Source organism: Salmo salar, chromosome 14 (genome assembly GCF_965601325.2).
Source record: "Salmo salar chromosome 14, fSalSal1, whole genome shotgun sequence".
NCBI classification, from domain to species: Eukaryota; Metazoa; Chordata; class Actinopteri; order Salmoniformes; family Salmonidae; genus Salmo; species Salmo salar.
The window spans coordinates 65,191,482-65,335,660 of NC_138304.1; the positions used below are offsets into that span (position 1 = coordinate 65,191,482).

Below are 144,179 nucleotides of genomic sequence, written 5' to 3' on the forward strand. Positions count from 1 at the left end.
GCCTCGGTCTGACGCCATTAAAAGGTAATTTATCACCTTCACAAGTGCAGTCTCAGTGCTATGATGGGGTCTAAAACCAGACTGAAGCGTTTTGTATACATTGTTTGTCTTCAGGAAGGCAGTGAGTTGCTGCGCAACAGCTTTTTCAATTGTTTTTGAGAGGAATGGGAGATTCGATATAGGCCGATAGTTTTTATATTTTCGGGGTCAAGGTTTGGCTTTTTCAAGAGAGGCTTTATTATTGCCACTTTTAGTTAGTTTGGTACACATCTGGTGGATAGTGAGCCGTTTATTAAGTTCAACATAGGAGACTAAGCACAGGAAGCAGCTCTTTCAGTAGTTTAGTTGGAATTGGGTCCAGTATGCAGATTGAAGATTTAGAGGCAATGATTATTTTCATCAATGTGTCAAGTGATATAGTATTAAAAAACTTGAGTATATCTCACTTGATTCTAGGTCCTGGCAGTGTTGTGCAGACTCAGGACAACTGAGCTTTGGAGGAATACGCAGATTTAAAGAGGAGTCTGTAATTTGCTTTCTAATGATCATGATCTTTTTGTCAAAGAAGTTCATGAATTTATCACTGCTGAAGTGAAAATCATCCTCTCTTGGGGAATGCTGCTTTTTAGTTAGCTTTGCGACAGTATAAAAAATACATTTTGGATTGTTCTTATTTTCTTCAATTAAGTTGGGAAAATAGGATGATCGAGCAGCAGTGAGGGCTCTTCGATACTGCGCTGCACTGTCTTTCCAAGCTAGTCGGAAGACTTCCAGTTTCGTGTAGCGCCATTTCCATTACAATTTTCTGGAAGCTTGCTTCAGAGCTCGGGTATTTTCTGTATACCAGGGAGCTAGTTTCTTATGACAAATGGGGTGCGACTGCATCTCGGGTATTACTCAAGATTAATTTGAGTTCCTCAGTTAGGTGGTTAACAGATTTTTGTACTCTGACATCCTTGGGTAGGTGGAGGGAGTCTGGAAGGGCATCTAGGAATCTTTGGGTTGTCCGAGAATTTATAGCACAGCTTTTGATGATCCTTGGTTGGTGTCTGAGCAGATTATTTGTTGCGATTGAAAACATAATAAAATGGTGGTCCGATAGTCCAGGATTATCAGTAAAAACATTACGATCCACAACATTTATTCCACGGGTCAAAACTAGGTCCAGAGTATGACTGCGGCAGTGAGTAGGTCCGGAGACATGCTGGACAAAACCCACTGAGTTGATGATGGCTCCAAAAGACTTATGGAGTGGGTCTGTGGACTTTTCCATGTGAATATTAAAGACACCAAAAATGTGAATATTATCTCCCATGACCACAAGGTCTGATAGGAATTCAGGGAACTCGGTGAGGAACGCTGTATATGGCCCAAGAGGCCTGTTCATCAGGCTTAAGCCATGTTTCAGTCCGGCCAATCACATCAAGATTCTGATCAGTGATTAGTTCACTGACTATAACTGCCTTGGAAGTGAGGGATCTAACATTAAGTAGCCCTATTTTGAGATGTGAGATATCACAGTCTCTTTCAATAATGACAGGAATGGAGGAGGTCTTTATTCCAGGGAGATTGCTAAGGCGAACACCGCCATGTTTAGTTTTGCCCAACCTAGATTGAGGCACAGACACGGTCTCAATGGGGATAGCTGAGCTGACTACACTGACTGTGCTAGTGGCAGACTCCACTAAGCTGGCAGGCTGGCTAACAGCCATCTCATTGTGGAGCTAGGGGAGTTAGAGCCCGGTCTATGTTCGTAGATAAGATGAGAGCACCCCTTCATCGAGGATGGAGTCCGTCACTCCTCAGCAGGCCAGACTTGGTCCTGTTTGTGGGTGAGTCCCAGAAAGAGGGCCAATTATCTTTTGGGAGGGGCAGAAAACGTATTTCTACCAGCGATTGAGTTGTGAGACTGCTGTAGAGCTCATCACTCCCCCTAACTGGGAGGGGGCCAGAGACAATTACTCGATGCCGACACATCTTTCTAGCTGATTTACACGCTGAAGCTATGTTGCGCTTGGTGATCTCTGACTGTTTCATCCTAACATCATTGGTGGCGACGTGGATAACAATATCCCTATACTCTCTACACTCGCCAGTTTTAGCCTTAGCCAGCACCATCTTCAGATTAGCCTTAACGTTGGTAGCCCTGCCCCCTGGTAAACAGTGTATGATCGCTGGATGATTCGTTTTAAGTCTAATACTGCGGAGTCAGCAATGACTAGGGTTTTCAATTTGTCAGAGCTATTGGTGGGAGGCTTCGGCGTCTCAGACCCCGTAACGGGAGGAGGAGAGCCCAGAGAAGGCTCGGCCTCTGACTACGACCCTTTGCTTAATGGGGAGAACTGGTTGAAAGTTTCTGTCGGCTGAATGAGCAACACCAGTTGAGCATTCCTACAGCATTTCCTTCCAGAAGCTATGAGAAAATTGTCCGACTGCGGGGACTGTGCGAGGGGATTTATACTACTATCTGTACTTATTGGTGGCACAGACGCTGTTTCATCCTTTCCTACACTTAAATTACCCTTGCCTAACGATGCGTCTGAAGCTGGGCTTGCAGCAGGGCTATCCTCACCATAAGGCGATCGTTCTCCTGTATATTATGAGTACAGCGACTGCAATTAGAAGGCATAATGTTAATGTTACTACTTCGCTTCGGCTGGTGGAGTTCCTGACGAACCACGTCCAGATAAAGCGTCCGGGGTGAAAAAGTTAAATGAAAAAAGTTGAGCTAGGAAATTTCTTTAAATATAAAACATAATTAAAAAGTAAAAACCGCAAAGTTGGCAGGTAGCAAAGTAAGGTTAGCAACAAACCGCACAGCAGCACGTAAACCAGTCGACATTCTAATGGAGTTGGCCTAGTATTTCATATTAAACCTACCTTACGCATCCAATTGTTTCTCCATTTGTAACTTACCCACCAAAAAATATAAATATGCTGTTTAATATTTTGTTTTATTTGTGCTGTCTAATTCCTAAAATGGTGTAACTTGTACGCTGGGAGTCAGGAAGCAAGTTCAGGGAGTGTATTTAATAAATAAATGAACATAGTCAGAAACATAGTCAATAACACTGTTGTGTCTTTGGGGTACCATTAAACTGAAGACATGTTTATCAATTAACTCCCTGTAATTATTATCACGCGATCAAACTGATTAATCGTTTAATTGTAATTAACTAGGAGATCGGGGCACCAAGGAAAATATTCAGATTACAAAGTTATAATTTTCCTAATATAACTTTCCTATATTATAACACTATATATTATATTATAGTATAGGCCGATTATCTTCTGGTTTAAATGGTGTATTTTACCTCGCGTCCAGTCTCATTCCAAACGTCGTAAATTGTTGTATCTGCACGAACCCAGTCTTTACTAAGAGTCATCCATACATCAATTGTCTTAAAATCATTTATTTACTAAACTAAGTAATTCACAGAAAGTATACAAACAGTAATTATCATCACAAAGAATTGGTAGAGTAATGTGCCCTAGTGGCTAACAGGCATGGCTGGTGTCTTGTTCAACAATGGGTCATAAAAGTTCAGCTGAGGAGATCCACAGAGTTCATTAATATTAACAATTGACATGCTAATCCTTTGCACATGAACGCTCACTCATTTGGGAACAATTGCAATCAATATATATTTACGCTCAGTGTGTCGTCGGGATCCTTGTTGGAGCGTCGTTCTGTTGGAGAGTTTTGTCCGCGTTCTCTCTCTCTCTCTCTCTCTCTCTCTCGGTTAGAATGGATCTTTCAAAGCGACATTCATTAATGTCGTTATAGAATGGTTGTTTCGTCGGTCTTCGCGTTCAATGATATAATTTCTAGCAGCAGACTATTAATTAATATCAAAGACTTGTTCTTATTCTGTCGATATCAATAGTCTAAAAGTTAACCACGTGGTATGGTTCACTTTCAGTAGATGGATTGGATGGTCAAACCTATTGGCCAACTCGCAATGGAGTGGAGGCCTGGTCTGAAGAAAGTAGATCAGGGTATAGTTTTATAGTGAACATAGAACAGGCTTGTCACATGGCGCCTGGTCCTGTCTGTGTCCCTGGGGGCGTGCCGATGACTGAGTTAAGCTTGGTACAGAAATACAATTCTATCACATTAACATCAGTACATAGCATCTCAATGTATTACAAATAGCTTTATCCTTATTAATACATTTTATACAACCATGTGGATGCAAGTCTCATCGCTGAGGCTATTATATAAACAGTTTTATGGTAATATGGCTATATTGTCTCTTCTGAGTATCACAAAATTGTACCAAGCGGACCAGTTCGTAGCTGGATTCTTCACCAGTCTTCCATACCTTCTCCAGAACACAAATGTCGCTTGGCTCCCCAATTCTGTGAGTTGGAAGAATTTCCGGTGTCTCTCTATGGGCCATGTGGCAAGAGATTCTCCTCTTAGAGTTTTACAACCCTTTCACACAGGGCCTGGGTGGGGGGAGGTAGGTTGGGGGATGGTGCAAGGGGGGAGGGGGTCAACTGTCCTCCCTGTACTCAAAGAGGCCAACGTCATGACAACACCTAGGGAAAGAACCAAAGGGAGTGACAGATATAGGGAAGATAATCAGGAAGGTGATGGAGTCCAGGTGAGTCTGATGAGGTGCTGGTGCGCGTAATGATGGTGACAGGTGTGTGTAATAATAACTTCTTTGGGCTAGGGGGCAGTATTTTCACATTTTACATTTTACATTTTAGTCATTTAGCAGACGCTCTTATCCAGAGCGACTTACAAATTGGTGCATTCACCTATAATATCCAGTGGAACAACCACTTTACAATAGTACATCTATATCTTTTAAGGGGGGGGTTAGAAGGATTACTTTATCCTATCCCAGGTATTCCTTGAAGAGGTGGGGTTTCAGGTGTCTCCGGAAGGTGGTGATTGACTCCGCTGTCCTGGCGTCGTGAGGGAGCTTGTTCCACCATTGGGGTGCCAGAGCAGCGAACAGTTTTGACTGGGCTGAGCGGGAACTGTGCTTCCTCAGAGGTAGGGAGGCGAGCAGGCCAGAGGTGGATGAACGGAGTGCCCTTGTTTGGGTGTAGGGCCTGATCAGAGCCTGAAGGTACGGAGGTGCCGTTCCCCTCACAGCTCCGTAGGCAAGCACCATGGTCTTGTAGCGGATGCGAGCTTCGACTGGAAGCCAGTGGAGAGAGCGGAGGAGCGGGGTGACGTGAGAGAACTTGGGAAGGTTGAACACCAGACGGGCTGCGGCGTTCTGGATGAGTTGTAGGGGTTTAATGGCACAGGCAGGGAGCCCAGCCAACAGCGAGTTGCAGTAATCCAGACGGGAGATGACAAGTGCCTGGATTAGGACCTGCGCCGCTTCCTGTGTGAGGCAGGGTCGTACTCTGCGAATGTTGTAGAGCATGAACCTACAGGATCGGGTCACCGCCTTGATGTTGGTGGAGAACGACAGGGTGTTGTCCAGGGTCACGCCAAGGCTCTTAGCACTCTGGGAGGAGGACACAAGGGAGTTGTCAACCGTGATGGCGAGATCATGGAACGGGCAGTCCTTCCCCGGGAGGAAGAGCAGCTCCGTCTTGCCGAGGTTCAGCTTGAGGTGGTGATCCGTCATCCACACTGATATGTCTGCCAGACATGCAGAGATGCGATTCGCCACCTGGTTGTCAGAAGGGGGAAAGGAGAAGATTAATTGTGTGTCGTCTGCATAGCAATGATATGAGAGACCATGTGAGGATATGACAGAGCCAAGTGACTTGGTGTATAGCGAGAATAGGAGTGGGCCAAGAACAGAGCCCTGGGGGACACCAGTGGTGAGAGCACGTGGTGCGGAGACAGATTCTCGCCACGCCACCTGGTAGGAGCGACCTGTCAGGTAGGACGCAATCCAAGCGTGCGCGGTGCCGGAGATGCCCAGCTCGGAGAGGGTGGAGAGGAGGATCTGATGGTTCACGGTATCAAAGGCAGCAGATAGGTCTAGAAGGATGAGAGCAGAGGAGAGAGAGTTAGCTTTAGCAGTGCGGAGAGCCTCCGTGACACAGAGAAGAGCAGTCTCAGTTGAATGCCCAGTCTTGAAACCTGACTGATTAGGATCAAGAAGGTCATTCTGAGAGAGATAGCAAGAGAGCTGGCCAAGCACGGCGCGTTCAAGAGTTTTGGAGAGAAAGGAAAGAAGGGATACTGGCCTGTAGTTGTTGACATCGGAGGGATCGAGTGTAGGTTTTTTCAGAAGGGGTGCAACTCTCGCTCTCTTGAAGACGGAAGGGACGTAGCCAGCGGTCAAGGATGCGTTGATGAGCGAGGTGAGGTAGGGGAGAAGGTCTCCGGAAATGGTCTGGAGAAGAGAGGAGGGGATAGGGTCAAGTGGGCAGGTTGTTGGGCGGCCGGCCGTCACAAGACGCGAGAGTTCATCTGGAGAGAGAGGGGAGAAAGAGGTCAAAGCACAGGGTAGGGCAGTGTGAGCAGGACCAGCAGTGTCGTTTGACTTAGCAAACGAGGATCGGATGTCGTCAACCTTCTTTTCAAAATGGTTGACGAAGTCATCCGCAGAGAGGGAGGAGGGGGGGGGGGGAGGGGGAGGAGGATTAAGGAGGGAGGAGAAGGTAGCAAAGAGCTTCCTAGGGTTAGAGGCAGATGCTTGGAGTTTAGAGTGGTAGAAAGTGGCTTTAGCAGCAGAGACAGAAGAGGAAAATGTAGAGAGGAGGGAGTGAAAGGATGCCAGGTCCGCAGGGAGGCGAGTTTTCCTCCATTTCCGCTCGGCACATCCGGATAAAAAACGTACCCGATTTAATCTGGTTACGACTCCTGCCCAGTAACTAGAATATGCATATAATTATTGGCTTTGGATAGAAAACACCCTAAAGTTTCTAAAACTGTTTGAATGGTGTCTGTGAGTATAACAGAACTCCTATGGCAGGCAAAAACCTGAGAAGGTTTCATGCAGGAAGTGGCCTGTCTGACAAGGTGTTGTTGTTCTTGCTTCTCTGTATTGAAGAGTCAGGATCTTAGCTGTAACGTGACATTTCCTAGGGCTCCAATAGGCTCTCAGAGCCCGGGAAAAACCTGAACGATGACGAGGCAGCCTCAGGCTGAAACACATTATCGCCTTTTCCAAGTGGCCCATCAGAGGACAATGGAATTAGGCGCGTGCCCGATTCGACCCCGTGCAGTATTTTCCTTCGGCTGTTTAGCTAATTGCAGATTCCCGGTCGGAATATTATCGCTTTTCTACGAGAATAATGGCATAAAAATTGATTTTAAACAGCGGTTGACATGCTTCGAAGTACGGTAATGGAATATTTAGATTTTTTTTGTCACGAAATGCGCCATGCGCACGACCGTTATTTACCCTTTCGGATAGTGTCTGGGACGCACGAACAAAACGACGCTGTTTGGATATAACGATGGATTATTTGGGACCAAAGCAACATTTGTTATTGAAGTAGAAGTCCTGGGAGTGCATTCTGACGAAGAACAGGAAAGGTAAGACCATTTTTGTTATAGTAAATGGGATTTTGGTGAAGGCTAAACTTGCCGGGTGTCTAAATAGCTAGCCCTGTGATGCCGGGCTATCTACTCAGAATATTGCAAAATGTGCTTCATCCGAAAAGCTATTTTAAAATCGGACATATCGAGTGCATAGAGGAGTAATGTATCTATAATTCTTAAAATAATTGTTATGCTTTTTGTGAACGTTTATCGTGAGTAATTTAGTAAATTGTTAGTAAATTCACCGGAAGTTTGCGGGGGGTATGCTTTTTCTGAACGTCACATGCTAATGTAAAAAGCTGTTTTTTGATATAAATATGAACTTGATTGAACAAAAAATGCATGTTTTGTATAACATAATGTCCTAGGTGTGTCATCTGATGAAGATCATCAAAGGTTAGTGCTGCATTTAGCTGTCTTCTGGGTTTTTGTGACATTATATGCTAGCTTGAAAAATGGGTGTCTGATTATTTCTGGCTGTGTACTCTGCTGACATAATCTAATGTTTTGCTTTCGTTGTAAAGCCTTTTTGAAATCGGACAGTGTGGTTAGATTAACGAGAGTCTTGTCTTTAAATAGCTGTAAAATAGTCATATGTTTGAGAAATTGAAGTAATAGCATTTCAAAGGTTTTGAAAATCGCGCCACAGGATTCAACTGGCTTTTACGTAGGTGGGACGAATTCGTCCCGCCGGTCCCATAGAGGATAAGCAGACTGGCGACCTCGAGCGCCGGAAAGGGAGCATACGTGACAAATGGAAAAGAAGAAGAATCTGTGCGCTCTCGGATAGTAATAATAGTTCATATGGTGCTCTTCGATGTCCCAGGTTTGTGGCATTGATGAATAAATAATGTCATATTTACTTAACGAGTCCACTGTGTGGCTCTATAGATGGATTAGCTGACAACTTCTCGAAAACGATACACGTGCTTCAAAGGGGCAGAATCATTGGCTTAGATTGTTGATAACGTATATATAACTATAATTTTGTCTCCAATGTTTATTGAAAACATAAATAAAGTTGCACGATAAGCACTTGTTGTCTCAGATGCATTGCTACAGCTAGCTAGAATTTTGCCATATTAGCATAGATGTGACGTCAGTCAAAACACGTCAAAACAAGTCATGGGATCAAGAGCAAGATCAAACAATCTGAAACGAGCCACTTATGATGGCAGTTTCTGGTCATTGTTGCTAGCTATCTGGCCATCGTGACCACTGAGGTATAGCAAGAAGGTTTTGCCCTATTGTTGAGCCTCGTGGGTCAAGAATCAAAACGCAATTGGCTAACTTATTTCCCAACATGATTTTAATTAAAGCAAACTTTAACTCCCTAGAGTCGATTGACGCCCCAAAAAATCCCCATCAAAATCCGTCAATTTAAGATAGACATTGTGTCTCAATCCACCGCATCCGCCTATGTCGCACTTCTGCATTTGTGGTGAAAGTTGGAAGAGTAGTGTTTGTCTAACCATGAGACATCCCTCTCACGAAAACTTCTGTAGCGTCCGAACGGTTTGTCCTACAAAACTATTACAACCCCATGTGTCAGGGGACTCGTCTGAAGTCGGTACCATCCATTTTCCAACTTTTGTTTGTAGCGTCTGAACCGTTTGGGCTACATAAATAAGATGGTGTTCTACGTTTTGCTCTGTGACCCACACAAGTGTCACGGGACTCGTCTGAGGGTAACCGGTACTGGTTTACATTTTTTTATGGAAGTGTGAAGGTAGTTTTGTGCCTACCCCAAAAATTGGTTAAATATTTCTTATATCTCATAGATAAAGGACAAACGCTTCAAAACCTTGTTTCTTATGATACATTTTTTTACTGTCTTTTTTTTTAACCATTTCTAAATGTGTTATTCAATGCATTTCTCTGGACTATAGTAGTAAAGGCCAAATTCAATATTTTAACAAAATATTATTTATTTAATATTTTTTATACCGAAAAAGGCCCTAAATTATTTGAGCAAATAGCTAAATGATCCATAGTATGACCATCTTAAAACAATTCCATGTCAGAACCCCCCCCCCCCCCAACGGCTTAGAATGTTTATTAATGAGATAAAATATAGGAATGATAAGTTGTCTTGAAGTATTTTTAAACAAACTTAGATTACCTAAAATAAAATATGAACAGTGACGTCACGATAACAGAATGACGCAATAAACCCAAGTCAAATGAATGACTCAATGAGGCCCGAGTAAGAAACAGTAACAAAACCGTCCATTTGTTACTTGTGCATCGTGTCATTCATTTGACTTCGGCTTAGTGCTTCATTTTGTTATCGTGACTAATGGTTCATTTCTGATATATAGCTGGATGAACCACTGAACTAGGAGGTAACAGCCAAAATAAAGTTAGCATCAACATAAAGTGTTGGCATTGATTCTACAATTGTCTGGAACTCTATAAGACACCATTCTTCCAAGAGAAATTACATAATTTAGTGTTTTGTTGATGCTGGTGGAAAACGCTGTCTCAGGCGCAGCTCCACACACACTTTAAACCCCTTATGCTCCTCCTCTTTCAAAGTCAGTGAGATCTTTTTTTATTCTAGCCACGGTAGCCAAAATAATGGACAACTGGGCACTTTTATGCATGAGCTTTAAGCATGATGGGATGTTAATTGCTTAATTAACTTAGGAAGCACCTGCTTTCGATATACTTGGCATCCCTCGTTTACGCAAGTGCTTCTATTATTTTGGCAGTTACCTGTAGGTTTATCAAAAACTATACGAACTGTGGCCCAGAGAACATAAACAAGGACAAGGAGAGTTCCCAAAGCCCATCCATCCATCCATTGCAGGTAAATTCAAGTAAAATACGTTGTTTTTTATTTTTTAATTTTTTTAAGTAAAAATATGTCGTCCAAGTTTCCCTGGGGAAGGCGGGGCGGTTGGCATGGTGATAACGAGTAATGACGCCGGTCTAGCTCGCTCTGGCAGTTTCAAGCAAGTGACAACAAATGAAAGTCGCGTAAATTGGACTGAAAGAAAAGACATACAGCTTGCTAAAAGCATATGTCGCTAGATAGCAAGGGAAATATTATTCTGGTTCGTTTAGGAGGCTGTAAGGAAATGTTCATTTGACTAACGTTCGACTGTAACAACAGTAGCTATAGTATAGTTACAGTCAACGACTGTGAATTTTAGCTTGCTAACGTTACCTGCCTACTGTACTTACTTACTAGCTAGCTAAGTTACATCACCTTGAGGATGAAAAAGAGGGTTGAGAAAGTCGTGAAAGTCGTGAAAGAGAAGGCAGCTGGTAACGTTGAGGATGAGTTTTCGAAAATTGCTGGTAAGATGAAGGAAGCTGAAGGAATTCAGTCCCAGCCTTGCCTGACAAGTCCAGTATCTAATGACAAATGTTATTTACGTAGACCGTGGTGCAGATGCAGAAGTTTGGCTTATTTTGTCATATTTCGGTTGTTAAATAGCTGAGCACTTCGCTGTTCTTTGTCCTTTTCTCTGGCGTTTAGGACTAAATATACAGGAAAAGTGTCCAGTTCAGAGGATAGGTAAGATTTGAACCAGTAACATTATCTGGGCAGAGGAAGAGAAGATAAATATCACGAGTAGGCATATTCTTCCTCCTCTGCCCAGATATACCTCAGTTGCCCAGATACTGGTTCAGGTAAGATTTTACTATTTTGGCAAATATATAGTACTGTACCTAACATTTTGTTAGTTGCTGCAGATTGAACTTCCTGTTTTTAATAACCTCAGTACAGTGACATATTATTGCAAAACTTAATGGGTAGTCATAATGACAGATGGAATCACTGGATGTCATTCTGTGGTTTGATCCTCTCTCTAAAAGATGATTATCAGTGCTCTGGCAGTCTGGAGATGGACTTCCCTGAGCTGTGTTCTCTTCTGGGCATGAAGGAGATCCCTGCTGTAACCCCACGACCCCCAGCCTCTGTCACTCCTACCACAGAGAGAGGCAACATGGGTAAATGACAGTCCACTAGCCATTCACATCAACCACCAAACTGTGGTGCTAAGCCTCATGTCTTACTTGTTTCTCTATTGCTAGGCCCAGGGTTTTTTCTAGATCAAAAAGGGGCTTAGGTATTGGACGTGGCAGGGGGCGTGACAATGGGCGTGGTCGACCTGTTGCTTTTTTAAGCCAATTTCCTGCATTTCCAAAAAATTATCCATGAAGCTGAGAGAAATGTTTACAGTTTTAAAGCAAATTTACACACATTCTGCCATGGAGCTGAGATTATTTTTTTTGCAGTTTTAAAGCAAATTTCCAGTCAATTCTATGCATTTTGCCATGGCTAATGCTGTGTACTTTTGCTCAAACATAAGAACAAAATCAGTACTGCTAAATTAATTGGTTTTGGAATTTTTAATTATATCTGTCTAGCTTTTATTTTGGTGATTTTGTTCTCAAAGATTATGTAATAAAAATATATTGGCCCATTTATATTTTCTACATACTTTATATATTTTATTTACGGTATACATTTTGTGTGTGTCTCTGTGTGCACACATTTCACTACACATTATTCCCAAGCTCTCTCATCGTCACTCAGGCTGTGTCCCAAATAGCACCCTATTCCCTATAGTGTACTACTATTGATCTGTGCCAATAAGTGTACTATAAAGGGAATAGGGTGCCATTTGGGACTCAATCTCACTTTTTATTATTGCTGTTTATCATTTACATACTTGTGGCCTCAGAGGAGAGCCAATCCCAGATGGGTGCTGGTATAGCGACCACAACGTGGTGCCCTAAACCACGCCTCCAAGTGGAGCTGGAGAGTGAGGACCCTCACAGTATTAAGGAGGTCAGGGTGTGTGGTGAGAGCATAACTGAACTAAACATAATCCTTCACTGTCTGAACAACAGTAGAATACTCCTAAAGTAAAAAAATGTAGTGTAGTGATAGTAAACAACATGCAGACAAAATCATTTAAAGATGTTATGAGTTGTTTTAAAACAATACTGCTTTCTCTCAAGAGACACTGACATTGACATTTGAACAGTACCACTTCTCTTACATATGCACCTCTTACACAGTGGACAATATAAATAGTACCATGTAGTGCCATTCTATGAACATAATTTGTAGTGGCAAACAAGCGGTGTCAGAGCCATTGTTTCTGTCACTTCATAGGGTGGAAGGTGGATGAGCTGATGGCTCGAGTGCTTAACAAGACACTTCCAGCCCTAAGCAACCTACAGAATCTGCAGTGAGTACTGTATTTAGATTGAGATGTGTCTTCCTGTACTTCATGATATACAGTATTTGCCCAAGGCAAAGCTAAGCGCTATTGGGCATGTTTGGCATGTTTTTTTCCCCCCAGCTTATGTCCTTTTCCTAGGAGAAAATGAGAAAAATATCCCACATGTATTGTTACTTGGTTGTTAGTGTAATGTTTTGGGTATAGGCATTGCTCTTGCAATATTATCTTTTGTGTTGCAGTCTGTGGCGTGCTGGTCTGACGGGGCGAACTCTGACCTCCTTGAAGAATACAATATCTCTCTGCTCAAACCTAAGGTGATTGGATGATTCATCATATACAGTGCCTTCAGAAAGTATTCATCATACCCCTTGACTTATTCCACATTTTGTGTTACAGCCTGAATTCAAAATGTATTACATTTATTATGTTCTCACTTGTCTACATACAATACCCCATAATGACAAAGTGAAAACATGTTTTGAGAAATATTAGCAAATTTATTGAATATGAAATACAGAAATATCTCATTAACATAAGTATTCACACCCCTGAGCCAATACTTTATAGAAGCACCTTTGGCAGTGATTACAGCTGTGAGTCTTTCTGGGTAAGTCTCTAAGAGGTTTCCACACCTGGATTGCAACATTTGCCCATTTAGTCTTTTCAAAATTCTTCAAGCTCTGTCAAATTGGTTGTTGATCATTGCTAGACAACCATTTTCAGGCCTTGCCATAGATCTTCAAGTAGATTTAAGTCAAAATTTTAACTCAGCCACTCAGGAACATTCAATGTCATCTTGGTAAGCAACTCCAGTGTAGATTTGGTCTTGTGTTTTAGGCTATTGTCCTGCTGAAAGGTGAATTATTCTCCCAGTTCTGGTGGAAAGCAGACTGAACCAGGTTTTTCTCTAGGATTTGCCTAGTTTCTTTTTTTTATTCTGAAAAACTCCCCAGTCCTTACCGATTACAAGCGTAACCATAACATAATGCAGTCACCACTATGATTGAAAATATGGAGAGCGGTACTCAGTAATGTGTTGTATTAGATTTGCCCCAAACATAATCAGGACAAAAAGTGAATTGCTTTGCCACATTTTTTTGCAGTATTTTAGTGCCTTGTTGCAAACAGGATGCATGTTTTGGAATATTTTTACTCTGTGCAGGCTTCCTTCTTTTCCCTCTATCAATTAGGTTAGTATTGTGGAGTAACTACAATGTTGTTGACCCATCCTCAGTTTTCTCCTATCACAGCCATTAAACTTTGTAACTGATTTTTAAAGTCACCATTGGCCTCATGCTGAAATGCCTGAGCATTTTACTTCCTCTCTGAGTGAGGAAGGATGCTTGTATCTTTGTAGTGACTGGGTGTATTGATGTACCATCCAAAGTGTAAGTAATAACTTCACCATGCTGAAATGGATATTCAATGTCTACTTTTTTACATTTTTATCCATCTACCGAGGCATTGGAAAACCTCCCTGGTCTTTCTGGATGAATCGGTTAGAAATTCACTGCTCGACTGAAGGACCTTACACAAAATTGTATGTGTGGGATACAGAAATGAGGTAGTCATTAAAATACACTATTATTGCACAAAGTCCATGCAACTTATTGTGGGACTTTTTAAGCAATTTTTTTACTACTGAAATTATTTAGGCTTGCCATAACAAAGGGCTTGAATACTTATTGACTCAAGTCATTTCAGTTTTAAATGTTTAATTCATTTGTAAAAATTTCAATAAACATAATTCCACTTTGACATTATGGGGTATTGTGTGTAGGCCAGTGACAAAAAAATATATTTATTTAATCCATATTAAATTCAGGCTGTAAAGCGGAAAAATTCAAAGGGTGTGAATACTTTCTGAAGGCACCGTACCTATTCTCTTTGAATGTGCTTCACTAACTGTGTCATGGAGATATGCAGAGCATAATGAAAGAATATCTGGGCCCATATGAATCAAGCGTCTCAGAGTAGAACTCATTTAGGATCAGTTTTACCTTTTAGATTACAATGATAAGATTACATGGACAGTAGGGACCTGATCTTCAGGCAGCGCACCTACTCTGAGTCGCTTGATACAGTCGGCCCCTGAACTTCTCATGTTCTCTGTCTCTCGGTTAGGACTGTGGTTTTGGAGGGAAACCCACTACCAGAGCAGAGTTATCACCTCCTTATATCTGAAGACAGTATGTGAGTCCCTGTTATTTTTTTCTTTTTTTTCTTTACATTTTTTTCAATCATGCTTACAAACACATTTCAATAATGATGTATCACTGCAATACAGGCTTACTCACGTATCACTGCGTAATAACCGGATTGGCGAGGTGGGAGCTCGCCTGATTGGCTCAGCCCTCGCTACAGCCCAGGCTGCCAACAATAATCTTCTGTCACTCAATCTGGCCTTCAATTCCATTGGTGATGCGGGCGCTGCTCATTTAGCACAGGTACTCTGGATGAGAGCATCTGCTATATTAGTCAAATGTAAAAAAATGTACCCCACAATTGTAGAAATGTGTTTTCCACATTTACCAGCCTTGAAGAATGATACGTGGCAGATATTTGTTGTTGTATCAACTTCTTTCTCCCCTATTTTTGCTACCAGGGTTTGCGTCTGAATCGCTCTTTGCTGTGTCTCTCTCTGGCCAATAATCATATTGGAGACACAGGAGCCTCTCGTCTGGCAGAGGTGGGTACTTAACCTCTCTGGGCTAGGTGGCACCAAATCGTCCCACCTACGTAACAGCCAGTGTAAACCCGTGGTGCGTTATTCAAATTCCTCAAATGCTAAAACTTCAATTTTTCAAACATATGACTATTTTACACCATTTTAAAGACAAGACTCTCATTAATCTAACCACACTGTCCGATTTCAAAAAGGCTTTACAACGAAAGCAAAACATTAGATTATGTCAGCAGAGTACCCAGCCAGAAATAATCAGACACCCATTTTTCAAGCTAGCATATAATGTCACAAAAACCCAGAAAACAGCTAAATGCAGCACTAACCTTTGATGATCTTCATCAGATGACACACCTAGGACATTATGTTATACAATACATGCATGTTTTGTTCAATCAAGTTCATATTTATATCAAAAACCAGCTTTTTACATTAGCATGTGACGTTCAGAACTAGCATACCCCCCGCAAACCTCCGGTGAATTTACTAAATTACTCACGATAAACGTTCACAAAAAGCATAACAATTATTTTAAGAATTATAGATACAGACCTCCTCTATGCACTCGATATGTCCGATTTTAAAATAGCTTTTTGGTGAAAGCACATTTTGCAATATTCTAAGTACATAGCCCAGGCATCACGGCTAGCTATTTAGACACCCACCAAGTTTAGCCCTGACCAAACTCCGATTTACTATTACAAAAGTTTGATTACCTTTGATGTTCTTCGTCAGAATGCACTCCCAGGACTGCTACTTCAATAACAAATGTTGGTTTGGTCCAAAATAATCCATCGTTATATCCAAATAGCGGCGTTTTGTTCGTGCGTTCAAGACACTATCCGAAGTGTAAATAAGGGTCACGAGCATGGCGCAATTCGTGACAAAAAAATTCTAAATATCCCATTACCGTACTTCGAAGCATGTCAACCGCTGTTTAAAATCCATTTTTATGCCATTTTTCTCGTAAAAAAGCGATAATATTCCGACCGGGAATCTGCATTTAGGTAAACAGAGGAAAGAAAATAAAGCATTCGGTCGACTCGGGCACGCGCCTAAGCCCACAGTACTCTGACCAGCCACTATCCAAACGCGATAAAGTGTTTCAGCCAGAGCCTGCCTCGATATCCTTCAGCTTTTTCCCGGGCTCTGAGAGCCTATGGGAGCCGTAGGAAGTGTCACGTTATTGCAAAGATCCTCAGTCTTCAATAAAAAGAGCCAAGATAAAACACACCTTGTCAGACAGGCCACTTCCTGCATGGAATCTTCTCAGGTTTTGGCCTGCCATGAGTTCTGTTATACTCACAGACACCATTCAAACAGTTTTAGAAACTTTGGAGTGTTTTCTATCCAAAGCCAATAATTATATGCATATTCTAGTTACTGGGCAGGAGTAGTAACCAGAATAAATCGGGTACGTTTTTTATCCAGCCGTGTCAATACTGCCCCCTAGCCCTAACAGGTTAACCGCTTAAAAATAAACTAAGAGTTTTCAAAGGGTGTATAACAAATTGCACTCCATTCCTTAAATAGTGCATTCCCTATGGGCCTGGTTTGAAGTAGTGTTATACATGTGGAATAGGGTGCCATTTGGGATCTAAGTGATTCTCTCTCTCTTTCTGTGTTGGTTCCTTAGGTGCTGGGTCCCTTTTCTCTGACCCATGATGAGGTTGTTGAGAGGAGGAGGCTGCTGCTCAGAAGAGACCAGTCGGTGAGAGAGGACAGCACACCTACACACTACTTTTTTTAAATTAATTTTTTTAGGACTGGGGCAGTCCCACTCCTTTTTATACATTTTTGTTTTCATATTTTTTTAATTAGATAGAACAATAAAATACTGACAGGAAAGGTAGGAGGAGAGAGTGCTAGAAAAGCAGTGTGCCGGATTTAAACCCACGCTCTCACTGGGATATGTATTCTGGAGGCAGCGGCTTAGACCGCTAGACCATCCCATGCCACAAACACACCTACACACTTCTATAGAAGAATAACACACCAATAGCTACACACTAACTCAAACTAAACAAAAGCACACTAATCTGATCTCTCTGTCTTCCCAGCCCTCTCATGCTGACTCAAAGTGTGAACGACCTCTCTCCATCCCCAGCAGCTCCTCACTGGAGCGCAACGTCAGCAAAGGAGCCAAGGTTGCCTCCAAGAAAAAGGTACCTATCAGAACTCGTGGCTAGTTTCCCAGACACTGTCCTGGACGAAGGCATGGTCTAGGAAAGGGGTTCCCAAACCTTTTGTGCTCGTGACCCTATTACAAATCCGTCTGACAGTACTTCAATCTTAAACGATTATGGTTTGAAGTGACTGAATTGCATCAGAAAGGTATTGGGATGTTCAGATCATCAGGCAAAAATTGGATATGATCTTCTATGTAGAAAAGAACGCCATCATTGTTTTGAATTTGGTGCCTGGTCCTGTTCACTGTTCTAATGAGACCCTGTGTGGCTTGTGAGCATTGTAGAGGGAAACAGACGATACAAACGTGTTCCTGAGAGTCTTAGGTCGGTTTCCCCTGCGGAGACGATGAATGCATCAAGCAATGGTTGTGTGCCTAAGGCTGTTGCAATGACCGTATTACCACCACACCGGCAGTCATGAAGGCAGTCAAATTCCACATGACCGTTTAGTCACGGTAATTAGGCTTCTCCAGGCACTGATGCTGCTGCTGGTCATTAGTGACTTCCACAGCCCTATGCGTCCCACATCATCGACTGTGCCGTCGGGCACCAGATTGCTATAACATGACGTGGTCAACTGATACGTAAAATAGCTATCCGGGCGTTTTAAGATCTGGCATGCGTCAGCAACGTCAGAGCAGGGGCAGACGACCTTGGCTTTCGGGAATGGGGTCCTAATACAGGTAACTGCAAAAATAAAGGAAATGCTTTACTAAATGAGGGATACAAAGTACACTGCTCAAAAAAATAAAGGGAACACTTAAACAACACAATGTAACTCCAAGTCAATCACGCTTCTGTGAAATCAAACTGTCCACTTAGGAAGCAACACTGATTGACAATAAATGTCACATGCTGTTGTGCAAATGGAATAGACAACAGGTGGAAATTATAGGCAATTAGCAAGACACCCCCAATAAAGGAGTGGTTCTGCAGGTGGTGACCACAGACCACTTCTCAGTTCCTATGCTTCCTGGCTGATGTTTTGGTCACTTTTGAATGCTGGCGGTGCTTTCACTCTAGTGGTAGCATGAGACGGAGTCTACAACTCACAAGTGGCTCAGGTAGTGCAGCTCATCCAGGATGGCACATCAATGCGAGCTGTGGCAAGAAGATTTGCTGTGTCTGTCAGCGTAGTGTCCAGAGCATAGAGGCGCTACCAGGAGACAGGCCAGTACATCAGGAGACGTGGAGGAGGCCGTAGGAGGGCAACAACCCAGCAGCAGGACCGCTACCTCCGCCTTTGTGCAAGGAGGAGCAGGAGGAGCACTGCTAGAGCCCTGCAAAATGACCTCCAGCAGGCCACAAATGTGCATGTGTCTGCTCAAACGGTCAGAAACAGACTCCATGAGGGTGGTATGAGGGCCCGACGTCCACAGGTGGGGGTTGTGCTTACAGCCCAACACCGTGCAGGACGTTTGGCATTTGCCAGAGAACACCAAGATTGGCAAATTCGCCACTGGCGCCCTGTGCTCTTCACAGATGAAAGCAGGTTCACACTGAGCACATGTGACAGACGTGACAGAGTCTGGAGACGCCGTGGAGAACGTTCTGCTGCCTGCAACATCCTCCAGCATGACCGGTTTGGCGGTGGGTCAGTCATGGTGTGGGGTGGCATTTCTTTGGGGGGCCGCACAGCCCTCCATGTGCTCGCCAGAGGTAGCCTGACTGCCATTAGGTACCGAGATGAGATCCTCAGACCCCTTGTGAGACCATATGCTGGTGCGGTTGGCCCTGGGTTCCTCCTAATGCAAGACAATGCTAGACCTCATGTGGCTGGAGTGTGTCAGCAGTTCCTGCAAGAGAAAGGCATTGATGCTATGGACTGGCCCGCCCGTTCCCCAGACCTGAATCCAATTGAGCACATCTGGGACATCATGTCTCGCTCCATCCACCAACGCTACGTTGCACCACAGACTGTCCAGGAGTTGGCGGATGCTTTAGTCCAGGTCTTGGAGAAGATCCCTCAGGAGACCATCCGCCACCTCATCAGGAGCATGCCCAGGTGTTGTAGGGAGGTCACACAGGCACGTGGAGGCCACCACACTACTGAGCCTCATTTTGACTTGTTTTAAAGGACATTACATCAAAGGTTTTCCACTTTAATTTTGAGTGTGACTCCAAATCCAGACCTCCATGGGTTGATAAATTGGATTTCCATTGATTATTTGTGTGATTTTGTTGTCAGCACATTCAACTATGTGAAGGAAAAAGTATTTAATAAGATTATTTCATTCATTCAGATCTAGGATGTGTTATTTTAGTGTTCCCTTTCTTTTTTTGAGCAGTGTATATTGAAAGCAGGTGCTTCCACGTGTGGTTCCTGAGTTAATTAAGCAATTAACATCCCACCATGCTTAGGGCCATGTATGAAAATACCCAGTTGCCCATTATTTTGGCTACCATGACTAGAAGAAGAGATCTGTGACTTTTTAAAGAGGGGTCTCAATGGAGCATAGGGCGTAAAAGTGTGTCAGTCACTCGATCTCAACCCAATTGGGAGATTCTGGAGTGGCGCCTGAGACTGCGTTTTCCACCACATCAACAAAACACAAAATTATCGAATTCTTCGTGGAAGAATGGTGTCGCATCCCTCCATTAGAGTTCCAGACACTTGTAGAATCTATGCCAAGGCACATTGAAGCTGTTCTGGTTCATGTTGGCCCCACACATACTGAGACACTTTATGTTGGTGTTTAGTTTATTTCGGCAGTCATCTGCAGCATATAGCTTCAAAAGTTAGAGCCACATTGGAAGGAAGGAAGGAAGGAAGGAAGGAAGGAAGGAAGGAAGGAAGGAAGGAAGGAAGGAAGGAAGGAAGGAGAATTTAAGTGGTGTACAGTGTATTCAGACCCCTTCACTTTTTCCACATTTTGTTACGTTACAGCCTTATTCTAAAATTGATTACATTATTTATTTTCCTCAATCTACACACAATAACCCATAATGACAAAGCGAAGACAGGTTTTTAGAAATGTTTGCAAATGTATAAAAAAACAGATACCTTATTTACATAAGTATTCAGACCCTTTGCTATGAGACTTGAAATTGAGCTCAGGCACATCCTGTTTCCATTGATCATCCTTGAGCTGTTTCTATAACTTGATTGGAGTCCACCTGTGGTAAAGTCAATTGATTGGACATGTTTTGGAAAGGCACACGCCTGTCTGTCTATATAAGGTCCCACAGTTTGACAGTGCATGTCAGTGCAAAAACCAAGCCATGAGGTCGAATTGCCCGTAGAGCTCTGAGACAGGATTGTGTCGAGGCACAGATCTGGGGAAGGGTACCAAAAAATATCTGCAGCATTGAAGGTCCACAAGAACATCATTCTTAAATGGAAGAGTCTGGAACCACCAAGACTCTTCCTAGAGCTGGCCGCCCAGCCAAACTGAGCAATCGAGGGAGAAGGGCCTAGGTCAGGGAGATGACCAAGATCACAATGGTCACTCTGACAGAGCTCCAGAGGTCCTCTGTGGAGATGGGAGAACCTTCCAGAAGGACAACCATCTCTGCAGCACTCCACCAAATCAGGCCTTTATGGTAGAGTGGCCAGACTGAAGCCACTCCTCAGTAAAAGGCACATGACAGCCCGCATGGAGTTTGCCAAAAGGCACCTAAAGGACTCTGACCATGAGAAACAACATTCTTTGGTCTGATGAAACCAAGATTGACCTCTTTGGCCTGAATGCCAAGCGTTACGTCTGGAGGAAACCTGGCACCATCCCTACGGTGAAGAATGGTGGTGGCAGCATCAATGCTGTGGGGATGTTCTTGAGGGGCAGGGACTGGGAGACTAGTCAGGATCGAGGGAATGATGAACAGAGCATAGTGCAGAGAGCTCTTTGATGAAAACCTGCTTAGGACCTCAGACTGGGGCGAAAGTTCACCTTCCAACAGGACAACGACCCTAAGCACACAGCCAAGACAACGCAGGAGTGGCTTCGGGACAAGTCTCCAAATGTCCTTGAGTGGCCCAGCCAGAGCCCAGACTTGAACCCGATCGAACATCTCTGGAGAGACCTGAAAATAGCTGTGCAGTGTCGCTCCCCATTCAACCTGACAGAGCTTGAGAGGATCTGCAGAAAAGAATGGAGAAACTCCCCAAATACAGGTGTGCCAAGCTTGTGGTGTCATACCCAAGAAGACTCAAGGATGTAATCACTGCCAAAGGTGCTTCAACAAAGTACTGAGTAAAGGGTGCGAATACTTATGTAAATGTGTTATTTCAAGGTTTTTATACATTTGCAACCATTTCTAAAAACCTGTTTTTGCTTTGTCATTATGGGGTATTGTGTGTAGATTGAGGAGCAGAAAAAAAAAGATTTAATACATTTTAGAATAAGGCTGTAACGTAACAAAATGTGGAAAAATCCAGGGGTCTGAATACTTTCCGAATCCACAAGGCGCATTTGTAAATGAGACCTAGGTCTCAATATGTCTTCACTGTTAAAATAAAGGTAATTTTTTTTTATTTTTTTTTAAATCAGACGACCCCACCGTTGGTCCCGACCCCAAGTTTGGGAAATGCTGTTCGAGACTTTGGCTTAATCTGTGTCAGGGAAACCGCACATACAGTATGATCTATTTTATAAACACACAGAAAAAAAGGTTCCTTCATATTCAGATTAATCCCTTGATTATTTTAATTTTTTTAGGACACAGCCAAAAAGGATGAGAAGCCAGCAGCAAACCAGACTGGAGGGGTAGCAGGAAAGAAAGAGGAACCAAAGTTGGCCAGAAAAGGTAAAGCATTGTCATAAAGCCTTATGATAACCATAATATTTCTCTCTGTTCTATACCTTAGTTTTTCTTGTTTTCTTTTTCAGCCTCTGACACCAAGTTGCCCCGGGGTAAAGGGGGAAAGTCAGGGGTTAAAGAGAAGCGCCCATCTGTGTTGGATCAAGAGGTACCAACAGAGACTCAGGTTAAATGCATTGTATCCCTTTGGAAATATGTACATTGTGGACAGCTCATGTCCCTCTGTGTCTTTCTGCAGGAGAAGGCCAATGCTACACAGAATAAGGTGTGTTTGTTTGGGTGTGTGTGTGTGTGTGTGTGTGCATATTGCAGTTTGTCTCACAGATGACACCATATTAGTGTTTCTTTTCAAAGAGAAAAAGCTGACTGTGAAATGCACGATGTTTGGATTTGGTGGATATACAGTGCATTCGGAAAGTATTCAGACCCCTTGACTTTTTCCACATTTTGTTACGTTACAGCCTTATTCTAAAATGTATTAAATCGTTTTTTTTCTGCTCCTCAATCTACACACAATACCCGATAATGACAAAGCAAAAACAGGTTTTTAAAAAACTGAAATATCACAATTTACATATGTTTTCAGACCCTTTACTCAGTACTTTGTTGAAGCACCTTTTGCAGAGATTACAGCCTCGAGTCTTCTTGGGTATGACGCTACAAGCTTGGCACACCTGTATTTTGGGAGTTTCTCCCATTCTTCTCTGAAAATCCTCTCAAGCTCTGTCAGGTTGGATGGGGAGTGTCGCTGCATAGCTATTTTCAGGTCTCTCCAGAGATGTTCAAGTCCGGGCTCTGGCTGGGCCGCTCAAGGACAGAGTTGGGTTGTCTTGGCTGTTTGCTTAAGGTCGTTGTCCTGTTGGAATGTGAACCTTCGTCCAGGTCTGAATTCCTGAGCGCTCTGGAGCAGGTTTTCATCAAGGATCTCTGTACGTTGCTCCTTTCATCTTTCCCTCGATCCCGACTACTCTCCCAATCCCTGCTGCTGAAAAACATCCCCACAGCATGATGCTGCCACCACCATGCTTCGCCGTAGGGATGGTGCCAGGTTTCCTCCAGACGTGACGCTTGGCATTCAGGCCAAAGAGTTCAATCTTGGTTTCATCAGACCAGAGAATCTTGTTTCTTTACTGACTTTGTCCCCATGGGGAAATTTTGTTGCAGTGTCATGTACACAACAAAACAAATTGACAATACAACTTTCATAAGTTACATACCATTAAAAAGAGACTAGCCTGCTGGCCTTACTCTGTGGATAGGAACATTAGCCCAAGCTATTTAGGAGGGATATCACACCTGGCACAAATTATTGTCTAGTTCTGTTTTTCCTGCCGAGGGGTGCCCTATACCTGCACCCAAAGGGGAGTAGTTCAAAGTCCGGGTACAGGGGGTGGCTTGGGTCTAAAATTATTTTGTGAGCCTTGCGGAGGGCCCTGACCTTAAAGTTCTCATCCAGGCTTGTCTGTTGAACTCCAAGTACCTTGCTTGCTGTGGTGATAATCCTCTCAGCATATTTCTCTGGCTGACAGTAGAATTGCCAAACCAACAAACGATACAAAATGTGAAAACTCAATGAAAGATTTGTAAAACAGAGTCAGTATAGTACAATTAACATTAAGAGGCCAGCTTTTTGAGCAAGTACAGTCTCTGTTGACTCTTTTTGTAGATCAGTTTCTCATGGTCAGAGTCCTTTAGGATCCTTTTGGCAAACTCCAAGCGGGCTGTCATGTTCCTTTTACAGAGGAGTGGCTTCTGTCTGGCTCTCTACCCTAAAGGCCTGATTGGTGGATTGCTGCAGAGATGGTTGTCCTTCTGAAAGGTTCTCCCAGCTCTAGGAAGAGTTATTGAGGACCTACAATGCTGCAGAAATATATTGGTTCCCTTACCCAGATCTGTGCTTCGACTCAATCCTGTCTGAGCTCTACGGACAATTCATTTGACCTCATGGCTTGGTTTTTGCTCTGACATGCACTGTGAACTGTGGGACCTTTATATAGACAGGTGTGTGCCTTTCCAAATCATGTCCAATCAATTGAATTTACCACAGGTGGACTCCAATCAAGTTGTAGAAACATCTCAAGGATTATCAATGGAAACAGAATGCACCTGAGCTTAATTTTGAGTCTCATAGCAAAGGGTCTGAATACTTATGTAAATAAGGTATTTCTGTTTTTTAATTTCAATAAATTAGCTAAAATGTCTTAACCTGTTTTTGCTTTGTCATTATGGGGTACTGTGTATAGATTGAGGGCGGGAAATAATATTTAATAGATTTTAGAATAAGGCTGTAATGTAACGAAATGTGGAAAAAGTGAAGGGGTCTAAATACTTTCCAAATGCACTGTATGATGTACATAAAACTAACAACTGTTAAAGCATTGTTACCACTGTGTGTCCAATCAAACTCCATCAATATTTTGATACTGGGTTGCATCCCTTTTGCCCTGGTCAAAAGTAGCACACTATAAAAGGAATAGGGTGCAATATGGGACACAACTCAGATTTTTCATCCCGTTTCCCTCCACCAGTCAGCAGAGTTGGTTGAGACAGTGAGCCCCCTTCTGGAGCCGGGAGTGCAACACACTGGAGGCCGAGTAATTCTGCCTGGGAACACAGCCCTCACCTCCCTCAACCTAGCAGGTCAGACTCCGCACCAATTCCCAGAGACACATTACTTGGACTTGAGTTTGACTCGAGTCACAAATTTGATGACTTCAGACTCAACTTGATAGAAAATAAATAACTTGCGACTTGATTTGGACTTTGAGCCTCAAGACGCAGAACTTGACTTGAAATGATCTGGCCAGGTTTTTGTAATGTTTTGTCACTCTGTGGCACAAAGTCTCCGTGGATTACTCTCCACGCAGCCAGAGACAGTAGCCGCAGCATTGCCCTTGCAAAAAAAACGTGCAACAGATTGGCTAGAGAAACGCACACTTGTCACTGATTGGATCAGCAAATTATCAACACAGGTCGGGAGAGCTAGTGAACAGATTACTGATTTGATGTACAGCAATAGGATCGGGTGCAGCGCAAATGTCAAAATGTAAGGAGACAAGATTGCCATAATAAATAAATATTCAACTCTAAAAATTGTCTTTCCACTTGTTCTCTCCAAACTCCTGCCAGTGGAGTGTGCTTTGTTCTCTTGTTGAAATGTTTGCTGTTGCTTTCACACGTTTAAATGCATATGTGGTAAATCTATACTGAACAAAAATATAAATGCAACATGTAACAATTTCAAACATTTTAGAGTTACAGTTCATATAAGGAAATTAGTCAATTGAAATAAATTCATTAGGCCCTAATCTATGGATTTCGCATGACTGGGAATACAGATATGGATCTGTTGGTCACAGATACCTTAAAAAAAATGTAGGGCATGGATCAGAAAACCAGTCAGTATCTGGTGTGAGATGTCGCAGCACGAAACATCTCCTTCGCATAGAGTTGATTTTGGCCTGTGGAATGATGTCCCACTCTTCAATTGCTGTGAGAAGCATCCCAAACATGCTTAATTGGTGCCATGTCTGGTGAGTATGCAGGCCATGGAAGAACTGGGACCATTTCAGCTTCCAGGAATTGTGTACAGATCTTTGCGACATGGGGATGTGCATTATCATGCAGAAACATGAGGTGATGGCGGCAGATGGCACGACAATAGACTTTAAGATCTCGTCACAGTATCTTTATGCATTCAAATTATCATCGATAAAATACAATTGTGTTTGTTGTCTGTGGCTTATGCCTGCCCATACCATAACCCCACCATGGGGCACTCTGTTCACAACGTTGACATCAGCAAACCGCTCGTCCACACGACGCCGTACACGCTGTCTGCCATCTTCCCAGTACAGTTGAAACCGGGATTCATCCATGAAGAGTACACTTCTCCAGTGGCCATCGAAAGTGAGCATTTGCCCACTGAAGTCGGTTACGACGTCGAAATGCAGTCAAGTCAAGACCTTGGTGAGGATGACTAGCACGCAGATGAGCTTCCCTGAGATAATTTGACAGTTTGTGCAGAAATCCTTTGGTTGTGCAAACCCAGTTTCATCAGCTGGATGGGTGGCTGGTCTCAGAAGCCGGTTGTGGAGGTCCTGGGCTGGCGTGGTTAAACGTGGTCTGAGGTGTGAGGCCGGTTGGACATACTGCCAAATTCTCTAAAACGACAATTGAGGCGGCTTATGGTAGCGAAATTAACATTAATTTCTCTGACAACAGCTCTGTTGGACATGCCTGCAGTCAGCATGCCAATTGCACGCTCCCTCAAAACTGGACACATTGTGACATTGGGTTGTGTGACAACCTTCACATTTTAGGGTGGACTTTTATTGTCCCCAGCACAAGGTACACCTGTGTAATGTTCATGCTATTTAATCAGCATCAATCAATGTTCCAAGATGGCGTAGTAGTGCAGACGTGTTTTGTTCGTCCTCTCGTGTACTTTTGTATTTTGTCCTTTTTTGTATACATTTCAATTTTAAATCTCTTTTCCATTTTAAATCAATTATACCTTCCGGTAACCTGCATCACCCAATGGGATACGGAACCACTATAATTTTTAGACCTTATAGCCAGAACCACCTAGCCATCAGAAGCTAACCAGCTAATTAGCTACAAGCTATTTAGTCATTGTGTTACGCACGCCTCTAGAAAGAGGGAACGCAACACCCTGCTACAACTTAACTCTTCGTGTTGTGAAAAAGGTAGGGAAGTGTAGGTGTGAGCAAGGATGACAAATAGGCAGAGAATACCGTTAACAGGGAATTTATTCCTTCACGCGGTAAGGTTGGGGAAAAGGGGCTGGACGGAACCAAAGCAAAGAAACTAAATATCAAAGCCCCCTCTCCTACCTTACCTGCCTACCCACTACTTACCTAACTAGCACCACCTGGTGCACTAACCAAAATACAGGGGATGGTCCGCCCAGGTCTTTCCTAGTGTGTATAGACAAATTACTACGGGTATATGTATGCCCGCGGGCCTCTTGCCTAAGCACTCCCTAGGTGCCTTCCCCTTCCCCCCTGGGAACAAATGAAACAGAATTACACAAATGATTTCACAACAAACTGAGAAAACAACTAACTCAGGACATTAAAGAAGCTCTCTCTCTCTGAGCAACAAACTAACACAGAACATAATAAGGTTTCTCAGCAACAACTAAGTACATACCAAATGCTCTTTCTGAGAAACAACCAACACATATCCTTCTGCCATCAACCTCCTCTCTCAGCAAATATCTCCCTGCAATCATCTCTCCCTTTCTGAGCAACAGAACTGGGGCTTATATAGCTTCAGAAGAAGTTAGTAATTGGAGACAGCTGCGTCCTGACGAGGGGGCGGGGTAAGCTCTCCAATCATCAATGTTGATTGACCAATCAGCTGCTCGTAGAGAATTTCAGGAATCCATTTCCTGAAATACATACATGATAATACACAAACCACAACACAGAAACTGGGGAACGTAACACATTGTTAGCCACTGCTAGTGGCCTTTACCTTCTGCACAGATACCAGCCCTTTTTTTTTTGCCTGGATAATACTTGCCAGCCTACCAGTATCGGACTGTTTCTCCACTAGAACGCTGGATTCCTGCTGTAAACCCTGGACCATTACTCCTGATCTTCACAGCTAGCTAGCTGCCACTGAGTGACCCAGTACCGAAGCTAGGCCTGAGCCAGCCTACTCCCGGCCTATTCAGTTGTTCCCCCGGACTCCACCCAAACACAGCTAGAATCCACTACTCCACCGGATCCTTGCCGTAAGCTCTGGACCTTGGCACCGGATCACCGCTGCTACCGAGTGGCTATAGTGGCTAATGCCCCTTGCCCGAAGCTAGCACCAGTTAGCCGTGAGCCAGGCGCATCTCCCGGCTAGCAAACTATATTACTACAACTACAATGCCTCTTTCGCCATCTGGCTTGGATCCTTTGTCGACACGGTGCCCCGCCGCACCACCACGACTGGTCTGCCGACGAATACTCCATCCGCTGTGCCTTCAACCGACCTCCGTCGGACATCGGAGGACGCTTCTACTAGCCCCGGGCTGCTAACTTTAAACGCTGTGTTGCTAGCGTAGTAGCGACTACTCTGCGGCTTCCCTGTTCCATCTATTGCTGTCCCCTGGACCCTATGATCACTTGGCTACATAGCTGATGCCTGCTGGACTGTTCATTAATCACGGTACTCCATTCTGGTTATTTTTGTTTATCTGTCGGCCCCAGCCGCGAACTCAGGCTCTGTGTGTAGTTAACTGCCCATTCATTGCCATTTTACCTGTTGTTTCAGCTGATTAGCTGTTGTCTTACCCGTTGTTGTCTTAACTAGCTCTCCCAATCAACACCTGTGATTGCTTTATGCCTCGCTTTATGTCTCTCTCAAATGTCAATATTCCTTGTATACTGTTGTTTAGGTTAGTTATCATTGTTTTAGTTTACAATGGAGCCCCTAGTTCCACTCATCATACCTCTGATACCTCCTTTGTCCCACCTCCCACACATGTGGTGACCTCACCCATTATAACCAGCATGTCCAGAGACACAACCTCTCTTATCATCACTCAGTGCCTGGGCTTACCTCCGCTGTACCCGCACCCCACCATACTCCTGTCTGCATATTATGCCCTGAATCTATTCTACCACGCCCAGAAATCTGCTCCTTTTATTCTTTGTCCTCAACGCTCTAGACGACCAGTTTTGATAGCTTTTAGTCGTACCCTCATCCTATTCCTCCTCTGTTCCTCGGGTGATGTGGAGGTAAACCCAGGCCCTGCGTGTCCCCATACACCATCATTTGTTGACTTCTGTGATCGAAAAAGCCTTGGTTTCATGCATGTTAACATCAGAAGCCTCCCTAAGTTTGTTTTACTCACTGCTTTAGCACACTCCGCCAACCCTGATGTCCTTGCCGTGTCTGAATCCTGGCTTAGGAAGGCCACCAAAAATTCTGAGATTTCCATACCCAACTACAACATTTTCCGTCAAGATAGAACTGCCAAAGGGGGAGGAGTTGCAATCTACTGCAGAGATAACCTGCAGAGTTATGTCATACTTTCCAGGTCTATATCCAAACAATTCGAACTTCTAATTTTAAAAATGAATCACTCCAGAAATAAGTCTCTCACTGTTGCCGCCTGTTATCGACCCCCCCCCCCCCCCCCCCCCCCCCGCTCCCAGCTGTGCCCAGCACACCATATGTGAATTGATCGCCCCCGTCCATCTAGCTTCAGAGTTTGTTCTGTTAGGTGACCTAAACTGCTTAACACCCCGGCAGTCCTACAATCTAAGCTAGATGCCCTCAATCTGACACAAATCATCAAGGAACCCACCAAGTACAGCCCTAAATCAGTAAACATGGGCACCATCATAGACATTATCCTGACCAACTTGCCCTCCAAATACACCTCTGCTGTTTTCAATCAGGATCTCAGCGATCACTGCCTCATTGCCTGTATCCGCGGTCAAACGACCACCCCTCATGACTGTCAAACGCTCCCTAAAACACTTCTGCGAGCTGGCCTTTCTAATCGACCTGGCCCGGGTATCCTGGAAGGATATTGACCTCATCCCGTCAGTCGAGGATGCCTGGTCGTTCTTTAAAAGTAATTTCCTCACCATCTTAGATAAGCATGCCCCTTTCAAAAAATGCAGAACTTGGTTCACTCCAGACCTGACTGCCCTTGACCAGCACAAAAACATCCTGTGGCGGACTGCAATAGCATCGAATAGTCCCCGCGATATGCAACTATTCAGGGAAGTCAGGAACCAATACACGCAGTCAGTCAGGAAAGCAAAGGCTAGCTTTTTCAAGCAGAAATTTGCATCCTGTAGCTCTAACTCCAAAACGTTTTGAGACACTAAAGTCCATGGAGAACAAGAGCACCTCCTCCCAGCTGCCCACTGCACTGAGGCTAGGTAACACGGTCACCACCGATAAATCCATGATAATCTAAAATTTCAATAAGCATTTCTCTACGGCTGGCCATGCCTTCCTCCTGGCTACTCCAACCCCGGCCAACAGCTCCCCCCCCCCCCCCCCCCGCAGCTACTCGCCCGAGCCTCCCCAGCTTCTCCTTCACCCAAATCCAGATAGCAGATGTTCTGAAAGAGCTGCAAAACCTGGACCCGTACAAATCAGCTGGGCTAGACAATCTGGACCCTCTCTTTCTAAAACTATCCGCCGCCATTGTTGCAACTCCTATTACCAGCCTGTTCAACCTCTCTTTCGTATCATCCAAGATCCCTAAAGATTGGAAAGCTGCCGCGGTCATCCCCCTCTTCAAAGGGGGTGACACTCTAGACCCAAACTGCTATAGACATATCTATCCTGCCTCTCAAGTCTTCGAAAGCCAAGTTAATAAACAGATCACTGACCATTTCGAATCCCACCGTACCTTCTCCGCTGTGCAATCCGGTTTCCGAGCCGGTCACGGGTGCACCTCAGCCACGCTCAAGGTACTAAACGATATCATAACCGCCATCGATAAGACAGTACTATGCAGCCGTCTTCATCGACCTGGCCAAGGCTTTCGACTCTTGTCAATCACTGTATTCTTATCAGCAGACTCAAAAGCCTTGGTTTCTCTAATGAATGCCTCGCCTGGTTCACCAACTACTTTGCAGACAGAGTTCAGTGTGTCAAATCGGAGGGCCAGTTGTCCGGACCTCTGGCAGTCTCTATGGGGGTACCACTGGGTTAAATTCTCGGGCCGACTCTTTTCTCTGTATACATCAATGATGTCGCTCTTGCTGCGGGTGATTCCCTGATCCACCTCTACGCAGACGACACCATTCTGTATACTTCTGGCCCTTCCTTGGACACTGCTAACTAACCTCCAAACAAGCTTCAATGCCATTCAACACTCCTTCCGTGGCCTCCAACTGCTCTTAAACGCTAGTAAAACCAAATGCATGCTTTTCAACCGTTCGCTACCCGCCCGCCCGACTAGCATCACCACCCTGGACGGTTCTGACCTAGAATATGTGGACAACTATAAATACCTAGGTGTCTGGCTAGACTGTAAACTCTCCCTCCAATCCAAAATCAAATCTAGAATCAGCTTTCTATTTCGCAACAAAGCCTCCTTCACTCACACCGCCAAACTTACCCAAGTAAAACTGACTATCCTACCGATCCTGAACTTCGGCGATGTCATCTACAAAATAGATTCCAATACTCTACTCAGCAAACTGGATGCAGTCTATCACAGTACCATCCGTTTTGTTACCAAATCACCTTATACCACCCACCACTGCGACCTGTATGCTCTAGTCGCCAGACCCACTGGCTCCAGGTCATCTATAAGTCTATGCTAGGTAAAGCTCTGCCTTATCTCAGTTCACTGGTCACGATAACAACACCCACCCGTAGCACACGTTCCAGCAGGTATATCTCACTGATCATCCCCAAAGCCAACACCTCATTTGGCCGCCTTTCCTTCCAGTTCTCTGCTGCCAGTGACTGGAACGAATTGCAAAAATCGCTGAAGCTGGAGACTTATATTTCCCTCACCAACTTTAAACATCAGCTATCTGAGCAGCTAACCGATCGATGCAGCTGTACATAGTCCATCTGTAAATAGCCCACCCAATCTACCTACCTCCTCCCCATACTGTTTTTATTTACTTTTCTGCTCTTTTGTACACCAGTATCTCTACTTGCACATCATCTGCTCATTTATCACTCGTGTTAATCTGCTAAATTGTAATTCTTCGCAACTATGGCCTATTTATTACCTACCTCCTCATGCGTTTTGCACACATTGTATATAGACTTTCTTTTTTTCTACTGTGTCATTGGCTTGTTTATTCCATGTGTAACTCTGTGTTCTTGTCTGTGTCACACTGCTTTGCTTTATCTTGGCCAGGTCGCAGTTGTAAATGAGAACTTGTTCTCAACTAGCCTACCTGGTTAAATAAAGGTGAAATGAAATACATTTTTTTTTAAATCAGCTTGATACGTCACACCTGTCAGGTGGATGGATTATCTTGGCAAAGGAGGAATGCTTACTAACAGTGATGTAAACACATTTGAGCACCAAATTTGCGTATGGAACATTTCGGTATCTTTTATTTAATCTCATGAAACATGGAACCAACACTTAACATGTTGCGTTTTTATATTTTTGTTCAGTGTATATATTCCATCTAATCCTAAAATAATTGCTAGCGTTTCATCATTCCATCTCTGTACTGTTTATTGCAACACTTAGACATTTCTGTTTCATGTTTGATAGATACGTTTTCGTGTACAATTTCTTACCTTCTGAGTGGGCACGATGTTTATTGCGAACTTTCATGTGCACACGACTCATGAAGTAGAAGTTCTGTTAATTTAATTAAATATATGGTATCATGTGTTTGTCGGTGCTCCATGTGTTTGTGTCAACAGCAAACATTTCAACAAGAGAACAAAGTGCTCTCCAATGGTGAAAGCGCCATATCGTACAAAATATACAAGTAGATTGACCAAATATACATGGGCAATAGCCCAAAAGAAATAGCCTCTGTATCAGACACTGTGGTTGTGTGTAATAGGAGTGTGCGCACCTCAGTGTGTCGGTAGCGGTGCGTGGGTAAAATCACTGGGGAAGCCAAGCCAGAATTTGCAATTTTTTGCAATTATCACCATTTCAACATCATCAAATCAACTGTGCTTAGTTTAATACAGTGACAACTAAAATATTCCCAAAACTACTTAGTCCAATCAACGTAAGTTAAATATCATGTGGCTGTCCGTGGTACGTGTGTGTGTCCGCTTGCGTGCATAAGTAGGAAAAACATGTGGACTCACCCTACTTGTAGAGAAATGCCAATGCCATCCTCCTCTCTTTCATGGTGCCGAAACAGTCTGTGACTCTGTCATACAGTACATGCTTTTAGTTTTTGTTGGCCTAGGCTACCTGGCTAAAATGCTTGCTCGCTAGCCTAACTTCCTATATTGGCAACAATTAGCCAGCAAGCTAACATTAGCCTTCTACATCTAGCTACATATTGAACTTCCATCCTCTCAGGCCAGATGAAGAATGTATGAATTCATGGTTGGATCAGAATGACTGTTATAATCATTGGCCAGTACAGAGAATTAAGTCCAAATCCATATCTCCATCCATGGCTTATTTAGGAAAGGGAACATTTAGCTAGCTAGCCAACGGAGGACAACAACACAACTAGATGCAACAATTCATTTGTTTTCAAAATGTGCTGCAGACTAATGAAAACAGCTGTCTGTAGCCTCAATAAATAAAGATGTGTAATGACTGGTTCAACTACAAGTCAAGTAAAATAAAATCTAGACTCGACTTCACTTGCTCTTAGAATGCAGGACTTGGACTTGACTCGACTAGAGACTCAAACCTTGTGACTCTAATAATAGTGACTTGGTCCCACCTCTGCCACTTTCACAACACAGTCTGCGTTCATAATTACACCCTACTACTTTTGACCAGAGCCCAATGGGTACATTTGACCAAAGCCCTATGGGTCCTGGTCAAAAGTAAAGCACTTTATAGGGAATAGGATGCCATTTGGGACATACTAACAACATCCTCAGTGAAGGTAGCTTTCATCACATGGGAATAACTGCTGTAGTTGTAACATTAGAAGATTTTTTTTGTTGCAATTATGTGATGTTGAAGTGAGGATGCTTTTTTTTTTACAATGACTTGAATCGTCTTTGCATTGGGATGTAATAGCTATGCTGATTTCTCCTTCCTGTAGGCAACATGCTTTCAGAGCAGTCGCTGCTCCTCTTCCTGTCCTCAGTGGGGGCGCAGACTGAAGGGGGAGGTCTGCTTCGTCTCTGTCTCAATGTGAGTCTTGTCTTTTCAAGCTCTTCTGTGTGTGTGTGTGGTGCATTGATCTGCTTTTTTTGTGTGTTTTGTTGCGGGTTCAAAAGCTTGAAGATTCATATAATTAAACAACTTAATTACTCCTGTTGTCGGTGTCTTTAACACTGAATGTGACCCCAGTCCACTTCTCTTTTTTTTTTCCTACAGAGAAACCGCTTCCCTCCAGACTGTGATTCCTTCCTCAAGATAAAAGAACTGATGTCACTCAGGGATCCTCTCAACAAAACGGCCTCTGCTCAAGTAGATGAACGGGGCAGGCAGCATAAACTATAGATAGCAGAGTAAAAATCTTAACTCCCCTACCCAATTTGTTAAAGTGAGTACCAGAAGCAATTTGTGCTATCATTCCACACCTTGCCACTCCTTGTTTGGCATATGACAAGAACTGGCATGATAGCAGGTCTGGTACCCAGGCTACCAATTTGTATCTCAATTTGAATTACAAATTGAAGTTTGTCCTGCTATTGCCCCATCAATTATATTTCCACGTGTCACTTCTCTACTCTAGTCCAATCAATAAACAAAAACACTGACATGAAATACTACACACCTCCACAACTGTTCACTTCATAAGAGGTGAAATCTTTAATTCTGAAAATAAACAGTCGTAGGAATCAGGATGCAGTCATGGATCCTTGTGTGCACATTGGATGCATTGTAGTTTATGAATTCCATTCAAATGTCATTGTATATCAGCAAGCTCCTGATTTAGTTAAAACATTTACGATACCAAGCCAAACAAAGCACAAAAATAGCGATCTGTTTTACATACTTTTTAGTTGTCACTTGAAAGGTGCCAGCACGCACCAGGATGAGAAAACTAGTCTCTACTGGTGAATGCATTTCAAGAAACATTTGTGAAGGCTCATTGGACAACATTTATTTCATGCCTCTGTTAGCTGCTAGTTAAACTTTAAATGAGCTGCAATGGATGGGATGGGGACATCCTTTGTACTCCTGCCAGTCTTTTACACTCTCCGCACCTGTTTGATGTGTCAATGTTCAGCTCCATCCAGCGTGACACACAGGCAAACAATGTAAAAAAAAAAAACACGTGAATTGTTGCGTCATTAAATTGGGGTTATGATGACAGTATTGTGTTACCGTGACGTTGCGCTTTTTAAACTGTATAAAAAGGTGCTGAAACGACGTTAAGGTCATTCAAACCCATTAGCTCCCTTTTGATAGCAGTAATACTCCACAATTGGCTAGTCAGGAGTTTATCAAAGCATCAGCAGCTTCAATACAAAAGTTGGTAGTTGATTATTTGGCCAGCATATTGTCTGAAACCAGAGGAAGATGATCAGCCTCTTCCACCTCTACCCAAGTCTGCTTGGGGGGAGAATGTTGAGTGGAGACCGGCATTTTGCTATTTTCCCCATGTGCGAAGAGGTTGCCTTAACATGCTTGCTTCACGTGCGCGAGCGTTGCAAAATAAATGTACACATGTTATTCAATCATTGCAACCACACTGCTTGCACGTATCAACGAGCGTCTGCGTAGCCAGTCGCTAAAATACAACTCAGTTCTATTTGCGACATTTGACGCGCTGCAAGTCCCGCCTCTCATTGGTTTTTAGGACCACATACTCACGTGGGTGATTGAGAGCGGACCCCTGGACCTCAGTAACATAATAAAGAAATCCCATTCGAAATCCGTCAATTTAAACTGGAGATGTTTTTTGCTTTGGATGCGTCTACCGCCTACGTCGCACTTCCGCATCTGCGGTGAAAGGTGGCAGAACTAGAGTGGTGTTTGTCAGACTACGAGACATAAAAAAAATAGGTATTCTCAGGAAACCGTCTGTACCGTCCAAACGGTTGGACCTACGAACTACACTGAAGAAAAATATAAAACACAACATGTGTTGGTTCCATGTTTCATGAACTGAAATAAAAGATCCCAGAACTTATCCATATGCACAAAAAGCTTATTTCTCTCAAATGTTGTGCACAAATTGGTTTACATCACTGTCAGTGAGCATTTCTCCTTTGCCAAGAGAATCCATCCACCTGACAGGTGTGGCATATCAAGAAGATTAAACAGCATGATCAAGATGAAAAAGCATGATCATTACACAGGTGCACCTTGTGCTGGAGACAATAAAAGGCCACTCTACAATGTGCAGTTGTGTCACACAACACAATGTCACAGATGTCTCAAGTTGATGGAGCTTACAATTGGCCTACTGACTTCAAGAATGTCCACCAGAGCTGTTGCCAGAGAATTTAATGTTAATTTCTCTACCCTAAGCTGCCTCAAATGTCATTTCAGGGAATTTGGCAGTGCGTCCAACTGGCCTTCACATTAGTTTGTAGCCCAAACGGTTCAGACGCTACAAACAGAAGTTGGCACATCGACAGTACCGACTTCAGACGAGTCCCCTGACACTTGTGTGGGTCGTAAAGCAAAACGGAGACCGCCATCTTGTTCACCACCCCAGGACCTCCATATCTGGCTTCTTCACCTGCGGGATCGTCAGACCAACCACCCGGAAAGCTGATGAAACTGGGTTTGCACAACCAAAACATTTCTGCACAAACTGTCTCATGCGCATCTGCGTTCTCATCGTCCTCACTAGGGTCTTGACCTGACTGCAGTTTGGCGTCGTGACTGACTAGGATGGGCAAACGCTCACCTTCGATGGCCACTGGCACCCTGGAGAAGTGTGGTCTTCATGGAATTATCCTGGTTTCAACTGTACGGGTCAGATGGCATTTTGTGGGTGAGCGGTTTGCTGATGTCAACATTGTGAACAGAGTGCCCCATGGTGGCGGGTTATGGTATGGTTAGACGGACAACAAACACAATTGCATTTTATCGATGGCAATTTGAATACAGAGATACCGTGATGAGTTGAGGCCCATGGTTGTTGCCATTCATCCGCTGCCATTACCTCATGTTTCAGCATATTGTACAAGCCCCAAGTCGCAAGGATCTGTACAGTTACTGGAAGCTGAAAATGTCCCACATTGAGCATGTTTGCTCTGGACCGACATGTACGACAGCGTGTTCCAGTTCCCGCCAATATCCAGCAACTTAGCACATTCATTCAAGAGGAGTGGGACAACATTCCACAGGTCACAAACAGCCTGATCAATTCTATGCAAAGGATGTCACATGAGGCAAATGGTGATCACACCAGATACTGACTGGTTTTCTGATCCACACCCCTTCCTTTTTTTTAAAGGTATCTGTATTCTCAGTCATGTGAAATCCATAGATTAGGGCCTTTAAAAAATATATATTTCATCTTTATTTAACCAGGTAGGCCGGTTAAGAACAAGTTCTCATTTACAACTGCCACCTGGCCAAGATAAAGCAAAGTGACAAAAACAACACAAAAGAAAAGAAAAATCTATGTACAGTGTGTGCATGTAGAAGAGTAGGGAGGAAGGCAATAAATAGGCACTAGAGGCGAAAATAATTACAATTTAGCATTAATACTGGAGTGATAGATGTGCAGATGATGATGTGCAAGTAGAGATACTGGGTCGCAAAAGAGCAAGAGGGTAAGTAATAATATGGGGATGAGGTAGTCAGGTGTGCTATTTACAGATTGGCTGTGTACAGGTACAGTGATCGATAAGCTGCTCTGACAGCTGATGCTTAAAGTTAGAGAGGGAGATATGACTCCAGCTTCAGAGATATTTGCAATTCGTTCCAGTCATTGGCAGCAGAGAACTGGAAGGAAAGGCGGCCAAAGGAAGTGTTGGCTTTGGGAAGGACCAGTGCAATACACCTGCTGGAGTGCGTGCTACGGGTGGGTGTTGCTATGGTGACCAGTGAGCTGAGATAAGGTGGGGGTATACCTAGCAAAGACTTACAGATGACCTGAAGCCAGTGGGTTTGGCGACGGATATGTAGTGAGGGCAGCCAACGAGAGCATACAGGTCGCAGTGGTGGGTAGTATATGGGGCTTTGGTGATAAAACGAACGGCACTGTGATAGCAAACTGGATGTAGTCTGAGTAGAGTGTTGGGGGCTATTTTGTAAATGACGTCGCTTAAGTTGAGGATCGGTAGGATAGTCAGTTTTACAAGGGTATGTTTGGCAGCATCAGTGGAGGCTTTGTTACGAAATAGGAAGCCGATTCTAGATTTAATTTTGGATTGGAGATGCTTAATGTGAGTCTGGAAGGAGAGTTTAGTCTAACCAGACACCTAGGTATTTGTAGTTGTCCACATATTCTAGGTCAGAACCGTCCAGAGTAGTGATGCTAGTCGGGCGGGAGGGTGCTGGCAGCAATCGGTTGAAGAGCATGCATTTAGTTTTACTAGCATTTAAGAGCAGTTGGAGGCCGTGGAAGGAGTGTTGTATGGCGTTGAAGCTCGTTTGGAGGTTTGTTAGCACAGTGTCCAAAGAAGGGCCAGATGTATACAGAATGGTGTCGTCTGCGTAGAGGTGGATCAGAGAATCACCAGCAGCAAGAGCGACATCATTGATATATAGAGAAAAAAGTCGGCCCGAGAATTGAACCCTGTGGCACCCCCATAGAGACTGCCAGAGGTCCGGACAACTAGCCCTCCGATTTTACACACTGAACTTTATCTGAGAAGTAGTTGGTGAACCAGGCGAAGCAGTCATTTGAGAAGCCAAGGCTATTGAGTCTGGCGATAAGAATGCGGTGATTGACAAGAGTCGAAAACCTTGGCCAGGTCGATGAAGATGGCTGCACAGTACTGTCTTTTATCAATGGCGGTTATGATATCGTTTAGGACCTTGAGCGTGGCTGAAGTGCACCCATGACCAGCTCGGAAACCAGATTGCATAGCGGAGAAGGTACGGTGGGATTCTAAATGGTCGGTGATCTGTTTATTAACTTGGCTTTTGAAGATTTTAGAAAGGCAGGGCAGGATGGATATGTCTATAAAAGAGGGGGATGACCGCGGTAGCTTTCCAATCTTTGGGGATCTCAGACGATACGAGAGGTTGAATAGGCTAGTAATAGGGGTTGCAACAATTTCGGCGGATAATTTTAGAGGGTCCGGATTGTCTAGCCCAGCTGATTTGTAGGGATCCAGATTTTGCAGTTCTTTCAGAATATCAGCTGTCTGGATTTGGGTGAAGGAGAAGTGTGGGGGAGGGAGGGGGGGGTGGTTGGGCAAGTTGCTGCAGGGAGTGCTGAGATGTTGGCCGGGGTAGGGGTAGCCAGGTGGAAAGCGTGGCCAGCTGTAGAGAAATGCTTATGGAAATTCGACAGTGCAGTGGTGACTATCCTCCTTTTGCTCTACGACCCCCACAATGACTCATTTGAAGGTAACTGGTACCTATTACAAAAACTGAGTGAAAGTAGTTGTGCCTACCCCACCCAAAAAAACAATTCCTGAGTCTTATCTCCTCGATATAGGACAAACACTTAAACTTTGTTTATTTTGATACATTTATGAATGTGTTATTCAATGCATTTCTCTGGGCTATAGTAGTAAAGGCCAAATGTTATATTTCCACAAATATTTGTATTTATTATACTTAAAGGGGTTCTAAAATTCCAAAACAAATTATCCATATGACAAATCTTAAACCAATTCCATGTCAGTTTAGAACCCCCCCCCCCCCCCCCCCCAACCAAAATGTATATAATTCCATACAAAAGACTACAAAAAGTGCCAGTGCAATTAAGTGTTGAAAAAAAAAAAAAAAAAAAAAAAAAAAACTTTTTGGGTTAGTACTCTGACTGTTCGGTCACCTGGTCAGATAGGAGCCATCCTCCAACTGGCCACGCCCAAGAGGAAGACCGAGAGTCAGATGAGCCAACCAATTGGAGGACGACCTACACAACCTGGGACTCAAAACCACATCAGACTGGGACCTGAATAGGACAGAGTAGAGATCCATGTCAAGGTGCTATGTGCAAGTGAGTAACTAATGGTACAGGGACTTTTTCTAGTATGGATTTTAATTGAGTATATTTTTGCATCCTGACCTTGAATTTTCCTTTTTATGGTTTGTGTGTACCTGCTGAACTCCATAATTAAATGAGCTCTTATGCACCGGCAGCCACCTATCTCAACCTGGGAGCAGACCCTTGTACAGCTTTTCTACATCCCTGCTAAGACGGCTGAATATAACTCAATTACATTAAGGAAATCCAGAGCACAATTTAACATGATCAAAAAGGCAAGGCAAAATAAACATTTATTCACAATAATGTAGTGCTTTTTATTAAAAAACAAACAAAAACAAATTGAATATAAAACAAAAAGTAAAAACCAACAGCATTTTCATAACTTTAGAATCATAATTACAAACTTTTAACGAGAGTGGAAGAAGTTGACAAACTGTACACATCACAAAATGTCTGCCAGGCTGTCCATTTAAAATGCTTGTATCTTATTTTGTGATCGTCTAAAAATAACTAAACAAATCACACAAAACACACAAATACAAGTACAAGCATCATATTTATGACCGCTATCACAAACTGAACAATTTCTCAAGGGGGGGTTACATATTGGAGCTGACATCTTTCAAAATATCAACATTAAGTTGGTTTGTTTTTTTAGTGTTCAACACTTTGCAGCAAAAACAAGGAGCATATTTTCTCCTCAGAAGTAATATTATTACAGCGACAGATGTAATTTCAGAGTCACTGTTATGTCCCAATGCTTTATATGAAGTTCGTTTGACATTCTTCTCACACTGAACAAAAATATAAACGCAACATGTAAAGGGTTGGTCCCATGTTTCATGAGCAGAACTAAAAGATCCCAGAGATTTTCCATATGCATAAAAAGCTTATTTCTCTCATTGTGCACAAATTTGTTCACATCCCTGTTAGTGAGCATTTCTCCTTGACCAAGTTAATTAATCCACCTGACAAGTGTGGAGTATCAAGTAGCTGATTAAACAGCATGGTCATTACACAGGTGCACCTTGTGCTGGGGACAATGAAAGGCCACTAAAATGCACAGTTTTGTCACAACACAATGCCACAGATGTGTGAAGTTGAGAGAGCATGCAATTGGCATAGTGACTGCAGGAATGTCCACCAGAACTGTTGTCAGAGAATTTAATGTTCATTTCTCTACCATAAGCCGCCTCCAACATTGTTTTAGAGAATTTAGCAGTATATCCAGCCGGCCTTACAACCACAGACCACGTGTATGGCGTCGTGTGGGTGAGTGGTTTGCTGATGTCAACGAACACAATTGCATTTTATCTATGGTAATTTGAATGCACAGAGATGCCTTTAAAAAAATGGGCCTCAGGATTTTCACGGTATCTTTTACCAACAGTTGCATATCGGTGAAATCCATAGATTGGGGCCTAATGAATTTATTTCAATTGACCGATTTCCTTATATGAACTGTAACTCAGTAACATCTTTGAAATTGTTGCATGTTGCATTTATATTTTTGTTCAGTATAACGTTTAGGCAACAAAAATTCTGTTTAAGTTCATGTCATTCAATTAGGACAGTTGTACGTTTTACTGGACAAAAACACCTCTCTCAAGCTTAAGTGTCTCGATAATAGTAATACAAATGGCAGAAATAATAATTATAATACATATGGGGCTGAGTCCTGTACAATACACGAAATCCGTTATCAAGATATTGCTTTTGGAGACACTTCTCACATTATCCCAGTCTGTATATACAAAACTTGGCACTGTACAACTTTTTGTCCCCTTTCCATCTGTTTTCTTACTCTCTCCATCTCTATGCCAGTCCATCTTGATGGGACATCTCGATCTAAAGTCTCATTTTAAACAGAAGCATTTGGAAAAAATAAATCTCATCAAATCTCACAAATGATTTAAAATATTCTCCATGGCAACCAGAAACACATTTGAAGAAAACATTTACAGCTAGAATCCCTTCCCTCCCAACAGATACCCCTTTTCACAGAATATAAGAAAATATGACCGTCACAATACATTTTACATTACCTATGGTTTCCATAATTTCCCATAAAATGTTAATTGCCATCAAGCCCTTAATTTTTTCGTATTTTTTTTTCTTCAAGAAATCTGGCAGATTAGACACACAGATGTGCATACACTCACGCAAGGCAGTCAGGGACCACGGCGTTCTAAGGCGTTACAGTAAGAGTCAGTGTTCCCGCCGCCTGACTTCATTAAGCTGGTGAAAGAGGGGCGAAGCGGACTGCCTCACAAACTGAACAAGACACTTGACTGACCAAAAGCGCACATTCTATCTTTCCAAAGACCACCAGCTATTCTTTACAAACACAATCCCATCCTTCCTTCTCTGTTCCTAATGAATTACTACAGTATGAAAAAAGAAATACTTATTATTAACTTGCTTTTCAGACTGCATCATCCAATACCGTGTGAGCGTTAGTGTGTCTCGTTGATACATTAGAGAGCCAACAATATCCATGGTACAAAAGTGCAGTTGACCAACCTCGTTCCTGCAGCTTCTCTCCTAGTTCATCGTCAGCAGTGTATGTTTACAAGTTGCTCATACAGTCCACTGCATAGCCTCCTATGTCACTCCTATGCCCCTTATCCTGGTACATTTAGGTCTCGTGGCCTATGTTTAGTTTCATTCCCACTGGGGGCGCAGGTCTCCAGCCTCCTCATTCTCATTTGATGTCGTAAAAAAAAAAGTATATTTCAGTCTATGACTATGCTACAGCCATGTTCAGTACCACATGTTCCTTTCTTTTGCTCACTAAAAATAATTGACTCAAGGTTGCACTGATGAGCCGTGTGTATGGATAATGTGGAGCCTATGTAATAGTCTCTTCGTCCTGAGTAACCAGGGCTGTCTTTGATTATTTGTTCAATGCGCATTTTTAAGTGCATGGGGTACTTTTTCCTACGTAAAAAAAAAATATGCATTTGCATCATACTTCAATAAGTCTGGGTCCACCCTCCTGAGAAGAAGTCCTTGCGTCCCCAACAAAACCGTTACCAATGACCACGACTGCCGAGTGCACTGCTTCAAACCGTTGGGTTGTCATTGGGCTCTCTCATCACTTGAGATGACAGGTTGGGGAAGAGGGGACACGCCTGGGAAGGGGTACCAACCCTTGCCCTTTGTGGTCACTTTCTCTTTGCAAATGTCATCTTCCCTTACTATGTTTTCCATTTCACCCCCACCTCTCCCAAGTGAATGAAAGGGGAATGTGCTTGCCAGGTAAGTGGCAACATCATTTTCTACCCACAAAGTCTCCGAATCCAAGCGTCCTTCTACGTAATCGCCGCCCTGACCCCTCCTCTAGAAGATAAGTGACATCTATGGCTGTTGGAAGAAGAGAGAGAAGTTACTAAACACCAATGACACTAAGTTAACTGTCCGATATTTCCCCTTCATCAAGTCAAGTTTCCCTCTTCATCAAACCACCCCAGTGTCTCTATACACATTTCCTCATTGCCTGCTCACCATTCTTATTGGGTGTTCTGTGTAGCAGATCCAGCAGAATCTTGTTTAGCCGATCCCTTTGTGCCTCCCTCCTGCCAAGTCCAGAGTGATGGAGGGGTGAGGAAGACATGGAAGGGAGGAGTTCCAGCATGTCTACTCCTCTCTCTGCTGCACCTTCCTCCAGCTCCCTATGCTCCTCTACCTCCTGCCCCCCTTCCTCTTCTTCTCCCTCCCCTGGCCCAACTGGTTGCGGGGGTTGAGCAGCCGCAGGGAGTGTGGTTTCTTCTTGGGCAGCATCCATGTCCCCCTCCACCCCTTTTCCGTTTTCACTCGCCGGATGGAAGTTGTCACCCTGGTCGCATGGGGAAGCATCGTCCTCACAGGCTCCTCCAACTCCTTTGGGCCGCTCGCTCTTCCAGGCCGAACGCCCCCCGTTCCTCTTGTAGTTGTCGGGAACGTAGTGCGGCTAAGGCGAGGTTGGGAAGTAACAGACTCTTTCAGTTGACTTACAAGTTGTTCATGCACAACTTGGATTTTGTGATTATTAACAATTAGTTTTATGAACAAGCGATACGAATTGGAGCAGAATTAACTATCAAGCTGGACCACCATCTTCTCTCTTAGGATAACTAACGGTTTGTAAAAACAGCACACAGTAAAAGAATGGTAGGCACATCAGTCATCACTACTGCCCGATCCATCATCTTTGATAAATCAACTCCGATACACTTCTCTGATTACACTAAATTCAATACTACCTCAAACTAGCCTCACTAAAACTCCAGAAAAACACTTCAATACAACCCCCAGCCCTCCTCTTGGATCCTCTTACCGAGAAGTCTCTCTTGGGGGCCAGCCTCTTGGGGAAGTGGTTGAAGGCGTAGGGCTTAGTGCACACGGGGAAGCGGTTGCGGTGGATCTTGTAGAAGAGGTGCGCTGACTTGTCCAGGCGGTAGTCGCAGATGTACACGTCCTGCTCCTTCACTCCCTTCGGCCGTCCTGAAAGAAAATAACACCACAGGTCAGTTTAGGTAATTATGTGTGTTAGCTCAGCGTGTGTTTATACATCTCCCTTACAAACTGTGTGTGCGTGTGAGTGTCTCACCCTTGCAGTAAGTGTAGAGGTCGAGGACACAGCAGGTCCCAACCACGGCCTCCAGTGGGATGATCTCGTAGAGCGGCACGCGGAACAACTCGTTGTGGTAGAAGCGGCGCGAGGGCGAGTGGTGTGTCTCGTGGGGCCTGAAGTAATGGTGGCCAAAGGCAAACCTCTCACCCCTACAGGGCACACACACACAATGAGACTAGAGAGTCAGAGGCAAAAATACAGCAATGAAATCGCTGATATTGCTCAGTGCTGGCTCGAAGTGGTGTTCCCTTTGCCCCATTCCTTACTTTTCGCTCTTCCAGAGTTTCTCGATGCGGAAGATGTCCAGCTTGTCCCTGTTGACATGGGATAGGAGGCGGTAGGACTGCCTGACTGGCTGGCCCTCTGGGGTGCGTCTGCTGTCCCTCATCAGGTACACACAGTCACCTGGACAGACAGGTTACATAACATTGTCATGATTTTTATTTATAAAGCATATTTAACACACCCCAAGGTGCTATACAACTATTATTCAATGTGGCAACTGGCACACAAACATACTAAAACACTGACGTGGCCTTATACAGTACATGGGGTCTGAAATGTCATTCTATTCCCTATATAGTGGCCTACTTTTGACCAGAGCCCTATACTTCTGAGCAGGGCCCTAGTTAAAAGTAGTGCACTATATAGGGAATTGGGTGCCATTTCACACACAACCATGGTTATAGTCCCCCTCCATACCTTGGTGCAGCAGGAGTTCGTCTCGCAGTAAACAGATGTGGTAGATAGAACCAGACTGGGCGTAGCTGGGCTGGGGCAGCATTGGCACCTCCTGGAGCACCAATGGGACAGGACATCAGATGATACAGGAAGATGAAACAGACAAAGCACTCCTTTGACATAACCAGGGCTGTGGCAGTCATGAAGTCATGTCAGCCGCAGTTATTTGCTTGACAGTCTCACTGTAATTGACCGTTAATTACAGTTTTTCCCAATTGTTTACGCTCTAAAATTGGAACTTGAAACGCAATCACCGAAACCTGAAACTCATGTACCAAATCCCTAAACCAAGTCTGCAATTCTGCAAGCACAATTCCTGCTTTACACTCAGTTTTCAATTCTATCACACTTTTTGCAAAACAGTTCTCTACATTAGGCACAACATTCAAAATGTAAATATATTTTGTCCCTTTGGAAATCAATGCCAAGCTCTATACACCAATTGGCAACACCCACTTCTTATAGGTGAAAACACTAGTTGCTGAATTGTTCACTTAAAAATCAGAGCTTTAGCACTATAAAAAGACCACAGATGAGCTCTCCTGTTTAGTAGGAAAATGGAAGTCAATGGTGAAGCAAGAGCTAGAGGTGAAGGAGTGAGAGGAAGAGGACAACGAGGAAGGACAGTCGTCTCAGATGAGATCAGGGACACATTGGTTGACCATGTGCTCAACCATGGATTGAGTTTGAGGGAGGCTGGGCAGAGAGTTCAGCTCAACCTGAGCCGCTACACGGTTGCATCCATCATCCGTACATTCAGAAATGACAACTGGTAAGTTACCTACCATCTACACTATGCTCTTTATGTATGCATACTGCAGTCCGACATATCAGTAGGCCTATGTTACTCAGTGATTGTTGGCCAATGTCAATTTATATTTAAAGAAAATTGATTATTTTAGCTTACTGTAACGAATCATATATTTGTGGATCTTCTGCAGAACTGAGAGATGGCCAGGCCATGGTGGAAGACACCGGCTGTTCACACCAGAACAGGAGACCAGTATTGTGAACATTGTGGTGGCAAACAATACCATTAGACTACGAGAAATCCAGAACTACATAATTGCAGACAACACAATATTCAATAACATTCACAAGGTGGGCTTGTCAACATTGGACCGTGTATTACAGCGCAACTGAATCTGGATGAAACAGGTCTACAGGGTGCCATTTGAGCGTAACTCAGAGAGGGTTAAAGAACAGCGCTATGAATATGTGTAAGTAAGTACTATACTGTTAATTAACTATCATCATATCAGCACACATTACAGTACTGTAATCCAGTGTATCGTGCCTCACCATATTGACAGCTCTAGGTCTATGGCACATCTGTCAAATAAAATGGTGCCGGAAGAAATGGCAGCTGTTTTACGGGCGCCTAACCAATTGTGCTGTTTTTTTTTGCGTTATTTGTAACTTATTTTGTACATAATGTTTCTGCCATCGCATCTTACGGCAAAAAAGAGCTTCTGGATATCAGGACAGCACACACCTCGGATTAGACACAGCTTTATCTCCAACAAGCAGGATGCACCGGATGTACTTCAGACACCCGACAAAGCCAAAATCCCCGTTATTGGCAAGAGAAAGGACACAGAGCGGGGTGCCTCAAAGATCCGCCGACGGCAAGTGGGAAATCTGCCTTTATCGTCAATAGTACTTGACAACGTACAATCATTGGACAATAAATTAGAGGTATGACCACAAATATCCTACCAACGGGACATCAAAAACTGTAAAATTCTTGTTACACTGAATTGTGGCTGAATGACGACATGGATATTCAGCTTGTGGGATATACGCTGCACTGGCTATATAGAACAGCACACTCCAGTAAGATGAGGGGGGTGGTCTGTGCATATTTGTAAGGAAGTATCTAGATTTTGCTCGCCTGAAGTAGAGTATCTCATGATATGCTGTAGACCACACTATTTGCCAAGAGAGTTTCCATCTATACTTTTCATGGCTGTTTTTTTTTTACCACCAGACGGATGCTGGCACTAAGACCGGACTCAGTCAGCTGTATAAGGAAATAAGCAAACTGTAAACCGCTCACCCAGAGGCGGCGCTCCTAGTGGCCAGGGACTTTAATGCAGGGAAACTTAACAGTTTTACCTCATTTCTATCAGCATGTTAAATGCGCAACCAGAGGGGGGGGGGGGGGGGGGAATTAGGGACTGTAGTGGAGCAGGTTGAGAGCGTCGAGTTCCTTGGTGTTCACATCACTAACAAACTAGAACGGTCCAAACACACCAAGACAGTCGTGAAGAGGGCACGACAAAGCCTATTTCCCCTCAGGAGACTGAAAAGATTTGGCATGGGTCCTCAGATCCTCAAAAGATTCTACAGCTGCAACATCAAGAGCATCCTGACTGGTTGCATCTCTGCCTGGTACGGCAACTGCTCAGCCTCTGACCGCAAGGCACTACAGAGGGTAGTGCGTACGGCTCAGTACATCACTGGGGCCAAGCTTCCAGCCATCCAGGACCTCTATACCAGGCGGTGTCAGAGGAAGGCCCTAAAAATTGTCAAAGACCCCAGCCACAGACTGTTCTCTCTACTATCGCATGGCAAGCGGTACCGGAGCACCAAGTCTAAGACCAAAGGGCTTCTCAACAGCTTTTACCCCCAAGCCATAAGTCTCCTGAACAGGTAATCAAATGGCTAACCGGCATATTTGTATTGTGTCCCACCCCCCCCAAACCCTTTTTACACTGCTGCTACTCTCTGTTTATCTTCTATGCATATTCACTTTAACTATACCTACATGTACATATTTCCTCAATTAGCCCGACTAACCGGTGCCTCTATATGACCTCGCTACTGTATATAGCCCCGACACTGTTATTTTCATTTCTTTACTTATCTATTGTTTACCTAATAACAATTTTTTGCTTAAAAATTGCACTGTTGGTTAGGGCCTGTAGTAAGCATTTCACTGTTAGGTCTACACCTGTTGTATTTGGCGCACGTGACAAATAAACTTTGATTTTCTTGTCTGTTTCAGTCTTGGCACTGGATGCCGCTGCAATTCAGCACATTTATATTTACTTTTGGTTAGGCTGGCTTCAACCTAACCAAAAGAAGGGACGGAACATTATTGGCCACCGTGCATTTGTGAATGTCCCTGGACAGCATGGAGGGAATATCACCATGTGCGCAGCCGTTAGCCAGCAAGGCGTCCATCACCATGCCAACCTTGGTCCCTACAACACCGCCCTTCTCATCACATTCCTGGACACACTACATGGCATCCTCATTCCAGCTGAGCAGAGGGGTGGACCAGAGCAGCCTAGGTATGTTGTCATCTGGGACAACGTGCTTTTCCACCGGGCTGCTCTGGTCCGCAACTGGTTCATTGACCTCCCACCATATTCCCAATTCCTAAACCCAATTATAGAGTTTTTTTCGGCATGGCGATGGAAGGTGTATGACCGCCAACCCTTGCACGCATGCATGTGGTGAAGTTGATGTGGGGGCTTTCGGCGTCTGGATCCGTCACTCCAGAAGATTCTTTCCCTGCTGTTTAGCCAGGGAGAACATCGCTTGTGATGTAGATGAGGTGCTGTGGCCAGACCGAAATAGGAGGCAGGATGCAGCCTAATGTCTGTATTTTGTCTTACATTTTGCATGTGTTTTTGTCTTCTGAGTTTTGAAAGAATGAGCCACTTACATTTTTTGGGAGGGGTACAGAAAACCCTTTATCTTACTGAATGTTTTTCCTGGTTCTCTCCTGTTGGGTATGGAAAGTTCTACAAACAAAACAAGTGTTGAAAAATACTGCATTTTGGAAATAAATGACAATGTTTTTGTTACTGTATTGCATGTGGTGTGTTTATGTATATTTGAGTAGGTATACATTACTGTAACAATATTTTACAACCAACTAAAGTGTAACACTGAAAATGCAAAAGGCATAAACCTACTGCTGGGATATTCATAGTAGTGTTTTGTGTTGAGCACATCAGTGTGTTGTTGGTTGGTAGACAGATCTATTCATATGACGCAAGAGAACAGTTTTGAATGCAGTGTTTGCATTTTTGTGTTTAGAGTTTTGGGAAAATGGCCCAGAGATTCAGTAAACGTGTGTCAACAATTATGGAAAAGTGTAACAAACACATTTCGCATCTCCTGGCTTCCACACATACGGATGCAGACCTTTGGAACATTACATTAAAAAGTCTAATAAATCCATTTAATATAGCCTACACCTTCACATTAAATCCATGATTTTAGACAGGTCTAAAGAAACATGATATGAACAAAATTTCTAGTTCAGAAGAACAGAATAGCATTAGGCTGATGGAACAGATCAGAACACTTAACTTAATGTTGACAAACGATTAGGCTATTTCTTCACATTATAAGCGCAGCAATGCACACACGGCAGTAGGCTATAAGCGTGAATGTTCCAAAATGCAATCAATTCGCGGGAAAACACTTCTCAAAAATTACCCCATTGTGATTATGCATTTAATGCTTTATTAATAAAAAGGTGCATTTTTATCTTGAAACTCATGCACTGCCTATGTATGCCTGTTAGGCTCTACAAGAGTTGTATATCAGATTGATGTGCTTAGTTTTAAGAAGTTACTTGACCACCTTATCAAACATATAGGCCTATGGGCTAGGCTACATGAGGTGTCCGACTATGATTTGAAAGTCACAAAAAAAGGCGTGTGCTGTTTCTTGCCTTTCTGCACACACTGGACATCATTCACAAGCAATAATACATCATTCACAAGCGACAAGCCAATCCTGCCACCCATCAGACTATTCTTGATTTAATATTGTCTTTACATTTACTAAATAATATATGAGTGAAATTAGTTTTGATTTAGAATGGCCCATTATCATGCAGCTGTCAAAAATACATAATCTATGTACTTAGATAGCAAATGGAGGACACTATTCCCATGGTTTATTTTCATTCCAGCCAGGTAGGCTCCACTCCCATTGTAAAGCAAAGCAATGTGCTTAATATGAGCATGAGCTCATGGGCTGTCATTAAGTGTTTGATATTCGATTATATTTGCATTGATGTCAGAGTGATGAGGGACAATAGCAGCAACACAAACATAGGCACAGACACATGCATACACACAATACATACGCACTATACACACGGATTTTGTGTTGTAGATATTTAGTTGTGAATGTATAATAATGTTTTAATTTTATACAGTGCATTCAGACCCCTTGACTTTTTCCACATTTACATTACAGCCTTATTCTAGAATTGATTAAATTATTCCCCCCCCCCTCAATCTACACACAATACCCCATAAGAATTTTTGCACATCTATTAAAAATAAAAAACTTAAACATCACATTTACATAAGTATTCAGACCCTTTACTCTGCACTTTGTCGAATCACCTTTGGCAGCGATTACAGACACGAGTATTCATGGGTATGACCCTACAAGCTTGGCACCTGTATTTGGATAGTCACTCTTGTGTCGTCTTGGCTGTGTGCTTAGGGTCGTTGCCCTGTTGGAAGGTGAACCTTCGCCTTAGTCTAAGATCCTGAGCGCTCTGGAGCAGGTTTTCATCAAGGATCTCGCTGTACTTTGCTACGTTCATCTTTCCCTCGATCCTGACTAGTCTCCCAGTCCCTGCCGCTGAAAAACATCCCCACAGCATGATGCTGCCACCACCATGCTTCACTGTAGGGATGGTGCCAGGTTTCCTCCAGACATGACCCTTTGCATTCAGGCCAAAGAGTTCAATCTTGGTTTCCTCAGACCAGAGAATCTTGTTTCTCATGGTCAGAGTCCTTTAGGTGCCTTTCGGCGAACTCATGTGCCTTTTACTGAGGAGTGGCTTCCGTCTGGCCACTCTACCATAAAGGCTTTTTTGGTGGAGTGCTGCAGAGATGGTTGTCCTTCTAGAAGGTTCTCCCATCTCCACAGAGGAACTCTGGATCTCTGTCAGAGTGACCATCGGGTTCTTGGTCACCTCCCTGACCAAGGACCTTCTCCCCCGATTACTCAGTATGGCCGGGCGACCAGCTTTAGGAAGAGTCCTGGAGCATCTACGGACAACTCCTTCAACCTCATGGCTTGGTTTTTGCTCTGACAACTGTGGGACCTTATATAGGCAGGTGTGTGCCTTTCCAAATCATGTCCAATCAATTGAATTTACCCCAGGTGGACTCCAAATTAAGTTGTAGAAACATCTCAGTGATGATCAATGGAAACAGGATCCACCCTTTGCTATGAGCGCAATATCGAGTCTCATAGCAAAGCGTTTAGAATACTTATGTAAGTAAGGTCTGTTTTTGTTATTTTGAATATATTTGCAGCTAATGGGGATCCATAATAAATACAGATACAATAGAGTGTGGAGTACTAATCAGCAAGTTTGGTAGGCTACTAATGACCATCAGCAGGATCAGAGCTTGGCAGTAATACAATCACCATAGCAGCCCTAGACATCACCACCTTTAGTTTTTAATCGAACAATGTTCATGCTTGGAACAAAAATGTTTTTGTCTCAAATGACACCCTATTCCCTGATACATTTACAAGCAGCAATCTGCGAATGGTACATACTGTACATGTTTGGCCTTGAAAATTACTGATTATATATCCATTGATTCTTCAAGAATATAACTCAGAAATGCCTTAGGAGCTTAGTTCGACTGCCGTTCCACCACAGAGCCCAAAATAGAAGCTTTTACTACTGCCTTGCAGGTAAACGTCATTGTTCTACTAAGCTATTCAGTGGGTTTCGTTCTCCGTTAGTACATATTTTGAAGCATGCATCGATGTAAGCGTCAACAGAAAGTATGCAGAGAAATATGACGCAACCACAAAAAAATGCTAAAATGTCTTGAAATCAATAGCGGCCATTATTTGAGCTCAAGCAAGAGAAAATAAACTCAGGATTTGGAATGAAATGTTGCCCATTCACATTTCATAAGTTGCCTGACTACAATATTTTAGCTTGATATGTTAATACATACTGTATTAATTTTTGCACGTTTACCTGACTATAATACCTACCCCACTGGAGCGTGCGTAGATCACAAGCCCAGAGTAAGCCAATAAGGCGAACTGGCAAGCTAGTTAGCCACAAAGAATTGGTAGCTATCTACCGATGGAAAATGGACAGCTAGTCATCTGCTTTGCATAACATTCGTTTGAAGTTGTTTATGACTGTTAAACTAGATGGCTAGCTAGATTATCATGTTCAGTGAATGGGTAGGTACAGCATGCCATAACAGTAGGGGGAGTGCGATTGCTTCACAAATGTAATATTTTATTCACACTCGCGTCCTCACAAGAACATGCTCAAGAGAACATCCTCGGAGCATGAGTGTGGAGCACAGTACTACGAGCATAGAGAAACACCCATGGTCTGATTAGAAACCCACTGAACAGGTTGGTTTAGACCACGGGGTGCGGTCGAGGTTGGGTTAAAGAGGACAACACTCACCCTGTCCACAGGTCGGGGGTCGCACTGATCACACAGGTAGTGTTCCACCTCCGCCTCAAGCCGCATGCAGTCAAAGTGCTGCCACACCTGAGAGACAGACAGACATCACCGTTTACACTGACTCTCACCCAGTATCACAGCCCAAACTAACACTAACAATTTATATTAGAGTGCCATGCTTAGCAGTCTCTCACACAACCAACTCCTGCTTTCAAAACTCCTGCTTCCACAGACAATAACAAACACTCACCATTCACTCTGAATCATCAGGCAGGTACCACTGCATTCAACAAGCCTGGAATCCAAACGGAATATTGCTTTGTTTTACTATTGTTCCACTTCACAGATTCAGTGAGTTACTGATATTCAGTTACATCCATATTCAGTTTGGATTCCAGGCCAACATTCAACAACACAAAAATGAGCCGGCAGTGTTGGGCTGTGTCCCAAATTCACCCTATTCACTATAAAGTGCATTACTTTTCACAAGGACCAATAGGGCTATAGGAGACAAAACTAGGCCATAGGACTCTGGTCAAAAGTAGAGCACTATGTAGGGAATAGGGTCACCATTTGGGACTCTAGTCTCCAGACGCTCTCTCACCATGCACTTCTCACACTGGATCATCAGGCCCTCGTCTTTGTACATGCCGCAGATGCAGCGGATTATGTCATCGTCCTTGTCATGGGAGCCCGGCCAGCCCCCTCCGTGGTGGTGATGGGTGTGGTCTCGCTCCAGCGAATCCGAGCTGTCCGCTTCGCTGGCTGTCTCCCCAACGATCTCGTCGATCTGGACGGCAGCCTCGTGACGAGCTCCGTAGTAGGCCTTCCTCAGCCTGCACACATCCCTCCCAACCGACGACTTCCGCCCGTAGTATTTCTGTCAGGATGGAAGGCGCACAGGGAAACAACGTTGAGAACTTGGGAAATACAGTGTGTGTTGTAAAGTGGAGTCAAAGACCAACTCCCATGAAAGTAATAACAAAGCTACCTAAATAAGTTTCACCAGGCTTCCAATATCCCACTGGGACTTCTAAGCCCTTGCACAAGGATACATTTTCCCTGGGGTTCATTGCAGACACTGAGGGCCTTTGGACAGCGGGGTCAAATTACTTTCAAGGTGCACTTCAAACTTCCGCTTCATTGACAGGTTAGCTGACAATGTCATGAAAACAATGCACACGTCGATGGGGCAGAAGTCTGTGTGTTATGATTCTAGACTGTCAGATAGCTAGCAACAAGGACAAGAAGCTGCCACGTGGGGAATTGTAGGTGGCTCATCTCAGCTCTTATCTTGTTATTGATACCATGTCTTGTTTTGAGGTGTTATGACCTGGCAAAAATTTGCTAGCTAACCAACAACTTTAACAACGTATTTGAGCGGCAACAAGAGCTCATTGTGCAAATGTAAGATTTGGAGAGGAAATATAATTGAAAGTGTCAACAATCCTTTGACTTTTAACCAAAAATGCCTGTTTTGCTCCTCGGTTGCGCACACATCGGTTTTGCTGCTAAACAACCCACCTGTCTAGCGTTGAGTACCCTTCAGAAGATTCGAGTGGCACTTACATCCTGCACAGTAAATCAAAGATACCTCTGTGCTGTGTGTGTAAATGATCCGTGGCCGTGTATATCCCATAGGGAGGAGGATTGTGGGAGACCCACCTCTGCATTGCGGAACACTTTGAGCATGTCGGTGTCAAAGGCCTCCACAGTCTTGTAGTGCCCTGTGGTGATCTGCTTCTCAATGGTGCTCAGGTCCAGCGGGTCCGACACCTTCTCATAGTACTGCGTGTTCCTGGGGTCAAACACACACCACAATGAGTCATGGGTAAGAGCCAAAACTGGGCCTCTTGTGTCATGAATCCAAACATGATTGTAATGGTTGCAGGAAGCGATAAGAACATTGAGGGCGTTCTGACCTGGATAAGACAAAGTGTTGTACAATACACTTACATACAGTAAACATGGGTGAAAGCACTAGCATGCATAATGAAAACAAAGACGCAAACGCTTACCGCTTTCTTGAAGGTAGGTTGACCAGTGGAGCAGCAAGGGTCTGACCAGCTGAGTCTATGGACAGAGAGACACGTTTTACTATATTCAACAGCGTATTTCCTTTTACTGTTATACTCAGGGGAAAATGTGTCTTTGCTCATTTGAATCAGATGTACATCAGTAGACGTTTGTAGAGGCAAAAGCCACACAGGTAAGCCAGTTATAGTGGTCTGTACAAGCACGTGGACTGAGTCCTGTTGAGATTGGGTTGCATTACACAGAAGTGTTGACTTTATACTGTCTTTCCCATTTGCTTGAATTAAAACCCGGTGACCAGCAGTCTCTCTGAATACATCAGAAATGGCAATGAAAGTTTGTCTAGAGACTAGGGAGTTTATGTGAAGGAGTTCAGTGTGTGAGTCAGTGAGTATTGCATGTGTGTTTGTATCACTGACCCTTGTAGCTTGTGATCATGTCACAGATCTCTTTGAAGATGTGTGCCAGGCGGGCAGTGCGGGTGACCTCCGTGTTCTCCTCGGCTGCCGCCAGCCTCCGCGTGCGCACCGACCGGGACGTCTGCAGCGCCGAGAACTGTGTCAGGAACACGTCTGCGACGACAACGTGACAAACACACACACACACACACAGAGTGATTGAGTCAACAAGCCATCAAAAACATTGACACCACATACAAAACATACCCATTATATGTAAGCAATAAGAGGCAGCGCTGTATCATGAATAGTTACAGGTAAATGGCGTTGTTCGGCCCAATGTGACAGCAGAGGGCCAGTCAACCCATTTACCTGTATTCATAATACAGCACTGCCTTATGTGCCGTATTGCTTAAATATAAAGGCTATGTTTTGCTTTCAGAAAAATTACAACGAATTACAGTTCCAGTCAAAAGTTTGGACACACCTACTCATTCAAGGGTTTTTCTTTATTTTTTACTATATTGTAGAATAACAGTGAAGACATTAAAACTATAAAATAACACATGGAATCATGTAGTAAACAAAAGTGTTCAATCTAAATACATTTTAGATTCTTTAAAGTAGCCACCCTTAGTCTTGATGACAGCTTTGCACACTCCTGGCATTCTCTCAACCAGCTTCTTGAGGTAATCACCTGGAATGCATTTCAATTAAGAGGTGTGCCTTGTTGAAAGTTAATTTGTGGATTTTCTTTTCTTCTTAATGCGTTTGAGCCAATCAGTTGTGGTATACAGAAGATAGCCCTATTTGCTAAAAGACCAAGTCCATATTATGGCAAGAACAGCTCAAATAAGCGACAGTCCATCATTACTTTAAGACATGAAGGTCAGTCAATACGGAAAATGTCAAGAACTTTGAAAGTTTTCAAGTGCAGTCGCAAAAACCATCAAGCGCTATGATGAAACTGGCTCTCATGAGGACTGCCACAGGAATGGAAGACCCAGAGTTACCTCTCCTGCAGAGGATAAGTTGAAGTAAACAGCCTTCGAAATTGCAGCCCAAATACATACTTCAGAGTTCAAGTAATAGACATCTCAACATAAACTGTTCAGAAGAGACTGTGTGAAGCAGGCCTTCATGGTCGAATTGCTACAAAGAAACCACTACTAAAGGACACTGTTAAAAATAAGAGACTTGCTTGGGCCAAGAAACACGAGCAATGGACATTAGACCGGTGGAAATATGTCCTTTGGTCTGATTTGAGATTTTTGATTCCAACCACCGTGTCTTTGTGAGACGCAGAGTAGGTGAACGGATGATCTCCACATGTGTGGTTCCCACCGTGAAGCATGGAGGATGAGGTGTGATGGTGCTATGCTGGTGACACTGTCTGTTATTTATTTAGAATTCAAGGCACACTTAACCAGCATGGTTACTACAGCATTCTGCAGTGATATGCCATCCCATCTGTTTTGCGCTTAGTAGGACTATCATTTGTTTTTCAACAATACAAATACCCAAAACACACCTCCAAGCTGTGTAAGGGCTATTTGACCAAGGAGAGAGATGGAGTGCTGCATCAGATGACCTGGCCTCCACAATTACCCAACCTCAACCCAATTGAGATGGTTTGGTATGAGTTGGAACGCAGAGTGAAGGAAAAGCAGCCAACAAGTGCTCAGCATATGTGGGAACTCCTTCAAGACTGTTGGAAAAGCATTCCAGGTGAAGTTGGTTGAGAGAATGCTAAGAGTGTGCAAAGCTGTCATCAAGGCAAAGGGTGGCTACTTTGAAGAATCCAAAATACATTTACATTTGTTTAACACTTTTTGGTTACTATCAGATTCCATATGTGTTATTTCATAGTTTTGATGTCTTCACTATTATTCTACAATAGTACAAATAAATACAAACCCTTGAATGAGTAGGTGTGTTCAAACTTTTGACTGGTATTGTACATATTTCTTTTTAAACCTTAAGCAAATTCATACAATTGAATTATTCCACCAGAAGATATAGTGCAGACAAACCTGGTTGTTAGTTATTTTGCTCTACAGACGCAACCCAAGTTATTAATAATTTTTGCATAGTTGTATCGTCTAGGCACCGTTCACAGTCTATGTATGGTACAGAGAGAAATTCCAGAGTAAAAATTGTCCCGGGGTCGGTTGGCAGACAGCAAAGCTTATATTAACCCCCACTGTACCAAACTAAATGCTAGGCTGGAAGCAAGGAGAAATAATGTGCGAGTTGAGATAAATACAAGAGATTATTTGGACTGTTAGCAGAAATAGTGTGCCTGTGACGGTAAATACAGCACGGTTTGGAACGCTGCTTAGCCAATCAGCATCCAAACAACCAGTTTTATAAATCAGGACTAAACTGGGGAGAGTTTCCCCAAAAGTGTTGTGGCACTAATATCATCACAAGTCTATTGTAAGCAAAGGAGGAAAGATCATGCTAGTGTTACAAAGCTTTTTGGAAAACTAACCTCTGGTACATTCCTGCATATAGAAATAGAATGATTATTCTATTCATTCTAGTTCTGTGATTCTGCACACATGGCTATGGTCCCCTGATTCCTCTCTCACACACACTCGCCTCTGACTCCTCACACACTGACCTGACTTGATGTTTCCATCGTCGCGGATGACTCCTCCCCAGCGTGTGTAGATGGACAGGCCGCCGCTGGCCTCCCTCTCGCCTTCCCTCTTCAGCAGCTCCTGCTTCTCCCTCATCTTCTCCCAGTTCCTGAGCAGGAACACCCGGTGTTTCAGCACAAAGTTTCTGAGCCACGGAGAGAGAGAGCGAGCGAGAGCGGTGAGTATGTGTGTTGTGTTGGCGTGTGCATGATGGGGAGAGTGGTTGACTGTTTGGCACGTGCGCGCAGTGTGTGTGTGTGTGTGTGTGTGTGTGTACCTCTCTCTATTGGACATGGGTTTCATGAGAAGGTGGGGATAAAACTTGCTGCTGTCACTTGATTCCTCCTCCTTGGGAAAAGAAGGGGAGAGTTAGAGATAAGTATTTTTTTTTATAGAACCTTCCACGCCACAAAAAGATCCTTTGAGACAAAGAACCACAGTGTCCTACATACACACTGCCCCTTAAAATAAACTTAACCGGGTAGGAGACCGCACTCTAGGTTACAGAGCTAAAGAAATAGCAAAAACTGGACTGATTTAGGATCAGAATAGGTCTTTGTGCATTATGCACCGTATGCTGTGTAAAAATGGCCGACAACGGTAAATATCAAAAGACTCATTTACGGCAGCAGTAACAAGACACCTGATAACCTTTTTTTCTCTGACATTTCCTCCAGTCTCACTCCCTCTCTCCCTTACACGCACTCGTTTTTTCAGCTGGTGCTTGGACTTGCGTTTCTCCTTGAGTCGACCCAGCCGCCGTGCCCCGCCCGTCTTCCCAGGCATCCCGTTGATTCGCTGACTCTTCCCTCCAATGATACCCCGGCAGCCCTCAGAGCCACACTTACACACTTGCTGGAGAGAGAGAGGTGGGGGGCGAGAGAGAGAGTAAGCAGCAGTAGGAGGGAGAAGGTAAGGGGAGAGAAGGTCAAGGTATGAGATGACACAGAGGAATGTGTAGTGTGTGCCAGGAAAAGGGAACAGTGGGGAGAATTTAGATCAAAGATCGACACCCAGTTGAGCGCTCTTGGATGGTAAAATAACCAAGAGAGATGGGGGTAGCCTGGTCCCAGACCTGTTTGTGCTGGCTTGCCGTGGTAAAAACAGATCTGGAATCAGGTTAAGTTGTGTCTGTAACTGGGAGGGGATGGGAGAAGATGGTCGATGTGCAGCCACACCCACCTGCTCTTCGGTGTTGAAGGAGTGGAAGTTGTAGTCGTAGGTGAGCTCCGTGCCGCTGCTCATGTCCCTGAGGGCGAAGAGGCCGATCCTGTACACCCCATTCACCGACCTGCAGGAGCAACAGACAGGAGGGAAGAGAGTGAGCGGAAGGGAGAGCTCAGATTTGCCCAGGCAGGCTTTGAACTTGAGCATAGGGCACAGCCTGAGCATAGAGTTCTGGTCAAAAGTAGTGCACTATATAGGGAATAGGGTGCCAATTTGGAAGCATTCTTTCTTACTCTCCCTGCACAGTACAACCGTGTAGGCTGCACTTTCCCTTTGCTGTATAATTTTTCTTCCTGTGAGGACAAAAAGCAGTTGTTTCGGCACATTGTCTCTGGGCACTAGTACAGTTGTGTCCAAGGCCCCAGCTACCACGCCGTATAATCGCTCTTCTGTGACAAGACGGATGACAGGCCACGCTTCACACTGGAAATTCTCTATCCCTGTAGAATCTCTTATTCGAGGCCTGCTCCACACCACAGCAGAGAGACAGTTGTTAGATCGGTGTGTCCTAGTTTACCAACTGGAAGTTCACGAATGGCAAGGAGGAAAACAGGTAACCGTCTTTTCTCAACAGTCCTTAACCGTTTTTACGGTCTGCGTTCAGGCCCTTTTGGGGTTAAGTAGTGGGGTTTTTAACAATACTTTCAACAATTAAAAAGCTATTTGATCAACTTCAACTGTCCTCCAAGAGTTGCTGAAATTCCTCTTCCCTTAAAATGGTGGGATGAACTTGAGGTCCAATTTGCATTTTCATTCAAACCAACCAGACAAACGATAATAGTTATGTATCTTAGAGAAGGAACCAATGATTCAGAAGCCTGCTTAACCAGGTCTACAACTGTCGTGCTTGATCCTGACTGTGAGGTGTGCAATCCTGTAATAGTCTGCAGGTTGGTCAATTGGTTTATCTCAGTGAAAGGGCTTTAAACTGTTTAGTGTGGTAAACTCGGGCATAGTCCAGACGACGTGATCTTATCAGGTTATCGTGACAGAAGCAGACCATTAAGTGGAGAGGGTGAGGGGATTTTAGGTGCAGATTTACAAAGCGTCTGCGCCAGTATTAAGTTACCCCTCAGCAGTGAAAATCTAAGCGACAACTTGTCTGTTTTACTTCCTTTCAATTCCATCTCGTAACCTTGGTTTTACCTTGTGTTCTACCTTTCATGTATTATTCCCTGTCAAAAATAACAAGCTTGGTAGACACTTAGTAAATCATACTATTGTGTGTTAACAGACTGATTGTCTTCTGTACTAGAGAATTAGCTCCTCAACATTAGCTTAAGAGACAGTTTCCTGGAAACAGATATAGCCTCGTCTAGGACTAAGAAGCACTTTTAATGGGAGAATATCCATTGAACATGCATTTCGTTAAAGTACTGTGTCCGGTAAACTGTCCCTAGCTGAACCCCAAGCACTACTAGAGTTGTCATGTGTGGCTCAGTTGGTAGAGCATGGCGCTTTCAACGCCAAGGATAGTGGGTTCTATTCCCGCTCGGGCCACCCATACCAAAATATATGCATGCTAAATGGCATATTATTGTCCTACTAAACTCACCACTTCTGCATCTCACAGTTGGGTTCACAGCTATGGTTGATGAAGCGGGCCTCGTTGCCCATCCGGTAGCTGTCGATCACCATGCCGCTGTCCAGGTTCAGGCAGTATTGGCCGCTGTGGGCGAAGTACTGCTCCATCATGCGACTTCTACAGGACACAGAGGGTGGGGAAGAGCCACATTAAAAGATATAATAATACTATACAGCGTTTAGGAACACAGACTGACACTACAGAATCAGTCAAAAGTGCACAAAAATAGAATTATGATTTAACGGAAGAATACAATACATTTGGCCGTGAATCCTTCCCAACTTACACTTAAGTCAAATTTTCTCTTAGTCATAAATTGATGTCAATGGGAGACTAAGGGCTCTATATTTGGCTGGCGCTAAGGAAGCGCAAGGGCCTATTTATATAATGAATTTGAATTTGGAGGGCAGAAATTATTAAATATTAAAGAATTAGACCTCATTAAAGGCATCAGTCATACACAAGTTATACTTAAATCCGAACTGGTTCTCTAGCAAACATTTATTCCGATTACAACCGCTCACTTTCGGTTATTTGAAAACGAAATTTCCAAAATGTTTTTTTTTATGTACTGATTCCATGGCACATGGTTTATGAATTGACACGCAAAACGCCGTATTCAAAACTTTTAAATGATTATACAACATTCTTGCAACAATAGAATGTTATTTCTATGGGGGATACAACCTTCCCAGCTCTGCAGATTTTGCTGCGAAAAGGCAGAGTCATTTGAGCATTTATTTTGGTAGTGTCCATATGTAGCTTGTTTTTGGTCACAGGTCCAGGAATGGCTGAAGAATTGCAACATTTACCTGGAGCCAACTCTGCAGATAGAAAAACTGGGTGATTTGAAAAGTCAGTCAATTGATCAATAATATAATAACACTTTTAGCCAAAATCTTTTTCATTTACAATCTCTAGAAACTATTAGAATAGAAGGGTTCGGAACTTTTGTGAAACATCACAGCACAGTTGAAAAATATATGGCAAATTGAAATCCAATATGGATAATGTTATGAGATAGATGGGAGGAGTTTAATGGAGCTGCAGGGTGGGACTAATAACAAGATATCAAATTGTAAAATATACTGTGTCTGTAAAATGTATAGATTCAGAACTTTTGTTTAATAGAACAGTTATAAATATCTGGCAAATAGAATTCAAACTGGACAGACATCAGAAATAGATGGGAGAGGTGCAGGTTAGAGGAAGGCCAGGACTAAAAACAAACAAAATATAACTACTGTAAAATACATTATGTCCGTAAAAATGTACAGTGGGGGGAAAAAAGTATTTGATCCCCTGCTGATTTTGTACGTTTGCCAACTTACAAAGAAATGTTCAGTCTATAATTTTAATGGTAGGTTTATTTGAACAGTGAGAGACAGAATAACAACAAAATAATCCAGAAAAACACATGTTAAAAATGTTATAAAATGATTTGCATTTAAATGAGGAAAATAAGTATTTGACCCCTCTGCAAAACATGACTTAGTACTTGGTGGCAAAACCCTTGTTGGCAATCACAGAGGTCAGATGTTTTTTGTAGTTGGCCACCAGGTTTGCACACATCTCAGGAGGGATTTTGTCCCACTCCTCTTTGCAGATCTTCTCCAAGTCATTAAGGTTTCGAGGCTGACGTTTGGCAACTCGAACCTTCAGCTCCCTCCACAGATTTTCTATGGGATTAAGGTCTGGAGACTGGCTAGGCCACTCCAAGACCTTAATGTGCTTCTTCTTGAGCCACTCCTTTGTTGCCTTGGCTGTGTGTTTTGGGTCATTGTCATGCTGGAATACCCATCCACAACCCGTTTTCAATGAGCCTGGCTGAGGGAAGGATGTTCTCACCCAAGATTTGACGGTACATGAACCCCATCCATCGTCCCTTTGATGCAATGAAGTTGTCCTGTCCCCTTAGCAGAAACACCCCCAAAGCATAATGTTTCCACCTCCATGTTTGACGGTGGAGATGGTGTTCTTGGGGTCATAGGCAGCATTCTTCCTCCCCCAAACACGGCGAGTTGAGTTGATGCCAAAGAGCTCCATTTTGGTCTCATCTGACCACAACACTTTCACCCAGTTGTCCTCTGAATCATTCAGATGTTCATTGGCAAACTTCAGATGGGCATGTATATGTATTCTTGAGCAGGGGGACCTTGTGGGCGCTGCAGGATTTCAGTCCTTCACGGCGTAGTGTGTTACCAATTGTTTTCTTGGTGACTATGGTCCCAGCTGCCTTGAGATCATTGACAAGATCCTCCCGTGTAGTTCTGGGCTGATTCCTCACCGTTCTCATGATCATTGCAACCCCACAAGGTGAGATCTTGCATGGAGCCCCAGGCCGAGGGATATTGACAGTTCTTTTGTGTTTCTTCCATTTGCGAATAATCGCACCAAATGTTGTCACCTTCTCACCAAGCTGCTTGGCGATGGTCTTGTAGCCCATTCCAGCCTTGTGTAGGTCTACAATCTTGTCCCTGACATCCTTGGAGAGCTCTTTGGTCTTGGCCATGGTGGAGAGTTTGGAATCTGATTGATTGCTTCTGTGGACAGGTGTCTTTTTTTTTTTTTTACAGGTAACAAGCTGTGGTTAGGAGCACTCCCTTTAAGAGTGTGCTCCTAATCTCAGCTCGTTACCTGTATAAAAGACACCTGGGAGCCAGAAATCTTTCTGATTGAGAGGGGGTCAAATACTTATTTCCCTCATTAAAATGCAAATCAATTTATAACATTTTAGACATGCGTTTTTCTGGATTTTTGTTGTTGTTATTCTGTCGCTCACTGTTCAAATAAACCTACCATTAAAATTATAGACTGATCCTTTCTTTATCAGTGGGCAAACGTACAAAATCAGCAGGGGATCAAATACTTTTCCCCCCCACTGTATATAGTATGTATTACCTGGAAGTAGAAGCCGAAGTGCTGTTGTTTACTAGTTTACTCCAATTAGGGGAGGGGTGGTAGGGTTTGTGGGAAATGTATATATATGTGCAGGGTTGGGTAAATTACTTTCTAAATGTAATCAGATACGCTTACCAGTTACCTATCCAAAATTGTAAATTGGTAACTTTAGGTTGGGTAATCCAACCTAAACTGATTACATTCAGTTACGTTTAGATTACTTTCCCCTTAGGCATTAGAAGACAAAAATGTATGTTACCAATTGAACGACATCTATTGAAGGTTAAAGTTTACATAGCTGGCCATATATGGATGTTACATTATGGGTTGGTGATGTAGTGGTTCCTCCTTTAAAAATTGAGAGCTTACACCACGGGATATGGGAGGTAATTTGTGGTTTAGTACGGGACCCTACATCACCACTTCATTGCACCAGACCAGCGCAAGGGGGAGTTTGAGCACTGATTATGCTTTTGGTTCCTACTGTGTCTCTGACAATGAATGGGCGACATAAACCTAAATAGAAACTGATAATTGTGCACGACTTCAGTATTACTTACTAAAACTGTTGTTACACTAAAGTTTATTTTATTAGGATTATTTTGCTCTTACTGTAGGCCACTCCCGACCGGTCATGTTGTACAGCGCCCGAGGGGCGCAGCGGTCTAAGACACTGTGTTGCTACAGATACTGGTTCAAGACCCATGCCGGTCTTGACTGGGAGACCCATGAGATGACTGTAGGTTTTTCTCCCTCTAAAAATAGAAATAAACTGGCTTTATTTACAAATTAGTAACAATGTCTCACCCCATGTTCAAGAATGACCTTTTTCTTGCTAATTTTACATTATTTGAAAATAAAAATAAACAAAATATTTAAGGGGCATTGCATTAATAATGGCACTGACTAGGGAACCGTTCCTGCTGTTCTTAGTGCCAGTCTGCACGTTCAAACTAAAACAATGTAACTAATAATGGCATCTTTAGGCTTTCATTAATAAAACGATAAAAACACTTTCAAAATGCCAATGTTTATTTAGTTATGGATTCATAAATTATGGGAATAAATATCACTGAATTACAGAAATATCCTCCAATCCTCTATATGTAATTATTGGCGGAGAGTCACGTCATATTTTTCCATATACTGTAGGCGACATGAGTCTCACTTGTGTTGAGTAATGTGCTGTTAAAAGTGGTCTTGTTTATTTAAAGAGCATATTGATGTTAGAAGTAAAAGCCTACAACTATTTTAGCATAGACTGGTCTTGATAAATCAATGATACCTTTATTTTCACCGAAACTCCGTTTGGGTATTGGTTAGACTAGAATGATAAAATTTGGGTGTAGAAATGTTATGCTCTTAGTGTAACCTTTATTTAACTAGGCAAGTCAGTTAAGAAATTCTAATTTACAAGGGCAGCCTACTCCTTCCTCCCTGTCGGGGAATTAAACCCCGGTCTTCCGCAGGACACTGGATTCTTTAGCTAAATAGCCCAGTACTGTACTCCCGAGCGTCACGTTGTACAGCACCATATTTTCAGTTCCCAGAAACCCAGAGGGTTTTTCATTTTCCTTGGAATAGAAACACCATAACATTAATCCATTAAATCCCAAACTCTAAAAGTAATTAGAAAGGTATATACAAATTATTTGTGACATTGTGGTTACAATAAAGAATGTAAACAAGATGTAAACAAAACGCTTTGTTTTTATTTAGATTAGTGATGGACTGCTGGTGGCATTTTGACAAACACTTGTAGCCCGATTAGCAGGACAATACTCTTTATAGCCCGGCTACTGTAGGTATGAACATCCACTATACCTGCAATGTATTCAATGCTTAAGGACTCTGAAGTGTTACATTACTAACTCCAAACAGCAGTACAGTATTTCTTCATCAACATCTTTATGCTTTCGTTAATAAAATAATGATAAAAATACTCTTTCAAAATGCTGATGTTTATTTAGTTATGAATCCATAACGAACTAATATGGAAATAAATTGTCGCTGCTTACTGGAAAATACTCTTTCAAACACACGGTCATGTTGTACAGCTCCATTATGGCTATTAGCAGGGCTATATTTTGGCCTTTATGGGCGGTGCACAATTGGCCCAGCGTTTCCCTCCCTCTAAAAACAGAAATAAATGTTTGACTTTATTCAGATTACAATATTTCTTCTATTTTTAAAAAAACGAAACAACCTCCAAAATATAGTTATATATTATCAAGTTGATGACACGGTCATATAGCCGGCACCTGCATAAAGCTGAGTGACACTCATTCATTCATGGCTTTGGATCAAAATATTTCACTACCAACATTCTTTCTGATAGTCTTAAAGAAATGATTTGGTTATCCTGACCTAGACACCATGTACATAAAGTATTATAATAGCCCATGATGGGCTATTAGCAGGACAATATACCTTTACCAACACCTCTCTGTATTTTGATACTTTCCGGAGTGGATGGGGACTCCCGCAGTGCAAAATGCATTGCTGCAGATGCAGGTTCGATACCCGTGCCGGCCGCCATCAGGAGACCCATGAGGTGGCTTTTGGTTTTAATTTAAAATCCTCTATGTAATTATTGGCGGCGAGTCACGTCATTTTTCGATATACTGTAGGTCTACCATAAGCGACATGAGTCTCACTAGTGTTGGGTAATGTGCTGTTAAAAGAGGTGTAGCATATTAAAGTTAGAAGCAATAGCCTACAACTATTTTAGCACTGTTTCGTGCTGCTCTGAGACAAGCATAGGGACTGTTCTTGATAAATCAATTCGATTTTTATTTTCCCCCTGAAACTCTGTTTAGGTATTGGTTAAATATATATATTTTTTAAATTATTATTTACAAGGGCAGCCTACTCCTTCCTCCTTGTCCTTCCTCCCGCACGACATCGGGATTCTTTAGCTAAATAACTCAGCACTGTACTGCCGACCATCAAGTTGTATTTTTCCTCGCTCACTCAAGGTTAAATGAAAATGGAAATGAAATCTCCAAAATATTGTTACTTAAAAAAAAAGAAGTGATTATTATTAATTAATTAAGAATTATATAAAAAGTCCCTTAGATATTGTCACAGATCCTAACGGAAAATGCCCCTTAGATATTAATTTAGAATCCTCCAATAATGTAATTATTGGCGGAGAGTCACGTCATTGAAAAACATATTTGTAGATCTAGCATAGGCGAAATGAGTATTGGTTACACTACAATTAGGGTATGGAAATGTTATGCCCCTTAGATATTAATTTGGAATCCTCCAATCCTCTTATGCTGTAGCCTACTCCCGACTGTCACGTTGTTAAGCATAATATTTTCCATTTCATCCTAATGGAAACCATGAGGGTTTCATTTTTTTTTTCGGAATAGAAACACCAAAATATTAATCCAATTAAAACAAATTTCTTAAAATCAATCCCATATACTATGTAATTACAAAAAAAGGTTTTAAATTCTCAAGTAACACCAATATGGGAAACTACCAAATGCTTCTCAAAGTTGCCCTCTGGTGGCCAAACTAGCACTAACTTGCATTAACGTAAAAAATGACTGACAATTAAATAACGTACCATAGAATGCTGCAGCAGCCCGCAAGGTGTTCTGCAGTATGACACGACTTTTAAAGGAGGAACCACTGTAGGCTTCTAACCCATCACTTTCTACTGTAAATAATACAATTCAATTATATCTTAACATTTTAAAAAAACTAAGTCTATCAGAATTCCAGTCCTTCCAATAAATGTTATACTCCTTGATCTTCAAGAATAGGACTTGGAAATATGTAAGTATAGATTAGCCAAATTATCTTGCCTAAGCATAACCCCAAAACAAAGGGCTTATTAGCCAGCCCTACTCTGTTGTTTATGATGTTATCGTCATGGAGGACTGATTGTGCTCATTGATTCAAGTTGAAAAATAAATGTTTCGCTCATGGAATGGCATGCTTTGAGCACTACTGAAAAGTGCTATTACATGTGAAAAATGAATGCCATATGCTGCATTTGCTAATGGCCTAATGTTAATCTTTTTGTTGGTGACACTTTGATATATTGATAACATGCAGTTGTTTAAAAGAGCAAATCCCAGATGAAACAATAAAATGGTCGCCCCCGCCTCTGTTTTGGTAAAAAGCTGAGGGATGGGCCTGGAGAAACGTAACCACTCTCAGATTAATAGACAGAGCTATCGATGAAAGGACTGACCATCCATGACAGTGTTTGTTTACATTTACAATGTTTACAAACATTGGAGAAAACAAGCTTATATTTTGGGTTCTCATGAAGTGTGACAGTTGAACTAAGCTCGAGGCATTTATAAATTATATTCTTAAGAATCAATGGATATATCATTTATAAGTCCAAAAATGTACCAACTACATATGGCCCCTTTAAGTCTATAAAAAGTGTGCGAGTTTGAACATGTGTCCATTAGGCCAATGATTTTTCTTATCACCATGAATTAGATTGAGCAATAAAAGCATCCCTTTTATTCCATAGGCTGGGATCCGAACTATGCAGCTGTAGCAAGAGCACATTTTTCACTGGCTGCCCACTGGTTTCAAAATCAATGATTGATAGGCTGCTTAAACTTCTTGAATTCAACCATTGGGTTCAAACACATTTAGATTTGTGAACAGCCATCCACAACAATAGGTAAATGAGAGAGCAGCAGTGTGATTCACACCAATGCGCTGTGTTGATAACAATAAGTGATATCCGTGTGCCGTAGATTACGCCACTGCTGTCATCCTTACCTCCAAGCGTTTATTCAAATTGGATAATATTTGGATGCCGACACCAGTCGCACCATTGGAAGACATAGCTTGGACTATAGCATACAAAAGACAATTCCTGCGATCCATCAAACACATTTGGTGTCATCATAGTGGTCTGATTTATGGTCAGACTCACTCAACAAATTTAAACATATGCCTTTCTTCAATGCTGATTTGAATGTCATTGAAAAAACACAAGTGTCAAAGAGTTCTCAAACATCCTTTCTGAATTAAAAAGTAATCTAGTTTTTCAAAAGTATCCAATCAGATTACAAAAATGTTTTGCTGGTAACGTAAGGGATTATTGCTACAGGTTTTTTGTAATCCCTTACATGTAACGGATTATATATTATATGTAATCCGTTACTCCCCAACCCTGGGTATGTATGTGTATATCAAAATCTAATTTTATTGGTCGCATACACGTGACTAGCAGATGTTATTGCGGGTGTAGCGAAATGCTTGAACTTCTAAACTCAGCAAAAAAAAAGAAACGTCCCCTTTTCAAGACCTTGTCTTTCAAAGACAATTCATAAAAATCCAAATAACTTCAAAGATCTTCATTATAAAGGGTTTAACCACTGTTTCCCATGCTTGTTCAATGAACCATAAACAATTAATGAACATGCACCTGTGGAACTGTCATTAAGACACTAACAGCTTACAGAGTAGGCAATTAAGATCACAGTTATTAAAACTTAGGACACTAAAGAGGCCTTTCTACTGAAAAACACCAAAAGAAAGATGCCCAGGGCCTGCTCATCTGCGCGAACGTGCCTTTGGCATGCTGCAAGGAGGCATGAGGATTGCAGATGTGGCCAGGGCAATGAATTGCAATGTCTGTACTGTGAGACGCCTAACACAGTGGCAGACCAGATGTAACAACACCTGCACAGGATCGGTACATCTGAACATTACACCTGCGGGACAGGTAAAGGATGGCAACAACAACTGCCTGAGTTAGACCAGGAACACACAATCCCTCCATCAGTGCTCAGACTGTCTGCAATAGGCTGGACTGAGGGCTTGTAGGCCTGTTGTAAGGCAAGTCCTCACCAGACATCACCGTCAACAACGTCACCTATGGGCACAAACCCGTCGTCGTTGGACCAGACAGGACTGGCAAAACGTGCTCTTCACTGACAAGTCGCAGTTGTCTCACCAGGGGTGATGGTCGGATTCGCGTTTATCGTCGAAGGAATGAGCGTTACACCAAGGCCTGTACTCTGGATTGGGATCGATTTGTAGGTGGAGGGTCTGAGACAGTGTGACAGAGCATCATCAGACTGAGCTTGTTGACATTGCAGGCAATCTCCATGCTGTGCATTACAGGGAAGACATCTTCCTCCCTCATGTGGTACCTTTCCTGCAGGCTCATCCTGACATGACCCTCCAGCATGACAATGCCACCAGCCATACTGCTTGTTCTGTGCGTGATTTCCTGCAAGACAGGAATGTCAGTGGCCAGCGAAGAGCCCGGATCTCAATCACATTCAGCACGTCTGGGACCTGTTGGATCGGAGGGTGAGGGCTGGGGCCATTCCCCCAGAAATGTCTGGAAACTTGCAGGTGCCTTGGTGGAAGAGTGGGGTAAAATCTCACAGCAAGAACTGGCAAATCTGGTGCAGTCCACGAGGAGGAGATGCACTGCAGTACTTAATGCAGCTGGTGGCCACACCAGATACTGACTGTTACTTTTAAATTTTGACCCCCCTTTTGTTCAGGGACACATTATTCCATTTCCGTTAGTCACATGTCTGTGGAACTTGTTCAGTTTATGTCTCAGTTGTTGAATCTTATGTTCATACAAATATTTACACATGTTAAATTTGCTCAAAATAAACAGTTGACAGAGGACGTTTCTGTTTTTGCTGATATATACACTGCTCAAAAAAATAAAGGGAACACTTAAACAACAGAATGTAACTCCAAGTCAATCACACTTCTGTGAAATAAAACTGTCCACTTAGGAAGCAACACTGATTGACAATAAATTTCACATGCTGTTGTGCAAATGGAATAGACAACAGGTGGAAATTATAGGCAATAAGCAAGACACCCCCAATAAAGGAGTGGTTCTGCAGGTGGTGACCACAGACCTCTTCTCAGTTCCTATGCTTCCTGGCTGATGTTTTGGTCACTTTAGAATGCTGGCGGTGATTTCACTCTAGTGGTAGCATGAGACGGAGTCTACAACCCACACAAGTGGCTCAGGTAGTGCAGCTCATCCAGGATGGCACGTCAATGCGAGCTGTGGCAAGAAGGTTTGCTGTGTCTGTCAGCGTTGTGTCCAGAGCATGGAGGCGCTACCAGGAGACAGGCCAGTACATCAGGAGACGTGGAGGAGGCCGTAGGAGGACAACAACCCAGCAGCAGGACCGCTACCTCCGCCTTTGTGCAAGGAGGAGCATGAGGAGCACTGCCAGAGCCCTTTAAAATGACCTCCAGCAGGCCACAAATGTGCATGTGTCAGCTCAAACGGTAAGGAACAGACTCCATGAGGGTGGTATGAGGGCCCGACGTCCACAGGTGGGGGTTGTGCTTACAGCCCAACACCGTGCAGGACGTTTGGCATTTGCCAGAGAACACCAAGATCGGCAAATTCGCCACTGGCGCCCTGTGCTCTTCACAGATGAAAGCAGGTTCACACTGAGCACATGTGACAGACGTGACAGAGTCTGGAGACGCCGTGGAGAACGTTCTGCTGCCTGTAACATTCTCCAGCATGACCGGTTTGGCGGTGGGTCAGTCATGGTGTGGGGTGGCATTTCTTTGGGGGGGCCGCACAGCCCTCCATGTGCTCGCCAGAGGTAGCCTGACTGCCATTAGGTACCGAGATGAGATCCTCAGACCCCTTGTGAGACCATATGCTGGTGCGGTTGGCCCTGGGTTCCTCCTAATGCAAGACAATGCTAGACCTCATGTGGCTGGAGTGTGTCAGCAGTTCCTGCAAGAGGAAGGCATTGATGCTATGGACTGGCCCGCCCATTCCCCAGACCTGAATCCAATTGAGCACATCTGGGACATCATGTCTCGCTCCATCCACCAATGCCACGTTGCATCACAGACTGTCCAGGAGTTGGCAGATGCTTTAGTCCAGGTCTGGGAGGAGATCCCTCAGGAGACCATCCGCCACCTCATCAGGAGCGTGCCCAGGCGTTGTAGGGAGGTCATACAGGCACGTGGAGGCCACACACACTACTGAGCCTCATTTTGACTTGTTTTAAGGACATTACATCAAAGTTGGATCAGCCTGTAGTGTGGTTTTCCACTTTAATTTTGAGTGTGACTCCAAATCCAGACCTCCATGGGTTGATAAATTGGATTTCCATTGATTATTTTTGTGTGATTTTGTTGTCAGCACATTCAACTATGTAAAGAAAAAAGTATTTAATAAGATTATTTCTTTCATTCAGATCTAGGATGTGTTATTTTAGTGTTCCCTTTATTTTTTTGAGCAATATATATATATGTGTGTGTGTGTGTGTGTGTGTGTGTGTGTGTGTGTGTGTGTGTGTGTGTGTGTGTGTGTGTGTGTGTGTGTATGTATATATACACACACACTATTGTGTGTGGGGTAGAAAGATGAGGTAGTCATTTAAGAAAATCATGTTAAACACTTGTTTCACATGGAGTCCATGCAATTTATGTAAGTTATTACTACTACTGTTTACTCTTGAACATATTCCGGCTTCCCATAACGAAGGGGTTGAATAATTATACACTCAAGACATTTCAGCTTCTCATTTTTAGTTAATCAAGTTTAACATTATGGGTATTGCATGTAGGCCAGTGACACAAAAAAAATCTACTTAAACCATTTTAAATTCAGACAAAAACAAGAAAATGCGGTCAAGGGGTGTGAATTGTTTTTAAGGCACATATACAAAGCCCCTCGGAAAGTATTCAGACCCCTTGACTTTTTCCACATTTTGTTACGTTACAGCCTTATTATAAAACAAATGTTTATTTTTGAAATATCACCCTCAATCTTTACACAATACCCCATAATGACAAAGAAAACAGGTTTTTAGAAATGCTTGCTAATTTATAAAAAATTCCAAACTGAAATATCACATTTACATAAGTATTCAGACCATTTACTCAGTACTTTGTTGAAGCACCTTTGGCAGCGATTACAGCATTGAGTCTCCTTGGGTATTACACTACAAGCTTGGTACACCTATCTATTTGGAGAGTTTCTCCCATTTTTCTTTGCAGATCTTCTCTAGCTCTGTCAGGTTGGATGGGGAGCGTTGCTGCACAGCTATTTTCAGGTCTTTCCAGAGATGTTCGATCGGGTTCAAGTCCGGGCTCTGGCTGGGCCACTCAAGGACATTCAGATGACTTGTCCCGAAGCCACTCCTGTGATGTCTTAGCTGTGTGCTTATGGTCACTGTCCGGTTGGAAGATGAACCTTCGCCCCAGTCGGAGGTCCTGAGCGCTCTTGAGCAGGTTTTCATCAAGGATCTCTCTTGGAGACTAGGCAGGATCGAGGGAAAGATGAACAGAGCAAAGTACAGCGATATCCTTGATGAAAACCTGCTCCAGAGCACTCAGACTGGGGGGAAGGTTCACCTTCCAACAGGACAGCGACCCGAAGCACACAGCCAAGACAACACAGGAGTGGCTTCGGGACAAGTGATCTGAAAGGCCTTGGAGTGGCCCAGCCACCGCCCAGACTTGAACATCTCTGGAGAGACCTGAAAATAGCTGTGCAGCGACACTCCCCATCCAACCTGACAGCGCTTGAGAGGATCTGCAGAGAAGAATGTGAAAAACTACCCAAATACAGGTATGACAAGCTTGTAGCATCATACAGAAGAACACTCGAGGCTGTAATCTCCGCCAAAGGTGCTTCAACAAAGTACTAAGTAAAGAGTCTGAATACTTATGTTAATGTGATAGTTTTTTTATTTGATAAAATTTGCTAAAATAATTTTAAAAAATAAAACTGTTCTTGCTTTGTCATTATGGGTTGTTGTGTGTAGCTTGATGAGGGGGGAAAAAACGATTTAATCAAATTTTGAATAAGTCTAACGTAACAAAATGTGGAAAAAGTCAAGGGGTCTGAATACTTCCCGAACGCACTGTATATATGAGCCCAAGTCCCCCCCCCCCCCAAAAAGCTGATTTAAAATGATTGTGCCATTATATGATACATAGCCTACTGCATATTACACATGGCAGAAAAACAAAGAAATACCTATTTAAGATATTTGGTACATAATGGTCTAGCCTAAATTAAACAAATTCAGATTTAGCCTACAAATTTGTGCATTTTATTTTGACTAGTTTAGTAATTTCATAATTAATAGACGGACACATTACCTTTAGCTACAGAATATCTCACCACCGTGAGTTTCCATCTCCTCCCCTCTCTCCTTCATTCCTTTCTTCAGCACTCAGAGAGGGGGGCTGTCAACAGTTTAATGAAATGTTTCATTGTTAAAACATGTTACTATCGATGTTGCCAAACAGATTTCACTTGGTTTCCCAAATTAAGCACTGGGTAGCTGCAGGAACAGGGTTGGAGAGCCCATGGCATACAGAGTTCGGGCGGAATATCCCCTGTCACGGAGCAAAATTACCGGAGTAGACTACCAGACTTGAGTTAAAAACGTACTGGCGGGAAAGTGGCCTCCATTCACTATCCCGGAAGTCTTTTTGTCTTGCCCATTTGATAATGGGCCATTCCAAATCGAAATAAATGTTACATATTAGTAAAGTCAAAATTAAATTGAGGATAGTATGATGGGTGAAAATATGATCACTTGATGAGAGAACAGCATGTGCAGCTTGAGACAAGGAACAGAGTCCAAGCTTTTTTTTGCCACTTTCTCAAATCATCAATAGCCTGTAGTCGCATCATGGAGCCGATACATTGTTTGATTTCTAAGGCATACCTAAATACACAACTTGAAGCAACCACATATTTAGCCATGAAGCATGTTCTGATTGGTCAGCGAGGGGTCATGCCTCGACACACCTACAACTTGTTAATTTATCAAAACCCAGCCCTTACCCGCCACCGCCAGCTACTACACTCATAATTCTGGTTGTGAACATAGCGCTACCCCCAGCGCTAAGATTTACCAATGCGTTACGTTTGTTAATAAAATAGAGCACAAAGTGAAAATGTGACTTGTGGAAGTTAGGATTTGTCCCTTAATGCATACACACATACACTACATGGCCAAAAGTATGTCAACATCTAATTTGAAATTCATGGCCGTTAATATGGAGTTCATCACCCCTTCGCTGCTACAAGTCTCCACTCTTCTAGGAAAGCTTTCCACAAGATGTTGGAACGTCGCTGTGGGGACTTGCTTCCATTCAGCCACAAAAGCATTAGTGAGGGCGGGCAATGATGTTGGGCGATTAGGCTTGGCACACAGTCGGCATCCAATTAATCCCAAAAGCGTTCGATGGGGTTGAGGTCAGGGCTCAAGTTCTTCCACACCGATCTTGACAAACCATTTCTATACGGACCTCACTTTGTCATGCTGAAACAGGAAAAGGACCCTCCCCAAACTGTTGCCAAAGTTGGAAGCACAGGATCATCTAGAATGTTATTGTATGCTGTAGCGTTAAGATATCCCTTCACTGGAACTAAGGGGCCTAGCCCCACCCATGAAAAACAGCCCCAGACCACTATTCCTCCACCAAACTTTACAGTTGGCACAATGCATTGGGGCAGGTAGGGTTCTCTTGGCATCCGCCAAACCCAGATTAATTGAAGCATAATTATTGAACTCATCACTCTAGAGAATACTTTTCCACTGCTCCAGAGTCCAATGGCGATGAGCTTTACACCACTCCGGCCGATGCTTGGCATTGCGCATGGTGATCTTAGGCTTGTGTGCGGCTGCTCGGCCATGAAAACCCATTTCATAAAGCTCCCAACAAACAGTTCTTGGACTGACGTTTCTTCCAGAGGCAGTTTGGAACTTAGTATTGAGTGTTACAACCGAGGACGATTTATAAGCGCTCCGCTACTCGGCGGCCCCGTTCTATAAGCTTTTGTGGTCTAAAATGTTGCGGCTGAGCCGTTGCTGCTCCTAGACGTTTCCACTTCAGAATAACAGCACTAAAACTTGACTAGGGCAGCTCTAGCAGGGCAGAAATTGTACGAACTTACTTGTTGGAAAGTTGGCATCCTATAACAGTGTCACGTGGAAAGTCACTGAGCTCTTCAGTAAGGCCATTCTACTGCCAATGTTTGTCTATGGAGATTGCATGTCTGTGTGCTCGATTTTATACACGTCAGCAACGGGTGTGACTGAAATTGACGAATCCACTAATTTCAAGGGATGTCCACATACTTTTGTATATATAGTGTATTAATACATGCATTCAAATCAATCTCACCTGAACTCGTGCTCGCTGACGACCTCTCCCAGGTATTCGATGATGAACTGGCCTGAGCGGAGGGGCTCCTTGGTGCGGATGCCCCAACCCTTGCCCTCGGCACGGAAGCGCTCCAGGCACTGCACCCACTCATGCCTCTGGATGTGCTGATTGTCGCACTGCTCCGCGCAGGGACAGGTGCCGGGGGAGCACTCGGCAAAGCTCATCCTGAGGGAATCGAAGAAAATAATTATTACTGCAAAATGCGAGACACCAAGATTCTTTAATCATGCTGAATTCAATTCACATCGTGAGATGCTATTCCAAGGCAGGTGTCTGAATATTGATGTAAATTGAAAACCCATGCAGGTTTGAACAAGTTTTCCTTGTAGATAAACATAGCACTTCAGGGAGCATATACCAGTGTGTGGGTCAATTTTTATCTCCAATGCCAGTGTTTATACCTGTTGAGGCATTCGTCAAGGCAGCCTCTGTCTACGGCTTCCCCGGAAGGCCTGCAGTTACAGGTGGTGGCTTCATAACCTGAGACAGGCTTCACATCCACATAGACGTCTACAGCGGACACAGGTTACACAAGGTCAGATACACAATAGCTTGACCAGATTACGGCTGCCTTAATGCTCAGCATGAAATAGTGTTCGGTTACGTTATTATTGACTGGACCTTAGAAAGAGTGTGAACTCACTTGATCTGATCTTTTTATAAAGGGGGACGTCAGGCTTCTCGTAGAGCTAAAATGACCAGGAAATGTAGGTTATTACATCATAAGTAGCCTTGTCCGAGCCAGAACTGCCCATAGGCTCCTGGACTATCTCCTGTTTTTGTAGAGTGAGGAAGCTTGATGTTCAAGTACACCTGCTGGACAGGACGCTAGTCTATCGCAGGCCTTACGTCTTAAAAAGAGACAAACCCTTACATAGATTGAACAAATTCCTATTATAGTTTGTCGACTCTGAAGGAACAACACTTAGCAGTGAACATAAGTGATCACCTGGTCATGTTTCCACAGCCACAAGATGTCATAAGGCAACTGGAAATCAATGCGCTTCTGTCTTAGGTACTTTCCTGAAAGAGGGTGGGGGGGGTCAGAAAACAACAGAATGCGTGAGGGGAACGAGGGAGTTGATTTTAAGACACAGTAACATGTCATGACAAAATGTGTGTTTTTGCGTGCAAAGGACACTCACCGACATGGATGGGGGCAGGAAAAAGCCCGTACTCGTGTTCCCCAGGTGTGTACTCCAGTTTCTCTTTCTTCAGTTGCAGGATCTGACTGCGAGGACTGAAAGAAACAGGGACAAAAAAAATAAGAGCGAGTGAGATGTCCATAAATGCCCTAAATATTACTGGTTTGACCTTTGGTAAGCAAACGGGTTATCCAGATTTTAAGTCTGGCACAATTATGGGACCCACTCCGCAGTCTTGTACACATCAGAGTAGAGCCCCGCTTTTTGGTACTTTTTCTTTGGAGGCCTGGCTGCCCTCTTCTCCCGTAGGCTGGTTATAGGCATGGGTGGAGCTTGTTCCATGGAGACGGTGCCTGGTGGTTCCGGGGAGGAGGGGCCATCTGGTTTCCCCTCCAAAGCACTGAAATAGAATCAAGACTCACTTTAAAGTAATGACTGGCTTGATAGACTCTCCTATATATACACACAGCTGCTATGATCTAAGATTAGCACTGCCTATGAAAGTAAGCAGCATCATGATCACAGTGCTCACTGTTGAGGCTGCAATCACGTGTTGGCCTGCGGTGGTGGTGGTTTTACCTGCGAAAGCGCTGCAGCTCCTCTTGGGTGAGCCAGTCTCTTCCTCCCCCAGCTCTGGACCTCATCCCCAGGCCTCCCAGGTTCACCTCCCTGTCCAGCGCTCGTTCCTCCACCTCCTCACCCTCCCCTACCTCCTCACCCTCCCCTTCCTCCTTCTCTTCATCCTCATCTCTCTCCCAGTGGTTCCTCTTCTGGCCTTTCCTGCGCTGGCCCTGGACCACCGACTCGATCGCGTCTGTCACCGTGTCCTCTTTACACGCTCCTCCCCCTGACCCTCCTCCTCGGTCCCGGTGCCTGGTCTGGGTCACTTCAGCCGGAGGGGGCAGCGATGGGGGTGGGGAGGGCAGGGGATGCTTCCTGGGGCGCCCGGGGCCCCTCTTCTTGACCACGTTGTTGCCTGTCCTCGCCTGTCTCTGGAGCTTCTTGGCGCGGAGGATCTTGTTGACGTGGTGCAGGCTGTGTTTGGAGGGCTGGGCCCGGTGGGAGTGGTTCTGCGGGGAGGCATCCTTGTCCAGGCAGCAGCCCTGGGAGGGTGAGTCGTGGCCGCAGTGGGAGAGGCAGGCGGAGGAGGAAGAAAGGGAGTGGAACAGAGGGTGGTGGTTGTGGTGCTGCATGAGGTGGTCCTCAGGGGCAGAGTGGTCGCCTCGGGTCTGGACACCTGATGTATTGCCTGCACATAAACAGACAAGGACAGAGAAGGGGGGGGGGGGGGAGAAGTAGATGATAAACATAGGAATAAGCTGCAACGTGACACTTATGAACTTGTATTTATTCCAAGTCCTAGCTTACTTCCACTGTTAGGCCGATAACTAGCCTCCGTCTTTTAATGCTGCCTAATAATTATCAAGGCTTAAATCTTAAATTGAAAAGAAATTAATCCATTTCACATCCACTGCCAAATCCTTCACCAAAATGCAGTTTATTACAGATAGACACATAGGCTAGGCCCACCTCACCAAACTGAAACGCAACGTCACGTAATGAACAATGACGTCAGACTTTTTCAGCTTACCGCATTTAGTCCACTCACATTACTTATAGTAGCACCGTTCACTAAAAGGGGAAAGTGTCAGTTTGCCCAATCAGCACCTGGGCACTCCACCGCTCCCCATCCCCTCTGCTGCTTCTCCCCACGTTTCTCTCCTCTGGTTCACACTCCTGTGTGAGGTTCTTCCACCCTCCACCTCCCTGCCGACTAGGCTACCTCCATGGTGGTGGTGCAGTCTGACCGCTGGACGACCCTGTGTCCTGAGCTCTAATCCTGGATTACCCTGGCTGGGTTCAAACTACACCATGCTGCCTGCTTACCTCACCAGGAGCCTTCCACCCAAGCGGGCCTGGCCTCCTCACACATGCACAGTAACACAGACACACACCCATCGCTCAGTCAAAGGCAGCTTGATGAAGCAGAATCATTACCCAAAGCACTCAGACTTACCTGTCCAGCTATATTAGCTGTGTACACAGGGATCTAAGACAGACAGAAGCAGCCTTTCAGTTTGACAGCTTTGATGGGGAAGGAAGCCTACCAAATATAGCCTGTAACAAAACATCCAGCTCAACTATCACGACAAGACTTTTCTTACCATTGTTACGGACAAAACATCAGGCTGTATATTGTACAAGGCTACAATGACAACCACACACAAAGCAGGGCCGTTTATGTAATTATGGTTTTTTTTCTGCCAAGTCCTTAATAACAGGTTAGGGCTATCTAATGTCAGGGCCGGTGGAGGGTAGATGTACGTACAAGGGATGGCATTGTGTCCCTCCAAGGGATTTCTAAAGGGTATATTGAGTCATTGAACGCTGCGATTCAGCAGAGATAACGGATATGTCCCAAATGGCACCCTATTCTATAGCACACTACTTTTAACCAAGGCTCTGGTCAGAAGTAGTGCACTATAAAGGGAATAGGGTGAAATTTGGGACAGAGTGCTCAGTGCTCACTATGCCATATGGTGGTTTGTAAAGGGGTCACTGCACGGACACATAACCCTGGAATCAATACTGCCACTAATGGCTATGCATACAAGGCCAATTTCACTATTTATTGCCAAGAAATGAAGCTAAGCGACATCATTCAATCCAAACAGAAACCGCTGAATTCTTGAAGCACCAGCAGCGGAACTATTTTTTGAAGTGAACTTGGTGCACAATTAAATAACCTTCACAATGTCAGATTCAATTTGGGTCGAATTCCGAAGTAGTACAAAGATACATTTTGGTGCAGAAATCAGAGTCGGAGCTATAAATAGCACAGGGATTTTGAATGCTCTCAAAAAAGTAATTTCCATCAAAGCAAATAGCCTAAAAACTGCTGAGGACTCTCTCACACTAGATTTCAGCAAGACACTGGTACTGTAGGCTCAGGCTCTAGACACTGATCCTGTAGGCTAACATCCCTCTCTAACAGAACGCCCTGTTACAGTGACTCACCCAACTCTCTCCTCTCTGCTGAAGTGGAGTGGTCCTTTTTCAGCATCAGCTCCATCCGGGAGAAGTTCGCACTCTCCGCTGCCACTCCCTTCCTGCCTCCGACTCCCCTCAGCGATGTGCTGGTCAGGGCGGTGGCGAACAGGTTGGTGTGGTGCGGGGGGTCCTGGGAGTTGGGGTCCATCTCATCTGTGGGCGTGAGGGGCTCCTCATCCTCATCCTCACTGTCTGAGCAGCCCGCCGGGTCTTCTCCCTGGCCTTCTGTGAACGGACCCTGGTCAGCCCCTGCAGGGATCCGGGAGAGCTTAGCATAGTCTGCCTCAGAGCTTCCCATCCTGAACCAGGACTCTACGGGATGGTGGCCCCGGGGGCCGGCACTGCCCTGGGTCAGGCGAGAGGGCCCCAGGCAGGACAGGGATGTCTCCTTGCGCTTGTACCTCTCAGCTGAGGAAGAGGAGGACGAGGAAGGGGAGTTGGCCGTGGCCTGGTTGTTGGCACTGGTGGTAGTAGGGGTGGAGTCTCTTCCGAAGCGGCAGCGCTGCAGAGATTCGGCCATTCCAGCGCCGCTGGCTCCGTGTTCTCCTCTTCCCGATCCCGGGCTCTCGGTCATTCCCACTCCGCCTCGGCTCCCTCCTCCTCCCTCTTCCCCGTCCTCCTCGGCACAGCGCTCTCTGTGTTTGTGTCTGTGTTTGTGTTTGTGATGCCAGCCGAAAGACAGCTCTGAGGACATAGTAGGGTAGAGCACGGGAGACCGGCCCCCACCCAGGAACTCCTGCCTCAGCAGCTTGTGTTTCTTTTTGTGAAATTTGGAGGGGTTGAGCAGGAGGTGTGACGGGTGGTGGTGGTGCACGTAGGAAGGGGGAGGCGGCGGGTGGAAGGAGGGGGAATGATGGGAGTGGTGGGACGGGGCAGAAAGGGGGTTCTGGTGATGGGGGTACAGGGCGCTGGCTGGGGGGTATCCTCTGTAGTAGCCCAGACCAAGGGGACCAGAGGAGTAGGGAACACTGTAGGATGGGTGGTAGAACCCGCCGCTAGATAGCGGGAACCCCAACCCGTGAACAAAGGGTACGTCTGACAATGACTCCCGCAGCTTGGGAGGGCGCCCGCGTTTCTTCTTCAGGTCTGGCTTGCGGACGTAGTGCAGAGAGTCACAGGGGTACGAGGGGTGGGGGGAGTAGTAGCCGCTGAAGTTGATCCTGAAAATTGTGGGGAGCAGGTCTCTGTGCAGGTAGTGATGCGGAGGGGGGCCACCAGCGCCTCCCATGGTCCCAGCGGCCCTGCCACCCGACCCTGGTACTCTGCTCGCTCCTGCAGCTCCCGGGGGCATCCCCAGCCCACTGCCCAGTCTGTGAGCGGGGGTGCGGTGCGCTATCCGGATCTCACTCAGCCTCAACACAATCTCATCCAGCTCGGCCAGGAAGTCGGGGTCCTGGCGCCGGGAGCGCAGCTGCAGGTACTTCTTCTTGCGTTTGCGCTTCTGCCTCTTTAGCTTGTCGTAGCCCGGGCAACCGTGGCTCCGGCGCTTGCATTTGTGCTTGTGTTTCTCTTTGTGGCCCACTAGTGCAGAGGGAGGGGCTGCCGGGTGGGGCCTGCGAGGGTCGGGTGAGGACCTCACCCCCAGCGGTGACGGAGAGGATGAGGGGTGCTCCAGCAGCACTGAGGACGAGTGTCTTAGTCCACCATGAGGGTTCTGCCCAACTCCTACCCCCACAGCTGAGCCCATCACCCCTGGCATTAGCAGCCCACTGGCCATCCCAGGTGGCATCCCCACGCCGCAGGCCTTCTCTCCCCGGTCAGAAGTGCTGTTGTTGTCTGTTCCTATGCCGCTGTCGCTGGGTACAGTCTCCTCGCTATGAGACTCACTGACGGGTGAGGGGGTGGCTTCCTTCAGTTCACTCAGAGGTGCAGGGGATGTGGGGTGGAGAGGCGTGGGAGGGGATAGCTTACGGTAGTGGTAGTGCTGCCTGTAATGGTGGTGGTGGTGATGGTAGCCACGGCACGACTTCTTCTGGGAGGCCACGGCAGCCGAGGAGACCAGAGCGCGAGGGGAGGGGGCTGAGAACGTCGGGGGAGGGAAGGGGAATGAGTGGTGGACATGGTGGGAGTGGAAGTGTGGGTGTGTCAGGAAGTGCACTGCCCCTGGCTCCACAAAGCAGGCATCACTGATGGGGCTCTGGCCTCCACTGGACTGGGAGAGCGAGGGGGAGGGGAACACCTCAGCAGTGGGGAGATGGTGGTGCTGCTGCTGAGACTGGGAGAGATGGTGGTAGGGGGGCGGTGTGGTGTTTGGGGACAGGAAAGGCCTCTCCGGGGGTGTTGTTGAAGCTGCCACTGAGGGGTTTGTTGATGCTTTAGGTTTGCGCCCTCTCCTTTTCCCCATGTATATTGTCCCCTTTTTGCTTACGTTGATCTGGGGTCCCAGTTTGCCACCGAAAGAAGCAGCCAAGGAAGATAGAGACTGGGTTGCAGCTGCAACCTGGCCCACCACCCCACTGGCAGTTCCTCTGGGGGGCTCCTGCTCTGGTCCAGACCCTGGTCCCAATAGGATCTGGCTGAGGAACCGTTTGCGTTTCACACTCTTCATCTTATTGATCTTGCCTATGATGGTTTTCATGATGAGCTGCCCGTTGCCCTTGGACCGGAACTGTTTCCCATCCCCCCCTTCCGGTGCCAGAGTGGGGGGCTGACCCTCCTGCGGCAAGGTGGGGGGCAGGCGTTTGGGTCTCCCCCGCTTCCTCGGCATAGGTTTGGGAGGATTTAGGTCCACCTCCGGGTGGAGAACAGGGGGGTCCTGCTCCTCTTTCGACTTTTGTGAAGAAAAGACCTTTGATGGTACCAGTTTGTGAGGGGGACGTCCCCGAGTGGGGGCATCCAGCCTGGGCATTTTAGACTTGGGCCGTCCCCTTTTCCTGGCTGGCTGTGGAAAGAGTTGAGACACGGTGGAAGGCTTGACCTTATTGGGGTTAGGCGGCCGTCCTACAGGCCTGCGTATAGGTGGGGAAGTATCAAGGCCTGAGGATAAAGGCACAATGGTTTCGCGCTGGTCAACTGGGCTGCCCTGGCCCGCCCTCTGTGACCGGTTCACTATTCTGGTCCAGCGAGGCTTTCTGCCTCGCCGCTTCTTCAGGGGTTTGTTGTCCTGCCCTGGAGGCGAGCCCGGTGACTCTTCTCCAGGGGACTCGTCTCTGAGAGGAGGGGGTGAACGGTCGCCGGCAGGCTCTGGCGGCGAGGCAGTCCGTCTCACAGCCTCCAGAGGACTGAAGATCCCGCTGGTGCGACCGTCCCTTTCTCTGTTGGGACTGCGTATACTGGGGTTGGGACTGCGTATACTGGGGTTGGGACTGCGTATACTGGGGTTGGGACTGCGTATACTGGGGTTGGGACTGCGTATACTGGTGTTGGGACTGCGTATACTGGGGTTGGGACTGCGTATACTGGGGTTGGGACTGCGTATACTGGGGTTGGGACTGCGTATACTGGGGTTGGGACTGCGTATACTGGGGTTGGGACTGCGTATACTGGGGTTGGGACTGCGTATACTGGGGTTGGGACTGCGTATACTGGGGTTGGGACTGCGTATACTGGGGTTGGGACTGCGTATACTGGGGTTGGGACTGCGTATACTGGGGTTGGGACTGCGTATACTGGGGTTGGGACTGCGTTTACTGGGGTTGGGACTGCGTTTACTGGGGTTGGGACTGCGTTTACTGGGGTTGGGACTGCGTTTACTGGGGTTGGGACTGCGTTTACTGGGGTTGGGACTGCGTTTACTGGGGCTCAAGCTCTTGCTTCTCTCCCCTCTGAGTGACTGATTAGCCCCCTTAGTCTTGGACTCCTGCTTGCCGGATGCTGAAGGAGGGGGGCATTTGGATATGTCTCTGGGGCAGTGCCGGTCACGCTCACTGCTGTCCCTCTCACTGCTGTCCCTCTCACTGCTGTCCCTCTCCTCTGCCTGGGAGGGACTCTCTCGGTCTCTGGAGTGGTGTCCTTGAGAGGCTTGGGAGCCCTGGCGACATGACAGGCTCCCTGTCCTCTTCTCTGATGAGGAGCAGGATGACAAACAAGAGGGTGAGGAGGAGGAAGAGGAGGAGGCGGAGTGGGGTGGTGGGCAGTGAGTGAGACGGGACTGTGGCGGCGTCGTGCCATTACTGTTGCTGTCGTTGTTGTCCTTTGAAGTTGTTGCCAAGCGGCTGTTGCCGCCGGCGTAGGTTAGCACAGGGCTGCTGCTGCGACTGCTGTTGCTGTCGTTACTGCTGCCAGACTTGCCGGCTCCATCTGCCTCCTCTTTCCCACGTGGGGTGGGTGACTTCTCCGAAACACAGTCTTTATTGTTCCTGGAGCCATAGGGGCGGCCAGGAGGGCGCGAGACAGGAGGGGGTGGAGCTAGGTGGACTGCTCTAGAATAGGTTGCCCTGTTGACCATAGCACGGTCTCGCTGCTTTGGGGTGGGGGCCATAAAGTTAGAAGTGGTGTGGGTGGTGGGAGAGGGAGTTGTTTTGGGGGGTTTCACCTTGGTGGACTTTGAAGGAGGGCAGATGGCGATGAGTTGCGCTAGTTTCTCAGTAACAGTAGGAGCGCCCCAACTAGGAACGCCCCGATCCTTCTCCTCCAGACCCTCACTGCTATAAATGTACCCAGGAGGATTGGTAACGCCTTCCACACTGGGTTCCTGTGATAGGGGCTCAAGAGGGGAGGGCGAGGAGGTCGGAGACTTGGTTTGGGGCATGGGCATCTTCTTCCCAGAGGCGTGGTGCATTTTGCCATCTGCAGAAGGGCGGTGAAGATTCAGGGGTCTCTCCGTCGAGATGGCGGATTTCCCGTCCGACATTGCCACCGACTTGTCTGACTTGCAGGCCAGCTTTGGAGGACCCTGTGAAGAGGATACAAATATTAAAATATAAAAACCATTGATTGCAGAATGATAAGGCCTACCAGAAAGGTAGCTCCTAGAAAGGTATTTTGACATTTGTAATCTTCTGATATGTATCCAAACCCAGGCAATGCTTTCTGGTAATTACCTACAGTAGAAAACCTATTAGAAGAAAATGAAGCTCTGAAAGAAGCATTTGACAACCACATAAAGCAGGCTTAAAGCACAACCCTGTCAATCAGTCAACCTAGACGGTGTACATGGAATCCAATCAGGTTTTGTTTATTCCCATGTAAATTGCACTTCATTGATGGGATTTTCTGTCCGATACTGCTTCCCATTTCTGACTCGAGGAAAAGATCCTCTAGACTCAATAACACTTATTAGGGTCAGACTGGGACAGAGGAGAGAGAGGAAGGAGTTGAGAAGCAGGGAATGATTGGAAGGGGAGACAAGCCAGAGTGGGACACAAAGAGAATACAGACAAAGAAACAGATGATTGTTCAAAATACAAGTATAACTTCTGAATTCATACCAGCGAAACAATGCTGGAAGAGAAATGAGTGAACTAACTGACAGTATTGCTTTGCCTCTTTTTGGCACAGTCCAAAGCCAGACAGGTCTTGTGGAATTCTTAGCAGCCTCTTTAGTTAGGATACCTTGTTTGACAGGGATATGGTTTCTCGATCAAAGTCCTACCCTAATACATGCTTGCCTTGCTTACCCGTTTAGCTGGAGTACTCCCATTCACTCGAATTGGTGAAGTAGTGGAAGACGAAGAAACAGGTGGAGGAGGAGTGGGGGCAGCAACAGCAGAGGGAGATGAAGACGGTGGGGTGGGTCGTTTAATGCCAGGACTCTGCTCTCTCTCCCTGCCATGTGTTGGGCTCTGGGTCTGGTTGACCCCGTCACCTGCTCCGACTCCTCCGCGGCTCCCGCGGCCACCTCCACGCCCGCTGGGTCTCACAGTGGCCCTGAAAGCCGGCCGACACACGTAGTTCTCCAGGATCTTGGGCGGCTTCTTCATGCGTTTGGCCTGCAGGCCAATTTTGAGTTTGACGTTGCCCTCATGGAGGCTAGTCTCTTTGACAGAAAACTGGGGTGACTGCTGCTGGTCACCGGAGCCCTCTCCACCTGCAGCAGAAGAGGAGTCTTTCTGCGGCCCCTCTATCTCCTTCTCCTCCTCGTCTTTCTTCCCACCCCCACCTTCCTTCTCTCGCTCCCCTTGGGGAGCAGTGATGGGGAGGGGGGGTGGAGTAGCAGGCCCCCCCTGAGTCCTCTGATCCATCAGAGATTTAGGGGGTGAGGGGTGACTAGGGAGGGATGTTTTGGACGGCAGGTACAGTTTCTAGGAAAAGGCAGCGGTCCAGGAAGCGGTCCAGGAAGAGACGGGATAGGGGTGAAGGGGGATGGGGATATTGGGGAAGCTAAAAAGCAATCCTTGCTCGGTGTCTTTTCTCCCGTCCTGGCTGCCCAGCCCTCTTTCTCCGTCCTTCAAGCTGTAGAGAGAATTACAAGTAGAGATGTGAGGGGGTAGAACAAGGTGGGGAATAGCAAAGAGAAAATACAAAAGTTTGATATTAGTCAGTCAACTGAACAAAAACACTGACTTTACTAATCACTGCGAGGCATCCTTTAGCATAGTAAATGAGCGAGGGGACGAGAGGTGAAATATTTGTAACATCTATATGCGTAGCGGCTTTCCTCTGACTTTTTATGATGTGTTCATCCTTACAGCTTCCCTCAATCTGTGACCTATTGACACAGCTGGGTGTGTATTTGACAAGAGGTGTAGTTCTGATGCTCAAGGACTCAATAACATCCATCCACCTGAGAACTACAACTCCCAATAACCCTCCAGGTCCAAGGTACAGGGTCTATAATGACACTATCAAGTGTCTGAGTAAGAGTACTGGTTTAGGATCAGTTCTGCCTTTTAGATCACAACGAATAAGAATACGTCGACAGTGGGAACCTGATCCTAGAACAGCACTCTGAGCTCTGACCCTCAGATATGGTTACAGAGCATTATGGCTACTGTAGTGCATCATGCTACAGACCCCAGCACCCAGGTGATTTGTGACAAGCTGCTAAATGAACCAACCCCCCATGGATCTCTCATTAGTTTTTGTGAAAATGTCTCTCAGATTGCTCCGAGCTTAGCGCTGCGGCAAGGTTCCTAATTGTGTTCTCGAAGGACGGACGTGTTCGTATGAAAGAAATGGTCCGCTCCGGCTCCCTACGGCCACTGAATGACTTAATGCGGGCTCGCCCAAAGCAGGTGCTTTCTCCGGGTGAAGTCATTTGGAGGCGATTCAGAACTGTGACCTCAGCACATTGGGCCCTCTAGGGGACAGAGGATCCAGCCGCTGTTCCCAGCCACTCCGGAGCAGCCAATGAGAGAGCAGCATGCTGACGGTTTCTCTGTGCCTGCCCTACTGTGGCAGAAAGCACTAACAGATTAATTTAGTGGAGCCAGAGCGTGCCTAAGGAAAGTAATCCAAGTCATCCGATAAAGCAGTCAGAGTGCTAAAATCAACCATGTTCGGAAGCTTGAGAGAATACTTGTTCTGGATTGTTTTCCTTGTAGCCTCTAGGGCTTGGGGGAGGCAAGCTTTTTCTGCAGAATCACAACTGTGGGCCAGAACTTGGGAGTCTTGCCTGTGCTTCCCCACGCCCACTTCTCCATATTTACTTCAATTACTCACTCCACTTCGCCTCTAACTTCCACCATGCTCCCCCCATTACACATACCACACTCAAATCACACCTCCCTCCTTTCTGCCCCACTCTCTTCTTTCTACCTTCTCTCTCCCTTTCCATCCCTCGCCTCTCTTTTACTCACTTGGAAAGCTCTAGGAACAGAGGACAAACTAGTCACTGGTTTCCTACTAATCGAAAACACATTTCTTTCCCCCCACCCTTCTCTCTCTCCTTTCCCCATGTCCTTGTTTCACTCTGTGACAAACATTCCCCTATTTCTTCTATACTCACTGCTTAAAGTGTTAGTGTGTGTGCAAATTCATTGTGTAGCTTCCGCTGATCTGAGTGCTGGTATGCCAAAAGTAATTGGCTGTAGTAGCAAGGGATGTAAATGGCTACTGACACAAGACTAGAGTTAAGCAGGACATTGAGTCAAAACATCTCTCCCAGTCTAAAAAGGTGTTTCGCTTGAACAGAATGACACTGCCAATTACCTCGTTCAATATTTCCAAACAAACTGACCAAAGATTGTACTATTTTTTCTTCCTCCATATCAGGGCTACATCTCAATATATAAAAATGCTGATGGAGAGCAGCTCTAAAGCGTCCTCATCTGCCCCGACACTCATGGTCATTCTCAAGTCAGTGGGAGAGTTAATGCGTTAGCCTACTACTCAAGAGATACAATTAACATTCAGAGAGAATACTCCTGAGGTTACAGAAGGAAATGTCACATTATTTCTATTAGGTTACATTTCAATGTAGAGCCAATGTCATATGTACATAAAGAGGTTTAGTAAAGTCATGTGGGGAATATTCCGACTCAAAAAGGAGAAGTTGGAGATCAAATAATCATTTAACTTTTGCACACGTTGTTCCAAACTTCTGATTTCTCAATAGATTAGTACTTAAAGCAGCCTCAATAGCATGCTCAGGATAGGAGGACTGATCTTAAAACATTTTCATTATGAAACCATCATAGGCCGCTGACTCAATTATTGTAAATCTTTTCAAACTGTTATTAGTATCAGTTATAACTGACTCGGGGGCTCCCGAGTGGCGCAAACAGTCTAAGGCACTGCATCTCAGTGATAGAGGCGCCACTACAGACACTCTGGTTCAATTCCAAGCTGTACCACAACCGGCCGTGATTGGGAGTCCCATTGGGCGGCGCACAATAGGCCCAGCCTTGTCCGTGTTTGGCCGGTGTAGGCAGTCATTGGAAAAAAATAATAATAATTCTTAACTGACTTGTCTAGTTTAATGAAAGGTTCAATTAAAAAAAAAAAAAAAATACACACATATATATATATATATAAATAAATAACATTAAGAGACCAAAGCCTCAACCACAGGTGATTCGATCTTTACCCATGTGTTGTAGCTAGACTGCTTGCTTCCTAAACTCGCAACAACTACTGATTGACGTGACAAAACTAAATAAGCTACAGTTTCTGATTTGTCTCAAGAACCATAATAAATCAGGGCCCAAACAGCTGTATTGCCCTAACTTAAAGGGCAACTCTACCACTTACCAACCTAATTCCTTTATTGCCAGCACAATACCAGTGTAAACATATGTGAAAGGCACATTTCTATATTTTGCAGCAAAAAATATCAAGTTAAAAAGTTCTAGCCGATGACATCAAAAGTTAAAACCTTTTAAAAACAGTGCAAACACAGATTTGCAGCGACATGGGGAGCAAGAAAATACCGTCCCTTGGGCAACCAACTAGTCGCAGGTTTTGAAAATCTCTACTTTTAATCCAAGCCTGTGATATAAGAGAAGCAATATTTTTTTACCTTGTCTTTAACCACAGACAATAGATTCCCACCGTTTTCACATACACTATATAGACACAAAAGTATGTCGACACCCCATCAAATTAGTGGATTTGGCTATTTTAGCCACAACCGTTGCGGACAGGTGTTAATAAAATTGAGCACAACCATGCAATTTCCATAGTGAAACATTCGCAGTAGAACGGCCTTACTGAAGAGATCATTGACTTTCAACGTGGCATCCTATCATAGGATGCCACCATTCCAACAAGTCAGTCGGTCAAATATCTGCTCTGCTAGAGCTGCCCCGGTCAACTGTAAGTGCTGTTATTGTGAAGTGGAAATGTCAAGGAGCAACAACAGCTCAGCCACGTAGTGGTAGGACACACAAGCGCGTAACGCGTAAAAATCATCTGTCCTCGGTTTCAACACTCACTACGGAGTTCCAAACTGCCTCTGGAAGCAACATCAGCACAATAACTAAACTTCAGGAGCATCATGAAATGGGTTTTCATGGCCGAACAGCTGCACACAAGCCTAAAATCACCATAGGCAATGCCAAGCGTCGGCTCGAGTAGTGTAAAGCTAACCGCTATTGGACTGGAGCAGAGGAAACGTGTTCTCTGGAGTGATGAATCACGCTTCACCATCTGGCAGTCCGATGGAGGAATCTGGGTTTGGCAGATGCCAGGAGAAAGCTACCTGCCCGAATGCATAGTGTCAAGTTTGGTGGACGGCTAGGCCCCTTAGTTCCAGTGAAGGTATATCTTAACGCTACAGCATACAATGACTTTCTAGACAATTCTGTGCTTCCAACTGTGGCAACAGTTTGGGGGAAAGCCTTTTCCTGTTTCAGCATGACAATGCCCCCATGCACAAAGCGAGATCCATACAGAAATGGTTTGTCAAGATCGGTGTGGAAGAACTTGACTGGCCTGCACAGAGCTCTGACCTCAACCCCATCGAACACCTTTGGGATGAATTGGAACACTGACTGCGAGCCAGGTCTAATCGCCCAACATCAGTGCCCAACCTCACTAATGCTCTTGTGGCTGAATAAAACCAAGTCAGAGCTTGAGAGGATCTGCAAAGAACAATGGGAGAAATGGCCCCGTGTGGCTCAGTTGGTAGAGCATGGTGTTTGCAACGCCAGGGTTGTGGGTTCGATTCCCACGGGGGACCAGTACGGAAAAACAAAACAAAAATGTGTGAAATGTATGCATTCACTACTGTAAGTCGTTCTGGATAAGAGCGTCTGCTAAATGACTAAAATGTAAATGTAAGTCCCAGCAGCAATGTCCCAACATCTAGTGCAAAGCCTTCCCAGAAGAGTCAAGGCTGTTATAGCAGCAAAAAGGGATCAACTCCATATTAATGCCCATGATTTTCAAATCAGATGTTCAACGAACAGGTGTCCATGTACTTTTGGTCACGTAGTGTATGTAGAAACTGGTTTGGCGCTGGAGAACAACATCTCTTTACAATATCAAATCACCTCATGCAAGAACGTTTGATCGTCATGCGATGTAATGATGGGTGCAGGGCATTGTGAGCACAAGATATATCCATCAAAATACATATTTCATAATAAAGATTGACAATATCAACAGCTACAATAGTGAGTATATCTTTCAGATTATGCATCCACTCACCTCGGTATGAGTCCAAAAACTGTGTTCACATTATGTGGATCGAAATCCCCCCTTCGTGCATATCAACATGGTCGCCACAGTATATGCCCCACTGCTGATTTGCCAAAAACGCAAAGATTAGAGAAATTTCAAAATTATACATCCATTCCGATTTTGGGAGATCAATTACGAATTCTGACATGTCCCAAAAAAGTACCCATTTAGAACTATTTTGCATCAACTGACTATTTGACTTGATAATAGTACTGCTGTTATAAGCAGTGGTCAGCTATAGCTAAACTGCTCATTCATATTCTAGTTAACGTTATAGTTTAGCAGTGACCCCAACCGACGTCCTAACACGTTAATATTGCTTACGAGAGAAATATAACGGAATACAGAAAGTTAGACAGACGCCAAAAATAAGTAAATTATTACATTGTTGCCAATTCTAGAATTAGCATTTTTGGAACGAGGCAACAAAATATCGCCGATGCGGTAGCGACTATATACAATGTATTAATTCATAGGAGGACAGTGTTTATTTTGTAACAAACTATGGGTCGTCCAATAACAACCTATGCTACATTGTATCAATGGTGCTCGCTAGCAAGCCATCATCTGTGCTGCCTTGCTGGGATAACTTACATTTCCAGCAACGTGGCCGTACTTGTGGGAAATGTATCCATCTGACAGCTTTACATAATTTGATAGTCTGCGTTTATTTGCATAATGTTCACAAATAAGAAAATACAAACTAAACCAAATAATGGAATAACCTGTCATTTTCGCCTAGCGACTCGTGCTAGCTTTGTAGCTAAAGCTAAACTATGACGGCTAACGATGCAATATTATTTAGCAGGCAAGCTAGCGAGTTAGCTAGTTCAGCCATGCCTTAGAATACTCTTCTATCGAAGGAGTAGAGACAAATGCAATAGCAAAATTTAAGGAAGCAGATATTTAAATAAAATAGATGCAGCGTTATTTAAAAAAGACGAACTGTCAACAAAATGGCGGCTGCGTTGAATCAACAGAGCCCCGAAATGGATCTCTCTCTATTTCTTGTCCCTCGCCCTGTTTTTTTTCCTCACAGCAATTGGTATCCTTGATATCTCCAAACACGAATGGACTCTTCTCCAAGACAACGTTAGCTGAGCCGAGACGTGTCGTAATGGGGCTCGGTCATTAATCGGGCCTCCATGTCTGCTAAGCCCGTATCGTCTCTGTCAGTTCAACACGGGCATTCTCAGTCACACGAGGGGAGGGGAGGAGAGAGAGAGAGAAGGGGAGGGGAGAGAGAAGGAGGGGAGGGGGGGAGGAGGGAGAGGGGAGAGAGAAGGGGGGGAGGAGGGGAGGGGGGATGGGGAGAGAGAAGGAGGGGAGGGGGGAGAGAGAAGGGGGGGAGGAGGGGGGGAGAGAAGGGGTAATCACTAGTTAAGACAGCCACAGTCATAAACTCCACCTATAAATATACATTTCTACAATTGATATTCTTAAAATCTGAATTTAAACCTAACCTTAACCACACTTCTAACCCTAACCTTAAATGTATACCAAAAATATAATTGTTTTTTTTCATGATTTTTTACAATACAGACAATTTTGACTTTGTGCCCGTGTTATCTAGTGGGAACCCGGGGGGAGGAGGCAGATGTCCTATGGTAGGCTACTGGACACTTTCTTCAGTAGGTGTTACACAAAATGCCCTATTATTGGCTTATTGTTGTCTTTTGATACTGGAAGTGAAATGAAGAACTGCTGCAACAACGGCGTAGCATTGCACTACATGAACTGGCAGAAGAGATTCAACTTTCATGCTCTCTGTGTAATAGCCTATTATTATGCATAATGGACAACCTTACACGAGAAAACGAATGTGTTTGTGTGTGATCGTGGCTATGTTAAGGATCTAGACTCCTGTGGGAATAAAATTGACAGACGGGATGTAAATCTGTCTTTAGAATTATAATACAATCGCCTTTGTTTAAAATTCAGGAAACGTTTGTAACTCCAATTGAATTTGTCAATTTAGTTATATCATGCAAACTCTTGCATAAATTGGTCATTGTCTTAAAATAGGCGGGAATGGTAGATAGACCTTATGAGTATTAGGCAAATCTAACCTGTCTATCTATTGAATGTACAATATGTCTTTAAATGAGAACATGAGCAGAAAGTTGGCAGAATATCAAATGGCCAAGGATGCAGGGTTTTTTCCAATGATCTACTTGAGATTCTGGGTGTGTGTCTCAAATGGCATCCTATTCCTTATATGGATCTTGGTCAAACGTAGTGCACTGTTGAAGGGAATAGGGTGCCATTTGGGACATAATATGTGACAAGGTGCTCAATTGGACATTTTGTCATTCAATGACACTGATTTTCACTCCTGCTTTATGAATTTGACAATTTTTTATTATTATCTTCAATCTTATCACCTCATTGCCAAGCAGATGTATTCGTTAACAAACATTTACATGTATATACACACCTATACATATATACATACCAATACATATATATAGGCGAATCATAATATATTCAATATTAAAAACATGTTTGTTTTTTGCTGTGACTTGTACTTATTATTCAAAATAAAATGATAGAAAGAGGTAAAAGACTAATGCATTAGGAAAGCGCATAATGTTATACAGGAAGGAGGTGGATAGTGTGAAGAACACAGCATTAGGATTTAATAGGGGACATAAAGAGAGGTGGACATTATTAACGAATAAGAGGAAGTGGGAGACGGGAGAGTTTCAATTGCATGCTCCTCGCCTCCTTCTCAAAACCCATTGGAAGAGAAAGCCAGAGGTCCCGCCCCTCTGATCCTCTCCTCCAATGGATTTTGAGAAGTAGAGAGGACGCAAGTATGCAATTGAGATTCTCCCTGTGGTTGCATTCCCAATAACCTCTCCTTCCTCCCGAAGTTTGCATTCGTTCACTACTCTCCACAAATTTAAAAGCTTTGGATTGGTATAGGCATGGCCTAGGAGTTTCCATATACCAGTAATTTCCTTTCAAATCCATGATGTGAACAAGTGCACCCTTCAGGAGAAAGCAGAGATTATTGCGATGCAACCAAAGAGATAGAGAGAACAGAGTAGGGAAATTCTCTTACCCAGATCAACAATGCAAGAGAGTGAGTTCAGCTCACCTTTCAGGATTTTCCAAAACTCTCCTAATTTCATCACATTTGTCACGTCCTTTTGGCTCAAGGATGTCAGTTCATTTGGTTTTAATAAAACATGAAAGCCAATCAGAACAGGGGAAATGCCTCTACAAAGCGACAAATTGAATCCATAACATTTTGTCAGAAAACAGTTGGAACCATTTGCAGGTGAGGTTATATTGCAGGCATAGTGATTCTTTCTCACCTCAATCAAAGTTCCCCAGGAAATGTATAGTGATCTGTGGGTGAAAGCATTGTGAGGTGATTTTTCGAAGCAAGTATAATTTTGACAATGAGGCACAGTTGAATTGAAATCTGTCTCTTCAATAAATGCGTGGTCAAAGAAGGAGCGATGGATGATGAGGCATGAGGAGAGGTGAGCCTCGTTCAGGAGAAAAAAAGGGAAGAAGAGATGCCAGAGAGGTAGAAGAGAGGGAGACCTAAACCTCAAATAGCCCGTCTCTCCTCCTGAGTGTCTGTCCTGATGGAGGGGGGCTCTGGGGGTTCTGGTGGGGGCTGGATGCTCTGGTCGACGCCGTCAAGGCTTTTACGACACACAGGACAGGTATCGTGCTGTGGGAGATATACACAAAAATTGGACTTGGAAAAACATGCTTAACAGATAAAGCCTAGTACTGGACCAACAAGTGCTTTCAATGGAGATGTTCTATTGATCTTGCTTTTTAGTCCAGGATTAGGCTTAATCTGTGTCCAGGAAACCGCCCCTGTGTGTGGCACAAAGTTACATCCAGAGCAATATAACCAAATACCCTACCTCAAGTCAAGATATGTGACCCCAATTAAAAAAGAACTAACCTACCTTCCATGGCAAATTAAATAATGGTGTTGTAACCCCTATTGACTGGCAGCCAACACTCCACTCCCCCTGCTTACCAGTTTGAGCCATGGCACTATGCAGTCACTGTGGAAATAATGGAGGCAGGGCAGCTGTTTGACAGACTCTCCCACGGAGTACTCCTCCCTACATACTGGACACTCCAGTCTGCTGTCTGAGGAAGAGGTACGTGGGGGTTCATTGATTGTGTACATTTTAGAATAAAGAGAGAGAATATTGACTAGTAGTGCCCGCATTGGTGCCTGATCTGGGTAAAGACCACCTTAGGAAAAAACAAATAAGCCATCACCTTTTCTTTTTCAGAATGCAACAAAATATTGTCACAAATTTGAGAATCTAGTTGACAGGTGGTATACCGCACACTACTACTGAGCAAGACACACACTCTTCTCCCATAGATGCTGTAACTGGTAGCCTATGGGTTTTTTGTTGCGGCTTGGTTGAAACCCACCTGTCTGTTCTTGAGAGATGTTGACTGTGGGGAGGGATGAGATCATCTCCTTCTCTGCAGGAGGCGGACCTGTGCACTCAAACTGACCTAACAACTAGAGGAGTGGAGATAATTAAGAAATGAAGAAACAGAGATGGCTTTAATCATGCCAGCACGCTGAGTCACAATCTAAGATTTTGCGCCTGGTGACATCACTGACCTCTGTGATAACTGCGTCTAGACCTCCCTGACCCCAGGCATAGTCCCCTGGATTTGAATGGAACATGCCATACCTGAGAGTGAGTGAGAGAGAGAGATGTTTAGAATTACTTAAGAGTCAAAGTAATGAAAAAAATTATTATGGAGGTAAAGAAAATACTTATTTACAGTGCAGCTGGTGCAACGCCTGGATTTCCATTGTTGGCAAACAGACCAGCCAAAAACTGCTGCACAATACTGTAGAAAAGGACAAAGAGATTCAATCTTTTTTGCACCTACAGTGCCTTTAGAAAGTATTCACACCTATTGACTTTTTCCACAATTTGTGTTATAGCCTGAACATTTAAAATTGATGAAATTGAGATTTTGTGTCACTAGCCTACACACAAAACCCCATAATGTCAAAGGGGAATTATGTTTTTAGACATTTTTAGAAATTCATTTTAAAAAATGAAAATCTTAAATGTCCTGAGTCAATAAGTATTCAACCCCTTTGTTATGGCAAGCCTAAATAAGTCCAGAAGTAAAAAATATGTGCTTAACAAGTCACATAATAAGTTGCATGGACTCATTCTGTGTGCAATAATAGTGTTTAACATGATTTTTTAACAACTAGCTCATCTCTGTACAAATCCAACAACACATCACTGAATACCACTATTCATATTTTCAAGCATGGTGGTGGCTGCATCATGCTTGTCATTGGCAAGGACTAGGGAGTCTTTAGGATAAAAATAATGTTTCAATATAAACAGTGCAGTTATTCCCTCCGCAAGGCAATCAAACAAGGGAAATGTCGGTATAGGGACAAAGTGGAGTCGCAATTCAACGGCTCAGACACGAGACGTATGTGGCAGGGTCTACAGGCAATTACGAACTACAAAAAGAAAACCAGCCATGTCACGGACACCGACGTCTTGCTCCCAAACAAACTAAACACCTTCTTTGCCCACTTTGAGGATAATACAATGCCACCGACACGACCAACTACCAAGGATTGCAGGCCCCCTCTCTCCTTTGGCCAACGTGAGTAAGAAAAAATAAACGCGCTAAACGTCACAAGGCTGCTGGCCCAGACAGCATCCCTAGCCGCGTCCTCAGAACATTGCAGACCAGCTGACTAGTGTGTTTACGTACATATTCAATCACTCCCTATCCCAGTCTGCTGCCCCCACATGCTTCAAGATGGCTACCATTGTTCCTGTACCCAAGAAGGCAAAGATAGCTGAACTAAATGACTATCGCCCCGTAGCACTCACTTCTGTCATCATGAAGATCTTTGAGAGAGTAGTCAAGGATCATATGACCTCCACCTTACCTGCCACCCTAGACCCACTTCAGTTTGCATACCGCCCCAATAGATCCACAAACGATGCAATCGCCATCACACTGCACACTGCCCTATCCCATCTCGATAAGAGGAATACCTTTGTAAGAATGTTGTTCATTGACTACAGCTCAGCATTCAACACCATAGTACCCTCCAAGCTCATCATCAAGCTCGAGGCCCTGGGTCTCAACCCCGCCCTGTGCAATTGGGTCCTGGACTTTCTGAAGGGCCGCCCCCAGGTGGTAAAGGTAGGAAACAACATCTCCACTTCGCTGACCCTCAACACTGGAGCCCCACAAGGGTGCGTGCTCAGCCCCCCTCCTGTACTCCCTGTTCACCCATGACTGCATGGCCATGCACACCTCCAACTCAATCACCAAGTTTGCAGACAAGACAACAGTAGTGGGCTTGATTACCAACAACGACGAGACAGCCTACAGGGAGGAGGTGAGGGCACTCGAAGTGTGGTGTCAGGAAAACAACCTCTCACTCAACATCAACAAACAAAGGAAATGATTGGGGACTTCAGGAAACAGCAGAGGGAGCACCCCCCCCTCCCCCCCCCCCCCCCCCAATCGATGGGACAGTAGTGGAGAAGTTACAAAGTTTTAAGTTCCTCGGCGTACACATCACAGACAAACTGAAATGGTCCACCCACACAGACAGTGTGGAAAAGGAGGCTGAAGAAATGTGGCTTGTCACCTAAAACCCTGACAAACTTTTACAGATGCACAATTGAGATCATCCTGTCGGGCTGTATCACAGCCTGGTACGACAACTGCACCACCCTTAACCGCAAGGCTCTCCAGAGGCTGGTGCGGTATGCAGAACGCATCACCAAGGGCAAACTACCTGCCCTCCAGGACACCTACAGCACTCGATGTCACAGGAAGGCCAAAAAGATCATCAAGGACAACAACCACCCGAGCCACTGCCTGTTCACCCCGCTACCATCCAGAAGGCAAGGTCAGTACAGGTGCATCAAAGCTGGGACCAAGAAACTGAAAAACAGCTTCTATCTCAAGACCATCAGACTGTTAAACAGCAATCACTAACTCAGGGGCTGCTGCCTACATACAGACTCAAATCATTGGCAACTTTAATAAATGGATCACTAGTCACTTTAAATAATGCCACTTTAATAATGTTTACATATCTTACATTACTCATCTCATATGTATATACTGTACCTTATACCATCTATTGCATCTTGCCTATGCTGCTCAGCCATCGCCTCATCCATATATTTATATGGACATACTCTTATTCCATCCCTTCAGATTTGTGTATTAGGTAGTTGTTGTGGAGTTGTTAGATTACTTGTTAGATATTACTGCACTGTCGGGTACTAGAAGCCCAAGCATTTCGCTACACTCGCATTAACATCTAACCATGTGTATGTGACCAATAACATTTTATTTGAAGTGCCCAACCAAGAAGGCTCAAGGTCATTGGTCACAGATAAATTATAGATGAAATATATCGGTGCTCATCAAGCATTGGACATAAACATTACACAACAAATTGGAAATCACAAATTCAACAATGAGTGGTTTGTAAGGAATCAGTAGCTAACTGCAAGCATTGCAAAGCAACCACTAGCCTGCAATTCAGTGGAGTGGGTGTGTGGTCCAAGTTTGGGTTTAAGGGTGTCTTTTCCAAGCTTAAAAGGATAAACTTTCAACATTGGCCATGCTGTCAATCCAGCATAATTTCTGCCGAGTTTGAAACAACTGGAAACTCGGAACTGGGAAATCTCAGACTTCAGTTAGTTCAAGACAACTGGGAACTCTGAAAAAAACTACCTCTGACTGGGAAAATAAGTTTTGAACGGTCATCCAACTCATATTTCCAAGTGGGGAACTCTGGCCTCTTTCTAGAGCTTCGACCTGAAGATCACTGACGTCATGATTTGACCTTGTTTTTTTCAGAGTTCACAGATGTCTTGAAAGGACTATAAAACCAGAGAATGCCAGACTTTGATGCCAAAGTTTTATGACAAAATTTGCCATGAAGGACCTCCGCGCCACCTTCCTGTTCAAATGAGCACAGCACAACAAGTTGAGTCCAAAAATGTATTGTATGCTGCTGCATAAATGCAGTATGCCAGGGAAATATGTATACTGTAGCTAAGAAAGTAATACTAAGTGTATGTTGTGTAGTAAGATGTTAGTAGCCCATGTGCCTCACCCAAAAAATGTGCTCCCTTTCCCCCTCATAACTTAGCCTACTGTTCTGACTTGGTGGTGCACATTTAACCTATAGCCTGTTTTAGAGAAATGTCATCATCGAATACTCTAAGAGCTTTCATTGTCTGCTTATATGCCCCCTTTATTTATCCTACGGTTCTGACTTGGTTTTTTAGGGAGAACACTGTAAGAACGGCCCATGTTCTGAATTCTGTCGCTGTACATTTCAAAAGTGCTGAACAAATAGTTATATTGACTACGTCCATCCTAGCTTGCTCATTAGTGTCTTAATCGAAATTACGGATTGCCTCTTATCCGTTCATTGTCCCCTTATGCCAATTTGTGTATCTCAATTGTCAGTAGAAAGCACATTTGTTTAAGCAAGTCAGCCATGTCAGCAATGTTTTTTAAAGGCAATAAATGAGGCTGAATGAACTGTTTCGCTGCCAAACAAGGCTCCGCTGATAGCCAGGTGTAGCAGTGGTAAGGTGTTAGGACTCTGCTGTTGGGACAGCTTTATGTATGGCCTAACAGTTTGTGGATACCGTTTGTCACTGTTATAGTGCAATTAATGCATTGTTTAGTATTGTGTTGAATAGTGGCTTTGCTGGCATGCATGTAAACTTTTTGGGGGAGTTTGCCCCACCAAGATTTACATGCTAAAAATCACCCCTGTAAACTACATCAACCCACATCCACTGTGTGCACGCCTGTTTGCAAAACTATGTGGAGATATGGGATCAGAGGATGACAATATTCTATTTCACATGAGGCTTGATGGTTTTCGAGGGGGAGTGTTGGAAACACTTTGTTGACTTTCTGTGTAATGAGAAGGAAGTGTGTCTCCTTCCCTATGTAACAGACATATTTTGGAAACTGAACGAACTGAACGCAAGCATGCAGGGGAAATACAAAAACAATCTACAGATGAGTGCCTGAATCAGTGGATTTAGAAGAAAAGCGAACCATGCCCCCTTCCCTCAGCTGTGCATGTTTCTAAACAGAAAACAGCATCAGTAAGAGTCCCACACGAGTGATGACTGCTCACCTCCAATGCTTGGAAGAGCACTTTGGGACCTACTTCCCAATCCGTTTGACTGTGATCCTGGCTCAGTTGACATGCTGGTAAGTGAAATCGAGTTGTCATGTGACCGAATGCATTCACGGGTCACTTTGGAGGAGTTATGGTTCCAGACTTAAATTATTTTTTTATTTTTTATTTAACCTTTATTTAACTAGGCAAGTCAGTTAAGAACCAATTCATATTTACAATGACGGCCTAGGAACAGTGGGTTAACGGCCTTGTACAGGGGCAGAAGGACAGATTTTTACCTTGTCAGCTCGGGGATTCGACTTAAAGGGAATACCCTGCCATCTCACTCTGAGCATTAATGCCGTGCACAAAACAATTGGGAGCTCGGAACTGGGAAATCTACGACTTCCGAGCGTTCAAGACAACTGGGAAATGGGGGGGAAAAAACGAGCTCCGACAGGGGAAATTATTTTCAACGCTCATCCAAATCAGACTTCCAACTCAGGAACTCTGGTCTGTTTCTAGAGCTCAAACTTCCCTACCTGAAGATCACTGACGTCATGATTTGACCTCGTATTTTTCAGAGTTTCCAGTTGTGTTAAAAGCACCGTAAAACTCGTGGTACCCTTCGCGAGCTCATATCTGTGTGAAGCTGGATTCAGTGCTCTCGTCTGCATTAAAACCAAATATCGATCCAGGTTTGATGTGACTGCAGCGATGAGGTGCGCACTGTCGACATGCATCAAGCACACCCATCTAATTAGTGGTGGTGAGATAAGATACATAATGTCAGACTAATTAGCAATTGACTGTCATAGCCCCACATTAAAAGTATGTGATGGTGAATTGAGAAGACAATCAGAAATACTGTAAGAATGTTTTTCAATTGACTGCCATAGCCCCACATAAAAAAAAACATGTTTTTTTTCACGATTGGGGTTGTGAGAATTTTCAGATATCAAAATGGGGTTGTGGGCCAAAAAAGTTTGGGATCCCCTTATGTTATTACAGTGTAATTCATTTTTAGGACAAAATAGTATATTAGTGTTTGAAATACAGTATATTGCTGTTAATATGTGAAATGATAGGGTGTGATAAACTGAAAGGAAAGATTTTATTTTGGACAACTTTGATTATATAACACCATTCGTGAATTGGTGTTATGAGATGTTATTATACAACAGTATCAATACAGGCTCTTGAGTAGAGTGAGAATAGCTTCCTAAAAACTGCCATGGCAGATAACTGTGAAAAATCAGTGGTCGTTGCCACGAAGGTGGCTTTAGGTCCAACTGAAATAAAAGCCATCAGCTATACCTGCCTGGACCTTGTAGCATGGGGCAAACCCATAACAGAGAGTGAGTGGATAAAGGTAATAACGTTACACTGTAGACGATCAAGATCAGTGAAGGGCAATTGGGCATCTCCACTGACCCCTCCACTGCTGGCGCGCGGGACGGTCGCCTCCCCTGGCTAGGCGGGCGAGAGGGGCGTTCCGGTTCAGGCTCCAAAGGCTCTGTGCCTCCCGCAGGGTCCACAGAAGGGCCCTCCAGTTCTTCCTCCACTGCATCACTGGCTGCGGCAGCCTGTAGGTGGCTCTGGTCAGACTCATAGGCGGAGGGGTCCGAGAGAAGGGCAGAGCGTTCCATAAACAGCAGCTGCCACAGCTTGGAGGAAGGAGAGCAGACCAGTCAATTCAGATTAAAGTTGAAGATAAGGAAAAGGATAGAAAAAGAGCAAGAGAACTTGGGAGGACATATAGGTAGGTACCTCTGAAAAGAGTGTGCCTGCATCATCATTGGCCTCTGCAGCGCGGCTGTTCTCCAAGATACTGAAAGACAAAGACAAAATAAATCTCATTAACTTAAGATTTATTTGAATTATTGTAAATTAACACATTAAGAGAAATGCAAATACAATATATTTTTATTGAAACGTGTTATAATTGAATATATCTAATGTATATTATATCAGATGTATCAGCAACTGCACATAATAATATACCTAAAATACTCCAGTTATGGCATTGCAAATCCAGTATAGGCCCACTATAAGCAGAACAGCATGCAAACAAACGTAACATATTTTAACATTTTACCTGGAGTCTTCTGTCAACTCCTCAATGAAATCGGACTCACACCTGGGGCACGTGAATTCCTTGAGGGGGAAACATGTATATTTCAAATCATTATGACATGAAAATACAAAGGAACATACTTGTCCACTAACTTTAAGATGCGCGTTCAAGTCAATGTCAATTATTATTATTATTATTTTTAATAATCTGCTCGTCAATCGCTGAAGTGGTGTGCGGACAAGGGACACCCTGCCAAAGCACCCATCCCCTTTTCATGCATATGCCACGTTCATATAACAGTCGGAACTTGGAAACCCGGACATTTCCGACTTGCAAACTGGTTACAGTAGACTACACGTGCCGCGTTCAACCAGTTAGCAAGTCGTACGTTTTCCGAGTTTCCTAGTTCCCACTAGCACATGAATGCAGCAATCATGTTTCTCACGTGCAGTTGGCGACAAAGTAGTGCTTCTAAATATGGCAAAGACGCAAACCCGAAACTTTGATCACCATATTTCTTCGCAAAAATGAATCTAACGGCGCGCTCTCCATGCAATACCAATTATAAAGTCTTATTCTAATAACGAAAATATTCCAGTGTTTCAGTCACATTCAGTTTCAGATACAAATGTTGTATTTTCTTAGAATGTATTTCGGGGGGCGTTGCTAGCTAGGCCAATTTATGATACAGAAACGTCGGAACAGAACCGGACGGGAAAGTAAGTAAGAAAAGCACTTGAACCAACTCACTGGGAATTTAGGGTCGATTTCACCTTTACAGCAGTGACAGAAAAAGCGGTGTTGTTGTGCCGCTGCTGCCTCCGCCATCTTCACGGTAGCATACAGTCAGTCACTGACGTCGGTATGGTCGCTCAAGCCAACGGAAGGCGTAGGGGCGCTTGTCTAAAGGGTCATGTCAGTCCCCCATAGGCTATAGGCTACTTTTTACTTTAAATAAGAAAAACATGTATTAAATATATTTCCTTGATTTGAAAATAATGTATCTGCTATTGAACAAATGGTTATTTCTTATTGCTCTAATCATAATTCGCCGAGGTTATAAATGCATACCACTCCAATTTCAACCAAGCGCTGCTGTTTAAGATTATTGCAGCGATCTTCTAACCAATACATTGATTAGTAGACTGCTGCAATAATCTAAAATTGCAACACTTGGTTGAAATTGGAGTAATAGGGCTATGATTCCCTATCAAAATGTACATAGTACGACTAATGTAACAAATAAATAGCTCAATAGGTTTAGTGCCTTACTGTGTAAACTGAACCGATTTCAATTATTGCAAATTACCAACAGGACTGAACCTAGAAATAAATAGTTGAGGCAAAATCTGCAATTGTAGGCTACAACAAGGTGACTATCCAAAACAACAAAATATACTGGTAATCTAAAAAAATGGTTTTACCTGTCACTGATTAAGCCTAGTAGTGATGGACAAAAACATTATTTCAATGGAGAGATTGTCCATTGAGCATTCTTTTTAGTCCAGGATTAGGAATCGGGTAAATTGGCCCTTAAAGTATTAAACACATAAGTAACAGTAATAACAGATCATGCAAAAGTGATGACTAAAAGGATAGCAAGAAATGCATCATGGATGTAGTTCCCCAGGAGTCTATAGGAAAGACTACAGTACATCTTAATCAGTCCAGTGAAGAGGTCATTGTCAGAAACTGTACATTGTGTACAAAGCTGAATAACATGCTCTATCTATATTTGTTTTAGAAGTAATAGGCCTACAATATTTTAGGTTAGGCTACTGACATGATGACTAATGATACTCTATTGGTGAGGTGACCAAAGTGATGTTGAAAATATGGAGCATATCAATAGATTTTATTAAAACCAACAAAGAACAACAATGACGATCATGACAACCACATATAGCATCAACATAACATAATAATAGCAATAATATTACAACCCAAAACAAAGTGTTTCTCAATTAAAGTTATAATTTTGGCAAAGATAGTTTGTGTAAATAGGTAGGCATTCTCATTCGGGGATATCAAAAACAATTGACTTATTAGAGCTCACTATAGCAAACATGATAGCATTGGCAACAGATAACTGAACTGTTCGGCTGTTAACTTAGTGTTAAATATGCAGCATCACTTCAGTGCATCCATCACAAACTCAAGTTCCACCCCTTTCCTGAACGTTCATTTACTTTTAATGTAACGATTCAACAAAACACAAAAAATCTTGCGTACTTCTTTTGTACTGTACACTCTCATACATAGAGTTGAAGTCGGAAGTGTACATACACTTAGGTTGGAGCCATTAAAACTTGTTTTTCAACCCCTCCAGACATTTCTTGTCAACAAACTATAGTTTTGGCAAGTGGGTTAGGACATCTACTTTGTGCATGACAAAAGTAATTTTCACAGCAATTGTTACAGACAGATTATTTCACTAATAATTCACTGTATCACAATTCCAGTGGGTCAGAAGTTTACATACCCTAGAGATGAACGTACTTTGGTGTGCGAAAAGTGCAAATCAATCCCAGAAGAACAGCAAAGGACCTTGTGAAGAGGCTTGAGGAAACAGGTACAAAAGTATCTATATCCACAGTAAAACGAGTCCTATATCGACATAACCTGAAAGGCCGCTCAGCAAGGAAGAAGCCACTGCTCCAAAACCGCCATAAAAAAGAGCCAGACTACAGTTTTCAACTGCACATGGGGACAAAGATCGTACTTTTTGGAGAAATGTCCTCTGGTCTGATGAAACAAAAATAGAACTGTTTGACCATAATGACCATCGTTATGTTTGGAGGAAAAAGGGGGATGCTTGCAAGCCGAAGAACACCATCCCAATCGTGAAACACGGGGGTGGCAGCATCATGTTGTGGGTGTGCTTTGCTGCAGGAGGGACTAGTGCACTTCACAAAATAGATGGCATCATGAGGCAGGAAAATTATGTGGATATATTGAAGCAACATCTCAAGACATCAGTCAGGAAGTTAAAGCTTGGTCGCAAATGGGTCTTCCAAATGGACAATGACCCCAAGCATACTTCCAAAGTTGTGGCAAAATGGCTTAAGGACAAAGTCAAGGTATTGGAGTGGCCATTACAAAGCTCTGACCTCAATCCTATAGAACATTAGTGGGCAGAACTGAAAAAGCATGTGTGAGCAAGGAGGCCTACAAACCTGACTCAGTCACACCAGCTCTGTCAGGAGGAATGGGCCAAAATTCACCCAACTTACTATGGGAAGCTTGTGGAAGGCTACCCGAAACGTTTGACCCAAGTTAAACAATTTAAAGGCTAATGCTACCAAATACTAATTGAGTGTAAGTAAACTTCTGACCCACTTGGAATGTGAGGAAAGAAATAAAATCTGAACTAAATCATTCTCTCTACTATAATTCTGACATTTCACATTCTTAAAATAAAGTGGTTATCCTGTCTGACCTAAGACAGGGAATTTTTACTAGGATTAAATGTCAGGAATTGTGAAACTAAGTTTAAATGTATTTGGCTAAGGTGTATGTAAACTTCCGACTTCAACTGTACCTACCCCTCTCTCCCTACCAGCTCCCTTGCCCTACTTGCCTGCCTTCGCTCTATCGAGCCACCCCAGTAAAAGCCCCCTGGGCAGCAGAAGCAGTGGCGTTGGCAGCTGCCTGGCGTACAGCCTGATTAGACATCACTCCAGTGGCAAACTCAGCCTGAGCCTTCACGAAGCTGGCACCGGTCTGCCTGTACAGAGAGTGGACCTGGAGGGGAGAGGAAGACAGGCTTTGATACATAATACATAAGGGCAATTCCACGGTAACAGAGTGATGCTGAGACTCAAGTTTTTCACTTTAAAATGTACAGTTGAAGTCGGAAGTTTACGTACAGATTAGCCAAGTACATTTAACCTCAGTTTTTCACAATTCCTGACATTTAATCCTAGTAAAAATTCCCTGTCTTAGGTCAGTCAGGATCACCACTTCATTTAAAGAATGTGAAAATGTCAGAATAATAGTAGAGAGAATGATTTATTTCAGCTTTTATTTCTTTCATCACATTCCCAATGGGTCAGAAGTTTATATACACTCTATTACTATTTTGTAGCATTGCCTTGTTTAACTTTGGTCAAATGTTTCGGGTAGCCTTCCACAAGCTTCCCACAATAAGTTGGGTGAATTTTGGCCCATTCCTCCTGACAGAGCTGGTGTAACTGAGTCAGTTTTCTAGGCCTCCTTGCTCACACACGCTTTTTCAGTTCTGCCCACAAATTTTCTATGGGATTGAGGTCAGGGCTTTGTGATGGCCACTCCAATACCTTGACTTTGTTGTCCTTAAGCCATTTTGCCACAACTTTGGAAGTATGCTTGGGGTCATTGTCCATTTGGAAGACCCATTTGCGACCAAGCTTTAACTTCCTGACTGATGTCTTGAGATGTTGCTTCAATATATCCACATCATTTTCCTCCCTCATGATACAATCAATTTTGTGAAGTGCACTAGTCCTTCCTGCTGCCACCCCCGTGCTTCACGGTTGGGATGGTGTTCTTCGGCTTGCAAGCATCCCCCCTTTTCCTCCAAACATAACGATGGTCATTATGGCCAAACAGTTCTATTTTTGTTTCATCAGAACAGAGGACATTTCTCCAAAAAGTACGATCTTTGTCCCCATGTGCAGTTGAAAACCGTAGTCTGGCACTTTTTATTGCGGTTTTGGAGCAGTGGCTTCTTCCTTGCTGAACGGCCTTTCAGGTTATGTCGATTTAGGACTTGTTTTACTGTGGCTATAGATACTTTAGTGCCTGTTTCCTCCAGCATCTTCACAAGGTCCTTCACTGTTGTTATGGGATTGATTTGCACTTCTCGCACCGAAGTACGTTCATCTCTAGGAGACAGAACGCGTCTCCTTCCTGAGAGCGGTATGACGGCTGCGTGGTCCCATGGTGGTTATACTTGCATACTATTGTTTGTACAGATGAATGTGGTACCTTCAGGCATTTGTAAATTGCTCCCAAGTATGAACCAGACTTCTGGAGGTCTACAATTATTTTTCTGAAGTATTGGCTTATTTCTTTTGATTTTCCCATGATCTCAAGCAAAGAGGCACCGAGTTTGAAGGTAGGCCTTAAAATACATCCACAGGTACACCTCCAATTGACTCAAATGATGTCAATTAGCCTATCAGAAGCTTCTAAAGCCATGACATCATTTTCTGGAATTTTCCAAGCTGTTTAAAGGCACAGTCAACTTAGTGTATGTAAACTTTTGACCCACTGGAATTATGATACAGTAAATTATAAGTGAAATAATCTGTCTGCAAACAATTGTTGGAAAAATTACTTGTGTCATGCACAAAGTAGATGTGATAACCGACTTGCCAAAACTATAGATTGTTAACAAGAAATTTGTGGAGTTGTTGAAAAACGAGTTTTAATAACTCCAACCTAAGTGTATGTAAACTTCCGACTTCAACTGTATGTCAAACCAAAAACAATGACTGCAAAGTTAAACAAACCATACAACTCTATGCACTAGGACTACTTTTTAACAATTTCCACTGAATAGAAACAGTGCAGATGCTAAGTTTCGTAACAAAATGATAGCACAAACCATCATTCTGTTATCAAATGTAGCATCCTCACTTTTTTTTTATTCAGTGGAAATTGTTAAAAAGTAGTCCTAGTGCATAGAGTTGTATGATTTCTTTAACTTTGCAATCATGGTTTTTGTTTGACAATTAAAGTGAAGAAACTGAGTCTCAGTATCTCTCTAACCATGGAATTGCTCATATCTCAACACCATACTCACTACCAATCTGAAAGCAATACTGTAAATAATACTCTGAAAACTCAAAACAATGACTCTCATTCCTGTGGACGATTCTAAATATGTTAATTGACATACTGGGTCAAGATGAGAAAGATTTGAGAAGCTGAGTGTCTATGTTGTAGTCTTTTTACCCTCATCCTATTCCTTCCTCCCCCATGTTATACTTCATAACAAGCCATTGTCTACCTACTGTAATTACTCCACATTGTCCTGATTTGCCCTAGCATACAATACACTTTAGCCTGGTTAAACCAGGTTAAGTTCCCCTCCCTACTATGACTTCATTTCAGGTTTACCCTCTTGAGCATGACAACCCCGATGGCAGCCTGGGCAGTGAATAGGATGGCATTGAGCATCATGATCACACCAACAGGCACGCTAGTCTTCAGAGCAGCCAGACTCACAATCCAGCCGCTGAGCAGAACCGGGAGGGAAGGAGAGAGAGGGACAGTCACAAAAAGAGACATAGTGGGAGTGTGAAGAAGGACAGGTGTGTGAGGAATGTACTGTATAGGAGATTTAACATTATAAAAAGGTCAAGTAAAACTACGATAGTAATTGTAACAGTCGTAAGATAGTCCTAGACAATGGTTGGCTTGTTTGTGGCACGTACCTGAAACCCCATCCAGGAATGCCAATGGTCATGATGACATAGATAATCACTTGGATGAAAAAAATGAAGAAGAAGGTGAAGAAGTTGAAGGAGCTGTCACTCCTGAAAGGAAAAATGCATTTATAGGTTCACTTAACCTGATATAAACAAAAGGAATCTAAATAGATCTGTTTTGTAATGATAAGCCCCTAAATTCAAATTGTCCAATAGTACGCACCTGAAGGCTTTGTACACAGGCCTGTACCAACAGACGAAGGAGCAGGGGGTGAAGAGGAGGACCCAGAGGATGGCGAGGCCCAGCCCAACACCAACAGAAGTGTCCACACAGAACAGACTCAGGCAGGAAATTAAGTTAAATGCCAGTGTGCAGGCAGTGACTGGGAGAGGGGGAGAGAACGAAGACAAAAGGAAGAACGTAGAATGGGTGAAGTGAGGAGGGAGAGCAAGGGAGTGAGCGAGGGGAATGAATGAGAGCATGAAAAGTGAGGGGGAGAAATTGAGTGAAGAGTAGAAAAAGGGGGAAAGGAGATAATGGAGGTTATAGAGATGCAGAGCAGAGATGGATAGGTATGTAGGCAAAATAAGATGAGAAAGGTAAGGAGGTCAGAACTACAGTTTGGATACTAGAGCACTTTCAAGTTGCATTGGAAGGGAAAAAGATAAATAGATAAAAGGTACACTGACTGCACACAGGTCCACTTTTTGATTAGAATGTATCACTTTTACATTGGTGTAAATTAATTTGAGAAATCTCTAGTTTTTAACAGTGTCATTGACTATTAGGTAACATTCTTAACTGCTAAACATTTTCGTTAATCATTTAATCTGAGCATTACTATCATCATTCTTTCATGAAAGTGTTACTTGTTACAGATGACTTCACCAGACAGGCCGAAGACAGGTACAGACAGGGAAACTCACACATCCAGTAGTAATACATGATAGAGACAGTGCGTTGGAAGCTCTGGCTGATCTCCATGTTGATGTCTTGGTAGAAGCAGGGTCCCACAGGGCAGAAAGTGGGCAGGGGAGGCCAGTTATTCTGACGAGCTGACAGAGAGATGAGGCAGTTAGGAACCAGCATAAGGTAATCCTCCCAACTCCGATCTTCCCTTCATTAACACAACCAGCACCCCCCTCCATCATTTCATATCAGACTTCTGGATTTACTTTTTCCTCTCAAACCAATCTCTATCATCACCACCACCTCACTCTCTTACTGGCTCCAGGGCCAAGGGCGTATGAGTTCAGCTCCCTCTCCCTCCTCTCCAGCTCACGGGCTTTCTTCTCCAGCTCTTCCTGCTTCTTCAGGAGTTCTGCTGTGGTGGCGTTGACCGCTGTCTGCTAAAGAGAGAGAAAAGGACAACGTCAGGCTTTAATGCAGAGCTGAATATAGCTCCATATACAGTGGGGGGAAAAAGTATTTGATCCCCTGCTGATTTTGTATGTTTGCCCACTTACAAAGAAATGATCAGTCTATAATTTTAATAGTAGGTTTATTTGAACGGTGAGAGACAGAATAACAACAACAAAAAATCCAGAAAAACACATGTCAAAAATTTTATAAAATGATTTGCATTTTAATGAGGGAAATAAGTATTTGACCCCTCTGCAAAACATGACTTAGTACTTGGTGGCAAAACCCTTGTTGGCAATCACAGAGGTCAGATGTTTCTTATAGTTAGCCACCAGGTTTGCGCACATCTCAGGAGGGATTTTGTCCCACTCCTCTTTGCAGATCTTCTCCAAGTCATTAAGGTTTCGAGGCTGACGTTTGGCAACTCGAACCTTCAGCTCCCTCCACAGATTTTCTATGGGATTAAGGTCTGGAGACTGGCTAGGCCACTCCATGACCTTAATGTGCTTCTTCTTGAGCCACTCCTTTGTTGCCTTGGCTGTGTGTTTTGGTTCATTGTCATGCTGGAATACCCATCCACGATCCATTTTCAATGCCATGGCTGAGGGAAGGAGGTTCTCACCCAAGATTTGAAGATACATGGCCCCGTCCATCGTCCCTTTGATGCGGTGAAGTTGTCATGTCCCCTTAGCAGAAAAACACCCCCAAAGCATAATGTTTCCACCTCCATGTTTGACGGTGGAGATGGTGTTCTTGGGGTCATAGGCAGCAGTCCTCCTCCTCCAAACACGGCGAGTTGAGTTGATGTCAAAGAGTTCCATTTTGGTCTCATCTGACCACAACACTTTCACCAGTTGTCCTCATTCAGATGTTCATTGGCAAACTTCAGATGGTTATGTATATGTATTCTTGAGCAGGGGGACCTTGCGGGCGCTGCAGAATTTCAGTCCTTCACGGCGTAGTGTGTTACCAATTGTTTTCTTGGTGACTATGGTCCCAGCTGCCTTGAGATCATTGACAAGATCCTCCCGTGTAGTTCTGGGCTGATTCCTCACCGTTCTCATGATCATTGCAACTCCACGAGGTGAGATCTTGCATGGAGCCCCAGGCTAAGGGATATTGACAGTTCTTTTGTGTTTCTTCCATTTGCGAATAATCGCACCAACTGTTGTCACCTTCTCACCAAACTGCTTGGCGTTTGTCTTGTAGCCCATTCCAGCCTTGTGTAGGTCTACAATCTTGTCCCTGACATCCTTGGAGAACTCTTTGGTCTTGTCCATGGTGGAGAGTTTGGAATCTGATTGATTGCTTCTGTGGACGGGTGTCTTTTTTTTTTTACAGGTAACAAGCTGTGGTTAGGAGCACTCCCTTTAAGAGTGTGCTCCTAATCTCAGCTCGTTACCTGTATAAAAGACACCTGGGAGCCAGAAATCTTTCTGATTGAGAGGGGGTCAAATATTTATTTCCCTCATTAAAATGCAAATCAATTCATAACAATTCCGACATGCGTTTTTCTGGATATTTTTGTTGTTATTCTGTCTCTCACTGTTCAAATAAACCTACCATTAAAATTATAGACTGATCCTTTCTTTGTTAGTGGGCAAACGTACAAAATCAGCAGGGGATCAAATACTCTTTCCCCCCACTGTACCTTAGTAGATACAGTAGATTAACTTGATTTAGTAGAAATTAGTCCGATAAGTTCAGGTGCTCCATGTCAAGCTAGTAAATAAACATGGGGAAATTGAATTATCACACAGAGATATGAGTTACTTGTCTATGAGTATTATTTATAGCTGTATAGGGTTTGTTCTATAACCTGCACAGGTGACTCGTGAGAATTGTGTCATACATATGGAACAAGTACCTGGGGGGTGAAGGAGGTGCCATAGTTGCGGGGCTCTGTAGGCGTAGTCCTGCTGGGTGGGGTTGTTGCAGGAACAACAGGTTGGGGGGCGGATGGGGAGGTGGCTGCATAGGCTGGTGGTGGGGGCTAGAGAGTGCATGCCAATAAGAACTCGACCTATATCATTACCAATAACAATTATAATTATCACAAACAAAGAGTGGCTTAGAGCATATCCCCAAAAAATCTGAAAGGAATGGTGCATCCTGGCCTGTTACCATGTCCAATTGCTTGGAATGTAGTGGCATTCCTGCTACTCTGCAGAAGCACATACCATACTGCATTACTATTACTGCATATACTTCATCTCCAAAGCATTCGTATTCTGAAAAACATAACTACACATCTCTTACCCCATTTTTATTGTCAAATGGGTTGTAAAGATCCAGTGTGGCATACTCAGTGTTGCTGCTGTGTTGAGTCACTGCAGGGTCCTGACATAGACAAGATAAACATCACCAACTGAACATCATAAAAGCAATCACTCTCTGGCTACGTCATAGAGATCCTCTTCAATTCCTATTAATATATAATCTTATTCAAATTGCTAATTCTATGGGTTACATCCTGAATGGCACCCTATATGGTTCAGTACTTTAAAAAAATAGTACACTATGTAGGGAATAGGGTCACATTTGGGAAGAAGCCTTGATCACATAAGTATCAATAGGGCAGCTTTCATTCAATGAGCCCTTTGGAACATGTTTTAATGTACTGACTGCTACCAGATAGATTCTTATAATAGCCTGGGTTAGAGCAAGGAGAAAGCAGCATCACATGTCATAAGTAACAGCACGTCTGCTATTACATTAGTGCAACAGGCTTAACATCAAACACCTTTTCCATCAACATTGTAGCTAAATGAATAAAATAACAGTAGCTAAATATTTGCCGTTTGCATTTCATATATATATATATATATATATATATATATATATATATATATATATATATATATATATATTTCACCTTTATTTAACCAGGTAGGCCAGTTCTTCCCCTGAACAAGGCAGTTAACCCACTGTTCCTAGGCCATCATTGAAAATAAGAATTTGTTCTTAACTGAATTACCTACTTAAATAAATGTAAAATAAAAATATATTTTTTTAAAAGAACAAGTTCTCATTTACAACTGCGACCTGGCCAAGATAGAGCAAAGCAGTGCGACAAAAACAACAGTTACACATGGGATAAACAATATCACCTGAAATGGGTTGTGGGCGTCGCCTGGTTCCGAAAAACTTGTGTATTTTGACATTTTTTACAGAAATTGTGTATGCCTACTGACACTAGACTAACAGTTAGACTCTGAAATAACTGGAAACAGGTTGTTGGCTATCTAACTAGTTATTTTCTGCTGACTTGGTTAGCTAGCTAGCTAGTAGTAGCAAGCCACAGCCCCTCCCTTGCTTAAAACAAAAAAACTGTTCAGATGTTATGGCTGTATCAGGATTGTCATCGTCTAACTAACCGGTTATTAATAGATTTCAGTTTAAGATGTATTGCCAAATATAACACAACTGTAACCTCGCTAGAAAGCTTACAACATAGCAAGCTCGCTGTCCTGGCTACATAACGTTATCTGTTATCAACCGAAAACGTTGCCGCAATCTGTCAAGATATTGCCGAAAATGTGTATCTATTGATTTAATTGACTTGCCTAGCTATATCCTTGTTTATTAGTTAAACCCGTTTCTCCTTCAGTCGTATTTCTTTTGGCGGATTCACTTTGTTATTGCCTGCAAAAATTGGCCGCTGTACAAGCAAACGTGAACCCGGAAGTAAAGTCATGTGACTGCGGCGACAGAAGAAGCACGTGCGAAGTGAGGGTGTCAGAATGATACCCACCGCATTTTCGAACGCTTTTAAAACACCGTAGCCAAACACGGGAAACAACTTCCATAATTATCATAAATTCATATGCGCTCCACTAGAAGTCCCTGCATTCACATGTTTCTGTTAGCTGATATACAGTGCATTCGGAAAGTATTCAGATCCCTTACAAAAAAAGATTGCCGTATTGAAACTGCAGTAGAAGTGCAGTACCTGCAGTCAACTGTGGGATTTTGGACGCAGTAACTGCAAAGTAACTGCAGATATACTGCAAAATTACAGCAGTAAAAAAACTGTGTTATTTTACACGTATTATTTGCAACATACTGCAGCTATATACTTCACTCTGACTGCAATCTTTTTTTGTAAGTGATCCCTTAAATTTTTCCACATTTTGTTACGTTACAGACTTATTCTAAAATGTATTAAATAAAACAAATCGTCATCAATCTACACACAATACCCCATAATGACAAAGCAAAAACTGTTTTTATGTTATTTTGGCAAATTTATATAAAATACAAAACAGAAATACCTTATTTACATAAGTATTCAGACCCTTTGCTATGAAACTCGAAAATGAGCTCAGGTGCATCCTGTTTCCATTGATCATCCTTGAGATGTTTCTACAACTTGATTGGAGTCCACCTGTACTAAATTCAATATATTGGACACAATTTGGAAGGGCACAAAATCTGTGGATGTCAGAGCAAAAACCTAGCCATAAGGTCGAAGGAATTGTCTGTAGAGCTCAGAGACAGGATTGTATTGAGGCACAGATCTGGGGAAGGGTACCAAAACATTTCTGCAGCATTGAAGGTCCCCAAGAACACAGTGTCCTCCATCATTCTTAAATCGAAGAAGTTAAGAACCACCAAGACTCTTCTTAAAGCTGGCTGCCTGGAGTTCCTCTATGGAGATGGGTGAACCTTCCAGAAAGACAACCATCTCTGCAGCACTCCACCAGTAAGGCCTTTATTGTAGAGTGACCAGACGGAAGCCGCTCGTCAGTAAATGGCACATGACAGCCCACTTGGATTTTGCCAAGATTCTCTGCTCTGTTGAAACCAAGATTTAACTCTTTGGCCTGAATGCCAAGCGTCACATCTGGAGGAAACCTGGCACCATCCCTACGGTGAAGCATGGTGGTGGCAGCATCATGCTGTGGGGATGGTTTTCAGGGGCAGGGACTGGGACTGGGAGACTAGTCAGGATCGAGGGAAAGATGAACGGAGCAAAGCACAGAGAGATCCTTCATGAAAACCTGCTCCAGAGCACTCAGGACCTCAGACTGGAGCGAAAGTTCATCTTCCAACAGGACAACGACCCTAAGCACACAGCCAAGACAATGCAGGAGTGGCTTTGTGACGGTCCTGTGTGGCTCAGTTGGTAGAGCATGGTGTTTGCAATGCCAGGGTTGTGGGTTCGATTCCCACGGGGGACCAGTATGGGGGGGAAATGTATGAAATGTATGCATTCACTACTGTGAGTCCCTCTGGATAAGAGCGTCTGCTAAATGACTAAAATGTAAAAATGTGACCTGAAAATAGCTGTACAGCGACTCTCCCCATCCAACCTGACAGAGCTTGAGAGGAACTGCAGAGAAGAATGGGAGCTATTCCCCAAATACAGGTGTGCCAAGCTGGTAGTGTCATACCCAAGAAGACTCAAGGCTGTAATTGCTGCCAAAGGTCCTTCAACAAAGCACCTTTACTGAGTAAAGGCCATCTGCCTGCGGCTATGGAACCCTGACCTGTTCACCGGACGTGCTTGTTGCACCCTCGACAACTACTATGATTATTATTATTTGACCATGCTGGTCATTTATGAACATTTTAACATTTTGACCATGTTCTGTTATAATATCCACCCTGCACAGCCAGAAGAGGACTGGCCACCCCTCATAGCCTGGTTCCTCTCTAGGTTTCTTCCTAGGTTTTTGGCCTTTGTAGGGAGTTTTTCCTAGGGAGTTTTTCCTAGCCACCGTGCTTCTTTCACATGCATTGCTTGCTGTTTGGGGTTTTAGGCTGGGTTTCTGTACAGCACTTTGAGATATCAGCTGATGTACGAAGGGCTATATAAATACATTTGATTTGATTTGATTTAAAGCATCTGGATATTTTTTAAAGTTATTTTTTTTAATACATTTTCAAACATTTCTAAACCTGTTTTTGTTTTGTCATTATTGGGTATAGTGTGTAGATTGATGAGGGAAACAATAATCGACTTTAGAATAAGGCTGTAACGTAACAAAATGTGGAAAAAGTCAAGGGGTCTGAATGTATCATGACAAAATACACCATATCCCCAAAGATTGTTCTATCTGTAATATTACTGTCTTGCTAACGTGCCTGGTCCTTATATGCTAAACTAACGACAGAAAAAACACGATCGAAATGGTTGCCCAATCAGGCAGACTAGATGCAGTTATTTCGAAATGAGCATGCATTCAAAACTCCAGGCTTTTGAGCGGTTATTCAAACAACGTAGGCTTTTCACTGCAGTTTACAGCCTAGATATTTGTGCTCACTTGAAAACAATAACATTCTTCTTCGTGTTGTGTTTTTGTAGCCTAGGTAGGATAATTGTCTTGTCCCCAAAAAACTGAAACAATATAGTAGCTTTTAGAGCTGTGTACCCAGGGATTGGGAGGGAGCGCACTCAGCGCAGCCTCGGGAGAGCACATATAGGCTACCTATGATTTTGTTATCTGATCAACTTTTTTTTCTTTCACTGCATTATGAAGCCTAACATTGATCTAATGAATTGTGGGCTAATATGCATAAGCTTATAATTTAGGCTATAGGCTACATCTAGAGTCTGTCTGTCTTCATTGTTCTGTTGTACAATTACGCACCTGGCCTCTCCACTGCCACGGCTATTCCAAAAGCTTGTTGGACACTTACTTCAACTTATTTTACTTTAGCCTACTAATAGCCTATTGCAGGAGAGAGGCACTCTTGCTCTTGCTTGCTGAACGTAAAATTGGCTACACCATTAACGGGCGGGGAGATGGAAAGGAGAAGCCCATATTGTCTTATAGTACGCCTATCTTAACACCGGGATACATCCTGACAAAATAGGCCTACACCATATGAGAAGCCTGCTAATGTACCTTTCTGGACCTTCTAAACTGTCATGAATAGATCCAAACTGATCCAAAAGGTTACATAATCAGGCCTAGGCTGTAGGCCTAAGCAGTTATTTCGTCATGAAATAACAAAGGGCCTGTGAACGGTTATTCAAATGAGCCTACATCTAGTGGTGACCCGTCATTCAAGGCTAGCCCAAAAAATGTTGGGTTTGCCTGTTTTGCATGTTATTTTGGCATTAATATGTGTCACATATCAGTTTGCAAACAATGTAACAAAAAATATATCATTGAGTTAATAAAGCCATACAAACATGGTCTTTTTTTGGTTTTCTTCAGTAAGGCAGCTCCAAAATGCAGGTGTTTCAGCCTAGCTCAGTGCTTTCTGTGGTGGTGGGGCAAGCCAGCAGAAAATGCCGTTGTGCCGTGATTGGCTCAGTGTTTTGTCACTCATGGGATACTAGTCACCACCAAGTCCAAGGGTAGAGCTTGAAAATTCTATTCCCTTGGGTGCTGCCATAGAGTTACATTAGAAGTGCCCATCCAAGAACGCTCAAGGTCATTGGCCACAGATCAAATGTCGTCAAATCGTTACATGTACAGTAGCTTTGATTGGACTGATCATGTCAATATCATACTTTCAAAATCTTAGCTAGCAGTCATCATCATGAATCAAGTCGACAATCTACTGGCAAATCCTTTTTAATCCTTGAAGAGAAACTATAGATAAAACGTATCTGTGGTCATCGGCCATTGGACATAAACATTACACACAAGATGGAAATTGCAAATTCAACAATCAGTGACAGTGGCTAACTGCAAGCATTGCAAAGCAATCACTAGCCTGCTATTCAGTGGAGTGGCTGTGTGGTCCCAAATGATAAACATTCAACTTTGGCCATGCTGTCGATGGCCAAAGTTGAATGTTAACTCAGAACTGTGAAAACTTGACTTCATTGAGTTCAAGACAACAGGGAAGTCGGGAATAAACGAGCTCCGATTGGGAAAATACGCTTTGAACGGTCATCCAACTCGGAATTGTAAATCCGGCCTCTTTCTAGAGCTACGACCTGAAGATCAATGACGTGATCATGATTCAAACTTGTTTTTTCCGAGTTCCCAGTTGTTTTGAAAGCACCATAAATCCAGAGAATGCCAGACTTTGATAACAACCTTTGTCCACGAAGGACTGCCACGCCACCTTCCTGTTCAAGTGAGCACAGCACAACAAGGTGAGTCCAAAAATGTATTGTATGCTGCTGCATAAATGATGTAATATGCCAGGGAGATATGTATACTGTAGCTAAGAAAGTAATACTAAGTGTATGTTGTGTAGTAAGATGTTAGTAGCCCATGTGCCTCACCCTAAAAGTTTGGTCTATTTACCCTTCTTAATTACTGTTCTGACTTGGTGGTGCACATTTAGCCTATAACCTGTTTTAGAGAAATGTCATCATCAAATATTGTAAGAGCTTACGTTGTCTGCTTATATACCCCCTTTATTTATCCTACGGTTCTGACTTGGTGTACAGGGAGAACACTGTAAGAATGGTCCATGTTCTCAATTCTGTCGCTGTACATTTCAAAAGTGCTAAACCGTTATATTGACTACGTCCGTCCTAGCTCGCTCATTAGTGTCTTAATCGAAATTACGGATTGCCTCTTATCCGTTCGTTGTACCCTTATGTCAGGGGTGGGCAAACGTTTTGGCTCGAGGACCACATTGGGATTTTGAAATTCAAAGCAGGGCCACATTTTTTGGGGGCCCAATTGTTTGTTAAAATCAATTTGCAGGGGCCTCCCGGGTGGTGAAGCGGTCTAAGGCACTGCATCGCAGTGCTTGAGGCGTCACTACAGACCCAGGTTCGATCCCAGGCTGTGTCACAGCTGGTCGTGACTAGTAGACCCACGAGGCGGCGCACAATTGTCCCAGCGTCGTCCGGGTTATGAGAGGGTTTGGCAGGCCAAAATGTCCTTGTCCCATCTCGCTCTAGAGACTCCTGTGGCAGGCCGGGCGCATGCACGCTGATACGGTCGCCAGGTGTACGGTGTTTCCTCCGACACATTGGTGCGGCTGGCTTCCGGGTTAAGTGGACGTTGTGTCAAGAAGCAGCGCGGCTTGGCTAGGTCGTGTTTCGGAGGAAGCACGGCTTGCGACCTTTGCCTCTCCTGAGTCCGTGCGGGAGTTGCAGCGATGTGACAAGACTGTAACTACCAATTGGATACCACGAAATTGGGGAGAAAAAAGGGTTAAAAAAAATAAACATTATGTATTGCGGGCCGGATTGAAGTGCCCGGCAGGTCGTACTTTGCCCCCCCTTGCCTTATGCATAGTTTGTACATCTCAATTGTCATTAGAAAGCACATTTGTTTTAGCAAGTCAGCCATATCAGCTATTTTTTTTAAAGGCAGTAAATGAGGCTGAATGAACTGTTTTGCTACCAGACAAAGCTCCGCTGATAGCCAGGTGTAGCAGTAAGATGTTGGGACCGCTTTATGTTGGCCCTAACAGTTTATGGCCACCGTTTGTCACCGTTATTGTGCAATTAATGTATTGTTTAGTGTTGTGTAGTAGCTTTGCTGGCATGCATCCCACCTCTTTTTGTTGTTGCCCCACCAATATTTACATGCTAAAACGCCACTGCCTACATCAATGCAGTTTACAGCCTATGGACAGTAGTTGTGTATTTACTTGATAACAATAATAAATTCGTCATTGCACTTTGTTCTTGTAGCCCAGATATAACAAATGTATTGTCTAAAAACGTAGGCCTATGCCCAGTCAATAGTGGAGCTTTGCATGTCCAGGGACCACAGAGGGCAGCCTTGATGAAAGCACTACAGAACTGCCATTTCATAATCTCTTAATGAACATTTCTTGCACTTTGACAGGTACATATTTTGCCTATAGTCCTTATATCCAGCTAATGAATGGCCTAATATCTAACTAATATTTCGATTTTTACTTCGGCTACAAATCACTAGCCTCTCTCTTCCAGCTGTTCCAGTGCACAACAGGCTATGCACGCCTCTCCACAATAGGCCATTCCTCTTCTCATAGAATCCCAGGAAAATCTATAGACCACAAAAGCAATAGGACATTTAGATAATTTTTTATACAATGCCGAATAGCCTATTCGAGATAAGAAGCAGTCTTGCTCTTGCTAATTGCTGAATTTAAAACAGGCCTACAGCATAGAAAATGCATGTCGGTAAAGTTTCAATGTACATTGAAGTACAGTATTACCTGCATTTGTCACTATGACAATGAACACATCCTGAATGGTCTGAACCAGTATCTATCTGTGCGCTGGAGACCTCATGAATGGTCGTGCGTTACCACCTTATTATAATAGGCAGCATGCAATAAGATGCATTAATCAGTTGATTGATAGGTATAGGAATGTAGAACGATACACGATCAACTATAGTGTGGATGCTCACCAACGTGTTATAGTTATGTTGCCTATAGTTTATCATTATCGTTCTTGGCTTGGTGGATGGCCCAGACCTCAACTCTGACACAACACAACTAACGTTAACGTTATCGCAACAGAACTAGCGTTCTAGTAAGTCTAGCTAGCGTTAGCGAACTTGAATGAAATCAATATAAAACTACATTACTTAACTTGTATACTCCATAAATGTACTATTTCAAATAATTTATTCTGGCAAGTTTGCCACCAGCTCGCTGCAGTAGGGAAGTAAAGCGGAAGTCGAATCCATCACTTCCTTTGTTTGGCTATGCCCATAGCAACGTTCGAAAATGAGGTGGCGATAAACCCTGGATTGTGACGCTAACTATTGGCGGTTGAGAGGCTTTGAAGCCATCGGTCGGCCATACAATCAAATACAATTTTATTGGTCACATACACATGGTTAGCAGATGTTAATGCGAGTGTAACGAAATGCTTGTGCTTCTAGTTCCGACAGTGCAATAATATCTAACAAGTAATCTAACAATTCCACAACAACTACCCAATACACACAAATCTATTGGCACTCCCCAGTAGCAGCAGTCCTCCATAGGAATTAATCTACTGTATTTCAATTAAACGTTTGTAGGACAAAATTACATGTATTTAAGTATTTTTGTTGTTGTAGACCAGTAACATTAGTAACCTCTAAGATTGAAACTTTAAGCTAAATGTTTTTATATATGTGTTTTATGTTTTGCTCACATCATATAATTATGCATTAATTAAGGTGTCTGTAATATAATAAATGTGGCAAAAGCGAATGTAGACATTAATAAATGCATTTCTCTAGCTTCCAAAATATGTTTTACAACGGTGGGGGAGTGCCAAGGCAGAGGCACGGTGGTTTCAACACAGCGTCTTCTATTAGTCATCTAGTGTATATATAAATTATTGTCCAAAACCCCTCTTGACTGCTGCAGGTCACATCTATATTTTTAGATTCTGCAATACATTTTATGGTATCCATGCCACTTCATCACGAACATTTTGTTTCCCCTGCTTTTAATTATGCCCAATGTGGCAATTCCATTCAGGACAAATTAAGAAAAAGGCTGACCACCACAGGGTGTCACTGTCGCTCCTTAAATTATTAGGCCAGTTCTTGCCTTGGCCCTGGGGCAAAAGGAAACCACTGTGGATTCACACAGATTCGGTGGTTAAATTGAGCTGGTGGAGCTGGGCTCCTGCACCTTGGGTCAAAGTGGAATAGGAAAGTAGGATAAAAGTACTAACCCTAATCCTAGAAATGTAATCAGTGCTTGACTTGGACTGAAATAGGTGCCGGTGTTGTGACGAAAATCTCCCCTCTGCCAGAATCCCCCCCTTCTAATTTGTTAATTTTGTGGCTCAAGTCAAACACTTTCTGTGGCACACATCAGAGTCAAATACTTTCTATAGAACAAACTTCACGTCAGGATAGGCAACCAAAATGAATGATAAATGTATGTGTGTTATATTAAACATAGCGGAGAGAGTAAAATGTTGGCAAGCAATACATGTTTTTTTCCTTTATTTAACCAGGCAAGTCAGTTAAGAACAAATTCTTATTTACAATGACTGCCTAGGAACAGTGGGTTAACTGCCTTGTACAGGGGCAGAATGACAGATTTTTACCTTGTCAGCTCGGGATTTCGATCAATCAACCTTTCGGTTACAACGATCTAACCACTAGGCTACCTGCCGCCTGAACAACTTCAGAACGACTATGGAATTATTATCCTTACACTTTCAAAAATAGTAGTCGAACAAGACATGGGAGAGATGACGAATTTTGGCTAAGATATTTATTTATAGACTAATACAAAATAAGTTGCGGATTTAAGTACGGGCGACACGGGCAGCGGCCCAGGGCTGCATCTTGTCGGGGGCGACACCGAGCTCCTCTGGGTGCAGGCGCCATACGAATTAGAACCGCCACATACACTTGAAACAAATAGCCAAACCGAAAAATGCAGACAAAAATGCTTTCTGCTAGTAAGATCAGTGAAATGTAGGCTAAACTGACAACGGAGTGAAAAGCAGAAATCTCAACTAGCAAGCAAGTCGCAGCAATGGAGAACGCGAAGGGGGGAGAATTCTGGCAGGGGGGAGATTTTCGGCACAACACCGGTACTCATATTGGGTGCAGGTGTGGTGATATTGCTTAAGACCCTAGAACAAGCCGCTACAAACGCAGATTGCAAAGAACGCCCGGGAAATCACGGAGGCATTTTCTTAATCCGCATGAGCTCAGCCATCCACATAAAGACCTGCGAGTGCAATTATTGAACTAGGGACATTTTCACGCTGTGAGAAATTTGACAGCATGACGTCACAATCACTGAATTCTTTGTATTTTCTTGAGACCAGAACAACATTATGGATTTTACTTGACTAGTGCTTGAAATACGTTGTGTTTCATTGAAAACATTGGCCCGACAGACATGGAAATTACATGGATCTACAGACACAGTGGCTGATTATCTTTTGCCAAATATCTTTATTTGTATTGCTGGCTGCCATGGTTAACACAAACACAGGCCATTGAATGCGACCTGAATGATTCAGAAAAGTTACATGAATACAGCATCACAGCCAGGTCAAACACCCAGGTGTGTGTATGCATATGTGTGTTTGTGCTTGTGTGTGTGGGACCCTGCACCATTGGATAGCCAGATTATCTAGTGTCCACAGCAACTATTTATTATTCTCGACCAGTGCTTGTGGCGCACTGTGGTTTTAGGAATGCACTCACTAATCCCCCTTTTTTTCTCTTTATGTGTCTCCCCTGCCTGAGGCTTTAGGACAGTGGCTGAGGACACCCTGGCCTGACACCTTGATGTACTTGGCCCGACCCAACCTGGCCCCCCAACCTGCTTGTTGCCCCCCCCCCCCCACACACACACGCACACACATACACACACACACACTCAGAAACCTGGATTCCTTTACTGACCTTGATGTCTTTATGGAAACTAACTGTTGCTCTTTCCTTATTGAAATGGGGAATAAAAGGATAACTATGCTTTCATTGTGTCAATTGTATGCAATGCAAATTACGCTAAAGACAGCCATTGTGAATTCAGTGTTTATTTTCATTGTTGTCAACAAGACATTACTTTGATGTACCCTTGTCCTGTCTCTAAACATTGTGTATTGAGGATACTTGTGGTGATACATCTATCATCCAAGTTGGTATCAGTAAACTACAACTGCTGCTACTACTACTATTAGGGTCAAGTTCCATTCCATTGAAAAGCAATTCAGAATAATTTAAACCTTGCCTATTATAACCCAAGATCTAAGGCTGTATTCGTTGATATTAGACTGCCCATAACTGTCTTATAAATTTGAGTGGTTACGTTTCTCCAGTATATCCCCCAGTTTATCAAAATGTGGCTGTTGCAATTACAGAATATGGATCTCATGGATGTAATTGTTTTTACTTTTGGTCATTTCCATGTACACTGCATTCGAAAAGTATAAAGACCCCTTGACTTTTTCCACATTTTGTTATGTTACAGCCTTATTCTAAAATGTATTAAATAAAAAAATTGTCCTCTTCAATCTACATAAAATTCCCCATAATGACTAAGCAAAACCAGATTTTTTGAATTTTTTGCAAATTTATTACAAATGGAAACAGAAATACCATATTTACATAAGTATTAAGACCCTTTGCTATGAAACTCGAAATTGAGCTCAGGTGCATCCTATTTCCATTGATCATCCTTGAGATGTTTCTACAACTTGATTGGAGTCCACCTGTGGTAAATTCAATTGATTGGACATGATTTGGAATGGCACACACCTGTCTATATAAGGTCCCACAATTGTGCATATCAGAGCAAAAAACCAAGCTATGAGGTCGAAGGAATCGTCCTTGAGCTCAGAGACAGGATTGCATCGAGGCACAGATCTGGGGAATGGTACGAAAATATTTCTGGAGCATTGAAGGTCCCCAATAACTCTTCCTAGAGCTGGCTGCCCGGCCAAACTCAGGAATCGGGGCATCCAAGAACCCGATGGTCACTCTGACAGAGCTCCAGAGCTCCTCTGTGGAGATGGGAGAACCTTCCAGAAGTACAACCATCTCTGCAGCACTCCACCAAAAAGGCCTTTATTGTGGCCAGACGGAAGCCACTCCTCAGTAAAAGGCACATGATAGCCCGCTTGGAGTTTACCAAAAGGATCATAAAGGACTCTCAGACCATAAGAAACAAGATTTTCTGGTCTGATGAAACTAAGATTGAATTCTTTGGCCTGAATGCCAAGCGTCACATCTGGAGGAAACCTGGCATCATCCCTACGGTGAAGCAAGGTGGTTGCAGCATCATGCTGTGGGGATGTTTTTCAGCGGCAGAGACTGGGAGACTAGTCAGGATCGAGGGAAAGATGAATGGAGCAAAGTACTGAGAGATCCTTGATGAAAACCTACTCCAGAGCACTCAGGACCTCAGACTGGGGCGAAGGTACACATTCCAACAGGACAACAACCCTAAGCACACAGCCAAAACAACGCAGGAGTGGCTTTGTGACAAGTCTCGGAATGTCCTTGAGTGGCCCAGTCAGAGCCCAGACTTGAACTCGATCGAACATCTCTCGAGAGACCTGAAAATAGCTGTGCAGCGACGCTCCCCATCCAACCTGACAGAGCTTGAGAGGACCTGCAGAGAAGAATTGAGAAACTCCCCAAATACAGGTGTGCCAAGCTTGTAGCGTCATACCCAAGAAGACTTGAGGCTGTAATTGCTGCCATAGGTGCATCAACAAAGTACTGAGTAAAGGGTCTGAATACTTACAGTTGAAGTCGGAAGTTTACATACACCTTAGCCAAATACATTTAAACTCAGTTTTTCACAATTCCTGACATTTAATCCTAGTAACAATTCCCTGTTTTAAGTCAGTTAGGATCACCACTTTATTTTAAGAATGTGAAATGCCAGAATATTAGTAGAGAGAACAATTTATTTAAGCTTTTATTTCTTTCATCACATTCCCAGTGGGTCCGAAGTTTACATACGCTCAATTAGTATTTGGTAGCATTGCCTTTAAATTGTTGAACTTGGGTCAAACATTTAGGGTAGCCTTCCACAAGCTTCCCACAATAAGTTGGGTGAATTTTGGCCCATTCCTCTGGACAGAGCTGGTGTAACTGAGTCAGGTTTGTAGGCCTCCTGGCTCGCACACACTTTTTCAGTTCTGCCCACAAATGTTCTATGGGATTGAGGTCAAGTCTTTGTGATGGCCACTCCAATACCTTGACTTTGTTGTCCTTAAGCCATTTTGCCACAACTTTGGAAGTATGCTTGGGGTCATTGTCCATTTGGAAGACCCAATTGCGATCAAGCTTTAACTTCCTGACTGATATCTTCAGATGTCGCTTCAATATATCCACATCATTTTCCTCCCTCATGATGCCATCTATTTTGTGAAGTGTATCAGTCCTTCCTGCAGCAAAGCACCCCCACAACATGATACTGCCACCCCTGTGCATAACGGTTGGGATGGGGTTCTTCAGCTTGCAAGCATCCCCCTTTTTCCTCCAAACATAACAATGGTCATTATGGCCAAACAGTTCTTTTTTGGTTTCATCAGACCAGAGGACATTTCTCCAAAAAGTACGATCTTTGTCCCCATGTGCAGTTGCAAACCGTAGTCTGGCTTTTTTTATGGCGGTTTTGGAGCAGTGGCTTCTTCCTTGCTGAGCGGCCTTTCAGGTTATGTCCATATAGGACTAATTTTACTGTGGATATAGATACTTTTGTACCCGTTTCCTCCAGCATCTTCACAAGGTCCTTTGCTGTTGTTCCGGGATTGATTTGCACTTTTCGCATCGAAGTACGTTCATCTCTAGGAGACAGAACGCGTCGCCTTCCCGAGCGGTATGACGGCTGCGTGGTCCCATGGTGTTTATACTTGTGTACTATTGTTTGTACAGATGAACAAGGTACCTTCAGGCGATAGGAAATTGCTCCCAAGGATGAACCAGACTTGTGGAGGTCTACAATTATGTTTCTGAGGTCTTGGCTGATTTCTTTTGATTTTCCCATGATGTCAAGCAAAGAGGCACTGAGTTTGAAAGTAGGCCTTGAAAAACATCCACAGGTACACCTCCAATTGACTCAAATGATGTCAATTAGCCTATCAGAAGCTTCTAAATCCATGACATCATTTTCTGGAATTTTCCAAGCTGTTTAAAGGCACAGTCAACATAGTGTATGTAAACTTCTGACCCACTGGAATTGTGATACAGTGAATTATAAGTGAAATAATCTGTCTGTAAACAATTTTGGAAAAATTACTTGTGCCATGCACAGTGTAGACGTCCTAACCGACTTGCCAAAACTATAGTTTGTTAACAAGAAATTTGTGGAGTGGTTGAAAAAAGAGTTTTAATGACTCCAACCTAAGTGTATGTAAACTTCCGACTTCAACTGTATGTAAATGTAATATTTCAGTTTAGAATTTTTTATACATTTGCAAAAATGTTTCAAAACCTGCTTTTGCTTTTGCTTGGTCATTATGGGGTATTGTGTGTAGATTGATGAGGGAAAAAAACTATCGCAGTGCAAACTGCATTGCTACAGATGCTGATTCAATAGCTGTGACGGCCGCGAACGGGAGACCCATGAGGCGATGCACAATTGGCCCAGCGTCGTCCGGGTTAGGGGAGGGTTTGGCCGGCCGGGATGTCCTTGTCCCATCACGCTGCAGTTACTCCTGTGACGGGAGAGGCACATGCACGCTTCCTCAATCACATTGGTGCGGCTGGCTTCCGGGTTAAGCATGCATTGTGTCAAGAAGCAGTGCGGCTTGGCGGGGTTGTGTTTCGGAGGATGCACGCCTCTCCCGAAGCCGTACCGGAGTTGCAGCGATGGGACAAGACAATTCGATATGACGAAAAGTGGGTAAACAATAAATACAATTATTGAAAAGAATTGTGGATGGGTATAATTTGTATTTATAAAATGTATAATACTAATATTTAAAATGACTAAATCTGGTAATTTGGTTTACATTTATTTAATCCGGGCGCTTCTGGCGGGGATTCTGGTAAAATGCAGACAAAGTCGTCTGAATTCCGGTAGACTGAAACGTCCCGATGTACTTGGGCCGATTCTGGACAGTCATTCATTTTGATTCTCGGCCGAGTCCGACACCCGATTCCGGGCCGATTCAATCCATTCCAGCCCGCCGGAAGGGGCCGATTCCTCATTTCTAGCTGGGTCCCCAACATTAAAAATATATTCACATGACCCTCCCCTTGTACTGTAAAATAAATGTAACACCCTCCCCCCTCATATAATTAACTCAAAATAATGTTTAAGACCAAAAATAACAATAACTGTAGCAACCCTGTGTTTATAAATGTGGATATCGATGTTGTCACTTCAGCATGCTTTTGTGGCACAGTCGATGCCACACAGGGCTATGGGCCAGAAGGTTCGCCAAACACCACAGACGAGCTCACTATCCCTGCCTGTTTCATTACACTACAATCAGAGCCGGCTGCAGGCAATGATCAGCTAGAGGGAAATCAGATTTTCAACATTTTTATGCCATATTTATAATTATATTAAATATATGCAACACATTTTCCACCAACAGGTTTCTATCCCAATGCACCACACAACCAATAAACAAAGCATACTGACGTCGGGCACTTTGTGTTTTAAACACCAGGGCAGAGTGAGTAGAGTGTTGGAGGCTATTTTGTAAATGACATCGCCAAAGTCGAGGATCGTTAGGATAGTCAGTTTTACGAGGGTATGTTTGGCAGCATGAGTGAAGGATGCTTTGTTGCGAAATAGGAAGCCGATTTTAGATTTCATTTTGGATTGGAGATGTTTAATGTGAGTCTGGAAGGAGAGTATACAGTCTAACCAAACACTTAGGTATTTGTAGTTGTCCACATATTCTAAGTCACAACCGTCCAGAGTAATGATGCTGGACAGGCGGGCAAGGTGCGGGCAGCGAACGGTTGAAGAGCATGCATTTAGTTTTACTTGCATTTAAGAGCAGTTGGAGGCCACGGAAGGAGAGTTGTATGGCATTGAAGCTCGTCTGGAGGTTAGTTAACACAGTGTCCAAAGAAGGGCCAGAGGTATACAGAATGGTGTCGTCTGCGTAGAGGTGGATCAGAGAATCACCAGCAGCGAGAGCGACATCATTGATGTATACAGAGAAGAGAGTCGACCTGAGAATTGAACCCTGTGGCACCCCCACAGAGACTGCCAGAGGTGCGGACAACAGGCCCTCCGATTTGACATACTGAACTCTATCGGAGAAATAGTTGGTGAACCAGGCAAGGCAATCATTTGAGAAACCAAGGCTGTTGAGTCTGCCAATAAGAATGTTGTGAAGCCTTAGCCAGGTCGATGAATATGGCTGCACAGTAATGTCTCTTATCGATGGCGGTTACGATATCGTTTAGGACCTTGAGCGTGGCTGAGGTGCACCCATGACCAGCTCTGAAACCAGATTGCATAGCGGAGAAGGTACGGTGAGATTCTAAATGGTCTGTAATCTGTTTGTTAACTTGGCTTTCAAAGACCTTAGAAAGGCAGGGTAGAATAGATATAGGTCTGTAGCAGTTTGGGTCTAGAGTGTCTCCCCCTTTGAACAGGGGGATGACCGCGGCAGCTTTCCAATCTATGGGAATCTCAGACGGTACGAAAGAGAGGATGAACAGGCTAGTAGTAGGGGTTGCAACAATTTCGGCAGATCATTTTAGAAAGAGAGGGTCCAGATTGTCTAGCCCGGCTGATTTGTAGGGGTCCAGATTTTGCAGCTCTTTCAGAACATCAGCTATCTGGATTTGGGTGAAGGAGAAGTGGGGGAGGTTTGGGCGAGTTGCTGTGGGGAGCGCAGGGCTGTTGACCAGGATAGGGGTAGCCAGGTGGAAAGCATGGCCAGCCGTAGAAAAATGCTTATTGAAATTCTCAATTATTGTGGATTTGTCGGTAGTCACAGTGTTTCCTAGCCTCAGTGCAGTGGGCAGCTGGGAGGAGGTGCTCTTATTCACCATGAACTTTACAGTGTCCCAGAACTTTTTTGAGTTTGTACTACAGGATGCAAAAAAAAAACACCTGGAGGTAGGTCGAAACAAGTACAAAGACAGGTGAAACAGATCAGGGTGTGACAAAAATACATCCCTCCCTACCTTGTAGACTTACCCAGTATTGAAGGCTTGGCTTGACAATCTCCAAAAGTCATTAAACCTTTTGGTGTTTTGTAACAGATATCTCTTTCCTTTCAGTAATTTGCCGCTGCACAGTTTGTATTGATTGATTGGTTTTATTTGTCAGTTAAAAAAGTAAATGAACACGCAAAGAATTTTAAAAGTGACCGGGATTGCACAATAACGTCGGGGACTTATTTTCATTCTGGTCCCTATTTTTTACATAAATACATATACAATTACATAGATAGAGACAAAACAATGCTCAACCTCGAGATGAGTATGAGGGGGGAGTTTAAATTCAAGCTTGTTTGGCTGGTAGCTTATTCTTTAGATGTTTGGGGCTGCTGGTGAGCCATGATGTGCCGGCATAACCAAAGTGACCCTGGACCAGTGGCGACCTGTCATTTGCATGTTTCTTTGGCATTAATATGTGTCACATATCAGTTTGCAAACAATGTAAAAAATAAATAAATAACTGAGTTAATAAAGCCGCATACAAATATGGTCTCTTTTTTGCTTTCTTGAGTAAGGCAGCTCCAAAATGCAGTGTTTCAGCCTAGCTCAGTGCTTTCTGTGGTGGTGGGACAGGCAGCGGAAAATACGGAGCGTAGAGGTTGGTAATATTTTCCAGTTGCGCCGTGATTGGCTCTATCTTCTGTCACTCATGGGGACACTACGTCACTGCATAATCTACAGGGAGAGAAAAAAATTCAAGCCCCTTGGGTACTGCCATAGATTTACATTAGAAGTTCCCATCCAAGAAGGCTCGAGGTCATTGGCCACTGATAAAATTGTCAAATCACGTTATATCTACCGTAGCTTTGATTGGACAGATCATGTCAACATTATACTTTCAAAATCTTAGCTATCAAGCTAGACAATCTACTGTCAACAATCTACTAGCAAATCCTTTTCAATCCTTGTTAAATGAAGATAAATTATAGATAAAACATATCAGTGCTCATTGATCATTGGATATAAACATTACACAACAAGTCAGACTTCAGTCAGTTCAAGACAACTTGGAACTAGGAAAAAATGTTGCTCCGACTGGGAAAATACGTTTTGAACGGTCATCCAACTCGGAATTCCAAGTCGGGAACTCAGGCCTCTTTCTAGAGCTCCGACCTGAAGATCACTGACGTCATGATTCAACTTTGTTTTTTCTGAGTTCCCAGTTGTCTTGAAAGCACCATAAATCCAGAGAATGCAAGACTTTAATGACAAAATTTGATGACAAAATCTGCCCACAATAAAGACCGCCGCACCACCTTCCTGTTCAAGTGATTACAACACAACAACGTGTGTACAAAAATGTATTGTATGCTGCTGCATAAATTATGTAATATGCCAGGGAGGTATGTATACTGTAGCTAAGAAAGTAACACTAAGTGTACAGTATGTTGTGTAAGCTGTTAGTAGCCCATGTTTTACGTTCGTCAATGGAAGGATCGGACCAAGGTGCAGCGTGGTAGGCGTACATCATACTTTATTAGATGAACGCCGTAAACAAAACAAATACAAACGAAACATAACTTTCAGTAGGGCTACACAGCACAGTACCAAAAACAAGATCCCACAAACTAAGGTGGGAAAAAAGGCTGCCTAAGTATGATCCCCAATCAGAGACAACGATAGACAGCTGCCTCTGATTGGGAACCATACCTGGCAAACAAAGAAATAGAAAAACTAGAATCCCCACCCAAATCACACCCTGACCTAACCAAATAGAGAAATAAAAAGGCTCTCTAAGGTCAGGGCGTGACACCATGTGCCTCACCCCACCAATATTTACATGCTAAAATCACCACTGCACTGGACTAGCACACTCGCCAGAGTCTATTCAAACATTAATATCATACAGTGGACACCTAAGCCTATAGGCTTATGAATGCAATGCCCTGATACATTTAGTGCTCAAATCTCTGAAAGCAGAACCGTGTGGTGGATAATTATTATTTTAGGAAAAACAAATAAAAAAAATAGACTATAAAGTTTTGCATATGCTACACATCGAAACACAAGGAATAGTGTTTTTGTAATTTGTTACAGCTGTTTTAAGGACACGTCAATTTTAATCGTCCCTGTCATGATGTCCGGTGCCATATTTTCTTAAAGGAAAGTCTGAAATGGCATATGGTCGCCAATTGGATGAAAACCTAGCTATAGACACCCTAAAACTATATACTGTATAGACAGCCTACAGTATATAAAGGAAGAGAAGCTTAGGCCTAACTCCAGAAAGATAGAGAGAGATCGAGATATGCCGGTGGCATGCTACAACACCGACATGCATTTCTTTATGTCAGATGGCTACTGCATCTACTATACAGATATAGATGTACAGAAGGAGGCTAATTAGTACATTTTCTATCAGAATATTTTGTATAAAGATAAGCGTTATATTGTTAGATTATAGGAGTAACTCTGGTAGGCCTGAAACAGACTTTCTCACCTAAAGTTCAACTGTCGGAGTCAGTTGGAGCACCAGGACACACTGCCTTCATATCATAGGCCTGCAGTAGCTAAAGCTTAATAATAGCCACACCAAACCAAACCTTCACAAACGTTTCTAAACTTTATTAGGGTAGTATCAAAAGTAAGTCAAGCTATTGTTTATAAGGAAAATACATGCAGAAGAGTGAATGTAAACCAGGGGGAAAATATACTATCCTCCCCTATGCCCAATAACAAAACACACAAACCTCCCCAAAGCAACAAAAAAAAGTTGAACAACCCTATTTTTGGCCACTCCTTTCCCCCAGTACATTTCAATCTATCCCTTAGGTGATTAAAACTTGAAATTCCGTTACCAAGTCGGTAACAGAATTTCTGAAAAATCAGTAATGGAATATTTGCAATTGAATTGTGTCACGTCTACTCCCGCTCCACGTCTCTGGCGCTCGTTGTCACCAGTTTACTCATTATTACGCACAACTGAAACCATCGGTACTTGCACCTGTGCCCCATGAGACTCACCTGGACTCCATCACCTTCCTGATGACCTTCCCTATACCTGTCACTCCCTTTGGTTCCTTCCCCAGGCGTTATTATTCCTGTTTCTGTTTATATGTTTCATGTCTGTACACTACTTGTGTTTCTTGTTTTTTTCTAGGTTTGTTTATTTATTAAATTCACTCACTGTACTTGCGTCCCGATTATTAGCGCACTCGTTACAAATTGGCTACAATGGGAAATCATATTAGTCACTCACAAACTAAAGTTGGGTTCACAAGTTTGGACAACTACTGCAGCACAGTAGAGTACAGTAAAGAAAAGTAGAGTATAGTACAGTACAGTACTGTACATTAAAGTTCAGTAAAGTACACAGTAGAGCACACTAGAGTTGAGTACACTATAATGTGTTGTACTGTAGTCTACTGATCTCTACTGTGCTGTACTTTGATGTCCAATCTTGTGAAATGTAGACATCTATGATTGGTTCAGATTTGGTCTGATCCAGACCAACCAAATTTTGTCTTGTTTGGGGGCAGAGCTCATTAAAATAATGGCCAGCGTGTAGAATAATACTTTGTGTACCTATTTAGGATACATCCCCATGAAAAGAATGACATTCATATCCATAATTATGCATTTCTGTGAAGTACAGATCAGGGACCCATGATAAAATTCTGTTAGCACAATTCCATTATTGAACAATTTACTGTAGTTCAATAAGAAAAATAGATTTTTTTCCAAGTCAATGTGTCATGTCATAGCTGACACCCCATTTTTTCTGCAGACATTTTGCATCTATTACCAAACTTTGCATCTCCCCATTCTTCCAGTGAATGTGTTTTGGCAAAATGTTCAGTGCACGTTGATAAAAGTAGCCCTTGTGCATAGTTGTATAGTTGGTTAAACTTTGAAATCAATGTTTTTGTTTGGCTCACATTTTAAAACCTGAGTCTCAGCGCAATTCCGTTAACGTGGAATTGCCCTTGTTCTATCAATGACTCTGTTTGAATACACTCCCTTTATTTTGTTGGTATGTGTACCTTTGTGTGCTTGTGTGACAGAGGAAGCAATCTTGAGGTATTGCAAATAACATAATGACACATTTCTTAATTCAGCCTAGTGGATCGTTATATTCTGCAGATTCTGAACAGTCATGGAAGAATTAGTTGCTTTGCAGTTGCATGTGGTTTTGTTGTCATGTAGGCCTAGTATTAAGCCTTCATTGGGGTCAGAAAAGGGGTCTGTAATTCCTTAGGTGCTGGTTACTAAAGATGTGTTATCTCCCAGGTGACGATGAGGCAGAAAGTGAGAATACCCTGTAGAGTGGACACACACACGTACACCCTGGGTCAACACAACTCGGTTAAATTCAACCTGTTAAGAAAAGAAATACCTATCCAGTGTCCAACCCATGCTACATCTAAGCTGTGCTCTGTACTGTGCTGAAATTCATCACCGTTAAAGTAATACAAGTCAACCACTGTCTATCATCTGTGCCCTAACCAGCACCAGAGAGCGAACCACCACCTAAGGTGTTACAGTCCCCTAAGCTCTCCCCAACAGACTGGGTAGGGCATAGTCCTATCTCTGATATCAATATACAGTGGGGAGAACAAGTATTTGATACTGTGGCAAAGAAGGGGGTCGAGTGATAAATAGCAGATATGTGAGGGCAGAACTAATAAACGGGCTCTGCCCGATCACTAAAATGGCCACCCCGATTAGAACTACAGATCACAAAATGGCCGACTGCCAAAACATCAATTCCCAGAAGCAAGGGGAACCCTCAGAAGGTGGAGCCGACCCACAGATAAAAGGTCAAGAAAAACCAGGAAGAGAGAGAGAGGGCGGGAAGGATCTATGAACCATAGAGAAAGAGACAATCTACATTGGCTGGATTTACCGTGTACGAGCTGGACTGTTTTGGACTTACCTGTTGGCGTTTAGACCTGGACCTACCGAGAACCAGATTTGTGTACCGAACCCTGCTATCCTTGACCTTACCTGTGGCCTGGGTGGACCAGGACAGCGAAACAAACACACAGGTACTGTCATGTTCGAAAGAACTTTCATTCTGGGCTGACTTTGGTGACAGTTTCCCACTTAATTTGTGACAAACGCTCCTAACTTTGAAGAGGTTTGCCACAATACACCGATATTGCAGGTTTTCCTACTTACAAAGCATGTAGAGGGCTGTAATTTCTATCATAGGTACACTTCAACTGTGAGACGGAATCTAAAACAAAAATCCAGAAAGTCACATTGTATGATTTTTAAGTAATTCATTTGCATTTTATTGCATGACATAAGTATTTGATACATCAGAAAAGCAGAACTTAATATTTGGTACAGAAACCTTTGCTTGCAATTACAGAGATCATACGTTTGCTGTAGTTATTGACAAGGTTTGCACACACTGCAGCAGGGATTTTGGCCCACTCCTCCATACAGACTTTCTCCAGATCCTTCAGGTGTCGGGGCTGTCGCTGGGCAATACGGACTTTCAGCTCCCTCCAAAGATTTTCTATTGGGTTCAGGTCTGGAGACTGGCTAGGCCACTCCAGGACCTTGAGATGCTTCTTACGGAGCCACTCCTTAGTTGCCCTGGCTGTGTGTTTAGGGTCGTTGTCATGCTGGAAGACCCAGCCACGACCCATCTTCAATGCTCTTACTGAGGGAAGGAGGTTGTTGGCCAAGATCTCGCGATACATGGCCCCATCCATCCTCCCCTCAATACGGTGCAGTCGTCCTGTCCCCTTTGTAGAAAAGCATCCCCAAAGAATGATGTTTCCACTTCCATGCTTCACAGTTGGGATGGTGTTCTTGGGGTTGTACTCATCCTTCTTCTTCCTCCAAACACAGTGAGTGGAGTTTAGACCAAAAAGCTCTATTGTTGTCTCAGACCACATGACCTTCTTCCATTCCTCCTCTGGGTCATCCAGATGGTCATTGGCGAACTTCAGACGGGCCTGGACATGCGCTGGCTTGAGCAGGGGGACCTTGCGTGCGCTGCAGGATTTTAATCCATGACGGCGTAGTGTGTTACTAATGGTTTTCTTTGAGACTGTGGTCCCAGCTCTCTTCAGGTCATTGACCAGGTCCTGCCATGTAGTTCTGGGCTGATCCCTCACCTTCCTCATGATCATTGATGCCCCACGAGGTGAGATCTTGCATGGAGCCCCAGACCGAGGGTGATTGACCGTCATCTTGAACTTCTTCCATTTTCTAATAATTGCGCCAACAGTTGTTGCCTTCTCACCAAGCTGCTTGCCTATTGTCCTGTAGCCCATCCCAGCCTTGTGCAGGTCTACAATTTTATCCCTGAAGTCCTTACACAGCTCTCTGGTCTTGGCCATTGTGGAGAGGTTGGAGTCTGTTTGATTGAGTGTGTGGACAGGTGTCTTTTATACAGGTAACGAGTTCAAACAGGTGCAGTTAATACAGGTAATGAGTGGAGAACAGGAGGGCTTCTTAAAGAAAAACTAACAGGTCTGTGAGAGCCGGAATTCTTACTGGTTGGTAGGTGATCAAATACTTATGTCATGCAATAAAATGCAAATTAATTACTTAAAAATCATACAATGTGATTTTCTGGATTTTTGTTTTAGATTCCGTCTCTCACAGTTGAAGTGTACCTATGATAGAAATTACAGCCCTCTACATGCTTTGTAAGTAGGAAACACTGCCGATTTTGCAGGTTATCAAATACTTGTTCTCCCCACTGTATCTCACTCATGGAATCATGGACAATCATGGTAATATAGAGTATAGAGTATATAAGGGAGGCTGGGGGGGGGGCACAGCTATGTAATGTGGAAGGGAGGGGTAAGAGTCTAAAGCTGTCATTCTTGTTTTGTTTTTCATGAATTTCTGTATTTGCTGTTATGTCTGGCCTATGCTATGTCTCTGACTTTATCGCAGTGCATTTTCTTGTACATAAAGAAGATATCTGTGAAAATAAGACAAAGAAATATCTTATCTAATCTATTTAACTTGCTCTACAACAGAGATACTGTACAATGGCCAAATCAGAATGTACAAAACATACAATGAATTCACAATGGCTGCCTTGATTGTAATTTGCATTGCATACAATTGACACATTGAAAAAACAGCAGTCCTCTTTATTCATCATGCATTTCAATAAGAAAATGGTAACTATTAGTTTCCCATTCAGTTATAAATCAAGTGTTAGTGGACCAAGCCTAGGGGATACCACAAATTCCAACTGGCACCGGTGGTTCCTTTGAATAGTACAAAGTGTTTCTCAACGTGTGCCTCTGTACACAATGTACAGACACAGGATAATAGTCAATGACAATAATGTGAATGTCTACCAGGTCTGTCTTGTCAGCTAGCACTATTTATTTCAAGCACTTGTCACTGGATAATCAAAAGAAACCAGGTAAACAACACCCCCCCAGGAAGAAAATGTTCTATTGATAACTGGGATTCCTTGTTTCCCTGGCTGCTACTCAAAGATATCTTACTTATTTGGTCATAGATACAATTCTTAAATATACAGTGCATTCGAAAAGTATTCAGACCCCTTGACTTTTTTCACACTTTCTTACGTTTAAGGCCACACAAGCTCACAGAATGGGACGGCCGAGTGCTGAAGCACGTAGCATGTAAAATCATCTGTCCTCGTTTGCAACCAAACGACCGCTGAACGCAACGTTAGCACAATAACTGTTCATTATGAGCTTCATGAAATGGGTTTCCATGGCCAAGCAGCCACACACAAGCCTAAGATCACCATGCGCAATGCCAAGTGTTGGCTGGAGTGGTGTAAAGCTCGTTCCTATTGGACTTTGGAGCAGTGGAAACGCATTCCCTGGAGTAATGAATCAAGCATCACCATCTGGCAGTCTGACGGACGAATCTGGGTTTGGTGGATGCCAGAAGAACACTACCTGCCCTAATGCATAGTGCCAAGTGTAAAGTTTTGTGGAGGAGGAATAATGGTCTGGGGCTGTTTTTCATGAATCGGGAAAGACCCCTTAGTTCCAGTGAAGAGAAACCTTAACACTACAGCATACAATGACATTCTAGACGATTCTGTGCTTCCAACTTTGTGGCATCAGTTTGGGGAAGGCTCTTTCCTGTTTCAGAATGACAATGCTCCCATGCACAAAGCGAGGTCAATACAGAAATGGTTTGTCGAGATCGGTGTGGAAGAACTTGACTGGCCTGCACAGAACCTTGACCTCAACCCCATCGAACAACTGCGGGATGAATTGGAATGCTGACTGAGAGCCAGGCCTAATCGCCCAACATCAGTGCCCAACCTCACTAATGCTCATGGCTGAATGGAAGCAAGCCCCAGCAGCAATGTTCCAACATCTAGTGGAATGCCTTCCCAGAAGAGTGGAGGCTGTTATAGCAGCAAAGGGGAGACTAACTCCATATTAATGCCCATTGTTTTTGTAATGAGATGTTCGACGAGCAGGTGTCCACTTACTTTTGGTCATGTAGTGTATAACATTACTATACTGCTCGTTCTGTGCGTGATTTCCTGCAAGACAGGAATCTCAGTCCCATTGAGCACATCTGGGACCTGTTGGATCGGCAGGTGAGGGCTAGGGCCATTCCCCCCAGAAATGTCCGGGAACTTGCAGGTGCCTTGGTGGAAGAGTGGGACAACATCTCACAGCAAGAACTGGTAAATCTGGTGCAGTCCATGAGGAGGAGATGCACTGCAGTACTTAATGCAGCTGGTGGCCACACCAGATACTGACTGTTACCTTTGATTTTGACCCCCCCCCCTTTGTTCAGGGACACATTATTCCATTTCTGTTAGTCACATGTCTGTGGAACTTGTTCAGTTTATGTCTCAGTTGTTGAATCTTGTTATGTTCATACAAATATTCACAGATGAATCCCGGTTTCAACTTTACTGGGCAGATGGCAGACAGCATCAATGCCATCCTTTGGGCGAGCGGTTTGCTGATTTCAACGTTGTGAACAGAGTGCTCCGTGGTGGTGGGGTTATGGTATGAGCAGGCGTAAACCACTGACAATGAACACAATTGCATTTTATTGATGGCAATTTTAATGCACAGAGATACAGTGACGAGATCCTGAGGCCCATTGTCTTGACATTCATCTGCCGCCATCACCTCATGTTTCAGCATGATAATGGTCTTCCCTGTGGCTCAGTTGGTAGAGCATGGTGTTTGCAACGCCAGCATGGTGTGTGCAACGCCAGGGTTCTGGGTTTGATTCCCACGGGGGGCCAGTACAATTTTTTATTTTTTTTATTTTAATTTTTTTTAATGCATGAAATGAAATATATGCAGATGCTCTGGATAAGAGCGTCTGCTAAATGACTAAAATGTATAATGTAAATAATGCACAGCCCCACATTGCAAGGATCTGTACACAATTTCTGGAAGCTGAAAATGTCACAGTTCTTACATGCCCTGCATACTCACCAGACATGTCACCCATTGAGAATGTTTGGGATGCTCTGGATCGACATGTACGACAGAGTGTTGTAGTTCCCACCTTCTTGCCCTTTGTGCTGTTGTCTGTGCCCAATGATGTTTGTACCATGTTTTGTGCTTCTACCATGTTGTCATGTTGTGTTGCTACCACGCTGTGTTGTCATGTGCTGCTGCCTTGCTATGTTGTCGTCTTAGACCTATCTTTATGTAGTGTTGTGTGGTCTGTCTTGTCGTGATGTGTGTTTTGTCCTATATTTAATTTTTTAATCCCAGCCCCGTCCCCGCAGGAGGCCTTTTTCCTTTTGGTAGGCCGTCATTGTAAATAAGAATGTGTTCTTAACTGACTTGCCTAGTTAAATAAAGGATAAATACTAAATAAATAAATAAAAATATCCAGCAACTTTGCACAGCCATTGAAGAGGAGTGGGACAATATTCCACAGGCCACAATCAACAGCCTGATCAACTCTATGCGAAGGAGATGTATCGCGCTGAATGAGGCAAATGGTGGTCACACCAGCTACTGACTGGTTTTCTGATCCATGCCCCTACCTTTTTTTTAAGCTATCCACGACCAACAGATGGATATCTGTATTCCCAATCATGTGAAATCTATAGACTAAGGCCTAATGAATTTATTTCAATTGACTGATTTACTTAAATAAACTTTAACTCAGTAAAATCTTTGAAATTGTTGCATTTATATTTTTGTTCGGTGTAGTTATGAGGTTGGGAAATTGGGAACCTATCTGGACTAGCTAAAGCCAACTTCATAAAATTGCTAGGTGTGTCACGTCCTGACCATAGTAAGTTGTTATTTTCTATGGTAGAGTAGGTCAGGGCGTGACAGGGGGTGTTTGTCCGTTTTTGTATTTCTGTTTAGTTTCTTGTTTTGTATTTCTAGGTTAGTTTTTGTTTGGCATGACCTCCAATTAGAGGCAGCCGGTTGTAGTTGTCTCTAATTGGAGGCCATATTTAAGTTGATGTTTGTCCCACTGGTGTTTTTGTGGGTGATTCATTTTGTGAGTAGTGTATGCCTGCTCTGCGTCACGGCTTTCTTGTTTTTTGTATTTCAAGTTTATTGTTTATTGCATGAGTTTCACGATTGAATAAAAGATGTGGAACTACGATCACGCTGCGTATTGGTCCGATCCGTCTGAAAGCCCTGACAAGGTGGCTAGTAGTATTACAGAGAAACAATAACAGGACAAATCTGGCGGGGCACGTGCCCCTGTGCCCCCTATAGGCAAGACGCCTCTGATCATATACAGATCATATCATATACAGTGCATTCAGAAAGTATTCAGACACCTTGACTTTTTTCACATTTTGCTATGTTACAGCCTTATTCTAAAATTGATTGAGTAAAAATAGTTCCCCATTTTTCTACACACAATACCCCATAATGACAAAGCAAAAACAGGTTTTTAGACATTTTTGCACATGCATTAAAAATAAAAACAGAAATACCTTATTAACATAAGTATTCATTGCTATGAGACTCGAAATTGAGCTCAGTTGCATCCTATTTTCATTGATCATCCTTGAGATGTTTCTACAACTTGATTGGAGTCCACCTGTGGTAAATTCAATTGATTGGACATGATTTGGAATGGCACACACCTGTGCCATGGCACACACCTGAGCCACATGGTCCCGTGTGTGTCAGTTGGTAGAGCATGGTGTTTGCAACGCTAGGGTTGTGGGTTTGATTCCCACGGGGGACCAGTACGGAGAAAAAAATGTATGAAATGTATGCATTCAAGTCGCTCTGGATAAGAGCGTCTGCTAAATGACTAAAATGTAAATAAGGTCCCACAGTTTCCAGAGCAAAAACCAAGCCATGAGGTCGAAGGAATTATCCGTAGAGCTCTGAGACAAGATTGTCTCAACACAGATCTGGGGAAGGGTATAAAAAAAATGTTGGCAGCATTGAATGTCCCCAAGAACACAGTGTCCTCTATCATTCCTAAATGGTAAAAGTTTGGATCACCAAGACTCTTCCTAGAGTTGGCCACTCGGCCAAACTAATTTTCAGACCAGAGCGGAAGGACCGTTTAAAAAAAAAAAATACATATACGCATATCAGTTACAGTATGGATTAATTTAGTTTGGATGAATGCATCAACACTTTTGGCTGAACTGTCTGTTTGAAACGGGAGCTATGCACCTCAGGTTACATAACCCACTCTCACTTCATTCATTCACTCACTCACTTACCCAGTGAGTTTATTGAGAGAACACACAGTTTGGAGAAATGAAGCCCAGGAAGCCTGATGCTGGCTCAGCACAGTGAGTAAATCTGAGGAGGACCTCAGAGGGCTTGGCTGCATTCAAAATGGGACTCTATTCCCTACATAGTGCACTACTTATGACCAGAGCCCTATATAGGCAATAGGATGCCATTTGGGACCCTTGGCACACCGTCTGCAAATCTGGAAAAACCATCACTGCCTATGGACAGAGTAAGCATTCTCTCCTCAGGAAGTGCATGAGAGATCCTGCACTGTTCAATCCATTCTTCAATCCATTATTTTCTAAGAACTGATCAGTCCTCCCAAGTATGTGTTAATGTAAGTGTGACTGTATTTTGTTTCGGCTGTCCAGTTCAGAGGTGTGTGGGAGAGTCGGAGAGCAGCTACAAGCGTCTTCACACAAATCAGAGGCAGTCATTTTACCCTTTGTAACTGGTTGCGGGCCGAGTCCAGGGAAGAGGGGGTGGGGAACATTTTGAGCTCATACTGTAAGTAGGTACAGCTGGGAAGGAGAGCGGAGGAAATAGCACCGTTCTCAATATGAAATTATTTTGTTATGGTCCCTCACTCTCTCATTCTTTCCCTACCACTCCTGGTTTTTCCCCTTGTTCCTGCCAAATGTCTCTCAGACACAGTGTTGTTCATAAAATATGGATTCTCTCAGAGTTTAAAAACTCTAAATGAACAAAATGGTGAGGGATGAGAGCACATAGAGAAAAGGGTGTGTGGGAGAGAAGGGCAGCAGTTGTCATTGGGGGTTAACTGTCTTGCTCAAGGGCAGAATGGCTGATTTTTTTTTCCACATTGCTGGCTCAGGGATTCAAACCAGCAACCTTTTGGTTACTAGCCCAACGCAACTTACCGCTAGGCTACTTGTCAAAGAGGCCAAGTGGCATGGAAGTGGCAGGGAGGGATGGAAAACAAATGAGGGATGCATACAAAGATCTTAGGCAGGGGATACTAGAAGTTGAAAGGAGGTGGTAGGGAGAGAGAAAGTCAGAACAGCGGTGATGGACAAGGTCTTGGTTTGAATCAGTTTGTTTCAGAAAGCTAATAAAATCAGGTTTTGGAAATACGTTATCAATTTGTAATTGTTTTAACAACATTTTGAGGATGGTTAACATTTGTTTTGGTAAAGGAATTTGAACAAAAATATGGATGGGTTTTCATGCGTTATACTGAGAATAAATACAGCTTTGGTTGTGTATGAAGAATGATACCATTACAAGCTAATACGAGAACATAAAACTGACACATCAAAAAAAACTGACACAAGGCTTTCACAAGAGTCAAACTCTGTCTGACAAAAAGCACACCACTGACGTCTTGTTAACCATAATCTGAATGACTGGAAGATTAAATAAGCAAACGGAAAAGGTAGAAATTAAGAAATGTGAAAAAAGAGGCACAAAGTGAAAAGTTTGACAGTCTTGAAAGTTTTCATTCTCGTTGATACACTCTGGTGCACACGACATCCCCAGCGCTCATTATCTGAAAGAAAATGACAACTAAATTAATATAAAACTCTGATAAATCAAACACATAAATTTGCCCCCAAATACAGTTAAAGCCTATCATGTAAATACAGGAATAGGATTACTGTTTTTAGTCAATAAAAATTGACTCTTTACCAAAATCAGTTCACCATCATTGGTCACTTCACGGGTCCAGGCAGTCTTAGGGCCCTCCCCTTTATGCAAAATCTGCTCACAGCTGATCTTGCTATCTGTCTCCCAGCGAGGGGTACTCTGGAGATCATAGGAGGAAGGCCAAGCAAGGATTTAATAAATGACACTGCATGTTGTAGTGAAGCGGTTTGATAGAAAGACACAGTAGGTCTGTGTGTGACCCTGAGGCTTCTCATTTGGTACTCAGTACTGTTGCAGCATGTTACTGCTTCCTCAAGTCTGTTAGACGTTATGCTTACTGCCCTCTACAAACCATATCAAAAGTAAGAATAGTAAACCATCACCAAGAACAACTATCAAGTTACACACTGATTATTTCCACATGCTTATACAGACCCCTGACTTCGTACACTGAGTCCTGGCAAAATATGCACATATAGTAACAAAAATATTTCATGCAACATATGTAGAGATGAAGAGTGTGGAAATGGAATATTACCGTGCAGAGGCGTCCGTCCACTGTGGTCTCATTGAAGGACTGTCCCACGGTGAAGGAGACATGGGTGGTGCGTACGCTGGTGGAGGTCTGGATGGAGAGGCTCTCTCCCTGCTGGGTGATCTCTACTGCAGGCCTGGAGGCTGCAGCCACGGCTATCTTCCTGACAAACACGTTCACACCTGGTCATAGGGGACCAATAAGGTATCACAGGAGTAGATGGAGAATGGAGACATTGTATGCATCCTAAATGGCACCCTATTCATTACATAGTGCACTACTTTTGAACAGGGCCCTATGGGGCTTTTGAAAAGTAGTACATTATATAGGGAATACAGTGCTATTTGGGATGAATCTATTGTGATGAAAAGCCATTTCACAGCCATCATTCATAACCATTATTTTATGGGTAGTGGGAAAGACATCAGAGGGGGAGGGTTTGATCTCAGACAGAGCTCTCATTCATTCAACTTTAAGGGATGATTAGCATAGACTTTCATACAATTAACAGGATGCTAGTCATCTAAATGAATGAAATATCCGATTGAACTTCATTCCTCTCGCCTTTTCAAATTAACATTCTTATCCCTAAATAAAAATCTGATAAACCTTCTCATTGGAAAGTATATTTTTGTCTGGAGCGAAATTGCTCTTCGGAGAGATATACTGCTGTTGCCACAGAGAAACCCCTAGAGCGAGTTTGTTGAGGATTCCCAGGGTACTGGGGGAATGTCAGTCTCAGTACCGGCTGACTGAGGGGGCCCACTTCAGGGGGCCCATTTCAGGGCTTAGTCCCGTTTACACTGGCTTTAATTACAATCTCACGAGGACTTGGTTTATAACGAGGTAAAATATATCATTCCTCCACGGGTTATTTGTCTTTACAT

The 144,179-nt window shown here is 43.6% G+C and overlaps 5 protein-coding genes across 13 annotated transcripts in view; 1 reads left to right on the forward strand and 4 right to left on the reverse strand.

Annotated features, from left to right (window-relative positions):
- The first annotated feature begins 10,010 nt into the window (after nucleotides 1-10,010).
- Nucleotides 10,011-35,255, forward strand: lrrc71 (leucine rich repeat containing 71). Of its 4 annotated transcripts, none has more exons than XM_082961083.1 (17): nucleotides 10,011-10,286; nucleotides 10,962-11,000; nucleotides 11,303-11,437; nucleotides 12,175-12,294; nucleotides 12,612-12,687; nucleotides 12,921-12,995; nucleotides 14,806-14,874; nucleotides 14,969-15,128; nucleotides 15,287-15,370; nucleotides 17,001-17,075; nucleotides 17,425-17,529; nucleotides 22,212-22,299; nucleotides 22,383-22,462; nucleotides 22,553-22,579; nucleotides 24,843-24,954; nucleotides 34,035-34,126; nucleotides 34,313-35,255. In XM_082961083.1, exons 3-17 carry the CDS (start codon nucleotides 11,332-11,334, stop codon nucleotides 34,436-34,438), a joined length of 1,395 nt encoding a protein of 464 aa, XP_082817209.1. In that variant the 5' UTR covers nucleotides 10,011-10,286; nucleotides 10,962-11,000; nucleotides 11,303-11,331; the 3' UTR covers nucleotides 34,439-35,255. The 4 variants fall into 4 exon arrangements, with proteins under 4 accessions (XP_082817209.1, XP_013997563.2, XP_013997560.2 ...); XM_014142084.3 differs by lacking the exon at nucleotides 10,011-10,286 and adding an exon at nucleotides 10,393-10,780; XM_014142088.3 differs by lacking the exon at nucleotides 10,962-11,000.
- Nucleotides 35,256-40,302: 5,047 nt separating this feature from the next.
- Nucleotides 40,303-92,218, reverse strand: ash1l (ASH1 like histone lysine methyltransferase). 5 transcript variants are annotated; one of them, XM_014142083.3, is made up of 27 exons: nucleotides 92,039-92,218; nucleotides 90,969-91,062; nucleotides 85,556-86,330; nucleotides 79,965-84,831; nucleotides 77,526-78,195; nucleotides 77,173-77,346; nucleotides 76,947-77,041; nucleotides 76,751-76,824; nucleotides 76,445-76,490; nucleotides 76,203-76,311; nucleotides 75,760-75,966; nucleotides 60,673-60,819; nucleotides 59,073-59,181; nucleotides 58,596-58,745; nucleotides 58,168-58,238; nucleotides 57,872-58,035; nucleotides 55,267-55,419; nucleotides 54,832-54,886; nucleotides 54,479-54,611; nucleotides 53,418-53,693; nucleotides 52,814-52,900; nucleotides 45,331-45,421; nucleotides 44,895-45,033; nucleotides 44,605-44,777; nucleotides 44,332-44,498; nucleotides 43,521-43,965; nucleotides 40,303-43,379 (listed from the first exon to the last, which is right to left on the reverse strand). In XM_014142083.3, the coding sequence occupies exons 3-27, from the start codon at nucleotides 86,117-86,119 to the stop codon at nucleotides 43,288-43,290; spliced, it is 9,258 nt and encodes a 3,085-aa protein (XP_013997558.3). In that variant the 5' UTR covers nucleotides 86,120-86,330; nucleotides 90,969-91,062; nucleotides 92,039-92,218; the 3' UTR covers nucleotides 40,303-43,287. The 5 variants fall into 5 exon arrangements, with proteins under 5 accessions (XP_013997558.3, XP_013997557.3, XP_013997552.3 ...); XM_014142082.3 differs by having other exon boundaries at nucleotides 58,590-58,745; XM_014142077.3 differs by having other exon boundaries at nucleotides 58,542-58,745.
- A 141-nt stretch (nucleotides 92,219-92,359) lies between these two features.
- Nucleotides 92,360-103,962, reverse strand: rnf115b (ring finger protein 115b). Of its 2 annotated transcripts, XM_014142076.3 has the most exons (10): nucleotides 103,004-103,962; nucleotides 102,275-102,333; nucleotides 101,947-102,007; nucleotides 101,611-101,843; nucleotides 95,793-95,861; nucleotides 95,626-95,698; nucleotides 95,427-95,520; nucleotides 95,014-95,129; nucleotides 94,566-94,692; nucleotides 92,360-94,358 (listed from the first exon to the last, which is right to left on the reverse strand). In XM_014142076.3, the coding sequence occupies exons 1-9, from the start codon at nucleotides 103,079-103,081 to the stop codon at nucleotides 94,567-94,569; spliced, it is 909 nt and encodes a 302-aa protein (XP_013997551.1). In that variant the 5' UTR covers nucleotides 103,082-103,962; the 3' UTR covers nucleotides 92,360-94,358; nucleotide 94,566. The 2 variants fall into 2 exon arrangements, with proteins under 2 accessions (XP_013997551.1, XP_013997550.1); XM_014142075.3 differs by having other exon boundaries at nucleotides 92,360-94,692.
- Nucleotides 103,963-104,091: 129 nt separating this feature from the next.
- scamp3 (secretory carrier membrane protein 3) lies at nucleotides 104,092-113,960 on the reverse strand. Its single transcript, XM_014142074.3, has 9 exons — nucleotides 113,143-113,960; nucleotides 112,292-112,372; nucleotides 111,900-112,025; nucleotides 109,896-110,019; nucleotides 109,597-109,725; nucleotides 108,893-109,052; nucleotides 108,676-108,777; nucleotides 108,359-108,476; nucleotides 104,092-105,997 (listed from the first exon to the last, which is right to left on the reverse strand). The coding sequence occupies exons 1-9, from the start codon at nucleotides 113,194-113,196 to the stop codon at nucleotides 105,845-105,847; spliced, it is 1,047 nt and encodes a 348-aa protein (XP_013997549.1). The 5' UTR covers nucleotides 113,197-113,960; the 3' UTR covers nucleotides 104,092-105,844.
- Nucleotides 113,961-142,232: 28,272 nt separating this feature from the next.
- The window catches only part of crabp2b (cellular retinoic acid binding protein 2, b), a 3,486-nt gene continuing 1,539 nt past the window's right edge, over nucleotides 142,233-144,179 (reverse strand). Inside the window, exons 2-4 of the mRNA XM_014142072.3 lie at nucleotides 143,296-143,474; nucleotides 142,800-142,916; nucleotides 142,233-142,659 (exon numbers count right to left, since the gene is read on the reverse strand). Of these exons, the coding sequence (XP_013997547.1) occupies nucleotides 142,609-142,659; nucleotides 142,800-142,916; nucleotides 143,296-143,474 (347 nt within the window). The 3' untranslated portion in view covers nucleotides 142,233-142,608. The remainder of the gene's footprint in view (nucleotides 142,660-142,799; nucleotides 142,917-143,295; nucleotides 143,475-144,179) is intronic.

Coding starts and splice junctions, on each gene's coding strand:
- rnf115b (XM_014142076.3), bottom strand. CDS start 103,081: ATGGCGGAGGCAGCAGCGGCACAACAACACCGCTTTTTCTGTCACTGC. Junction 102,008..102,274: donor GAGTTGACAGAAGACTCCAG/GTAAAATGTTAA, acceptor TTTGTCTTTCAG/TATCTTGGAGAACAGCCGCG. Junction 101,844..101,946: donor CAGGCACACTCTTTTCAGAG/GTACCTACCTAT, acceptor CCTTCCTCCAAG/CTGTGGCAGCTGCTGTTTAT.
- scamp3 (XM_014142074.3), bottom strand. CDS start 113,196: ATGTCAAAATACACAAGTTTTTCGGAACCAGGCGACGCCCACAACCCA. Junction 110,020..111,899: donor GCACCTCCTTCACCCCCCAG/GTACTTGTTCCA, acceptor CTCTCTCTTTAG/CAGACAGCGGTCAACGCCAC. Junction 109,726..109,895: donor CGCCCTTGGCCCTGGAGCCA/GTAAGAGAGTGA, acceptor TCTCTCTGTCAG/CTCGTCAGAATAACTGGCCT.
- lrrc71 (XM_014142084.3), top strand. CDS start 10,696: ATGAAAAAGAGGGTTGAGAAAGTCGTGAAAGTCGTGAAAGAGAAGGCA. Junction 15,371..17,000: donor GAGCCTCTCGTCTGGCAGAG/GTGGGTACTTAA, acceptor TTGGTTCCTTAG/GTGCTGGGTCCCTTTTCTCT. Junction 22,463..22,552: donor CATCTGTGTTGGATCAAGAG/GTACCAACAGAG, acceptor GTCTTTCTGCAG/GAGAAGGCCAATGCTACACA.
- ash1l (XM_014142077.3), bottom strand. CDS start 86,119: ATGGATCAGAGGACTCAGGGGGGGCCTGCTACTCCACCCCCCCTCCCC. Junction 78,196..79,964: donor AGCAGAGAGGAGAGAGTTGG/GTGAGTCACTGT, acceptor GTTTATGTGCAG/GCAATACATCAGGTGTCCAG. Junction 60,820..75,759: donor GTCAGCGAGCACGAGTTCAG/GTGAGATTGATT, acceptor TGTGTCCTGTAG/AAGTCGCATGATGGAGCAGT.